This window comes from Rhynchophorus ferrugineus, unplaced genomic scaffold, assembly GCF_030347505.1.
Source record: "Rhynchophorus ferrugineus isolate W39M unplaced genomic scaffold, kcgeb_rfMv2 rfM4, whole genome shotgun sequence".
Taxonomy (NCBI): domain Eukaryota; kingdom Metazoa; phylum Arthropoda; class Insecta; order Coleoptera; family Curculionidae; genus Rhynchophorus; species Rhynchophorus ferrugineus.
In genome coordinates, this window is record NW_027472583.1 from 16,281,714 (window position 1) to 16,425,892 (window position 144,179).

The following is a 144,179-nucleotide window of genomic DNA, read 5'->3' on the forward strand; positions in this document are numbered from 1 at the left end:
ATACAACAAATTATGTGCAATGTTTGAATCTATATCGAAATTGTCTACTATTGTATTATGGTACTATCACTATTGTATTATGGTAATTATCTGATAAGTTAGTATAGTCTTAAATCGGATTTTTTAGTTTTTTCATTTGCTTTCTTAATTATTGCTTCTCTGAAGTGTTTCTTTTCCGTTTTGATGCTTTATTTTTACTTCATTTTGCGTTTGTAAAATAATTTTGTTTGAAGAGGCAGTTATGTTACTTATCTGTTTCTTTTCTGGCGTTTTAAAGCATTTTTGGTTCTGTAGAAATAAGTTATGGTACATAAATTACGTTTAAAATAATCAAATGTGGATTTAATTAATCATTTACATAAATTAAACTAATAAGCTTTTATATTAAACTAAAGTTTTATCAAATTTCGTTATGATGATGTTACAGGTTAAATGAGGCAGAGCTTATAACAAAATAATTTTAATACTCAGAGTTTATTCTTACTAATAATCATAACGGGTAAAAAAGGGAAAGAATTAGGAGCAATGATTCTCAGAAATGTGTTTAACTATATAAAAGATGATGAATATTAACGAAGAAGAAGAGTGTATAGTCCTTCCAATAAAACAGCCAATGGATGTTGTAAATGCCGTCAAATTTATTGCCAAATTTAGACTGTAAAATCGTTAAAAACAGATAGAAAGAAGTCTGATGCGTCCCTGAGTCCGAATGAATACTAACTGTTTTGCAAATATGCCTCAGGAACAGAGAAACATCAATCCCACTATTGGGGGATATATTGGATTGAGGTATTTGAGGGATAAATCGTTAGTCCAAAATAATGTCAAACTCTTTTGAATCTAAATATAACATATTTCAGAGAGACATTAACTATATAAAGAAAAATGTTGCAAAAAAATCAGGAGGAATATCAATAATTAATATAAATTGTTCACCATCATAAATTATTTTATATTGCGTTTTTTAGGTATTTCAAATTATAAATTCAATTAAACAGCTTATTATATAAACATGCACGATTTATTTTAAATAAATTCCATTATACGTAATAATTTTGATCGCCAAATAGCCGTTTTCCAGATTAACCGCACTGAAGTGAGAAATTGAACCAAAAAATACATTCCGTGTCAAATTGTGCTAATCAAGCGCATTTTCGTATAACACCAATTATTTTTATCCATGGAAACCGTTTAAATCCCGTTCGTTTATTTTAAAATTTAAAACGATATAGAAAAATATTCGTCAAAAAATAAATTTGCAGAATAAAATGTGTTATTTTAGTGATTATTTCTGTACTTTTCTATAGATTACTGCACCGAAAAAATAACGTTTAAATTAACATTTTATATTATATTACCATAAATACTTTTAAAATATATTTTATAGTAGCACATTAACTGTAATAACACTATCTACCAACTAAATTAAAATAAGAAAAGCTTAGAAGAAATTGTTCACATTCCATGCAAGGTGAATATATTTATAGATAAATATTAAATAAAAGAAACCAGAAAATGTTTGTATTCACGGAAATTATTTTAAAATGTATTTTATTTGATTACATTACTTTTCGTTTACTACGTATTATTGTATGTTTCATTTTATATTTCGGGTTACAGCTGCCACTTGGATTTGTTAACTAACATACTGACTCGAAGAAACCTCAACTTTGTTATTAAACCTGACTGAATAACATTTATGATAAGCCTTTGACTTCATTGGTCAGTTAATTTTGGTAATAATAAATTTTGATGAACTAATACTAAAATCATATTATCTAGAGATTGAGCTAGACGATCACGTGTGTAAAGAACATACTTTCTATGTGATTTATTTACGACAACCCTTAAGCCAAATAAAACATTATTAGAGGAAAGCAGTATGTTTTTCTACCAATTCAAAATAAAAGGAAAACTAGTGGAAGTCAACTGGATCTATCTATAAAAGCATGAGATTCAATTGTATACTTGTTAATGTTGAGGTTTGTGACAATTAACGCAAATTGAGGCCAGAGATCTACTACAGGGTTCTACAATTTTACTAAAACATCACTAGGAAACATTACCAATAAAAATAAATACAATTGCACCAAAAACTATGGGAGGTTGAAACGCAGCGACGAGACGTCCTATCCCACTCGTCTCAGCTATCAAATATCGCATCTTGTGGAGAATAGTTGTTTGAAGTCGAAACTTAGCTAAGGCTGTTGTTTATACCTATATAAACCTAAAAACACAAAAAATTGTTCAACACGGAATTAGCACGCTGTCTTAGAAATGGGAAAGTTAATTTAATGATATTCACAATATTCTAGACAATATTTATAATAATATTCTAAATAATGTATATTATTAATTCCTCAAAATGTATTTGTACACCTAATTTAATTTGATGAGCTCGTATATTTTACGCCTATTTAATAACTAAATACCGCTGTGCTTTTGATATTAATTTATTCTATTACTAAATTATTCTAATGTTCTTTTCACTTTTTCTGTAGGTATAACATTTCAGACCTTAGTCTATCCCGAATGTTCCTATAGTTTCTATGTCACAAATGTATGCTTCCCGCAATATTATTTATTGCAGTTCCACAACAATCATAATAAGAGAAAGACTGGTTTTCAAGAGATGTTCTGTGTATTGAGAACGTTATTTTAATAAATCGCACACAAAGTGTTTAACAGACCAACAAAATGGCTTTCTAAAACCGCATATGAAGTATGCCTTATACAGAAAAAACCAGTAAAAATTAAGCCAAAGATTTAAAGAAAGATTTATAGATACTGTTGAAATATAGCGTCAAAAAATACCATATTTAATTATCGGAAAACTCTATAAACAAGAAATTAATTAATTCCGTTTAAGAAACAATATTTTCAAAGAAAAATAATAAGATCCAGTCCAGCTTTTCTCAAAACAAAAATAGCGTTGTTTCGCACAGCTCTCTTTCATCTCAACCTTGAGAAAGGTACCTCTCGAGCTTCAGAACGGCAAAGGTTTCAATTGAAAACAAAAATTACAACAAAACTCTCAAAAACCGAAATCTCCGCCTTTCCGAAAACCGCCTAATTAATTACCATGAGAATGAAAGAAAAATGTTGTGAAAAAAATGATTATCTATTGCAGATTTAAAACAAATTATATATTATAAGACAGAGATTGTTTTTCAGGTGATGTTCTCAGTATTGAGAATGTAATTTTAGTAAACCATACACTATAAAGCTTAAGACAGCTAGTCCTTGGCTCTTTTAACCCGCATATGAAAAATAAATATCAGGGTTATATTTTTTACATTCATGCAAATATTCATTGATACTTAAGGATTATATTTTAAAATAATCTTTATATTTATTAGAATATGAACTCAAAATTTAATGTGTAACAGTCAGCATGTGACTAACATATTGGAGAATATTGAAAATCGGCAATACACTTAATTTAAGATCATTCACAATAATTATAAATAATTAACCTATCATTTAACAGTAGAACTAAATGTTAATTGACTTGAGCCAAAAGATTTAAAGAAAAATTACTATTAAAAACATATTATTAAAAAATACCGCAGTTCATTCGCGGAAAACCCAATAAATAAAAAATAAATACCGTTTAAGAAACAATATTTTCAAAGAAAAATAATAAGATCCCGTCCAGCTTTTCTCAAAACAAAAATAGCGTTGTTTCGCACAGCTCTCTTTCATCTCAACCTTGAGAAAGGTACCTCTCGAGCTTCAGAACGGCAAAGGTTTCAATTGAAAACAAAAATTACAACAAAACTCTCAAAGACCGAAATCTCCGCCTTTTCGAAAACCGCCTAATTAATTACCATGAGAATGAAAGAAAAATGTTGTGAAAAAAATGATTATCTATTGCAGATTTAAAACAAATTATATATTATAAGACAGAGATTGTTTTTCAGGTGATGTTCTCAGTATTGAGAATGTAATTTTAGTAAACCATACACTATAAAGCTTAAGACAGCTAGTCCTTGGCTCTTTTAACCCGCATATGAAAAATAAATATCAGGGTTATATTTTTTACATTCATGCAAATATTCATTGATACTTAAGGATTATATTTTAAAATAATCTTTATATTTATTAGAATATGAACTCAAAATTTAATGTGTAACAGTCAGCATGTGACTAACATATTGGAGAATATTGAAAATCGACAATACACTTAATTTAAGATCATTCACAATAATTATAAATAATTAACCTATCATTTAACAGTAGAACTAAATGTTAATTGACTTGAGCCAAAAGATTTAAAGAAAAATTACTATTAAAAACATATTATTAAAAAATACCGCAGTTCATTCGCGGAAAACCCAATAAATAAAAAATAAATACCGTTTAAGAAACAATATTTTCAAAGAAAAATAATAAGATCCCGTCCAGCTTTTCTCAAAACAAAAATAGCGTTGTTTCGCGCAGATCTCTTCCATCCCAACCTTGAGAAAGGTACCTTTCGAGCTTCAGAACGGCAAAGGTTTCATCTGAAAACAAAAATTACTACAAAACTCTCAAAGATCGAAATCTCCGCCTTTCCGAAAACCGCCTAATTAATTACCATGAGAATGAAAGAAAAATGTTGTGAAAAAAATTATTATCTATTGCAGATCTACAACAATTATATATTATATGAGAGAGACTGTTTTTCAGGTGATGTTCTGAGTATTGAGAATGTAATTTTAATAAACCATACACTATAACGCTTAAGACAGCTAGTCCTTGGCTCTTTTAACCCGCATATGAAAAATAAATATCAAGGTTATATTTTTTTACATTCATGCAAATATTCATTGATACTTAAGGATTATATTTTAAAATAATATTTATATTTATTAGAATATGAACTCAAAATTTAATGTGTAACAGTCAGCATGTGACTAACATATTAGAGAATATTGAAAATCGGCAATACACTTAATTTAAGATCATTCACAATAATTATAAATAATTAACCTATCAGTTAACAGTAGAACTAAAGGTTAATTGACTTGAGCCAATAGATTTAAAGAAAAATTACTATTAAAACATAGTATTAAAAAATACCGCAGTTCATTCGCGGAAAACCCAATAAATGAAAAATAAATACCGTTTAAGAAACAATAGTTTCAAAGAAAAATAATAAGATCCCGTCCAGCTTTTCTCAAAACAAAAATAGCGTTGTTTCGCACAGCTCTCTTCCATCTCAACCTTGAGAAAGGTACCTTTCGAGCTTCAGAACGGCAAAGGTTTCAATTGAAAACAAAAATTAAAACAAAACTCTCAAAAACCGAAATCTCCGCCTTTTCGAAAACCGCCTAATTAATTACCATGAGAATGAAAGAAAAATGTTGTGAAAAAAATTATTATCTATTGCAGATCCACAACAATTATATATTATATGAGAGAGACTGTTTTTCAGGTGATGTTCTGAGTATTGAGAATGTAATTTTAATAAACCATACACTATAATGTTTAAGACAGCTAGTCCTTGGCTCTTTTAACCAGCATATGAAAAATAAATATCAGAGTAATATTTTTTACATTCATGCAAATATTCATTGATGCTTAAGGATTATATTTTAAAATAATCTTTATATTTATTAGAATATGAACTCAAAATTTAATGTGTAACAGTCGACATGTGACTAACATATTAGGGAATATTGAAAATCGGCAATACACTTAATTTAAGATCATTCACAATAATTATAAATAATTAACCTATCAGTTAACAGTAGAACTAAAGGTTAATTGACTTGAGCCAAAAGATTTAAAGAAAAATTACTATTAAAACATAGTATTAAAAAATACCGCAGTTCATTCGCGGAAAACCCAATAAATAAAAAATAAATACCGTTTAAGAAACAATAGTTTCAAAGAAAAATAATAAGATCCCGTCCAGCTTTTCTCAAAACAAAAATAGCGTTGTTTCGCACAGCTTTCTTCCATCTCAACCTTGAGAAAGGTACCTTTCGAGCTTCAGAACGGCAAAGGTTTCAATTGAAAACAAAAATTACAACAAAACTCTCAAAAACCGAAATCTCCGCCTTTTCGAAAACCGCCTAATTAATTACCATGAGAATGAAAGAAAAATGTTGTGAAAAAAATTATTATCTATTGCAGATCTACAACAATTATATATTATATGAGAGAGACTGTTTTTCAGGTGATGTTCTGAGTATTGAGAATGTAATTTTAATAAACCATACACTATAACGCTTAAGACAGCTAGTCCTTGGCTCTTTTAACCCGCATATGAAAAATAAATATCAAGGTTATATTTTTTTACATTCATGCAAATATTCATTGATACTTAAGGATTATATTTTAAAATAATATTTATATTTATTAGAATATGAACTCAAAATTTAATGTGTAACAGTCAGCATGTGACTAACATATTAGAGAATATTGAAAATCGGCAATACACTTAATTTAAGATCATTCAGAATAATTATAAATAATTAACCTATCAGTTAACAGTAGAACTAAAGGTTAATTGACTTGAGCCAAAAGATTTAAAGAAAAATTACTATTAAAAACATAGTGTTAAAAAATACCGCAGTTCATTCGCGGAAAACCCAATAAATAAAAAATAAATACCGTTTAAGAAACCATATTTTCAAAGAAAAATAATAAGATCCCGTCCAGCTTTTCTCAAAACAAAAATAGCGTTGTTTCGCACAGCTCTCTTCCATCTCAACCTCGAGGAAGGTACCTTTCGAGCTTCAGAACGGCAAAGGTTTCAATTGAAAACAAAAATTACAACAAAACTCTCAAAAACCGAAATCTCCGCCTTTTCGAAAACCGCCTAATTAATTACCATGAGAATGAAAGAAAAATGTTGTGAAAAAAATTATTATCTATTGCAGATCTACAACAATTATATATTATATGAGAGAGACTGTTTTTCAGGTGATGTTCTGAGTATTGAGAATGTAATTTTAATAAACCATACACTACAACGCTTAAGACAGCTAGTCCTTGGCTCTTTTAACCCGCATATGAAAAATAAATATCAGGGTAATATTTTTTACATTCATGCAAATATTCATTGATGCTTAAGGATTATATTTTAAAATAATATTTATATTTATTAGAATATGAACTCAAAATTTAATGTGTAACAGTCAGCATGTGACTAACATATTAGAGAATATTGAAAATCGGCAATACACTTAATTTAAGATCATTCAGAATAATTATAAATAATTAACCTATCAGTTAACAGTAGAACTAAAGGTTAATTGACTTGAGCCAAAAGACTTAAAGAAAAATTACTATTAAAAACATAGTGTTAAAAAATACCGCAGTTCATTCGCGGAAAACCCAATAAATAAAAAATTAATTCCGTTTAAGAAACAATATTTTCAAAGAAAAATAATAAGATCCCGTCCAGCTTTTCTACCAACAAAAATAGCGTTGTTTCGCGCAGATCTCTTCCATCCCAACCTTGAGAACGGTACCTTTCGAGCTCCGGAACGGCAAAGCCTTAAATTGAAAACAAAAATTACAACAAAACTCTCAAAGACCGAAATCTCGACGTCTGGAAACAAGCCGCATTGTTCTCATTGTCTCAATTTTTACGGAAACATCCGCCTTTTCGAAAACCGCCCAATTAATTACCACGCGAAAGAAAGAGAAAGGTTGAACAGGGAAGAGATACCGGGTGGTAAACGTTGTGAATGCATTAATTAAAATTCTTATCGGGGTATATCCGCGTGTTCTGACAAACGTTTTTGTCTTTAGTCGGGTGGTTAAAATTAACGTGGAAAGCCTCGAGGCGGTGCCGACGTATGCTAAACCGAATTAGACCAGCCTTGAACTTGGAGGGAAAAGAACACATGGATATTTTCGGCGTGAATATAAATGGATTGTTATTAAACTGGCTTTAATTGTTTGTCAATTTCGAAAGAAAATATATATAACGGATGGTGATAAAGCGAATCTGGGGTTGTTTATTAATACTATATGTTTATTACATATTTATAAGATTTATTATTCGACATTAACATTAGTATAACATTCTCGCGTACATTACGAAGTTGAACATAAGTTAAAATTAATATATACAAAAATGTATTCGTTAGTCGGATGAAAATCACAGTCAGTAGATAATACATTGTTATTACACAAGCAAGTATTGAAACCTATATAGACCGAATTCAGTTATGGTTTTCAAACACAAGTTTTCCAGAAGAAGTCCTGAGAGGTATTGTAAGTGCACCCAAATACTACAAGACTGATTACTTACACTGAGACCTTCAGTTACCGACTGTCACTCAGCAAATCAAGAGAATTGCAAGGAGATGTAAGGAGAGACTTCATTCTGATGTCAATGATGAAGTATTACAACTCTTGGATAACACCAGAACGGAAGACAAACTCAAAAGAATCAAACCATTTGATCTTGTGTAGTATAGTGTAGTGAGGGGTTTTTAATAGAAAAAAATCAGCATTAATTCATAAACATTATTACAAAAGATACCAGGACCAAGATAGGGCCTATGGATCCTCCTAGAGATATACCTAGATTAAAGTAATTATACATGAGACAAAATTCAAATATACCAAAATGTGTTGGTTAATTGGAAGAAAATCACAATTATCGATACATAATACATAGTTATTATACAAGCAACTATTGAAACATATATGGGCATTCGAGATATAATTCTATTCAACGAAAAGTAATATAAATAAATTTTCCTGAGCTAAGTCCTGTAGGTGCACTCACATACTACAGGAGCGATTACATACACCGAAACCTTTAGATACCGACTATGACTCAAGAAATCAAGAGAAACGCAACGAGACATGAGCAAAGACAGCATTCTTATATCGAAGTAGAAGTATTACAACTATTGTATAACATCAGAATGGGACACACACTCAAAAGAACCAACCCATTTGATCTTGTATAGTTTAGTGTAATGAGATGCATTTAATATAAAATCAGCAGCGTTATGACATAAGCATAATTACACCAGATACTAGACCCAAGATGGGTCTTTCCAAAGAGATTAAAAATTATCTAGATTAAAGCTATTGTATTGAGTAATTTAGAGAATAATATTACAAAATATTAAGTCATATTAAATTCAAATAATATCGCAATTGAGTAATAAAAGTTGTTTTCTGGCTTACTTGAAACTATGAGGATAGACTAATTAGCATTACACACCTTCCCTGAAATACATGAAACTTGTTACCTTTATAAGCGTGCCAAGCTTGAGGGTATTTTAACCATCAATGTACTAGATTGGCAGTGTACATCAAATAAAATGTTGATTACAGTCTGTTATAAATTCATCGGTATCGTGATTTCGAGCATGCAGTTGTTTAATTAGCCTACATACCTAGACCATATATAGTTTTGATTTTAAAATATTTATAGTCCAGATTTGAAGACCAGATAAGGTTTATAGAGTGAGATAATTTGGAATAATCGCTAAGATAATGGTAAAAATAACAATTCCGTTTTGCCATACAAAGTGTCACTGTCATCAATAGTTTCAAAGTCCCAAAGGATTAATATTTTTGTTGATTGCCAAGTATGCACGGATGCGTTAGGATATTCACTTTGTGACTGAATCAACGTTTTCAGCTTCCTGCTACTTCAACTACCTGCTACTATTATCAAACCGCGATTAGAATACGTAATATATTAAAAATTGCAAATTATTTCCCACCAATTACCATTTAACACTTAACCGCGATTTATATTTCATATAAATGTAGGTATTTTATTATAAGTACATGGTACATGGGAAATCAAGCCTAAGTTAATGGCATATATGTCAAATATAATAAAATGTGTACTGATGGTACTAACGGAAATATCGAATCGTCTCCTAATTGCGGCCGAGTAAATATTTGTAAGAATGGAGTTGCAAGAGAAAATGGCTATTTATGGTAAAGCATAATTTGTAAGTTATTATTTAGTGCCAAATTTAGTGTGCGAGATTTTAACTGGTATGGATAATGAAGAATGCCGATGAGAAGATGACGAATTTGAAGTCGTTGAAGTCAATATAAAATATGCGACGAGCTACCTCACATGCTAACCACTATGATGACCAGTATGAGGGAGAAAATTATAATAGTAGAATTAACATGGCATAATTGTGTTCGTGAGTGAATGAACATGAAGTGGATAGACTTAGAATGCAACGAGCTCGTGGACATCAAACATAACAATAGGGAGCAGGACCAACTAAATGGAGAGATTACACGGGAATAACATTCCTCTGACCCAGGAACGAGCAGCATTCCACTACGATCAAGAAATTGATTATGCTGCGAAAAAATCAATTACCAATTGAGAATTGCAATCGCTCTTTAGTAGTGTGAAGTATTACAGTACAGCAGTGAATATACTGGGTTATATTGAGGAGATAGAAAAGTAAAATTGCCACAATTGATCCCACCATCATATCCATTATGCTCATTATTTTCTAAGGTGGGAAACCATTCAATAGTTACAATTATAATAGTAGTTACTAAATGACGAAATGTCGTTTGGCACAACGCATATTATACAGGACAATTTCATGCTCTCTGATGGTATTATACCATAAAGGTTTTTTTGGTAAGTCAAATTAGTATTAGAAATAAGTTAACAAGAAGCAATTACAGATGTATTACATAAGACCAGTAACAGGTCGAATGAAGAGGTGATCGCTGAAACTGAGACCTATTTTGAAGCAAAGGACAAATAGTACTGCAAAGAAGGCATCGAAAAGTTGGAGGGTCACTATAATCAGTGTATCGCCCTTGAAGGGAATTATGTTTAATAAAAAAACAATTTTGCCAAAAAATATTTTTAATATGGTATAACCTGTTAGTTTCACTTACTAAGAGCGCTCTTACCACTAACAGATGCGGATTATCGATTCTTACAAATTCATTTTCTGAGCAATACGGAAATACATAGCCGTTGTGCTCACAACTCAAGAGCAAAACGAGTTATTGTAGAAGAACTTCTTCATCAGCAACATTGTATTGTCCATTACTGTTTATTATCATAGACTTCCAACTTCTGAAAGCCCTACAGAAACTATGTTTTTATCCAGCCAATTATGCCAAGAAGTGCCTAATAATGACATTTCGACTAAAATTTCTTTAAAAAAAACAGTCCTAATGAAAACTCTCTTCATGTTTTGGACGTGCTGCTCCATCATGTAGGTGCCATGGTTCTTTGACATCAATGACTAATAAATAATTAAAAATAAATAATTTTTAGGTATCACCAAAACAACATGACCACCACGGTTCTTAATATGAACCACCCCTTCTTGAAAACCCCTCTATTACTCGTGTATCAACCCCTTACATCATGCATATTCCTAAATGCTAAAACCTTAATGCTTGAGTATCATGTCAACTTTACTTTAATGAAAGTGAACAAAACGCAACAATAAAAAATACACATAAAGATAATTATTTTTAATTTTCATAGCAGTAAAAGAGATTACAGCTTTTAATAATACATGAATCAAAGAAGACGGTTATTAGTTAGTTATTTAGACATAATTCGTTCAATTTTGTCAATATTTTTTCCATCACAGCGAACCCCATAAAAATCGTTAAATAAACCGTGAATCACATCGATTTAACGATTCTGCCACGTCTGTCTTACCATCCGAACCTTGCACCAAATAACTATCATATTTTGCACTGAATGGAAAATCAAGTGAGATTAATTAAATAAATGTGAATTTTTTGTTAAACTTTTCTTAAAAAATTATTGAGAAAAAATTTAATATTCAATTCTATACTATTTCTTAAATACATTTAATTATATAGGGTGGTTTGAAGTTTACGTGAGATTCTTTTCCAAAGAGGAGATTCAAATTCAACCTAGTATACGACTAGAAAATGTATCATGCATTGCATATTAAATGATTCCACAAGTTACATGACACGGTATTAATAAAATCTCATGCCAACCACATCTATATTATTCAAATTAGACAGAAAGAGCCACCAAGTTGTCATGTTCAAATATGAAGCACCATTAACAATTATGCTCCTTGTGGCTTGTCTGATTCTAAAATGCAACAATTTCTAGAATTAACGAAGCGGCCAAGATGAAAATGAGCTTCATCGCTTAAAGCTCTAAACTCCTATTATGTGTTGAAGATTATTCGTTAGCTTATATATAGAATTTATAATTTTTTTATTCAAGAAGTTTTGGATTTGTTAAGATCTCAAATATATTGAAATGGGGACTCCCACGGAAATGTCGTATTCCCAAAAACTTTACATCTCCGTACATTTTCCTGAATTTGATTAAATACTTTTCCATGTAGATTTTTTATTGTTATAAAAAATATATTCGGAACAAGTTAATATATTTTCATCGCTCAGCCAAAAACAACTTTGGAAAGTATCGAACTGCAAAGTTCGCGACTGAAAAGAAACAGGGTAAACTTGAAATTTTTTGGCAGTTCGGGCAAGAAACATTCGATTTCCTTTTTATTGCCACAATATGTTCCATTCAGTTGGACATAAATCTTTAAGAGGCGATGGCAAGAGAAACGATTCTTTTTTAGTTGCCCCTATAAACATAAAAAGTTCGCCATAGTTCAAAGTAAGTAAATTCTCTAAAGTGAATTTATCAAAATTAATGGCATTCCGAGTATTTTTGCGATCACTATCAAATCTACTCGAAACATAAATCAAGTCACCCTTGAAAAAAAAAACACTTTAATTACAAGATATTTTTATGCGTAATTTAACGATATATTATACTAGACGAGACTCATCAAGAAAAACGAACTGGACTGAAAATGTCCTGTCATTTGAAGATGTAGAAGAGAATCTTCTGACTAGATAAGATACGCAAAGACTATCATGAAAAAAACAGTTCAGACAGCACAACATTTAATCTCATATTGTTATCATATTCAGACTACGTAATCGTTATGACTGACGAATGAAACAAGAAATATATTTTACATGTTGTTTCATGCTTGAAAAATGTAGAACAGAAGTTAACTATTTCAATGTGATATCCAGAAGGACGTTTCTTAACAGCTCTAATATCTCACATGCTGACGAAGTAAATATGTTGAAGAAAAACTGCTAAAAATGACCAAGTCGGGCGACATTCAAGTAGCTTTCCTTAATATTATATTTTTCACATATTTTTTCATATTATTCCTTGTGAAATAACACGTAACACATAATAACTCCGGAACCTAACAGATAACAGATAACAATATTTCTTAGAAATATGGCATTTAATTTACAATTTTGTGTCCACCATCAAGTGTCAAGTGAATACTAAAAGTTTGCAGACATCAACAAAATGCTTGAAGAAAGATGTTGGCTTAATAAGAAATTATTGTTGTAACTTATTTTGGAAGCACAGGCAAATAGTTCTTCAAAAAAAATTACAGAAAAAGGGATGGCCTCAATTTATGTATCACTCTTGAAGCAGATTATATTGATGTATAAATTAAAATTTAGTTAAAAATAACTATTTTATTAATTATTTATAACAAATGTTAGGTCTCCCTGGAATTAGTCCATAAATGAACGCAACTAAAACAAAATGATTTTGGCAAACAATTCTATTTAAATAAAAATATGGTTTTCAAAATAAAGATATTTATTAAGCCATGACTATTATCAGCTATAATGCGAAAACCTGGAAAATCTAAAAAAAAACTTCTTCCCTTTTGGGTAAATAAATCATGTTCTTATATGTAACTGAGAAAAACTTAAAACGTTTTAATGTCAAATCTTATTAAAATAATTAATAAAGAGTGAGAGTCAAATCAACATGACGGTGACAACATTATGGTTAAGGAATTTAACCTTATATTGGAAACAATTGCAAACTGTGTTGACATTGTAATTGTATTTATAATTGGTAAACAATTGACATATTAGGGATCATTTTATGTACCTTAATATTCCAAGAAATATGCTCATATCCAATACTGACAACACGTTGCCTTTTTTCGACAATACAATAACCCAAAGAGTAAATCCGGGCCTAAAAATTAATTTCTACTACAGAGTTCGAATTCAAATCTAATTGAAAATATATGACGTTAATCAAAACACCCCATTAGACAAAATATTTGCGATATATCGATGACTTATTTGCTGCATTCTGACAATGCTTTAACAATTCTAATTTTGAAAAAGGAATCTAATAGACAATTAACTGAATCAATGCCTAAGAAAAACAGGAAGAATTTTCGTAACTAAATGCTAGGTTATGGTAAATATATTTCTATTTAAGTCTCCATAAATGAATGCATGGAAAATATTATTGCCAATTTTGGAACAGAATTAACATTAATATTAATATCTATCTTACGACAGATTTCACATTAATTTTAAAATATGTTTGTTGTTAGTATAAACGTTCAAAGAACAAATATACACAAAATAAAATTAAATATCATTTGTTTCCTCATAACAAGAACAAATAATAAATCACCATGATTTGTAGCCTGTCACAGCGCGGTTCCCAGATGAGTAATAAAATGCAGTTTAATATGAGATCGTTGAATCTAACTGAACAAAAATATCCAGGTGGGCTTTAAACAAGTTCAAGGACATTTCAGTCTCTAATATTCTTTCAATATTTTTATTTAGAATTCGAAGGGTTAAAAGTTTGATTATTATCCAATTTCTGTTTTTCATAGTATTTTTTATGAATTATAAAATTAAAACTACTATAGAAAACTATTATTATTTCGATATGAATAACGTTGCACATGACTTAACATTGATATTAATACTTGAAGGAAAACAAAATAACTAGAAAAGTATAAAGACATTAAAAAAAACAACAGAAATATTTAAATATAATAAATGATTAATTGATGATTACAAAGTGTTTCTTAGTACAAAAACAATTATGTGCCTATAGTTTTTATATAAAATATTAATAAAAAATAATATAGACTTCAGGAAGAGATATTAAGATATTTTATTAAGTTCAATTTATTTGAATAATGTAAATTCATGTGTAGGAAAAAATGAAGTGGGTAAAATGCCGGCAGGTTTAATGAAATCTTGTCAATCAGATTATTTTTCTCCTAAATATTATATTAGGTACGAGAAAACATAGCAGATATTGAAATAGCCTAAAATCTTTATACACTATTTTTATTAATGTGTAAACACAAAAATAACATTCAGTTATTATCAACAATATTTTAAATTATTTAATGAAAAATATCAAGAAAAAAGTTTCTTAATATATATTATTATATACTATATTTTCCTAATAAAATTATATATTTTTTCAATTCAATATTTAAAATATTGCTATTATAAAAGTATGAGTCTTGAATAACGCTTTAATTAAGATTGTGCAGCAACCTGAGAGACAAACTTATCTCTTATTATTCAGTTACTAAGAGTTCTAATAAGTTAAGAGAGTAAATAAACTAATATTTGTCGAGCTCATCCAAAAATATGTATTTCTTCAATTCACTTTATTAAACCATTAAATTCTTTAAACTGCTATATACAAGTTGTTACTATATACAATTTATGATATATGCTTCCAATTGTATAATATAAAATAGTTTATTAATAAAGTTATTAATGAAAATAGTAAAGGATTTCAAAACGACATAAACATTTTTAAAAAATTTGAGTTTTCGAAAGAATTTTTTTGACATAATATATACTGCTTCTGCAATCGATATAGTATACTAAAGGAATGTAAAATTGTAATGAAAATAACATGTTGGGATAAAGAGAAACTTGAAACATATATAGGGGACTATAGCAGCCACTCCCACATATAACCGTCCTCCTTTGATGTCGCAAAAATATAATGGAATGAAATTACATCACTAATATCAAAACCTCGCACACTTGGAGTAAAACATTACCTTTGTCTATGTACATATAATAATATAAATATAACTACATAATATCAAAATCTTCAGCTAACGACATACAGAATTTTTTATCAGTTCCACAAAAAAATGAATGATTGCTATGACCAAATTTTAACATATATGAAGCAATTAAACTAAAATACTGTATTTTAATATAAGTGTAAAATAAGTTGCAATTTTAATTGATTTACTCAATCTACTTCTTGCAGTTCTGTATATGTTTCCACTTGCTTTCCCTTTATAAACATTATGAATGGACCAGAGTCATATCAACATAACCTTTTAAGAAGAAGTATATTAATAATCACAAATAATGTTCATAAAAAATAAAGAAAAATCATCAGTTAATATTAAAATAAAAAAAATATATCCTGAAATAAAACGAATTTATAAAAATTTTATATTGTATTTTTTACTCTTAATTCTGGAATCAGACTCTAAAATATCATTTATACACTATCTGACAAAATTAATTGTATGTAAAAGCAAAACGGTTTTCATAAATATTAATAAAAATAAATAGAAACGTATAATTAAGGAAAATCTCACACGATAAAAACTACAAATATGATTAATTTAAAGTATGTTTATAAATTATTTCCTTCAATGTATTGTGTATATAATTTTTCAGTTCGACTTTTTGTGGTGAAAACGGGAAAGCGCGTTTAACGCAACATAACGACGTTAAACCATCGCCGCCTACTAGATAGCCTCAAACATTGTCGCAGAAACTATTATAACATTTTCGGTTTGGCTTCAAACAAAATAAACTAATTAAACTTACTTTACATTAGCTTATCGGGTTAAAGTTAAACAAATACAAACACAACACATATATAAACTTACAGATCTGCTAAACTCTGAGCCACTGGTCGAGAGATTACGATAGAACTACGTTTAAAGTTTTCTGGGTTAGGGTTTGGTTCCGAGTTAATGGTTTTGGACAAGAGCGAATGGGTCTTTTTCAAAAGCGCGTTTTAAGTTGACCACCCTGTATGGCAAGTCGGCCGCTTTCCACGCGGTAATAGACGGGACGCGTCCGCCAGAGAGTTTCCCGAAAACTAGCGAGAAGTTTTCTCTGCGCCTTTCTATCAAACCTTACCCCCACCGCCGCTCCCCACCACTTGATGTACCGTTGTCCCGGCGACGACGCCGACGTCCTTTGTTTCTTTTCCAGGCGTCGCGGGTGTCGGACTTTGTGGTACGCTCTCTCTGTCTCGCCCGCCAATGGAAACTATTTCAAAAAACGTGACTATTCTCGCTGTAACTTTATTCACGAACACAAAATGAATCACCATTAACATAAACATATGGTCCACTAACTTAAAATTTACTTGGTAAGTAGACAAACATAAATATAACGACTCCACTAATGTTTTAGCCCATAATTTTGCAATAAAATATCCTAATGGTTTGTTAAAATACAATAAAAAAAAATTGAAATTTTTTCCAACAATAGTTAAAAATCATATATCATGTTATCATCATGTGTGTCAAGTCATGTTAAAACTTTTTTTCTGAGTAATTTCAATATAAGATTAAAAATATATTTAAAACACAGCATTAATTAAAATAATAAATATCTTTATATTAAAACATTAAAATATACGTAAACTATATCAAGAACTAACACTAACTAATATTTTTAAATTGTCTTTAGTTGCATCTAATTTCCATTAAAATTCAGCAATCAACAAAATATTAATAAGTGTAAATTACTACAACACTGAAAAGTATAATAAAAAATCATAAATAAGATTATTTTAAAAACTGTAACAACCTCAGAGCATCAAAGATAAATATACATGAAATGAATACAAATAGGGAATAATAACTGAAATAATACAGGTTTCTATATTAAAACAGATAATATATGTAAAATACAATTTTGAAATAAGAAATTTAGTTACAATCATTAAATTAACTTTTGATTTTCCAAAACTTATGACTATAAAGTAAATAATCAAAATAATTGATAGTGTTTAAATAATGACAAAGTTTAAAGAATAAAATGTCATATAGTCATATATCTTATTGAATTTGTCATTAAATACCTTTATATTTACCAATGCTCAAAAATGTTTACAGAATGAATGTCTAGACAAATTATTTACTCAATTTAACATCTGCATATTTTCACTACTTCTTTTATATATTCTTTCAGTCCTTATCTTTTATCCATATTTCTCCCCTAAAATATATATTACAACAATAAATACACAAGATTAATTTCACTCTTCGATCTCGCCCTTGTCACTTCCCTATCTCATTTTTAGTTTGTTATCTATCGCTTTCATTTATCTATTATTTTCTACTTTATCTCATATCCTATATGAACTAACAACTCACCAACAAATGAGGAATTAAAATTCTATAAAACTGTTTTATAATGGTTAACATTCTTTGCAATATTCCTTTTAACTCTTTATGTACAAATTAATTTACTAATTAAACCTGAGATTTTTAACAACCATTAGAATTAACATTAGTACAGTGATATATTATGTCTCCAGAACAATCTCCATCAATTAATAACAGTTCTTAAGCAAGAACAATTCCTTTATTATTTTTCTTTAACAGACATCAAATTAAAATCAAAAGCTGATTTAGAAAGAATTTGGTAAACAAAGACATACGATTCTTGTTATTCTCGAATTTCATTAACCTGTGTTGGGATGAAATTTTTACATATATCGCGTTTTTCTTTCACAGCTGAATATACCTTCCAATAAGGTGGACACATTAATTTGTTTTCTCGGCAAAAAAATATAAATTATAACTTTACGTGACCATACTGTTCTTAATCGTTTTTTATCCAAACTTTCCATAAACAAAAAAATAAAATAAAAATTTTGCTACAAAAATTGTTACATTTTGCTACAGTGCCTGGATGTTACTCTATTAACTTGGTCAATTGTTGAGTGATAATTGCAAATGCAAACAGAAAAATGTCTAACAAGTTTTCTAGTATCTTGAGCATAATTATTTTTGCCCATTAAAATTAAAACTTCCTGAACATTCTCCATTCTGATGGGCATTAAACATGCATATCAACAGCTTGCTTGAATTAGAAATGAAATATAGTAAAATAAAAAATAATGTAATAAATCATATACCTAACACCTTAGCAGTATACAAACTAAACTTTCCAATCTAAAAATTATTTTAAAATGTTATTTTAAAAAATACCTAATTAATAACACTTAACACTTAATAACGAACTTGTTACTAATTATATATAGAATAAAATTATATAACGTAATACAATATAAAACAGTGAGTTGGGTGATATATTCTGCTTTAATGTAAATTATTATAAAAATGCTATGAATAATTTATTCTCTCATATTTTGGAACTTTAATAAATACTTAATATATTACAATATAAAGAACTATAAAGAAATTATTAGTCAGTAATTTGGTAAATTATTAATATTAAACAAATGCGACAGAAAATAACGAAAATAAGTTTAACTTTATAAATAATTCACTTGTTATTCTGTTATCTTGTATTTTTTACAATTTTGTACATTATGTCATAGTGTCATAAACTATTATATAAATTAATAAAAAATAGTCCAATAATATGAACACACACACAGATAATAATTAGGATTAGATTTTTCTCTATTACAATGAATTTCCATTTCAATATACTTTAGTGTTAAATTATTTAATGTATCCTAACAATTTATTATATTTTACTATAATTACAATGCAGAAACAATTTAAATTAAAAATAATATAAATGTAGAGTTTAATGTGTTTATTATTACAATAGAATTCTAATTAGTCAAATTCAATGAGCCGATTAAAATGTGTGAAATATCGATCCTAATCATTTTCGACTTACTAACGCTGAACATAATAACATAATAACATAATATTATATTCCTAACAATTCAATATCCAAATGAAAATATATTATTAAATTATTATATTTTATTTTTTTACAAGTTATCGCGTTTTCTGTACAAATTTTTAATTTGTTCTTCATTTATAACTTAATTTTTATATTCATGGATTCATTTTAAGATGTTCATTATGAAACATGGAAACATGCTGAAGTCGATGTTGAAGCCTAGCTGGTTTTACATGATCTTTTACGATTCGTTTTGTCTTACAAATCGAAAATACTTAAGCTTTTTCTTATTTATATTTACAAATTTGTTTAACCACATATAATAAAAAGGTAAAGAAAAAGGTAAATAAAATAACTAGAATATTGCAAGGCGCACTAGACCATAGCGAGATTAGGCTTTTAATCTCATCTATAAAGTTAGACCTAAACTGACCCTAAATATGAGAAACTTAATTGGTTATTACTCTTATTACTGGTTTAGAATAGCATTAACATTTCTGAAGACTATCAACACAAATTAAGAATTATTAATGAAAACTGAGAAAGAGGTTAGAACCCTTCCGTCTCTTGTGGGTTTCAAGAAAGCCCAAATAAGACAGATCCCATTAGCAGCATTAGTAGTAGCACAGAATAAATATCGAAATAAGACAAATATCATGAATAAATAAATCAAATTGTATATAATTAAAAGTTAGCCGGCTTGGTTGGCCCAGTGGTAAAGGCGACAGAGCGGTCCTCCGACTGTTGATATACTCGCGGGTCCGAATCCTACTGGGGCATGGTCGTAGATTCATGTTTGTGATTGTCATTAGGCAATAGTGTAAAATCCGAAAAGGAAAATAATCCCAGTCACGCCAGTAACCAGGTTGGGTAAGACCAGATGTCTTCTGGGATTGTCTCTAAGTTGGTCACTGACCAGTAGGCTTAATGCCAGGAATCGTGGTTCGGAGTCCATATTAAATAGCAGACCCAACCCCGATAAACCCTTGTTGGTAAAAATGGGGCTCTAATAGATTCAAAAATTTTAAAAAAAAATGTTATACACTAGGGAATATCAAATTTTTTAATAGAGACAGATTTCCTTAAGGATGTAAAATAAATGACGTTGGTTATGAAGCTTTTAATTTTTTTTATATATATTTGTGTTCAAATTTGATTATAGATATTAATAAACAAATAAATTCAGTACAATTACTCAGTGTTTATATTGTTGTACTATGGTCAGTTTAGCTGAATAAGTGATCATCCTTGCATTTATGCATATATAACATGTATTATTCTCACGTTTTTTTCTCTACAGAGAAATAGTTAGAAACTAGCCTAGCAATTACTGGTTACTTTTTCAGTATACTATTTGTGTATCAGAACTTATGCAGCTATATCTAATAAAAAGAAATATCCAAAGATACGGGATTTAAAAATCTATTTTCTATAAAATAAATAGGTTATAGTTAGGTTTGTAGCTTTTTCTTAGAACATTCAAATATTTCATCTTTTGTATAAAATGCCTAAAAAAATTCTGAATTATATAGGAATATGTTAATTTAAAACTATAGAAAAAAATGAAGGGTGTCGGCCCCCAAGAAAAATATCGATATATCGTTTTCGAGAATTAAAAAAATATATGACATATATAACCGTATATTGGAGAGAAAATTATCGATATTTTTTGCATTTTGCATATGATTTTGCATAGATGTATATATATATATATATATATATATATATATATATACATCTATGCATATCATCTATATATACATGTATATATATATATATATATATATATATATATATATACATCTATGCATATCATCTATATATAGATGTATATATATATATATATATATATATACATCTATATATATATACATGTATATATATATATATATATATATATATATATATATATATATATATATATATATATATATATATATATATATATATATATATATATATATATATATCTATATATATATATATATATATATATATATATATATATATATAAATTTATATTTTAGAAATATATTTCGTTTTTTTAATAAAATAAAATTATGTTTGAACACAAAAATTGTAAAAAACTGGAAGTTTATAAATATGTCATCTCTTATCATGCACTTAGTCTCAAAGGGACAAAATTATTAAACAAGGATCAGCTATAAAATTCAGAAAGGATTTATCTCCTAGGGAAACCCTGGATAATAATTCAAGTGAATATATTTTATATACCACCCTGTATAATTTCTATTTAACAAAAAAAAAGCTTTTTAAAAGCTTTTTTAGATTGTTCGAATTATATTGATGATGCAAAAAAACCTTGTGATTAAGGACCAGTGGTCTGTTTAAATTAAATAAAACGAACCAAATCAATAGGAACCGTCGTAATAGCAACAACAACTAACATTAATCATTAACACCGTCCTGATCCATAATAATTAACTATTCATGTAATCTCGTAATCGTTACATCGAACTTAATAACATTTTTCTGTACCTTGATTCGACTACCGTATCGATTCCTTTCCTTTTTCGTCGAATTTTGCCTCTATGTTGTAATCTCCCGAAATAAAACAACAACACAGTACACGCCATATAGTTATTAAATCAATTTGGTCTGATTTTGCAAATTAAAGACAGAAAGTAATGTTTTGCGTAACTTTCAAAAGTGTAATTTAGTTGGATAATAATAAATAATACAAACATAGTTAAAAAATATTTTAATACCTAAAAATAAGTCATCTGAATACCGACAAAAAATATTGACTTCCTCATTTCAGGTGCCACTAGATAAAAATTCTAATATGAAACAATAGCGATATATTGTTTTAATGCGCAAGTCGTTGGTTACGAGTGTATAACTCGTGTGAAGTGATTTCATTCAATTCACATGGGCATAAAAAAGAAAAGAGACAATATTTACGGCATATCAAATTAGAGCACTCTAATAATGTTACTGATACCACTCTTAACTATAAAAACAAATAATACAAATGTTACACAAATACATTAAAAGAAACTCAAATATAATTTCAGGAATACACAGACAAATATATTTTTTATATTCTAGGATTTCCTTTTTACCAAACTATGGTTTCTGGCCTGGGCCTATTGCTTCATTCTCGGCATTAAATCTAACGACTGTCTAGTAACCAACTTATAGATCATATCAGAATACATCTGGTCATACCTAGTTACCAGTGTGACTAAAATGATTGTTATCATCGGAATTCTTGCTCTTGGATTGTGAACAATCATAAATATAAATTTACAACCATGGCCCAGCAAGATTTCGTGAAAATAATGAAGAAATGATGAAGAAAATATATCATTTATTGAATAATCAGGGTTGTGTTAATTGCATCCTATAAACAGCTGTCTCCTGAATAAACGACCAATGAAATTTAATATATGAAAAAATGTAAACAATATTAGAAAAATATTAAATCTATATGAATATAAGAAGCAATAAAAAAATACAAGAACTATTTAAAGAAAATACATACAAACATTAAAAAATATGAACATGTAACACATGTTTATTGACAAGTAGGGAAATAGTTTGGTCAAGTTTCTGAAATAATGTTTACGAGTATATTTCCTAAACAGTTCCGGAGGTGAATGTCTTTTCCGCGTTTCATTCATCCTACGGCGCCACGTACATCCCGGTTGCGTGATCAGAAAAACAAATTATTTTCAAAACAACACCAATATCAAGAGCGTGAACTTTTCCCCAGGCTTGCTTTACTACATATCATTTGCCAGTTTGATGTATCGTTTTTGTTTTGATTTTTGACGTTCCGTGAAACGCGCATACCATCCAGTCGGGGATAATTTTATTGGACTGGATTGTTTCAGAAAATAAAATACTGTTGTGCAAAACGTAAAAAAATATACGACAGCGTACATTCGGATATTGTTTAATCGTATTTTTTTTACTGCAAATATACATTTATAGCATATCCAAAGTTACTGTGAACGTATGTCATCTCAATTTATAGCGTCAAAATAGTGCAATGTTGCCGCATCAACTCAGAGTTTTAGTTTACTTTGTCTTTGACTACAATAATTCTAAACTATGACACAATAATTTAGAGGTTAGAGTTGTTTTATTATGTTTATATTTAACTCTTTTCCACACCACCCATGAGGTAGAGTGCTAGGCGCGTTTTTTTCGCATTGGTATCCCTTGGAAGCCTAATCTACCCTAATTATCAATTCTGAGTAAAATATTTTACTTTAATTGTATAGCATATTAACCTTTTTATGTTCAGTTCATGTTTAGTTCCATGATGTATTTCCTCGTCAAGTTATTTTGATATCTATATTCTTCTGTTACTGTTTCTGTTCTGTTACTACTACCTGTGTACATTATTCTTGATAATATTAATCACTGAATTCTGCCTAATGCAATTACCATATCTACGAAACAATTAGTAATCAGTCTTTCCTCACATTATAACTTAATGCTTATGTATAATTCTGAGTAATTATACATATCTAGGCACATTAATCGTTCAGAGTCTACAAATTCCTATAGTTATCGTATATTAATTATATACTCACATTTAGTTGTTTCCACTCTCATCCCTCTGTCTTGGAAATTGTCAGCATTGTGTTATAATTCCACATTCAGAAAGATTAATTCAAGTCAATATTGATTTCAGTATATTTATGCTTATATGCTTTAAAAATTGTATTATTTTAAAAGCAATGTCTGAAAGTTCTATTAGACCTATTTCTACGTTATCTTTACACCTTTAAGATCGTATGTTACCTAACAGTGTACGAAATGTTTTTCTACATGCCTCAAAGACCATATATCATAGCTCTAAGCTATCTATGTATACTTCCCACACAATTTCCTCTGAAATACTTGTACTAAATTGTGTTAATATAAAATAAACTACTTACTGTTTTACACAATTCATATATTTGATCTGATAGAGTTAACAACAAACTGACGCGCTTATTTTAGTGACCGTGCAGATACTAATATTTAGTGCAGCTGCAACACGTTAAAAATGTTTTTAATAAATATCGCAGCAACTTAACAGTAAAAACATTTAACAAAAACATTTAACAGTAAAAATGCTTGCCTCTCTAACAAATTTTTTGGCAAAAAGGATCTCAATTATCCCATTCCTGTTCAAAGTAACCGACTTGAGATACAATCTGTTCTGTCTGGCATCGGTATTTTTAATCAGTCCAATAACAGCGATAACAGCAGCGATTTGAAATTTATCAAAACAAGCAAAGCGTTAAAACAAGGTTTGCCAGTGTATAACCACTTATCACCATAGTTTTGAAGAATTTTGCAAATGTTAGACAACCGGACGACTTTGACAGACTTATCAGACAGCACTGTATCTCTTTTTAACTAGAATAAAATGAAAAGGAAAATATTGTCTGATTCTAAAACGAATTTACAAATTGCGGCACACAATACATTAAACATATATGACGTATGTTCACAGCAACTTTTGAGAAACTATATGTAGGTTATGTTATCACATATCTCAAATAATATTAGAAAAATCTCTTCAATTTATCGCTCAAGTTACGATTAAGTAGGAGCGAGTCTATATGAATGTAAAAACCGTATTCACTACTTATTAATAACATGGATTATTTTAATACAAAATATAATTATTTTATATTAGATGACCTGGTGAAGTTGGTATCACCTATATTCAAATTTTGTCATCATCGATTGTCGGTCAATTAAACCTCCTCTTTATTTATAACTGTAAGATATCATCCGGTCCAGTACTATTTTAAGCTGTTCTCATGAAGATATATTTGCATTTATTAGACGATAGTTTAATTTACTATTGAATAAAGGATACAACGCCTCAAATTTCGCTTTCAGTTTACCAACAACATAAATTTGGAAGCATTGAAGATCAGCTTCTGGCTGTAGTAATGGCGCTCCCAGTAAGTCATAATTTCATTGTCGATTATTGTAAGTGTCTTCATCATTGTCTCATTCTTGTCGTTGTTAATAATAAAAGTAAAATTCGCGCACACTAAATTTGTGAATAAATAATAACAAATGTGAAATATATTTACAAATCATGATTTATAATAAATAGTAATTTCAACTCTATTCTTAGTAAATGTTTACTCGATCGCAATTAGAATACGATTCAAAATTAACCTTATCTCATAGTTATATCACATTTCACATACATATCATTTTTTTTAATGATGATTTTTAATGATGACAATGACACTGACTTTTTGTATGGGAAATAAAAATTGTTGTGTTTATTATTTAATATTTTGCCGACATGTTATTTTGTATTTTCTTATAATAGAAACATTTTAATTTAATTAATATAGCCTCGACCTCATAAAACCTTTTCAATGGGAAATTCATAAGATTTTACAAAGCTAGAATAAAGCGTTACAAAACAATATATATGTATTTTTTTATAAAAAAACTCGAATTCCCAAAAAAGGGCTTAAAATTTATAATATCCCATATAGCTAACACTTGCTAAAGAGTACACGTAAGTTACGATACGTGTCGGAATTAGAACAGCGCTTTACGAAAACTATTATATTTTAACAATACTGTTAATTAAATCCGAATCCTCTTTTAATTTAAAAGAAACAGTTACTATAAACTCTCCACCTTTCACTTATCACAGATAGACATAAACACGCAATTTTTTTCAAACTAGGACCTTCCGATGAAACAACCAAGTAATTTTACCTAATCTTTGTTCGATTTAGGCAGCTTACAATTGAGTTGTTCTTAGCCTAATATCATATATCATGAAACAATCTTATGATATCTCCCGAATAAATGCTCCCGCCTGTGTCTGGTGCACCATTAAAACTATTTTATTGTAATAGAGAGAAGTGGCGACGAAGGTACCCTTTAGTTCTCCAAACCCGACATCTCTCAGGTAGACATTATATGATGAGAGGTATATAAGATGTAGACATTAAATATCTCTAATGTAAAATTTAAGGACATATTAATTTGGCTATATTCAGCAAAAAAACATTAACCAAATTAACCAAACCAAACATTAACATAATTATTAACCGTTCTTTTAAGTTTACTATTTAGATTGAGAGTTAATAACAATCATCACAATCAAAATAAATTTTCAGCACGACAAAGTTCGCCAACACGTTTTAAAGCCAGTGAAAAAACATTTGGAAACACTCAAACGGTAAACACTACCAAGTATAAACACTCTAAACCACGTATTCACCAGATGTAGCACCGTCCGGGTTCCATCAATGTCAATTAGCCTGTCACGAGAGAAGTGTACAATTTAATTTTAAATAAGAAGCTTTTATCTCTTTATTAATATAAAAAGAACGCTAACAATTCACTCCAACACGTAACAGTAGGTATAAAATTTAGAATCAAAAATGTTAATCTAAATATTCATAGAAATTATTTTTAAAAATTAGTATATTCTAAACAAAATCAATAAACAAATGTAACATCCGTCAAAGAATGATCATACCAGAAATAGAAATACATGCCAATCTACTAAAAACAATCAAGTTAAAATATTAGGTCCATAAATTAAATTTAAAGGATCTAAAACCGATTGTGTTACTTCAATTTTAAGAAAAAGACGGCTAAAGTTTATCAAATGATATATGAAACCATGCTCCATTGATTTCAAAATGTGAATACAGGTTTCCTAGTTTTAAAAATGATGAGTTTAACATCGAAAGCAAATAGCGCCATTACTCGAAAATGATCCATGTAAAACGCAAGAAGAAGATGTAGGATTGTTGGGAGTAACACAAAGAACCATTTTCAATTACTTCAAGAGTATGGAAGTGATCCAAAAGCTTGGATATTTTGTTCCATATGAATTAAAGCCAAGAGACAATGAAAAAATCATGTAGACTACCTGATCATGCATCAAAATCAGTGGAATATCCATGGATCGAAGCTGATGCTCTGTATTTGATGACATCTGCTTGGTGTGCTGCTTATGAGCTACTAAAACTTCATGAAACCATCTATAGAGCTCGCTATCAACTAAAATTGATGCGTTTGAGCCAAACAGTGTGCGAAAATGGAGGATGGAGTAACGTATTCTCCGAGCTGTAGTCCTTCTGATTTCTACTTGTTCCGATGTATGAGTCTTCTTATGAAGATAACAAAGAACGAGTCGATTCGTAGATAACCTTGAAAGGTGGAATCCGCATGTTTCCTGAAAGATGAAAAAAATCGCAGCTATCGATGGACAACACTGTACAAAATACATTGTATCGGTTTCTTTAAATATAATTTAAAACGAATTTATAAGCCTATCAAATAATATAAATCCTACAAAGTATGATTGAAAACATATCATTTTAATATTTGAAGCACATAACAGGTCAACTGAAAAGTCCCCGGCCTGACACATAAATGGCGCTACTAGATTTAAATCTACATGTTTTTTGTTAGCCCTAACACTCAAAAGATGCATGTATAAATTTGACCGCTGTCGGATCATTAGTTTGTGAATTATAATATCTTGAGTGAAGCAACTTTTGTTATTAAGAAAAAAATTGGATAAAAAGGAAATTCGCGTGTTGATAAAATTTTGTTTTTGAAGAAAAAAATACAGTTGAAGCAAAAATTTCGCTTGATGCCGAGTTTCTGGATACTCGATACTAAGTTTAAACCTGGTGAAATGAGCACCGACGACGGTGAACGCAGTGGACGCCCAAAAGAGAAATTGCATGAAATAGCATACACTCTAAAGATATCAACTGAATATGTACATCAAATCATTCACGAATATTTGAGTATGAGAACGCTCTGTGCAAAGTGGGTACGCGCGAGCTCACTTTTGACCAAAAACAACGACGAGTTGATGATTCGTAGCAGTTTTTGAATATGAACAGGCGTAATAAACCAGAGTTTTTGTATCGATATGTGATAAAGCATGAAACATGGCTCCATCATTTCACTTCGAAGTCCAACCAACAGTGATCCGAGTGGACTGTACACGATGAATCCGCTCCAAAGCGTGGGAAAACGCAACAGTCGGCTGGCAAAGTTATGGCGTTTATATTTTGGGATGCGCTTGGAATAATTTTCATTGACTACCTTGAAATAAGAAGGACATTCATCAGAGACTATTATATAGCGTTATTGGACCATTTGAAAGATGAAATCGCCGAAAAACGACAGCCTTTGAAGAAAAAGAAAGTTCTACTTCACCAAGACAATGCACCGTGTCACAAGTCAGTGAAAATGATGGCAAAAATCCATGAATTGGGCTTCGAATTGCTCTCTCCCTATTGCTCGAACTGCTATCCACCGTATTCTCCAGATCTGGCCCCCAGCGACTACTTCGTGTTCTCAGATCTCAAAAGAATGCTCGCTGGGAAGAAATTTTCGCGAATGAGGAGGTGATCACCGAAACTGAGGCCTATTTTGAAGCAAAGGACAAATCGTACTCCAAAAATGGCATCGAAAATTTGGAGGGTCGCTATATTCAATGTTTCACCCTTGAAAGGAATTATGTTGAATAAAAAAAAATATTGCCAAAACAATATGTTTTACTATGATAGACCGGGGACTTTTTAATTGACCTGTTGCTAATATCATTAATAATAAAATATTTTAAACAACACTAAATTTTTGAAGTGACAAACTAAAACTCTATAACAAATAGACTGGCTTATCCTCACTGAAGAAAATGGATATTTTAACATAATATTTCTAACCTAACCTGTAAGCTACCCGCATTACCGAAACCGTTCCTCAAAATGAAAAACACGTCGACAAAATTCGTATTCCTGAGTCTCCATATAAAAATGATTTTTTTACACGTCTCCAGGGAGATTTCTTTAACGAACACGGAACGAAACCTTTGCAGCGTCCCCATGAAATTGCCTGCCTCGGAATAGAGAGGAAAACGACAGTACTAGGAAAACCGTCATAAACGTTGGAAAAAAGTCAACGGGCGTCTGGAAGACGATTTGTGTGCATGAAGGAACAGACGGACAGATTGATGCGGACAAATAATGGAGGTCTGTGTTAATGAACTATACATATTCATCAGGATGCTTAACAAAGATTACCTAGCGGGGTCAGAATATTTTATATTTTTCAACTATAGCACTAAAAATAATAATTTAAATACTTTGTACAACAAAATGACACTTGAACGCTTTATACAAGAATTATTTTGATATAAATGATGTTAAACTGTCGATAATCCAAAAAGCATTACTTACCACACTGATCAAAAATTATTAGTATTTTAAAATAGTAGCGTTGTTCATTATATTGTTTATTATATTGTTCAGAATATCCTTCACTGGATGAAGCTATCAATAGGATTCTTATTAATATTATTTAACTAATATACATTATATTCGTAAAAAAAAGTATGTCAAAAGACTAGAATTATGGGCCGAAAACTATTTTCCACGAAAGTGTACCATCTCAATCAGCACTATTTGAGGATATTTTCATTAAAAATTCAACTCCTTTAATGCCGTAACCTCGTTATTTGTCTGATTTAACTCCGAAATCCAAGTTATGCCTTGAAATGAAAAAGCCATTTTAAGATCGTTGTTTAAAGGAAATCTTGAATCCTGTTACCAAAAGTTAAGTTATTTAAATAGCAATATATGACCACAAAACATAAAAATACAGAATGGGAACTTAAATGATGTCTTAATGAACCCGTGGTGAAAATTTGTGACATCTTTGTAACAAGTTCCCTCTTTTTTTTTTATTTATCAGGTCAATTGATAATCCCTGGACTACCATAGTAAAACACATTTTTTTGGCAAAATTAGTTCTTTTTTACTCAACATAATTCCCTTCAAGGGTGATACACTGTTTATAGCGAACTTCCAACTTTTCGATACCATTTTTGTAGCCCTATTTGTCCTTTGCTTCAAAATTGTCCTCAGTTTCGGCGATTATCTCTTCATTCAACGAAAATTTCTCCCCAGCAAGCATTCTTTTGAGATCTGAGAACAAGAAATGGCGACCAAATCTGGAGAAGACAGTGGATGAGGAAGCAATTCAAAACCCAATTCATGCATTTTTCCATCGTTTACACTGAGTTGTGACACAGTGCATTATCTTGGTGAAGCAGCACTTAATTTTTCTTCAAATGCGGCTGTTCTTCGTCGATTTCGTGCTTCAAACGGTCCAATAAGGCTATGTGGTGTCCAATTAAGCATCTATATAAATATATAAACAAGAAAAAAAGGTTTCATATTAAAAATTGAAACGTGTATTTCTAACTATATTTTAAACAAATAATGTTTAATTTATAATTTTTTATATTCGTCAATAGTTGAATATAATCAATAGTCTTTAACAATGTACAATTGGAAAATAAGTTATTAGTTGTTAGATTAGATATGGTTTTTTACTGTATCATAAAAATGTTTTATACAAATGTTAACTAGTATTTAAATAAAATATTTCTTAATCCTATTTTTATAAATCTAATACAAATAGTGTCAACATGCAGCGGATTCTCCACATTTATTTCCTTCTGATTTTTGATAATTTTCACACCACAAGTTTAAATGACACACAAGTTTTAATGGAGAATAATATGGAATTTTATGGAGAAGTTAGCTATTAGGTGAAGATAGCAAAATCGATCTTAAACAAACTAAATAACAAATAAAATTTAAACTGTGCATCAACTTAATGACGCAGACGCATATTAAAAAAAGAAAATAACTAGATTTAAAATATAAAAGATGTATTCGTCAATTGGAAGAACACAAATTATTCACAACAAAAGCCTAAGATATATTGTAGGTACACCCAGATAGTATAGGAATTATTACTTACAAGAAGAACTTCAGATACCCACTCAGGAAATTGAGAGAATCTTATACAGACATAAGCTCAAAAGGAGCGAACTATCTGTATTTAATACAAAATGGGTTCTCCTAGAAATATTGTAAAAATAATTTGTAGGGTAGTCAGTAACGAGTAACAATGTAATTATTATAATGTAATAATGTATTAATTTAAATAATATAGAAAACCGCTACAAATAATTTCGACTCTCCATTATGAAAATATACGCAAGATAAAAAAATTAAAAACATCGTCTAATTCTAAAATGAATTGTAATGAAAAAAGTTTGCATGACAATATACAAAATATTTTCCATTTATTTTGTCGGCATATTTGTAAACAATTAAAGCATAATTATGTAAATTTGACCGTCAGCCAGCCGGCTACGAATCGGACGAATGCCTTTCAAAAAGCCTAATCTGAGGATTTCAGTAACGTGTTCAAGGATCAATCGTTATTTTACCCTGAACAAATATAACACGTGTCTCTAAAACCAGTATAACGAGTTGGATAACACCCTATTTGGCCTGTAATTGGTTCGACTATTTTTGAATCTAGTTGTTTTTTCTCCTTTTTATTTCGTTCGGTAACGACCCAAAACTTATTCAAGATTTTAATCCAAAATATATAGGGAGATGCGAGTAAAAATATTTTAAATATATAATTCTTGATAATAAAATAATAAGTGTGTCCGACACGCGCTGAAACACGTAATGCAAAAAAGCGTTTGGTAGTAAAATATGTTTATTCAGCTGCATTTGCTTCTTTTCTTTGTTATATTTTGGCCTCCTTTTTACCAACGAGGGTTTATCTGGACTGAACCTACTGTTTAACGTGGACTCCGAATCACCATCCTCAGCATTAAGCCTACCGACTAGCGAGTAACCAACTTAGAAAGCATCCCAGGAAACATCCGGTCTTCACATCCGGACACATTCGGACATCAGCCTGGTTAAAATAAAATCGTATAAAATAAAATAAATTAAAAGTCTTTATTTTTAAACTTTATATATTTCATAACTAATGTACATCGAAATATGAAGAAAATAGTCTCTATCTTTTTTCTACAATTATTCTCCTTCTAGTTAGAGTTACACCATATATATATATATATATATATATATATATATATATATATATATATATATATATATATATATCCGTATACAAAACTTCGCTGATAGAAACACATAAAAAAGAGACGGAAAAAGATGAAGTAACACCAGAACAGGACACAAAAGAAGAAAACTATTTGATCTTGTGTAGAGTAGTGAAATAAAGCATTTGATAGATAAACAGCATTGTTAATACACATTATTAGAGACAAAAATAGAGCGGATAGATCCTCTTAGATATATACTTAAATTTAGGATAAATTATAGGTCACTAGTCCTCAACGACTAGTGACAATGTAATAAATAAAATTTTAAAATTGAATGTTTGGGTACCGCAATTTAAACAAGTAGGTCTCCAGACTAAAAATATTAACAATAAATGTTAAATAAGATAATAATATAGAAAAGAGCTAAATATCAATAATATTTTAATGTAAATACTACGTATTTTTAAAATGTTTCGCTTTCATATTATCATTTCCTGTCCACCTATTTGGTCGTAGTTAGTGTCTTTAATTAAAATTTAATTGTAAAATACAAATAACCGATTTCTTTGTACGGTACATTGAAAAGTATCGAAACATATTTATAGGTGTACTGCCCACTTCCCGCTCTAAAAACCCTCACAATGACTCAATTATATTGAGGTCTGGTGATTGTACTGTATTAATTATCACATCTCATATCACATTAAGTATCAAAACGGTCAGAAAATATTGTAGAATTGGCGTCTTTGGATAACATCGAGCTTCCAGAAGTAAGGCTACCAGAGTGCCTAAATCTGAGACGATATAGAAGGATTGGCAAGAAAATAGTACGATCTTAGTCTTGATTGTGATACTTTCCACACCTCTCTTCCATGCATACCATCTCAGAGAAGTCCTATAGCTTGATGCATTCGTCTTATTACTTCAGCTATGGAGGCCACTTTCCTCCCCTGTATAACTGGATGTCGTTGGGCTGTACAACCACAGACGCTCTATCAATTGGCAATAGTCTGGTCTTTTCTTCATTAAGTCAAGCCATGTGGCCGCAGTACGAATTGTATCATAAATAACGCTAGAAGCCTTAATATCTATATCAACGAATGTCGAATGCCATGTCGGTTTTTAAGAACTTTCTGCATAATTGAATCCTCTATAACTATTGCAAGATACCTAAAGAAGTTCGTAGTAATGGCCATTAATAGACCTTAAAAATTGTTAAAGATTTAATAAATAATTTAATAATTCAATATCAAATCAATAAATATTATATTTTCAATAATTTCTATATTGTTACAATCTCATGAAAAATAATTTCCTAAGACACGAAATTAACGAAAATACATTTAGAATAATACAGATGGTAAACTTTTTCGGTTGATCGAGTAAATTTTTTTGTAATATATTTCATCTTATCGCTGAATGTCCATAAATATGTGTAACATATATTCAGGCTGTTATTGCGATCATATCATTTTTCTGTAATATTATCTCGAGAATAATAAAATAAAGGAACAAAACAACCCTGCGGCAAATCCGACAACTATAAAATACAATTTTTATCTTCTGATGGCAAAATGTAATACAAACGAGGATTGAATTCCTAAAGAACTCTGATCGATTTCAGGTCTCTTCTTTTTATAATGCGACTGATGTGACAAATTTATTTTACTATATATTGCGTTTATTATAAATAAATCTTTTCTTCTTAGTATAATATACGGAGACTGGAGAAAATAATATGAATCCTTCCAAATATACAATAATTATTAATTAATTGTTCGTAGAATAGAATATTGTTCCATTATTTTAATAAAACACCCGCCAATTGACTCAGTGATTTTGAAAATCTAGTCCCCACTTTTCGCGCTAAAAATCTTCAGAACGACTCAATTACATTGAGTTTTGGTGATTGTGCTGCTCCTGAAAGATATTTGATGATCTTCTAATGCTTCTCAAACTAATATTAAACTTTTTGGCTAGGTATATCGGTGCGTTATCTTCTTGAAATGTAGCCGGTTTTCCAGCAAAATGCTAGACTAATACAGTAAGAACTTCGTCATTCCAGCCAGTGATGTGAGTAAGAGAAACAGCTGGGTACTGATGAAACCTCGTCCTTTCGAAACAGCGTGAGTATGAGAAGCAATATGGCCGTTTATAGGACTTGGGGTACATTATGATTCATTGGATCACACCATATTCTTCCAATCATCAGATATCCAGGTTTTATGATCGCTGTATCACTTTATTCGCAGCTTATCGTTGCTTCCGTAACAAAGGGTTTCGCAATCACAAGGCTTCCATGAGCGTTAGCTTTGTAGAGCTCTCGCCGAACTCTTTTTATCGAAACTGTATTACTCAAGGGAATGTTGGGTTCTAAAGTCACTTTTGCTACTGTTTGACCACCAACAATATAAACCCTTTTTGATGTTCTTCAATCTCTGTCAGTTAACTTTAGGTTTCGCCGACTATTCCTCTTCTATTGTGTCTGTCATTATCCTCGATATTATCGCTCGTGAAAATTAAGTAATTATTCTGTTTTCACTCCTTCCAAATCTGAGAGACCACGATTTCATCGATACAGAATAACGTGTACTTAATGTGCATTGAAATATAACTTACAAGAAATAGCATGTAAACTGAGCAATACATCCGCATTCCATTACTTACACGGAAGTAATACCAGCAACATGCAACAAGACATATTATATAATGTTACATGGTGTTCATAGCATGTTGTTTATCCTCTGTGTTTATCAACACTACAAGTGAAAAATCATAAAATATTAAAATTTCCTTTTTGTTAAAAAATAGGTATCACATTCGTCAACAACGTATATTGGAATAGTGGCAAAAATATATTCAAGTGGGGTTTTAAAAGGATCCTGAAGGATTATATGTGATTCTTAACCTAAATAAATGACTGAAGAGTAGCTTGGAGCTTAAAATTCATCAATTGACCAAGAAAGCACTAACGCAGTTGATTTACTAGTACAACAATAAACTCAGATTATTATTATAGTCTTCATCTAATTAAAGCAAAATATTTTGAGAAAACCAATTTACCTAAAAAAATGTCCCATACTCAACAAATTAACGTTAAAATGGGCTAACTAAAGTACGGATTGCCTCACCATCCTACCCCTTTACCAGATTCATCTGACAACTGAGAAAAATATTTCCAGGAAAACCAATGAAAACGAAAACGAATAAACATATAGAGAAAACTCCAAATGGTCATGAGTTATTTATTGTACAGAAAAATAGTACATTGGCAAAATTTATATTATATTTTAAGATTTAAAAAATACAATTTTCGAGGTAACAAATTGCTTTCAAATGTTTATAGAACATTGCCTCTTAACACAATAATGTTTTATATAGAGTCTATTCAAAGTTATTTTGTACATACGTCATCTAATATTGTGACGTCAAAAGTCGCAATGTTGCTGCATCAACTCTGAATTTTAGTTCAGTTTGGCTTTGATATCCAACAAAATTGTAATCTAAATAAAATAATTGAACAAAAATTTTATCAAATATAATTTATTTTAACATTATAGTACATCCAAAGACTACAGTTAATTATACAGTCACAATAGTTTATAGGGTAGAGTTATAACCTTTTATCACTATTACTTTCAAGAATTTTGCATACGTCTTAAAACCGGACGACTTTGACAGGCTCATTCGTTTACGTGTTTGAACTAATCAGGCAGCATTGTCTCTTTTTAACGAGAATAAAATAGGAAGGAAAACATTGTCTGATTCTAAAACGAATTACGGCAGGCAATACATGAAACATCTTGATGACGTATGTACAAAAATATTTTGAATAGACTATACGCTTTTTTTGTAATTTCGGCGCAAAATGTAAGTATTTTAGGTTAAGTTATAACGTGCCATAGTAACCGTTGCCAAGATAATTAAAGTTGGTTCAATTCACGTCAGAATTCTGGTTGGATATCTCAAAGGTGAAGACTTCATAAAGCTACTTCCACGACATCAGTTCGTTCGACAGATATATTCGAGATAATCAATAAAGCATTGTCAGAAACTTCACTATTTTCACTATCTCTACAACAAAAAACTGTTGTCAGTAAAAGATATTCTAGACAATAATATTAATTATTTTCAGTAATATAAATAAAAGGACTGCATCAGGTGGCTCATCCTATATTTTGAGTTAATCTTTTCTAGGTATTTAAAATATAATTTATAAAAGCATAAGTCGATGGTGAGCCGAACTATTAAAAGAGAGTATGGAAGTTTAATACATGGAAGCGACTAAACACTAGCGGGCTTTGGGAGCGACGACTGCCTAAGAAATCCATCCAGTCGTAATGAGTACATGAACCTTCGAAGTGATAGTCTGTTCAACTTACTACTATAGTATTTTATATAGCATATATATAGTATTTTCGTAAAACATCGGCAGCTTATTTATAGCAGCCTATATTGTGTTACGATTACTATAACAATATTCTTAAGTACACGATAAATCCAAATATTAAACTGTAAATTGTTAATTGTAAATATATATTAGTCTCGCTAAAACTCAAGAGTAGCTGAACCTATTTGACTAATATTAGTTAGTCCAAGAAACGCTTATATGAAAATTATAAATAAATTAAAAATAACAATTATATTTAATTATATTTTATAACACAAATATGAATATAAGAATCTAAATTTTTAATGGCTGTCAAATATTTATGGGTGCATAAGGAAATTTATATAAACTATCGGCTGCTATTCTTAAGTCGTAATTGGAATATATAATGTATTGAAAATGGAAGATATTTTCTCGGCACTAACCATTTATTGCTTTACTGTGATTTATATTTCCTACAAATGTAAACTTTTTTGATAGGTACATCAATTCAATAACGTGAACTTCAACTGATAATGTGTAATTTTGAATAATATTCTAATTGCAATCGAGTAAACAATTATCAAGAATAGTTGACATTTCATTTCACAAAAATCCCATTAAAATATTTCGCGATCTTTCGTTCTGTATGGAGTCAGAAAACAGCTCATTCCAAAAATACAAGCTCAAGCAATCTCCTAGTTTCCTTCAGACGTTCACGAATCACTATTTTCGTGTTATTTCACACTTTCACTAGAAAAAGTTCCTTGCAAATTAAGTTTATTTAACCCTTATTTATTTTTCTCCAATTTGTCTCCAATTCAGACATTCTAAAGAAGTAGATGGTAATTTTCAAGCTACGGAAGATAACGTGAACGTCCCTAAAAGTTTTTATATAATAACAATTTGTTTTGAAATGATAGTTCGGACTGTCGTTCAAGCAACCGCAACATTTGATTAGCTTCTTATATAGTTCTGCTCGTTTTTTGTTAATATGCTCTTTAAACTTGAGTTTGAATCCACTATCATGCCAAAATATTTTGCAGTGTTTGCATACGGTATTATTCTAGAACCAATCATCACTGTAGAGTTCGTACTATTTAATTATATTTGCCATTTCTCAGTCCACTTAATAATGTTATTGATGGCTATTTGAAATGTATTTACAGTTGCCTCAGCGTTGTTACTTGTAGTAAGTAGCACAGTATCATCTGCAAAATGTGGCCATTCTTACTCCTTCACATTTAAGGAATTGTTTATTAAAACTTTTAAATTAAAAATTTTAATTGTTTATTAAAATTTGTATACAACTGATAATTAAATATAATATGATTTTAACCTACTAACAAATAACTACAAGTAAGAAATTTTCCGCTGAGCCACTTAACATTCAAACATTTGCAACGTCATAATTTTTTTCCGCTTGAACCGTCTAATGACAAGATTTAGAGGTCTGGTCCATGTTGACCATGTTCCAATTTTAGGTCGCGATGCAGGTCACAAATGCCTACACACCAAAGCGCATTCACAATACATTTTAGCTAGTTATTTTCAAACCTCTGGATACAACTCAACCATCACTTGGACATAAGAGTCCCTGAGGCTGCCCCACAGCTATGTTCCAGAGCTCTACACTGGTCTCAATATCTGCTGATATAAAATAAGCTTGTAACATTTTCTTGAACTTGATGTTTTTGATATGCTCCTTCCATCTGAGCTTGGAATCCAGGGCCATGCCAAGTTATTTTACTATGTTTGGCATATGGAACTTGTATACCGTTAATAAAGATACGTTGTGGCGTGATCCTCGTATTTGTAAATTCAATGTGTGTAGATTTTGCTTCATTTAATTTAATTCGCCCTTCTTACATCCAGATAGCAACTTTATCAAGACAAGTTTGGAGTTTCCAGATTGAGCTCTCTAAAGTCTCCGCTACTACTAATATTTCTATATCATCAGCAAAGATATTAATTGTTCTAAATAATGTTATGGTGAAATCGCTAATATAATGGAGATAAATCACTGACCACAACACACATCCTTGAAGCACGGCAGCCCTTATTAGCTTAAGATAAGAGTATGTTCCTTCATATTTAACACGGAAATATAAATTAACCAAATAATATTTTAATAGCAAGTAGAAATGCTTAGGGATAAGAGAATTTGTGACTTTACCTTATACAGAAGGCTTTCATGCCATACTCTGTCAAAAGCCTGTGCAATATTGAGAAAGACAGCAGAGCATACACCTTTATTTCCTAGAGATTTTTCAATTACGTCTGTAATTCGATATTCCTGCAACCAAAGTGGTGAGATGGTATCGGCTTTATTTGCCCGAATATAAGTTTGAAGCGTTTCATAATCAATTTCTCAAATATTATGTAAAATTAGACTTATTACATAAAACAAAGTGGTGTTTAATTTATTCCAAAACTTCCCTAGGAGTAACCATTGCAATCCTCTCAGAACAATTATTAGGATTGGGGCATGGTAGAAGATTATCTCACGGGTTTGTATGGAATCTTTCTACCAAATCTTCTGAGAGTATTTTTTGACTTTTTCAACATAATTTCAGGCCCACCCCCAATCGGACTTTCTAATAGGAGGGTTCAAATCGTCACCATATCTTATTCTAAAATGACAATCAGAAATATAGGATTTGGGAATTTGGCGAATTAAGCATTCACATTGAAATTACATTAATTACAAAATAAAATTTTGTTTTTTATTTAAATAGATCACATATATCAAGATTCTCAGTAAAAAAGATCAAGGATATTCAAAATAAAACGCATTAATTTGATATACATAATAATTGCGTTTAAGGTCGACTATGTTTAACGAAGCTCAATCATCGAACTATATAATAGTTATGCTGTCAACTGAAATCAAAATATAGATTGGAAAATATTGTTTCAAAAAACATTTTGCCTTAGAAATATACACAAACAGAAACTAACCCATGTTGAACCAATTGGCCCAGAGCCAGATCTAGGGAGAAATGTATCACGAGAAAAGCCTACATGAAACCGGAAATACTTGATATACGGGATACATTTATTTACGCAACATAAAGCTTTCGGTTTTACTGTGTTTTGTTTCTATTTTCGAATAAAACGAACAATTTATATTTAATAGTAATTAACTAGAATATGATATATTGAGAGTAATAAAGAATTTGAAATGAAATACATCAGGAATACATATTCATTCACACTAAAGTCAAACGATATTAGATATGTCGAGAAAGTTTATATTTAAAGGATTTTTCTTTACTCAAAGAGAAAGATTAATTAATTATCTAGTATTTATTTCTTAATATCATTCCACTAGATTTGAGATTTAAATTTCATTCACTTCATTTAAATTTTAAACACAGTTTTCATACATGACTTAACTACACTAATTCATAAAATGTTTGTCTCTTCAACCTTCAACTAAGTCAACTATTTTTCAGTACCTGTGGTATTTTGACGCCTTTATTAGGTATACAAATTAGTTTTAAATGATTTTTTTTTATTTTGAAGCTTTACTGTGAGAAATCGTTACAATGTACAATTCAAAGTATGTCCAAGTTCTGGGTAATATGGCGGGTGGGGTAGAATTTCCATTTTAATGTTTCCAAATACGTTCTCATCGGTTTTGGAAAATGTGGTCGATCGCTATCAAGCTGAAGAATAACATTATTGTGCCTTTAGTCGTATACAGGCCGTTTTTCTCGCAGTGTTCGGCTCAAACGTATCAATTGCCGTCAATAGGAATCCCCATTGATGGTTTCATTGAGTAATGCCTTTAAATCGTCCTCAATTTTTTTGCCTGTCCAGAACCCTCTTTGTCTTCGTTGAAATCAAAATAAAAGTTCCCGCAAATACCATTTGCTCAGTACAAATTCAGACATAATTTTAATGCACTGAAAATATGTTTGTTCACACTTAGACAAAATGAGACAACATGAAGTTAGATACAAATTTACCCGATGAGTTACACCAGCTAATGTAAATCCTTTAAAAGTAATTTATAGGCCTTAATATGTTCACACAATCTCACCTTCACAAGTCGCTTCATTTCTACGCTGATCATTGATAACCTTAGATCCCTGAAGATTTCTTGGTTTCTAATATATCATGGGACATTAACGATGCTGCGAAAAAAACCTTATTTTTAACCCTGTTTATATTGATCTTGGATTTATTATTGTAATCGCATAGTTGCTTTTTCAAAGTGTGTTAATAATAACAATTTGTTGTGGAATGATAATAAGCATCCTCGCAATTTTTGAGGTCCATACAAAGTCTTGCTGGTATTCTCCTCAACAAGCTCCTTCCACTTAAGATTGCCACCCGGATTCATGTGTGGACATATTTTATACTTCGTTATTCCTTATTTATAACCTATTTTCAGTTGTTTTAATGTTGATACTTCTAGCGAGTATTACCAATATCATCACCACATCTGTCCATTGTTAACCCTCCACATTTAGAAAAAGAATAAGAAAAAAATGTATCAATTATTAAATTATACAATCTGAAAACCTATTTCTTTAAAATAATATCGTCCCAATGGAAACTTCATTAACATTCATAACATTAACGGTAATTCATAAATGTTAAAAATTCCGAACCACGGTCGTCGGCATTAAGCCTACCGACTGGCGAGTGATCAACTTAGAATTCATCCCAGAAGACATCCGGTCTTACCTAGCCTGGTTACTGGCGTAACTGTTGCCTAAGACAATCACAAATATTAAACAATCTCAAACATAAATTTACGACCATGCCCCAGCAAGATTCGAACCCGCGACTATCGCAACAGTAGGTGGACCATCTTATCACCTTTACCATTACGCCAACCAATGACGCCATTAAAATGTCTTGTTGTTCATTGGAAATTCGATATAATGAAGACAAGACTATACTTTGTATGATTCAAGAGCAACAGAATTACTAATGCGCAAAAACGAATAATAAAACATAATTTTACCAATTAAATTATAAATTGTTTACGTACCTACTCCACCATACTATTTAAGAGTTAAAGCATAAAATCAAATACCAATTAGCCAATTAATGTTTAAATTAACTAATTCTGATTAAATTCTAAGCGGTTGAAAGGAATGATTACAAACTCCTATTGAATTAATTGAGAATATAAAAATCACTAAAATATTGCAGATATAAATTTGATTTAATTTTTTTTATTTGAAGTTTTATTGTGAAAAAACTGTACAATATATTTTGTTCAAAGTATTGTCCATCGATAACTGCTACTTTTTCCCATCTTTCAGGCAATGTACGAATTCCATCTCAGAAGAAAGCTGTATTTTTGAAGGTGTCCACCAATCGGCTCATTTTTCGGCTCGGCTTTTTGGTATATTTATAAGAAGTAACTCAGACAGGTCAAGGCCCATATGTCAAAACATGTAGTAATCAGAACGAGCAAGGACTGGCTTACGGCGGGTGAGGTGGAACTTTCCATTTTAAGGGTTGTCAATTTAAAGGTTGTTGTTGGAAAATAACATTTCTGTGCCTTTGCTTGTATTCCGCTCGTTTTTCATGCAGTTCTAATCTCAAATGCATGAAACGTAGTCGATAGAGATCCCCATTTATGATTTCGTTGAATAATGTCTTCAAATCCTCGCCTTATCTTGATGCACTATGCTCTTTATCTTTAATATAAAAATCACCACATTTAAAGCTTCAACACCAGTGCTCACATTTTGAAATGATGATGGAGTATGGTTGTTATAAGCTTCACATAGCATTAGATGACCTTCAACAACTTTTTCTTAAAATATATGTAAACAGATAAAACTTACTCAGTACAGAATCAGACGTTTTCAACGCACTGTAAAAATTTTTTGTTCATATGTCAACGAAGTGACACATACTGAAAAATAAAGTCAGCGAAGCTTCAATATGATGTTAGCTACAAATATACCCAATGCGATTTAATACAAAGTAAACCAAGTCTGTTGTAGATCCTTTGAAGTTAATTTATGGGCCTGATAATTAACAGATTACTAAAATAATCTCTCAACATATTTTGTATCTATCTTTGTACATATTTGTAATCGCAAATTATCAGTCTCTTATAGTATAGTTATAACAAAATTATATATCCACGGGAACAATGCCGTAAAACAAAAAACCATACCTTATACTGACATTAATACAATGACTAGCCACAATCCACGCCATAAACAAGATATTCCAATACGACAAAGCCCTACGTCGCGCCCATTTATCATAGTCGGCCAAGAGGTCAGTTTTCCGGGACAAAAGACTGTCGTGCGGCAAGCCACCGAACAAAATAAATTGTTTCCAGACGTTTTCCAGTTTGGATTTTGTTGGCGCTTTTCATTTTGATAAATAGTTTGATGCATCCAAGTTTTCTAAATGGTTCAGTATGTGATGGCCGTTCCCAGTAAAGTTTGAATGAAAGTGAGATCCGATTTTTTACGTCATTGAAACTAAAACGTACGTTATTTTATTTCCTTTTTATTGTTTTTCTTTTGTTGTACTTTCCAATATATTTAGTGTAGTGTAAAACAAAACAAACTATTAATGCAACATGATATATTCATTATATTCAATTCAAATTCAAGTTCAATTTTTTAAAAAGTTGCGTCACTGTAGATCATCTGAGATTTCTCTATGATAAACTGAATGAAGTGATTTTAAAGACACTCTTTTGAAGCCAGCTTTATTCCATTAAAGAAGTTTTGCTAAAAGGACGACTGAAATAAAATGTGGTCGCACGGTGCAAGGTATAGACTATACTGTGAATCAACACTTATCAGCCAATCTCTCTTAATATTTGTGATATTACATGCATGTATATGCTCTAGAGGAATAATTTCAAAATAGTAATTATTCGAATGAAACGTTCCCAACCAAAACCCAATTAACAACAGGTCATGAAAGAATTGTATGTTTGGGTATTTAACTTTTTTCTCTCAATTGTCTAACATAATCTCTATAATTGTCTACAGTTGAGAAGTAATTATCGGACCAACTCGATGATTTGCAACTTACACCGTCTTGTCCAAAGATATTAAAAATTACGCATTATAGATGTCAATTAGCCCCTTTTTGTAGCCAACATCAAATGGTTGAAAACAGTTTACCAATACATATTAACTACCTAAACCTTACTAGATATTTTAAGAATTTCGTCACTTTTATCAGTGATTACATAACCAAAGCTTCACTCATCTTTCACAACAAAATTACCTTCGAACATTTTGATTAACTATCTTTACAATATTTTGCTCAGTATTCCTCCTTATATAGAATTACTATTGCGGAATATAGCTCAGTGACTTGACACTATTTTCTAAGACAAGCAACTTATTGACCATTGCACTGATTTGGATGCTTATGCATTCAACATCACCCAAATTGCCAACATTTCATATAGATGTGCATCTGTTCCTTATCCCAAGAGGTAACTCGAGTTCAACCCTTAGGTTCCTAGAAGAGTGTGGCATAGCAACAGTCCCGCTGATATATCGGACGTTCCCTACGTCGATCGGCCATAGTTCGTCAGTAGCATGAAACGTGTTCGAACTTGTTCGGTTTAGTTTCCGTTCTGTACTGTGGAGTGGGAGGCCCTGGCACGGAATGAGTTGCTGGCCCGAGTTATCGTTAGTTTTATCCTTACATCCATGTATTCACGTATGGTGCGGAGTTAAATATTATGACGCGTGTTGTCTAATTTAGATCATTTTATTTAAATACATCCTGAGATGCCTTCATGGGTTTAAAAGCGTTTGATGCATTTTCTTTAAAAAATACCAAATGCCCATTCTCTATTCTCACATCTATCTATCTATTCACAATTCATATCATATTTCAGGGAAAATACCACACATTTTTAAGATTTCAAACTAAAAATTAATATTCATTTATATCAGAGTATTATAAAAGCTGCTTATACTTACGTTTCAATGTACCTTGGCATTTCAGACTAACCAGATAATTATGGGTCTAAATAATGCTTAATCAAGATACAAATCCTAATTATAATTTTAATAGTAAGTCTTTCATTAAAATCTACATCGATAATTTATAATATCTGCATATTCAAAGACCATTTCCCTTAATCTATGGAAAAGGAAAATGTGGCTACAAGTTAAAAAATCATAGATTCATAGAAATATATTTTCTATGAATATAGAAAACATTTTTTTTTCTCAAAGAAAGTAAACTCAGAGGTCTAAGGACTGAAAATTATAAAGCATATTCCTCCACAGACATGACACACGCTTTTGAAACAAACGATCTGTTTCTTCAACTTCATGCTGATAACAGCCATACAGTATAACAGCAAAAAATTAAGAGCTAACTGTAGACGTCCTAATACTGCAAGCAAGTTTATTATATATATTTGATGATTCTTCTATTATGTTATATCATCTACATATTATTTAACACTGCCAGAAAAAGGCTTGAATTCAATTGCATTGAAAGCTATCTCCAGACTTTTTAACTGATTACCGAAAAAATATACCTAACCTAATATAGAGAATACTGTCGTTCAGATACTGTCAGAAAATATATATTGCAACATAGAAAGTAAAAATGAAAAATTTTGCATAGCTACATATAATATGGATAGTGTCCAATTAAGTACCTATAAAAATATAAGCAGCAGAAAAGAAGGTTTGATAACCAAAATTGTAACATGTATTTGCTATATTCAGTAAATCGAAATATTTTATTTTTAAGTATATTTTGGACAAATAATGTTTCAATGTATAATTTTTTATTTTATAATATTTCAGGCATAGCAATGTGTAATTAGCATATAGGTTATTAGTTATCGGATTAAATATTATTTTTGATGTATTTTGAAAATGTTTCATACAAGTGTTTTTAAACTTCCTCTTGCAATATAAATAATACTTTTAATATTTTTTTAAATCTCACCCTATTGTAAATTAACCTGCTTTGTGCTCCCTCCGGTAGCTCGGTAGAAATCTTGGTTACAACAATTTATATGTGAGATTGTATTCTAATTCTTTGACAAAAATGTTAATCCTTTTTGCACCGAAACTATTGATGACGGAGGCAGTGACATTTTATATGAAGAAACAAAATTGTTGTTCTTAGTACTTTGCTCGCAATTATTCCGTATGTTCTCACTATATAAACCTTCCCTGAACTTCCCCATATATTTCGAAATTCAAATTAACTAAAATAAGCAATGTTTTTTTATATGTTTGTTTAGTGTAATTAAAAAACACAACATTTCTGCAATGCGTACTTTTTATGGTTCATCAGACCACTGCCAAATATTTAAGGGAAACAAAACCGTAATAAATAGTACATATGAAAGTTTCCTGCGGTAAACCAAAAGTCCGCTGAATTATACATCCTGTCTAGTGGTAGCAAATCTTCAAATTGAACCTTGTTTATAACCGCCATGAGGTTAAAACAGCAATAAAACTCCATGTTCCAATAATCCCACAGGAGAACCCACGAGACAACATGACATTTAGACATAATCCTGAGAGATGTATTTTATTTATTGTTCAATTTCCTTAAATTCGTTAGGCATTGATCGCAGTTTCTTGTCGCGTCCAAATTACGAAACTACAAATTCGAAGAAAAATTTCGATAGTATAACTACAAGAGATGCTAAAAGTAGTATAACGTTTCTTGATGTAATATCTTAAATTTACCAAATTACAAGTATAATATTTCTGAAGAGTTACCCTAAATATATTTTTGTATACTTTTATGGAATTAATAATTACTTAATTATATACCATTTAGAGTCGAAGTCACAGTGCATTTTAAAAATGTAAAACTCGATATACTTTGTAAAACCATTTAAGAGAAGCTCCTAGGGAAATGGTAAATATGTTAGGAAATCTACACTTTTGGAGACAAGGATTTATAAATAGGATAGAAGTAACAGGTTTATTAAAAATTCTCCTAAAATCTCTAGAAGGCCCTACTAGAATTATATCATATGTTTTCAGTTAGCCCTAACCCTCAAAGATGCGTAAACAAATTTGACAGCTGACTGATCATTAGTTTGTGAATTATAGCATTTTGAGTAAAGCAACTTTTATTATTGTGAAAAAAATGGATAAAAAGGAACTTCGCGTGTTGACAAAGTATTGCTTTTTGAAAGCAAAAAATACAGTTGAAGCAAAAACTTGGCTTGATGCCGAGTTTCCGGACACTGCCCGAGGAAAATCAACCATCAAAGATTGTTATGCTAAGTTTAGACGTGGTGAAATGAGCACCGAAGACGGTGAACGCAGTGGACGCCCAAAAGGGGTTGTTACCGAAGAAAATATTTAAAAAATCCACAAAATGACTTTGAAAGACCATAAACTGAAATTGTATGAAATACTAGACTCTACAGATATTAACTGAACGTGTACATCATATCTTTCATGAATATTTGGGTATAAGAAAGGTCTGTAGAAAGTGGGTGGCGCGCGAGCTCACTTTTGACCAAAAACAACGAAGAGTTGATGATTCGGAGCAGTGTTTGAAGACGATCAAGCGTAGTAAACCCGAGTTTTTGCTTCGATATGTGACAATGGATGAAACATGGCTCCATCATTTCACTCCGAAGTCCAATCGACAGTCATCCGAGTGGACTGCACACTATGAACCCGGTAAAAAGCGTGGGAAAGCGCAACAGTCGACTCGCAAGGTTATGGCGTATGTATTTTAGGATGTGTATGGAATTATTTTCATTGACTACCTTGAAGAAGGAAGGACCATCAACAGCAACTAATACATAGCGTTATTGGACCGTTTGAGGGACAAAATCGCCGGACAATCCATGAATTGGACTTCGAATTGCTTCGTCATCCACTGTATGTTCCAGATCTGGCCCCCAGAAACTATTTTCTGTTTTCGGATCTCAAAAGAATGCTCGCTGGGAAGAAACTTTCGTCGAATGAAGAGGTGATCGCCGTTACTTAGGCCTATTTTGAAGCAAAAGACAAATCCTACTACAAAAATGGTATCGAAAATGGGTAATAGGAAATGAGGATTCAAAATATAAACAATCGGGTTTTCTTACAAAAGTCTTAATATTAAAACATTATATCATTATTCTATCCATCATATAATTAATCATTAAATGAACTATGTATAGCGTTATCTGATGGTTGTTATCTAGTCGCCAGAGATTGAATGAACTTTTTGAAGTGTTAAGGCAGACCGAAATACTTCATCTTGCTAATAAACTAAGTACCAAAAGAACTTCGATAGTTCTGATCCACATAAATTGACAATGAAAAATTAATCGCTGCTAAAATTAAACGAAATCCAGCTATATATATTATTTTATTATTTTATACTATATATATTTTTAAGCGAATAATTACGGGCGATGAAAGGTAGACCATATACGATGAGAATTTATGAAATAGATCATTCTGGAGCCCTTCCCAAATGATTGTAAACATAGAATTGACGACAAGAAATATTATGCAAAGTGTTTGGTGAGATTGGAGAGGAATTTCTATGCTTGAACCTGACCAAACTCTAACTCTACTCTTTACTGTCATGTCAGGACTGAAACCGTAGTAATTGACAGTCGATTACCAGAAACCATCATAATCGGAAACTTTTAATTCCTTAAAATTCCTTAAATTAATACTCTTAATAGGGTAAAGTAATGGTATCGCTTTTAGACCAGAAATATCGATATAAAAAGAAACAATAGGCTATATTACTTCTAGTAAAAGAACCAATGTTTAAACTCCTTTTCATTTTAATAGTTAAAGCCTCCTGAGTAAAAGGAGACAAAATTCTATCTGATACATCGGAACATGTATCCGACCCAGTCTATAAACTTCTATTTGTATTGCTACTGGTGGACCCTGTTGTCAAATGTGCACAAAATACTTAAAATATTAGTGATAATAATTAAAGCTGATAAACCAATATTTCTAATCAATTAGTTCGAGCAGGGACGATATAATGGTAAGAGAGTAAAACTTGGGTAAAACTAGGGCTAGGAGTAAGCACTGATACTATTAAACATTAATTTACTGCAATTTTATTGGAGATATTTTAGCATGTTGTCGCCATATCTAATATTAATATAAGCACTGTAGGTAAAATTACTTAAAAATAATGAAAGTATAATTTTGGACTGAACGAAAAGTAATCGTCTACATTCAAAGCGGATGAAGAATCAAGACATCATTACAATTTCATAAATTTTAGTTTTTAAAATGTATAAATTATCTTTTAAAACATAAAAGAAATATCTCAATTGGTTATCACATCATTGGTTAATCAAGAAAAAGTTTAATAGCAGCCAGCGGGCGCAATACTTTATCTGATTAAAAAATAAAGTTTGAATCCGGGACTTCAACGGCGAAAATCATGTTGAAAAAACGAATAAATCAGATATAGGCCGTCGATAAAACAACCAATGCACGTCATCAAAATTTATGACGCCAGCACGTTGTGATGCTGCCGTATCAAATTCGACTTTTGGTTTATTTTGACTTCAATGAAAATACTAATGCCTTCAAGAATTTTTCAGAGATTTGACAACATAGCCCAGTAGCACCAACCCAAATTAATGAAGGAAATGAGATTTATAACAGTCGAAAAACAATATTCGCAGAATGAAAGATAATAGCAGCAGGTCACCCAAACAGCATTTATTAAATAACCTGATGTATAGTAAAGTTAATATCTGATAATTTTAATAATTTTTATATAATAATTTATTTAAAATAAAAAATTAATTTTCGAGAATTAATATTTTGTTTTTATTCGGTTTTTCTCTGATACGTCGAGCTTGCAATTCTCGTTACATAACTCGTACAGTTTGGCCCTCTACAAAGTAAATAATTCATTTGTAGCGTAAAATACAGCCCCTATATACAAGAGTAATAAATTTATCGTTCCTTTCGCACCTTTTCGACGTAATTTATCTTCGCTCTCGAAGATGCGAGAGGGCAGCTTGATTTAATCCGGCCAAAATATCAACTGTTTTGTGATTAAGTAGTTGGAAAAACGACGCTGAATAGAAGCGATGTATCAAAAGTAATTTTGTACAATTTTCTATTCTGCTTAGTTTCAGGCAAATTAATGTCTGACGAAAACATGGACGGGCGAGTAAGTTATTTTGTATTATACATGGTTTCTGCCAGGCGTTACATAAACGTAATCAACTACAGCTTAACAAAACGTTACAGTAGTAGGAACTATAAAAAATTATACAAATACAAGGTTAACAATTTACTTTTTAAACAATTATATTCATTCTAAACCATTAGTTTCTTATATGTATTTTGATCAGCGATATCTATTAGTAACATAAGCTACAACTTAACTAAACTATAAACTAAATAGGCTTGAGTATAGACACATACAACAACACCTTGTCATCTAATGATAACTAGGATTTGCGCCCGATGAGCCAATACATTTGATATTATTTCAGTCGAAGTTGTTTTCGTTTATAGAGTATGTGCTTTTTCCAGGATAAATGTCGATCTAAATGCATATCAGGGTATTTAACATCCTCTTCTTGTGGGAGTTGACTATGATTGATATTTACTGGTCGACATGTTCTTCTACGCAGGGTAAAAGTTATATGGGTGGATTTTGTTTCATTCATGGTTTGTTGGATTTCAATATGTTCTATAGTTCCATGCATATTGTGAAACCCAAGCTGATATTCTGGGATTATTTTTCTCTTTTCTATTATATAGTTTAGCTTTTTTGTATATAGTTTCTCAAACACTTTCAAAAAAAATTAATTGCAAGATTCATAAGACAAAAATCCAGCCCAAACTCAAAAAGACCTTTCAAATAGCTTAGCAGTGCGTGAATCGACTGTTTTCGTACATTTATACTATACGAATTCACTGAAGCTTACTAACACTTACTAAACTTACTGAACTTAGAACTTCTTCAATACCTCGATTTAATTACTCGTCTCGCAAAAAAAATTGCATTGTTACTAGTCGTTGCCAACTAACCTAAAATGTGTCTTTAGAATAACTTAAATCTAGATATATATTAGCGTTGGAAACTTTCGACTGAAATTTACTATCGATTATTTAGTAATTGCCTACTTTTTACTACCGACTGTTTCAGTCGCTATTTTTGGTTCGACTGATTTTGGTACTATTTACTATCGACCGTTTCAGTCGTAATTTTAGTTACTATTTTTGGTTCTACTAGTTTCATTCGATTGATCTTTATCGTTCTGGCTCTCTCGTCCTAGCCACGACCTTGAAAATAATGTACCCAATTTATGCTTACGTAGATTTATATGTTAAATATGTAGTTTTATGATTTTATTTATATTTTGGCAGTTCGCTCGTAAATAACAATATATTGTATATTAATATAGAACCACGATATTTTTCTATGATTAGTTTTTTTTATGATTAGTTATTTGTTTAATTATTATTTAGTATTTATGGTTATTGTACATCTTTGGTTTTTAGGTTTTGTTTAAGTTCTGCTGTATTGTCTATAGTTATTATAGTATCATATTTAAAAATAGCAATGAACATATTAAAATACGATAACACATTTGTGGAGTATTATTCCATTCCATAGAAGCATTCCGTTTCTTTTTACAGATCGACAGAACATTCAAATACAAAAGTAATTCTACTTCCTTTAGAATGAATTTATTAATTGCATGTTAGTATTATCCTGTAATTTTTTTTTTGTTTTTATTTTTTAAAGTTAGTACGTGAAGGAATATTTACATCACCGTCTCGCTTATACTACCGTTGGTAAAATATAAGCACATATAAAATTAAGTGCTCCAAACAATTATCTCCTTCCTTTCCTCTATCAAAATTTATACAGGAATGGTTTCGTACATCTTCGTCTGACATCATAAATGGGTATACCTACAATATTTCGTTTTTTAATCGTATGTCCATATAATTTTATAAACTTGTATGGCTTGGAGTCAATTATTTATATTGTCACTTGCCTGTTGTAATTTTCGTGTACCTTCTTTCCCATTATTTCCGATAGCAAGAACCGTAGTGTCATCAGCAAGCGCTGACAGTGATTTCAATTGTGATATATTGTACGTGTAGAGTAGGTAAATAATTGACTTCAATACACTTGTTTGCAGTAGACCTGCCTTAGCTCGTTCTAATGTAAAGTAGACTTCCCCTTGTTTGAGTCTGAATTCTCTGACTGTAATAAAAGATTGCAATAATTCAGTTTTCCTGTAACATTTCCTGGATCTTATGGAAAAGGCCATACATTATCGAGGGTTTCTGCTTTCTTTTTACCTTAATATGCTTTTTCAATTCCGTTTAGTATTCTATGCACCAGGTTTATTATTGAATTTTCGTTAATAAACCCAAACTGGTTTATCGGTATTAAGTTTTTTCTCTCCCTAGTTCCAGTAATAATAATAATTAATTGACCAATATAACTATATATTGCAAAACAATAGTTAAAATAACAATTAAATTATAGTTAAACTAAATATCCTTAAGTATAAACTCATACAGTACCTTCTTCCTCATATAATACCTTGTCATCTAACGATAACTTAGATTTGCGTCCGATGAGCCAATACATTTGATATAATTTAAGTCCAAGTTGTTTTCGTTTAGAGAGTATGTGCTTCTTCCAGGATAGATGTCGATCTAAATGCATATCAGTGTATTCACATCCTCTGCTTGTGGGAGTTGACAATGATTGATATTTACTAGTGGACATGTTGTTCTCTGCATGGTAAAAGTTATATGGGTGTATTTTGTTTCATTGATGGATTGTTGGATTTCATTTTGTTCTATAGTTTCATGCTTATTGCGAAACCCAAATTGATGTTCTGGAATAATTTTTCTCTTTTCTATTACTATAGTTTAGCTTTGTTATATATAGTTTCCCAAAAACTTTCCAAGAAAATGAATTGCAAGATAAAAATCCAGCCCAAACTCAAAAAGACCTTTCAAATAGCTTAGCACTGCGTGAATTGGCTGTTTTCTTATATTTAGTTTGTTAGTCTATTCACCAAATTTATTATTGAATGTTAATAAACCCAAACAGGTTTATCGGTATTACGTTTTTTCTCTCCATAGTTCCAGTAACAATAATAATTAATTGGCCAATATAACTCTATTTTACAAAACAATAGTTAAAATAACATCACTATACTATGATATGTTTTATTTGTATAATTTGATGATGATACAATTCATATATAAAACTAGATACTTAATAATAATATATATTGAAGCTATAACTTAAATATTAGTAGTGATAAAACCCTAAATTCCTCTCAATGGAATAAAAATGAAATCTAATAAATATGCGCGACACCATACTTAGTAAACGTATGTCACCATCTAAAAATACATGTACAAGTTGCGAATTCTCGCCCGTTGCAGAAATCTCCCCCGACAAACACAAAGAAAACAGAAATAATAAAGCGGCCCTTGGCTCCGGCGCAGGTTGAAAGTCCTATAAAAGAGGAGGACAGAGAAAGGAGCGATTCGAACACCAGACTTGTATTCAGAACAAATGTTAATGTACAAAGAATATATATGAAGCCCGCTTGGAGATTGCTAAACAGACAAATCAACGACCGATTTTAAGTGAGTATGTCGCGTCCATTCCTTTACTAAAATAATACCAGACAGCTTTATTGAAAAAAAAACAACATGTAAGTTCAATCAATTAAAATCATAAATATATCGTGCCAATTTTATTTTATCACTACATAGTACAAAACAAAGTCGCCTTTTCTGTCCCTATATCCCTATGTGCGCTTAAATCTTTAAAACTACGCAACGGATTTTGATGCGGTTTTTTTCAATAGATAGAGTGATTCAAGAGGAAGGTTTTGTATGTATAATACATGCATAATATACTAAGGCAACATTGCTAATTTTAGAGGTTTCTAACGTGATGTCGTAAATTAACCTATTTTTTTAGGCTTATTTAGCAATTAGCAAAAACGCTGCCTAACCCTACGAGTTAGATCAAATTAATGTACTACAGTATTGTACACCATAAAAAGGTCTACAAAAAAGTCCGCGATGGTATATGTTTATCTTTTAGGGATAACCCACATTAACCATTTTTATTGTTTACTTTTTACGTGAGAAAATGGCTTATTTACGAAGCTATTTTAAGCAATACGGCATTAATCCTTATCGAATTAAGTACCTTAAATACAGTGTGCAATTAATATAGATCAATATGGTTCCTTACAGCATGTAAATTAAACAAATATTTTCGGAGATATTACAAATTTAAAATTTGCGTTTAAAAATGTGTAATGTAATAAAAATTGTATGAATTTAGATATTCCAAAGATAGCAGGAAATCTTCATAGTAAGTATAGGGGAAGAGGAATTGTTTTACTCCAAATTTAATGCGTGCAGGCCAAGGGCAGTAATGAATGAACCTAAAATACTGGATCGATTTTAATCATGTTTTCATTGAGTGACATAGGCATATATATTTTATGCCCGTGTAAAGTCGGAGCGGGCTGCTATGTTTTTATATACAACGTTCATATTTTTTCTCTAGTGTATTTAATTTAGTATCAGCATTGCACCCGTGCGAAGCCGGGGCAGGTCGCTAGTATAAAATATTTCATTTATATTGGGTTTGTTATTTCGAAATTGAAAAATAAAGATGAAAAATTTAACATTGAGGGATGTTGAACAATCACTACAAGAAATAAATTTATCTTTTCAGTAATGGTGAACGTTAGTTCCAAAATCTAGGCGTCAATTTTGATCGCACAGTGATTTTAAGCGAGTAGGTCGCGTCCATTTTGTTATCTTCTATATATTAATCTGCTTCGCGAAAATTTTCGTCCGTTTTTGGACGAAAACGGGCTTGAAATTTGGCATGGTTAAAAGCTTATACGGAGGAAGAATTTTTAAACCCAACATTTTTGTGTAATATGCCCTATATATATTTTCATTTGCTAGAATGACCAGCTAGAACTAAATGGTCTTCGGCTGATGTCGCTTCAGGTTCGGGATATGATTATTTTGCGGGCGACAGAGAACCTAGGTTACAACCGAGACTGCGGTAGTTTGTTTACTACCGGGATTTATCAACGAGTAGGGATCTTATTAAGATGTTATCGTGTTCTAAGGTTTCTATGTAGAACCTCACACTCAGCATGTTTATGAATTTATTCACAAACAGGATGCCTGATTCGAGGTGTGTGTGTGTTCCTCATAAACCATGGGGCTCTGAGTAACGCAAGGACCTTTTTGGAATGGAACACTTGGTGTAGTTCAAGTTGTCTCTCCGAGACAATCTTCTACCACATCTGTGTTCCACTGAGGCAGATTGGACGAACTAGCATTTTATACAGAGTCACTTTCTGTGCTAATATTCGAGGTTAATCAACAACTGTCCTTTATTATGTATATGAGTCCCTAATAATCTTATTTTAAACAATATAGAAAAATATATTTAACAGAATATAACTGGTTTAGTCGTGCAAAAGTGCATGGAGTCAATATATGTTTCTAGAAGATTCGAATGACAAATAGATAAAATAAAATGGGCTTCTAACAAAACTCACTAATAATTTGCTGCTATTCACTACTGAACGACCATATATTTTCAAAATAACTTATAGAAACAAATATTAATTAAATTCAAGCTTTCACACACTTTACCGTTACCTTGACGTTTGTTGTCAATCAAATTACATCATCGTTAGGCTACTGAAAGCCGCTATCAAATCGGATTATTATATGAAACAATATATTCTTGTACATCAAATGGTATGATGTTAGACACATTACTCACATATATTTGATAAAATAATTTAATTTTATTTAAGTAAAAGAAACTAGATAGAGATCTTGATATGTTAATGCATGCCTAAACAAATATTTGGAGAGTACTTAATGAAGAATTGCAGATTATTATCGTTTTATTATTATTATTAGAATGAAATTACAATTTATGAACTTTATTTACACAAATATTACAAGGTAATTTGATATAATATAGATCTGCTAAAGGTTTGAGAAAATTAAACAGCCGTCAATATATATCTATATAATCTAAACCTTTCTTGTGTTGTACTTAACTATCAACTATGTAGAATTAACAATTTGGTATCTGTATCTTCAAATTATCATCGTACACTTTTTTTGCAATTACAATAATTTTGCAATCTTAGCACATAGAGGACACTTAATTAACTCACTTTAAAATTATTATTTAATTAATATTCTTCAATATTCTACCACATTTCATTGTTAGTATGCCTGCAATACCACTCAGTTCAATTCTATAAAAGTATTGTTATTCTTTTTAAAATTATTTCAGTTATAGTCGCAGAATACAGTCCTTGGGAACAAATTTAGGTTATTTGCCTTGATAACTCCCAATTCAATTTTTTCATTTTTCTTTTCTCTCCGTTTGTTGCACAAAACCAATTTTTAACTGTGAAACATAAAATAAATAATCCAAATAAAATCGAAGCGCCCTGAAAAGTTCAAATGTTGTAATTCGGAAAGGACGGCTAGGAAACGGTAAGTGACGTCAATGTTTCGTAGCACTTATAATTGGCTTTGAGTTAACATAGCCAAATTTGGTATTTTTTTATTTCTGCTAAAACCTTAGCAAGCAATTCCACTTTTAATTTTAAAATAAATGAATTTTTAATCTCTCTATAGTATATTATTATTACAAATCAATATATTTTTAATTTTTATTACAGTCATCTAGCCTATTTAGTCTGTCATACTATATAATTTTAAAAAATGCATTGTATATTTGTATCTACTGCACTAGTTAATTATATACACTACACTGTAAACGTCATTTTATACTCGGCAAATTTATTATAAACCACTTTACACCACTTTTTGCCATTATGTTCAATTTTTACTGTAAATATCAATCTTTTTGTATTTGGCATACATTATTATTGTAGTAAGTATACTTTTATATGAATAAATAATGTAATTACGACCCTAAAAAACTTGGAGGGCTGATGGGTAGGTAACTAATAAAAATCAATAATAAAATAATATGTAATATAATCATCCCAATTGAATGGAGCATATACATCTACGAATGCCCGTATTCGAAAAACGAAAAATGGATGTTATGCCCAATTGAACATTTTCGATTTATCTGTCAGCAGCCGGTGTTACGAACAGGAGAAAAATCACATTTTTTACGTAAATAAAGTCTGAAAAATGCCGGGGTATCTTTCAAATATTCTCATGCTTATTTCTATTTTCCTCAGATTCGAACAAAGTAGGGTCGAAAGGCTAAAGAATGTTGTAATAAAATAAACTACGAGAGGATATCACTTTATATAGCCATAAAATTCAATATATCAGACCCTTTTTCTTATCTCTATCTACACATTATTTCTGCTGAGATAGTTAGCAGCAAAGAATCAAAATTCGATTGGTGGATAGCCTCGAATTACCCTCGAGGTATATCAGGATTTGGGTTACAGCAATTATTTTTCAAGTCAAGCCGAGGAAAAATACTATTTTCAGCGGGAATAAATAACAAAAAATTATATAGAGTTAAAGAATTAGTTCAGTGAAAATTAATCTAATTTATATATATATATATATATATATATATATATATATATATATATATATATATATATAAATACATATATCTCCTTTGGGACTATGGTCCAACTATGGGTTTATCTGAACTGGGCCTCCGAACCACGGTCCTCAGCATTAAGCCTACCGACTGGAGAGTGACCAACTTTAGAAATCATCCCAAAAGACATCCGGTCTTACCCAGCCTGGTTACTGGCGTAACTGGGATCATTTTCCTTATCGGATTTTACACTCTTGCCTAGAACGTTCACAAATTTTCACAAACATAAATTTACGACCATGCCCCAGCAGGATACGAACCCGCGGCTATCGCAACAGTAGGAGGACCATCCCATCGCCTTTACCACTGCGCCACCAAGACGGCTTTAATCTAGTTTTGACCCTATATCTAACAAGTAAATAAAAATTATCAATTTTGATATTTTATTGATTTTTATTTATGTACCCACTCTTATTACGAGTAAACTTTTTAACAGCATATTGCAAGTGTTTTTGCTTCTAACTTTACCTGCTTTTAACTCTTCATAATAGATATTTATAACATATTGAATACGGTACGGTTTATTACACAATTCCACAATTTAAGGTAATATATAATGGTGCGCATCCCTGGGCTTGATAACAATAGTAATCGGCATTATTTGGGGGTAAGCAATGTTGAACGCTTGCAAGAATTTCGTTAGCATAACCGTTGTAGAACGTATTGTCTTCTGAAGTAACGACCAAGTCATGGTGCGTCATCATAGCAAGCTTTGAAACATTCATCTTGCACTATGTATGTATTGATTGTTGATCTTCATCTATAATTATTATTTTGTAACTTTCTGAACTCCAATATTTCTAGTCAAATTTATCCATGATATAGAAGCTATGGTATTGTTTTCTATAATTCCAACGATGCATAGATGACCAAGTGAAGTAATTAAAAACACTATACAAAATATGATTATATTATTTTGTTATTTACTTATATTTATATTATTATTAAATAATCTAATATACGCAAGTTTGGGCGTCTAAAAAAGAGGCTGGTAAAAGCGAAACTGAGCTAAATGTCACATAACCAAGATGATGCGCAATCAAAATCCACCCTATCTAAATAGCTTTTTATGTAATTGGAAGAAGTGTTACTGATTAATATGTTATTTTTTAATTGGTATTCGAACAACAATTTTATGTTAAATATATAGAAAATATATATAAAATAGTAGAAACCATTGTAAACAAAAACGAAATAAATATTATCAAATAAAATACATTCAGTCTCTTAATTAATATATCTAAAGTGTGTTAAAATACAAAATGAAAATTTTCAATTGAATCACAATACCTCCACGGCAGCAACTTACTTATGCAATGGAGCAGTCCCAAATGTCCTGTCATATGCATATGAGAAACCCAGAAACATTTCAATTATATTTATCATCCTATGTACTCATTCCAAAATATAAATCTTATTTATTTATAATTATAATAGATTTCCAAACAAAAAATCGGTCAATAGCAACAATATGTCCTATATAAGGTAACTTACTCTGCTAGGTCATCATATTTCATAAGCCTTAATAATTATGTTACATTTTAAAAAATTTAGTACCAGGGATTTCTATTAAAAAAGGTATTAACTTTATGTGTTATCATGACGATTATTTTTCATAGCAGTATTTCCAGTAAGCTACCACATATTCCAGAAAAGTTTTAAGGTGACTTAGTGGACTTAATTTTAAATAATAACAAAATATAAATAAATATAGCTTCAAAATGACAAAATTATGTTTTAATTCCTATAACATTATATTCCTAATAACATTATATTCCTAAAACATAAGCATTGTCGTAAATAATATTTTTAACTTTATTATTGATAAGGGAACGTCCATTAACATTAAATTACATAGGCTATCATAAATTTCCTTTATACATCGTAAGAATTTGCTTTGTAAGAATGTACACAATTGTATATATTAGAACAATATATTCATTTTATTGATGTAATAAAATAACCCATATAAACTTCTCGTGTTGAAGCATAAATATAAATATAAATAAAAACACCGATTTCATATTCAAGGATCCGAATTAAATTTTATATTTTTCAACCATATATGTTGATGTGGCGTTTTCAGAAAATCCCATATATATTTCAAATCTGATATTTAGAAATATAACAGTATTAATAAGTGTAAATTACAACCCCCCAACAACTAGAGCATCTTTACTTTAGTATTATGAATACAAGCGTGGAATAATAAATGAAGTAATACCCGCTTATATATTAAAACAAAGAATATACGAATAAAACAATTTTAAAATTGATATTTGGCTTTATGTTATCATGTTATTTTGTTTATATTGCAAATTAAAAGAAACGATTAATTAATTAATTAAATTAACGATTAACTTTTCAAACCTTAATTCTATTTACTTTGTAGATTATATATCTTATATATAAAAATGAATCGCAAAATATGTTCCTAAGCGCATAACTTAACAACGCCTGGACCAATTTGGCCAAATCTTTTTTTAAAATGTTCGTTGAAGTTCAGGGATGGTTTTTACGGCGAGAAAAATTAGAATTGTTGCTGGAAAAACCCTAAAAATAGCCCTTTTTGTTTGAATTTGTTTCGTGTATCAGTTGACAATTCATCTGTCATCTGTCAAAAGTCATCTGTAACAGACAACTTTTTTTTTTTAAATTTGATATGACTTGAACTCAAATCCTTTTAATCCGTACGAATTGTTTTATTTATTTAAAATTTTTTATTTGTTTAAAATTTAATTCAAATTTTAAATAAATAAAACAATTCGTACGGCTTAAAAGGATTTGAGTTCAAGTCATATCAAATTTAAAAAAAAAAGTTGTCTGTTACAGATGACTTTTGACAGATGACAGATGAATTGTCAAGTGATACACGAAACAAATTCGTATATCGTGTTTTGTGCAGAGTGTTTAGTTAGTTAGTGTTTGTTTAGTTCGTGATTAGTGAAAAAATAATTTATATTTGATTCGCGTGAAGCGCGAGCGCGACATTCAACTAATAATCGCGCAAGTTTGAATCCAGCTGCTTTCAGTTACGATGTGTCAATTGACTACAGTAACTACCAATGTGTTGTTATTGGTTCTATGAACTTGGTTTGCTCACACTGTAAGGCATTAAAATACAAAAACGATGCCAATGGATTGTGTTGCGCAAATGGTAAAGTGAAATTGATACAATTGGATCCACCACCAGAACCATTGTACTCATTGGTTTCAGGAATAGGAACAGATTCTATACACTTTTTGACACATATTCAACAATATAACAATTGCTTTCAAATGACTTCATTTGGGGCAACAAATGCAGTTCGGGAAAATTTTATGCCAACTTTCAAGGTATGTATTATAGCAGTTACTCATAATTATTTTAGCGAACAAAATTTTCTGTCACCAAAGTTAAGATGTGTTACTAATCTTCAATTTCTTAATCATTACGAAATATATCACTTAGTCATCATATTATATGGTGATTCAGTTTCAGTGACACTTTTATTATATTTTATATTTGATAGATATTAGTTAAAACTAAATATATACTTTTTAAGATCAAATATTATTTAAGTTTGATCATTGACAATCCATTAATTTATACCACACCATAATATTTTTTTTATTTACAGATACAAGGGCAAATATATCACAGAGCAGGTTCACTGTTACCAGTGTCAGATAGCGACAACAAATTCCTGCAAATTTATTTTATGGGCAATTCACCACAAGAAATTGATCTGCGTTGTGCACATAACAATTTAGTAAAAAGGTCTATTGTAGAACAATTACAAACTTTATTTCATCAACACAATCAATTGATTATATTGTTTAAAACTGCCCTGGATCTGATGCCATCCGATAATCACAAAATTGTAATCAGAGCTGATAAAACACCTGCAGGTCAACATACAAGACGTTTTAATGCACCAACTATTGATGAAGTTGCTATCGTTGTAGTTGGAGAAAACTTGGAATCCCGTGATATTGTTTTACATCGTCGGAATTTTCAATTACAACCTATAAAGGAAACACACCGCTCATATGATGCACTGCAATATCCCATTATATTTTGGCAAGGTGAAGATGGCTACGATTTATCAATAAAAATGATAAATCCCATTACAGGTAACTAAAATATTAGTTTAGCTATGGCGATAATATCTCAGTCACTATATTATGTATTTTAATTTTATATTTGAATGTTATTAAAGCAAAATCTGTTTACAGGTTCTGAAACCAACAAAAAAGTCAGTTCAATGAACTATTATTCATACCGCCTAATGATTCGGGAAAATGCAGATAATCACATATTGAAATGTCGGCGATTATATCACAAATATGTTGATGACATGTATGTTAAAATTGAAACGGAGAGATTAACATTCATCAGGTTGAATCAAACCAAACTCCGATCTGAAGAGTATATTCACCTTCGAGATGCGATTAATACTGATGGAAATGCACAGAATGTCGGTCGGATGACTATTCTTCCAGCAACATACATCGGAAGCCCTCGGCATATGCACGAATATGCTCAAGATGCCATGTCGTATGTTCGTCATTATGGTACAGCAGATTTGTTCATCACATTTACATGCAATCCGCAATGGATAGAAATTAAGCAGGAGTTATTACCTGGGAAATCATCCATTGATCGTCATGATATTACAGCCAGAGTCTTTAGACAAAAGTTGAAATCTTTAATGAATTTCATCGTAAAACATAATGTGTTTGGTGAGACACGCTGCTGGATGTATTCTGTGGAGTGGCAGAAACGAGGATTGCCACATGCACACATTTTGATTTGGTTGGTTGAAAAGATAAGGCCAAATGAAGTTGATACAGTGATATCAGCTGAAATCCCTAATGTACAAGTAGATCCTGGATTGCATGAGGTAGTTATCAAAAACATGATACATGGTCCCTGTGGAACTCTTAATCAAAATTCACCGTGTATGATGGATGGTAAATGTTCAAAACGATATCCACGGACATTAATATCGGAAACAATTACTGGTAATGACGGTTATCCATTGTATCGTCGCAGATCGACAGCAGACAATGGAAAATCAACAATTGTCAAATTAAATCAACAAGATATTGAAATAGATAATCGTTGGATTGTTCCATATTCACCCATTTTATCAAAGACATTCAAAGCACACATCAACGTTGAATCTTGCCATTCAGTGAAATCGATTAAATACATTTGCAAATATGTAAGCAAAGGGAGTGATATGGCTGTGATTGAAATTGGTGCAGAGAATTCTAATGATGAAGTTACCCAATACCAAATGGGCCGCTATGTCAGTAGTAATGAAGCAGTTTGGCGAATATTTTCTTTTCCTATTCATGAGAGACACCCTTCTGTTGTTCACTTAGCTGTGCATTTAGAAAATGGACAAAGAGTGTATTTTACAGCACAGAACGCAGTACAAAGAGCTGCTCAGCCACCATCTACTACATTAACCAGTTTTTTTGAGACATGCCAAAACGATGATTTCGCACAAACATTGCTATATTCTGAAATGCCAAAATATTATACCTGGAATCAATCCTCAAGGAGATTTATACGACGGAAACAAGGAAAACCAGTTCCAGGATATACAGATGTATATTCCACCGATGCGATTGGCCGGATTTATTCAGTACATCCAAGCAATGATGAATGTTTTTATTTACGACTGCTATTAGTCAATGTACGTGGCCCAACATCATTCCAACAGTTACGAACTGTTGATGGTGAATTGTGTGGATCCTACAGAGAAGCCTGTCAACGTTTGCAATTGCTTGAAAATGACGCTCATTGGGATCAAACTCTCAATGATGCTGTAATATCATCACACACTCATCAAATACGAACATTGTTTTCTATAATCATATCTACATGCTTCCCATCAAACCCAATTGATTTGTGGATGAAGTACAAAGATTATATGTGTGATGATATTTTGTATCAAATACGGAATAGAATGGGAAATCCAAATATACAAATCAGTGAAGAAATTTACAATGAAGCATTGATTTCAATTGAGGACATGTGCTTGATAATGTCAAACAAACTATTAATTCAATTAGGCCTGACCGCGCCCAATCGTCCAATGCATGACGCTTTTAACCAAGAGTTGCATCGAGAAAGACTGTATGATCTCAACGCTTTGAAAGAATAAATTCAAACTAATCTTCCACTGTTAAATGAACAACAGAAGTATGTATTTGAAACTCTTATGAAAGTAACAAATGATGAAACTGGAGGGATTTATTTCTTAGATGCACCTGGTGGTACAGGAAAAACTTTTTTTATTTCATTAATATTAGCAACAATTCGCTCACAAAATAAAATTGCACTTGCACTCGCTTCGTCGGGAATCGCAGCAACTTTGCTTGAAGGTGGTCGAACAGCCCATTCAGCACTAAAATTGCCATTAAATATGCAAAGCAATGAAACTCCAACCTGCAACGTTTCGAAGAACTCTGCAATGGCAAAGGTTTTGCAGCAATGTAAATTGATTGTTTGGGATGAATGCACGATGGCACATAAAAAATCTTTGGAGGCTTTAGACAGAACCTTAAAAGATCTACGTAGCAATAATAACCGATTTGGTGGTGCAATGATTTTATTAGCAGGAGATTTTCGTCAAACATTGCCAGTGATTCCACGATCAACGCCAGCTGATGAACTCAATGCATGTCTAAAGTCCTCCAATTTGTGGAAACATGTTAAAGTACTTCATTTAAGCAAGAATATGCGTGTCGAGTTGCAAAATGACCAATCTGGAAACATATTCTCTAAACAACTCATTGACATTGGTAATGGCAAATTTCCTATAGACATGTTGACGGCTTGCTTTTGCTATGACTATAAACAAGTCCCAGGGGCAATCATTAAGTGTTTGTGGTATTAATCTAGAAAACCCATGTTTCTCACATGGTCAATTGTATGTTGCCTGTTCCCGTGTTGGAAAACCATCAGATTTGTTTATCTATGCGCCAGGTAATCAAACAAAAAACATCGTATACCACAAAGCAATATAATGATAATAATAATAATAATTATGATTCACATGATTAACAATAAAGCGATTACTTACTTTTCAATCCTTATATATGTTTTATTTAATTATTTTTTATTCACAACGCCCTATCACCAGGGTGATGGTTCTGTTCAGGAGAATTTTTTAAAATACGTAGGCACAAAAACTGCCACATTACAAATCTTTTTGACAGGACGAAGTCTGTCGGGTCAGCTAGTTTTATATAGATATTAAAATAATTAATACAAAATATAAAATATCATATAGTCACATACCTTATTGAACTAATCGTTAAACACCTTAATATTTATCAACTCTAAAATGTTTACAAATGTACTGTTAATAATTCATAATTTCTTCTATTTGTCATATGTGTTCCACCTATGCAAATTAGGTAACATAGTTTTATTTTAACTTCTGCATATTTTCATTACTTCATTTAAGTATTCACATAATCTTTATATTTTATTCATGTAACAAACCTAAATATATATTGAAAAACATTAAATACACCGGACTGATTAATAGAAAAAATTGTTTACCTAAATTTTAAATAAAATTACATGATTATTTCTTTATTCAATCCAGTCTTCGATCTTTAAAAGAGTAGATGTAACTTTTTTCTTGTCAGTAGATGTATTTATTTCAAGCTATTATTCTATGTATAATATATAAATATAGAATATCGCCCTGGCTGATAACTTATCTTTAAATTGTCTTCTATGGTTTTCCTCGATTCGTTGCTTCCTACTTTGTCTTAAGTCCCAAGTGGGAACTAAGAACTCGCCAACAAATGAGGAATTAAAATTCTATGAAACTATTTTTTAATTGTTAACATATTTTTCACAATACATTTCAACTTTTGATACACAAACTAACGCATTTATTAATTGGAATATTCAGTTAATACTTTGTTAAAAAATACATTTACTCAAGAAACCTGAAGTGAATCAGAAGTTAATTTCACTAAAGTTTACCGAAAAATCTTAACAATATTTAGAATTATCTCTAGTACAATGTTTCACCATGGCTCCAGAACTATATAAATTACCATCAGTCCTTAAGCAAGAAGCAAGAACAATTTTTCTTAACTGTTCTTTGTACACCCTACATCCAACTAAATCAAGAGCTAAATCAAAATTCTAAATATCTTGTGAACCAATATGGGAATAACTGAAAATAACTCAAAAAATGGTACACCTCAAGATGACCGTTTGCCTCAAACAGGGAGGCATACATAAAATTTTCACCAAGCCTAAAATGTATATAATTAAAATTAAAATGATATTGAGGACAACACAAAGATAAATTTTGCATGGATCACCTTTGTAGTAAAAATACGAATACTTCAGAACAGATTCATAAAAGTAATATCTATCATTGCCTACTATTACTATACTATTACTATTTCGTAAAACGCTACGAAGTAATTCCAACACCTAATATACATAAATATATATTGAGTTAAAAGATACGTTTCCGGGCTAAAAATAAAATATAAAATTAAATCATAAACTTGTATGAGAATTCGTTTTTTTTTATGAATGCTCGAAATCGATTTAAAATTAAATTTTTATTCTTTTCCTGTCCCTATCGAAACAGACAATTTGCCATTTCCATTATTTTTGTATGTCGCTTTCGGAAGAAATTTGATGTAGGAACGCCGTACGGAATCGAGGAAAATGCTTATTGAGAAATGTTTATGAAAAATATATAGATGGTATACGGTAGGGTATGCGGTGGTTATTCAATTTTTATTTTTGTTCGACGAATTCAACGAATAACATATTTCATGTTATGTTAATAAAAAAAAAGAGATGAATAAATCTACAGGAAATAGTCTATTGAAAGTTCATATAAATATTTATATTTATATTGAAAAAAATAATAATACAGCAAATGCAATATAATTTTGAAAAATTTTGTTATATTTTAATGTCTCCCTTATATCAACTGGGGTATATCTGGACTGAACCTACTGTTTAACTTCCAAAAAAAAAATGATCCTTGGCTTAAGGCCCACCAACCAACGAGTGACCAACTTAAAGATCATCCTAGAAGACATTCGGTCTTAGTTAAGACTTTCCTTGTCGGATTTTATACCTTTGCCTTTTTGGCAAACACAAATATAAATTTACTACTATACCCTAGCAGGATTCGAGCCCACGACTGTCGCAACAGTTTTTATTAATTAGGATAAATGATCCTAATAAAATGATCCTTGTCGGATTCTGCACTAAATAAAAGTAAAACGGGGAATTATAAAACGATAAATTATGCAGACCTTTTATAGCAAATTGATTGGGAATGTGTAGTCGAACACATGAATACTTAATTAATAATAAATTTCAAATTACTTCTGGAATAAATGTCCGGGGATTTGGTCATTTACAGTTGCCGATTACCTCCCTTGGAACAAACAGTAATCGGAACAAAGGGATCAATATCTGGTAAATGCGGAGGCTACAAGAGATGCTGAAATTACTACTTAATTAACTTAAAATTACTTAACATATGGTATTGAGTAAATTTCTGTGGAACTCAACAGGATATAAAGTTAATACTGCAACAAATGAGTAATCTTTTTGAAACCATCAAAATTGAGGTGTAACGGAACATGATTTTCATTAACACACTATAAATATAATATCTTTATTTAGTGTTCTAATGTCTAATTTAATTTAGTTTAAATTTTTCTGTGATAAAAAAACGAATGTATTACTGAATATTAAAGCAATAAGAATGTCTGAATTTGCAATAGCCAGTATTAGTTAGAAGTTAAGATATTTAGGTAAAGAGGTATTAATGTGAATAACAAAGATATTTATCAAGAAACTATAAGCCTAAGATAATAATTTGTCTAAGAATAGTGCACAGTACAATTTATTATAAAATTTTATTTTTACTATTACTATTACTTATATGTTATAAACTATAATTTAGTATTTAAATTTTTACATAATACCCAGTTTTCTCACCTATATTAGTATTTTAGAAAATTAACATAATGCCAATATTTATTCAAATATAAATATTATAACAAAAATTTGCAAATAATGCTGAGGCGATACAAAAAGTGCCATTCTTCCAACATCAAAAAATACAAATACAGTTCCACAACTCGAAATTCAAGACACATCTACTGACCAAGAATGTACTGACATCTGGAGATACTTTAATAAAAAAATTACTAGAATGGAAGAAGTAATTACTCCAAGTACTGCAGTAACTTTACAGACTAAGCAGTATTTGGAAATGCCATTCAATGGACTTTTAGAAAACCAATTGGATTTTTGGCAAGCCCATAAAATGAGAATACTTGAATTATATTAGTTACACGTAAAATATTCCTCTATACCCGCAACATCTGTCCCGTCGGCACGAGTTTTTTCAAAATCTGAGCAAATAATTAACGATCGCAAAAATCGCCTCACGGGAGAAAAGTTGAACGTGGTAATATTCATGAACAGTGATCTAAAAATATTTCTGTTCAAAAATAAATAAAACTTTTATTTAAAAAGGGTCTGGTAGTTATTGTACGATCATTTTTAGGTTCGTCATGGATTATATTTTTCAATGATTACGTATACGTTTACATTTTATTTAATAGTTATGGTTATTGAACATCTCTAGATTTTAGGTTTTGTTTAAGTTGTATTGTACTATTTATATTTATTATATTATGTTATTTAAAAATAGCAATTAATATAGTAAAATACGATAAAACATTTGTGGTGTTATTATTCCATTTCCTTTTACAAATCCACAGAACATTCAGTATAAAAGTAATCCTACTTCCTTTAAAATTATATTATTTATTACATGTTAATAGAAATTAATATTTTTTCTTCCTTTTCTTTTTTAAAGTTAACACGTGATTGAATGTATAGACATCTCTGTCTCGCATAGACTACCATTGGAGAATATAAACACATTTAGAATTAACTGCCCCAAGCATTTATTTTCGTCCTTTCCTATGTCACAATTTATACAGACAAGAATTCCTACATCTTCGTCTGACATTACAAATGGAAAAAAACAGTCGAACAGTGCATTTGACTGAAAATAGTAATTACTATTTCGATAGTTTCGATAGTATATATAGTTATATAAATATATATTTGGTGAATCATTTTTGGGGATATAATATGTTTCTAATCACATATAGCAATTACAATATAATGAATGGTAATTTAGCAGAACTTCTTGCTCTAGTTCTATATGCCCGACAAATATCATTAAACTACATTACATCCTCCAATTCCAATTAAGTTTAGACCAATTTGCATAGTTTGTGTTTATACATGTTTTAGTGCATTAGTAAAGCAATTCAATTCAATTATCAAATGCATTGTTACTATGAAGTAGTTGTTACAATTCGGATTATTTTATTAATTTAGTTATCCCACTTTATTAAAATTTACTAGTAAGCATACTTGATTTATTAATAGACTTTATTAGTAAATAATAATAAAAATACCTCCTTCCGTAACGTTGTTCTTGAGTTACCATCCAATTTGCGATTATTTGATATATACTTAGAACTTTAAATTTCACAGACTTAAAATAGCGTCTGTAACTACACTACATCGCATCGCATATTTATCATACGACTCCGTCATTAGATTTTACCTTACAACTTAATACACTTTTTTGTTTTAATTCTTTAAGTATTGAGAAAACAAGTTTTCAATCTTCAAATATGTTTCAAACTGTTAGATCAAGAAGTATATTATTTAGATTATAAATGATTTACTTTCTTCCGGTTTTCTAGACGGTTGTTGAATCGGATTTTTCAAGCCTTCTCCAATACATCTCTTCAAGCCTTTTCCGGTTTTATCAGTTAAGGAACTAGCCAAGCGGGTTAAATCAGATATTAAAGACGATTATATAAAATGGTAAAGTCTATTCAAAGTATTTTTACTAATGCATCATGGATATTTGTGACGTAGAAATAGAGCAATGTTGCCGAATTAACATAACATACAAAAAACTGGCTTTAACATACAAAAAAGTCTAATCTAAATAAAATAATTAAACAAATATATTATGAAATATAATTTATTTTAACATTATAGTAATTCTAATACATATATTATCGAAGGACTTAAAACTACAATTAAGACACAGCTGTAATAGTTTGTAGGTTAGATTTGTTTTATTTACATTTAACTCTTTTTCACACCGTCCATGAGATAGAGTTTCTATCCGCGTTTTTTTATGTAGTGGTATCCCCCTGGAGGACTAATCTACTTAATTAACAATTGTATATATGAGAAACGTATTTTACTTTCATTCGAGAGCATATTTACTTTTTTCGTTTAATTCTTGTTGCCTTCCACCATTCACCATTCTTCATAAAATTAATCACTGAATTCTGCATTCACCTACAAAACGGTTAGTATTCATTCTCCCCTCATACGTTGTAACCTAATGCTCATGTTTAATTTTGAACAATTACAATCATATCTGTGCACACAAACCTTTCATGCCCTACAATACCATTTTCTACAGTTATATTCAATTAATTATGTGCATACCTCTGGTTGTTCCACTCTCATCACTCTCTCTCAGGAATTTCTAGCAATGCGAAGTATTATCACATTTCCTGAAAGTTTGCTTCAGACACTTTCACTTTCCCACTCATTGTCCAATTCAATCACTAAACTGTTAATTTCTAATCTGTCTGAAACCTGTTTCACACTTGCACCATTTATGAACTACTTCCTCTGTATGTCTAATCGAGTCCATCCAAACCCAATGTGTTAGGGTTGACAATGCTTCCTTCCATATATCTAAATAGTTTTTGATGGAATATCCATCTCGACCAGCAATATATCTGAAATTAATTATTAATAAATATATTAATCAACAAAACCTAATCAAATGCTATTGTAACACTTACCTTTTTCCATCAATTTTTGTTTTCTTTACACTTTTTTTTGTTACCGTCTTACCAAGAGTGCCACAATGAACCATTTTTAAATATCCAAGTTTCATCAAGATACACAAATTCAAATAGTGTATCTTCCTTGGTCTTATTTTATGCCTTTAAAAATTTAATTCTTTTTAATGTAATGTCGTTCATATCGATAAAATAGTTTGTGTACTTACTGTTCTTATACATTTCGTATATTTGGTCTCGAATAGAGCCAATATCAAGATGGTCAAGATTCGTCACTCACTTTGTATGTAGACGGGTTTTCTTGGGTGAATCTAACTTATTACTCTTCATTTTGTAAGCGATGTTATTCACAGTACTCACAGTAATATTTCGCCCGGCAGCAAACCGCTAAAAAAACATTTTCAATAAAATTGTAGGGACTTATATCATTTAATATCGTCAATAATTCCCTCTCTAACGAAATTTACCAGCAAAAGGAGGCCTCCATTAGTTCCTTTCTTTTTCAAAATAATCTATTAAAGCCGCAATCAATTTGTGACCTTGAATATCTATAGTTTTCAGCATTTTCAAACAGAGTAATATTATATATTACGGCTAAAATAATGTTTGCCGGTTTATAACCTGTAGTAATTATAACTAATATTTCGAATAATTTAGCGTACACTCAACCGGGAAGCGACCGGCTGTCAGATGTATGAAAAATTCTTGAAAGCAATAGTGATAAGAGATTTTAACTCTTACCTATAAATTATTGTGGCTGTATAATTAACTGTAGTTTTTAGATTCACTATAATATTAAAATAAATTATATTTCATAATATTTTTGTTCAATTATTTTATTTAGATTAAAATTTTTTTGTATGTTAAAGCCAAACTGAAGTAAAACTCATAATTAATTCGACAACATTGCAATATTTCGACGTCACAAATATCCATGACGCATTACTAAAAGAATTTTGGATAGACTATATATAAACCTATGGTACTTTCTTATCACAGTATTCTTTGAATTGATGTTTTTAATAGATTCACAACCAACTTTAAATAACATATCATTTAAAGCTACTTCCGATTAATGAGCAGTTCTAGATTCTTTAGAAGCATCAGAATGTGTTAAAAATGCAATCAAAATCGCCAACATACATGTGTTTTTATAAATGAATTCATGAAAAATTTCTGATAAGTTTACTATATCAACAACTTTTTCACACAATGGCTTTATCATATTATTTATGTTATACCATATGAAGCTGAATTTGTCTAAATATAAAAATTTTTTACATATACCCTCAATAACTGATTTTTTTATTATTTACATTTATTTCATGGTCTATATATGTAAGCCCAAATATGTTTTAAAATCTAAATGTAATTATTTTATGAAAACTTTTATGATAAAAACTTATCCGTACTTTGTTCTTCATTTTGGAAATAGAAATTAAACTGAACACCATATAAGAAACATTAAAACTAATACGTTTTATGTAACATGTAATTTAAGTAATAATATGTCAAACATTGTTCAGGCCCTAATAAGTAATTTGATCCGGAATATCTATTTCCCCCTTAATGATAATGTTTTTTCATCAATTAAAGCTGTTTATATAAGCCTTTAGTTATAAAAGATAGTTATTGGAAATATCTATAAAACTAATATGAATGATTCTATCAAATAATTATGTAGTTTTTTTATGATGTCTCGCATTAGAGATATCTTATATACGACTTGGTTGGCGTTGTCCATTTTTCTTGTCAGTATTCATTCCAGTATTCAGAATAAGAATAACGCAAGAAAATAAGAGAAAACAAACGCAACTCTCCAGGCAACAGTAAATTACCGAATTTCTATAAAATTCCGTATGATAAACCCACTTACGTATGTTTATTTTATCCCACACTTAATAAAGAACGATTATGAAATGAACTGTCAATTATTTATTCAAGAAATAATTCCAGAACGTTAAATGGTACACTACCTATTCTAAAATGTTTAATAACAAACAGTCTATGAGACATGTTAAAGAATACTAGACAATTATTAGAAATCGTAATAACAACTTCGATAATAATATCAGAAGTCGAAAGGTGTTTCTCAAAACCAAAATGCATCAAAACGTTTTTGTATTGAAAAACAGTTTATCTCCGAAATAGACAATTTTATTGACAAAGTTATTGCCAAATTGGCAAACAGAAAAGAACGTAGGATTGACTTGATTTATAAACAACATAAGTTTTTTTTACAAAAACTGCAGACCTTAAAAGTTTTATCAAGAGCCACCATTGCAGCTACTAGATAATAAATAGGGCCAGTTAAAATTCAATGAATTGAGAGAAAGAATTCTATGGAAAATACTCTGAGCTTTAGCGGCAATTATATTTATTTGTAATTCTTTTAAGATAATCAATATAATTCTAACGGTTGGAAAGTTCGTATAGTGAGGAACATCTGTATATGAACAAACTGATTAACATCTTTTACGTTTTCAGTGTTGTACCAATCCTAAGCATAACTCTTGGCCATAATACTGACATTCAGTATTCTTTACTCTTATTTAATAACCTTATTTCATATTTTAATTAAAAATATTAACTAATTTTGTAAATCTGCCTGATTTTGTACATTTCATTATCCGAAGAACTTTGTATTAGCAGTGTTGAATCTTCCGACTAACCGGTAATTTTTGTAAGTTGACTAATCTGCTCTGCTTCTTGTCTAACTTGATGTTTCTACTTTATACTAGCATCGGGATTGATGCCCAGGTATTCATTTGATTCTGTTTGAGGAATCGTGAATCCCCTAAGTGATGTAACTATATTTCTATCATTGCTCAATAACGCAAAATTACTAAACCATATTTTCCAGACTACAGTCTATTTGTCTTTGCATCTTGTTGATTACCCCTTTTAGGTTTTCTATAGCTATTGCAGTTTACACTACTAGGCAGTCTGGGAGTCACAGTAGTTAACGCGACAGGACTTCTCCCACTAGGCTAATTACGGGTTCGAATCCTGCGAAGGCCTGGTTGTAAATTTATATTTGTTATTAGCAATAATCATGAGTCTAAAATTTGATCTCATCAATAACTATTCTGAGTAGGATCGGATCTTCTGGAATGGTCTTTTAGTTGGTCACTGGCTAGTTCATCGGCTTAGCGAAAATTTTACCTTCCTTTAGCACGGTTCTAGCTTATATCGAGGAAGAATTTCTAGGCCTAAATTTTTTATGTAATATCTGTTATAAATAAATAAATCCCAATAAACTGAAAACACTCAAATCAAGCTGCCAGAAATAGTCGTCAGATCGGCAACACAAATTATATAAACAAAGATTTTAGGCTCTGGCCGATGCGTTTCCAGTTCTGTAGATTATTTGTTATTTTTGTTATGCGTAAATCAATCACTTATGAGTAATTTTTATAATCGGAATCAGGCAAGACTCTACCGCAAAATTGGCAGAAAATTTTGAATCAGTAGACAAATCCCTACATGTAACATTCGAAACGATATCAAAATAGAAAATGAGTGTGTTAAAATGTTAAGAGCTATGGCAAGTTTTGATAAAAATGATTAAGAATAGTATGATCAACCCAGGACAGCTAAAGCAATTGTTCTTGCTTTAGAACTGATAATAATTTATATGATTTTATAGACATAGTATATAATCATTCTTTTCATATTTCATTTGAAAATGCATTCCTTAACAAAGCAATAACCAAATATTGAAAGTAACAAATACGTTAATTTGTGCATCAATAGTTAAATTAAATGTTACAATGAATATTAAGAATTTTAAAACAACTTAATAGAATTTTAACTCCTCATTTTTTGGTAAGTTATTAGTTCTCACATGGGGTATAAGACAAAAACTAAAGGCTTAGAAGGCTAATTCAAGACGAGCTATTTGCAAGGACGAGATTCCAGATTTATATAACATACATAAAATAATAGCTTCAAATATTGAAATTCAATAATTGAAAATAGAAATAAAATTTAATACATCTACTGTCAGAAATCAATTACAATTACTCCAATATCGAGGAGCGGAAGAAATACGCAAAGAACAGCCCGATTTTATTTATAAATTTAGCTAAATAAACTATTACTTTAATCAGCTTGGTGTATTTATTGTTTTTGCAATATATATTTTAAGTGAGAAATATGGATGAAAGATAAAGACTATATGAATGCATAAATGAAGTAATGAAAATATGCAGCAGTTAAAATGGGACTAACTACATTTGAATTTGTAGTTAAACTACCTAATTTGCATAGATTGAAGTCATGGGACAAACAGAAAAAGAAAGAAAAAGAAAAAAAAAGAAATTATAAATTATCAACAGTAAATTTGTAAACATTTTAAAGCATTAATAAATATTAACGTGTTTAAAGATTAATGTTATAAGATATATGACAATTTATTCTTTGAACATTGTATCAATAATTTTAATTATTTAATTTATATCTAGAAAATACTGTGAAAACAAGTTTATTAAGATATTTTTTAATTATTCCCTTTTCTCTTTTATGGGAGAAACATGATTAACTTACTAAATTGTGGCCGAATTTCGATTACTATTAAAGTCCAGTCTAGATAAAACCTAGTTGGTGAAGAAGGAACTCTAAATTATGACAAGCAAATAGTATTACACCAACCGTATTACGTTGTTTACAAATGTTGGTCCTTATTCGTCAATAATTTGGATAATAGACAATTATTCTCCCAAAGCAATCGATACGAGCATTTAAAAAACAATTTCAATAAAGTAACGTTAGCAATTTCTGTTAAAGAGAACTTCGTTTGACATATTTTAATATAATGACATTCCCAATCATATTTCCACGCTTCCAAATCTTATTTGATCCGTGCACTTTATTACATTTATTATATCTGCATCATTCCTATCTAAAAAATTGATGCTATATGAAACAGACGGGAAATGTCGATTGAAAATGGAAATAAGAATGAACGACAGAAGAATCGAAGGTAGCGAATGTGCGATTGTTATTTTGCTTTCAGTTCTGATGAAATCTTTGAGAAAGAGCATCAATACATAACAGTACGTTTCTTTGTATCCATTATAATACATTTAATATTCTGCATCACTAGACGAAAATAATTAAATTGAATGAGCTGCTTCAAACCGTAACAATGTGTTATAACAATGTCTTATAAATTAGCAAATAAGGTCAGATATTAGAGATAATTATAAATAAGTATTTCTATATAAATACTTAAAATATTAAATTATATAACAATATAACAATTTTAATATCATATAATAATTCTACATAATATATTGCTATTGGTATTTTAAAGGATGTATGCATTTCATATAGAAAGTGTTATATCGAGAAGTTATACGTTATTAATCAAAATTAGTAACATTAGAACAGATGATTTCTTAGATACTTTGTCACTAAACAATCTATATCAACCATTTCCTCGCATCTACTTGTTTTCTGTATTTTTATATATACTATATAATTCAAAATATCGCTGAACTCACATCATCAAGATTTTTAGTTTATTGCCTGTCGCAGTTTGTAAATTCCCCTTAAGTTTAGACAATCTTTTCTTTCTCATTTTATTCTAGTTAAAAAAGATACAATCCTATCAGATAAATTCGAACATATAACCAAATCTGCTTAGACAAGTCGTTCTTTTGTCAGACGTATGCAAAATTCTTCAAAACCTTAGTTTAATAGCTACAGGTTATATATATATATATATATATATATATATATATATATATATATATATATATATACATTGTTTTCGGCGAATTGCTTGTTTTGATGACTTTCAAATCGCTGGTTATTACTCTGGTTAAAAATGCCCAAGCCATTAAATAATCAGAGTCAGAAACAGATTGAGTCTTTAATTAGTTACTTTGGACAAGAACGAGATAATGAAAGCCACCTCTTAATAGTGAAATGCGTTAGACGATATTGATACTGTTTAGTACTAAGTTATTGCGGTTTTTATTGCAAATATTTTTAGCGTGTTGCAACTGTACTGAATATTAGTATGGGCACCGTTACTAAAGTATCTCAAAAAATTAAAAACAATATAATCTAGTAATCACCTAAAAGAAACCGTGCTAATACGACGAATCATACGAAGGGTCACCTTAATGTTAGCTCTATCAGAGATTAAATATATGAAATATGTAAAACAGTGAGTAGGTTGTCCAATATAAACATAATTTGGAAACTGTTAAACTGAAAAGTGTACATAGAAAGCTTCTAAAACTAGAGTTATGAAGCTCTTTGAATTATGTAGAATATCCCTTCATACACTTTTGGGTAATATAGGATTTAAATAATACAAAATCAAGGACGACTTGTTATTTCAATTTTTATATTTGGATGAGACATGGATATTTCTGAATAGCCATCGTCAGTTATAGTAAGATGAAAATAAAAATAGTAAAAAAAGCAATAAAAGTTGATGGATAAAGGTAACTGTTGGATTAACAATTGGTTAGTCATACTATTTATTAATAATTCAATGCAGATACATTGTTCTTCATGCATAAAACAGGAATGGTTTTATATCTGGCGGAGAGTTGTAAGTCCAAGGTTGACTACCATGGAAAAATTAACCATAACGTGTTTCTGCTGTAGTTTGAAAATCAGCTCCTAAAGAAGGCCGCAATTAAGAAATGGCTTACAATACATAAATTAAGTTGTGAAGAGACCATGTTAAAGAATAAACTATTGCAAATTATTACTGGGAAAATGCAGGTCGAGAAGGATATACGAGCAAGATCTACCTAGATATCAAGAAGGAAGCGTTGTATCTACAATAACACCCTCGGTTTGGATGAACTCAATCAAGACCCACTGAAGAAGAAATTTACAAATAGTGGAATCCTGAACAAATATTCAGGATCAGATATACTGGAAATTAGCCGCTTAATTATTCACTTAAATAGCAATTGCAAAAGTGACAGTGATTGAATGAAATGATGTGAGATTATGATCTAATACCGACAATTGCGGGGAGATAGAAGTAGAAAAATACGAAGGTATCATTAATAAAACATAGCTGTCTTATTGCTGTATACATACATGTACAGAATACTGTTCAGAATAACATGTGCATTATACACAATTTTTATGCCTCTTTTAAGGTTATGAGCGTTTCTTTTGACATACTCAACAAAAAATTATTATCAATAAATATATGACAATATTCAACCTACAAAAATGTTTTAACAAATACATAATTTCACAAAATATACACCAATCAGACAATTTTTTGAAACACTAATAGCTCTATCTTCAGAACTATTTCGCAACATCTGCTCTCCATGAAATAAAGTGGAGTTAATTCGCCAAGATGCCACTCAAGGCACTACACTGTAAATACCAGACTGTTACTAACGCGGTCTAATGGCTATTAGATAGCATACCGTTTGGTCCATTAAGTCATAAGTGGAGGGTGATTTTCCAAGACATTGTTCAACAATATCGTACAGTAAAATATATTCTAACCGTATCTTTTAACGATAATTATTATTTTTGCATAACCTTAAAAACAAAAAATAATATTATAAACGGTGCAATTACATAATTTTTTATTAGCACAATAAATTATAAATTTCATTGTCTCAACCAAAAATTCTCAATCCAGAAAATAAAAACGCTTAATTTGGTGAAAAACACCCAATTTGGTGATCGATAAAAGTTTACAAGGAAGTTCAGAGAACTCAGGATTTCTACTTCCAAGTCTACTAGCGCTTAGATGAGTGTATATTTTTTTGGACAATAGCCAAATTCCGTGTTGGTCCATATTTTTTGTGCTGCGCATTACGGACTATTCGTAAATTCGCGAGATCATAGAGACATCTATGAATAAAAACAGTATCAAAATAATAGTAAGAATATCGTCCGTAACTTTTTTGTTGTTGTCCTCTGTAACATATGATGACTGGTACTGATGATTTGTTGCATAACTAAAATAGTGCTACTATGTATGTAGCCAAGCTAGGATTATTGAAAACAGAAAAACCTAGTTAATTATGCAACCCAAATGCTTGTATATTAAATAATCAATATTCATTATTTATGCCGGTTTACCTAAGAGGCCTAGAACTTTTTAGAGTCAAGATTAGTATAGAATGGTAACATAATTAACAATGACATTAGCATATATAATATGTTTGGTTTGATTCTTTTGTCATGCCTGTTGTTTATTGTCTGGATTTTCTAAACGACAATTGGTCCCTAAAGGTCATACCTATAATATGTGAGTGAATCTATGAAATCTCTTAGGATTTTGCTATTAAAATGTGAATTTAATTTATCTGATTTTACGCATACCCCTTTGACTAGAATGCATACAGAATCATTTGTACCAGAAATAAATTAACAAAATCTTAAATGCCTTCTTCCATAATGTCGTCATAAAGTATCCAACGTTTAAATAATGAGTAACTCCGGGTGAAGAAATTTAATAGAAGGTCTCCTGTCTTATAAATTGCGAGATCAATCTCTAAAAATACCATTATTTACCAGGCTGAAATATTAAAAGGATCTCTTCATGCATTAATAAAACCATTTTCACAACAACTTTTTTCCAGATTAACGCTAAAGAAAACACTAAATCGATATTCTCTGACAGGATAAGCCAATAATAAAACCATCGGCCACCGTTCGAGATTTCGTCCACACAGAGAACGTCCAGGTCATCCCCGAAGTTTATTTTTTCTGCTCTGCTCCGGCCGTAGCTCGGCCGCTAAAAACAAACGAATCATTTCCGATCGGTCGCGTCTCAAACGTTGCGTTCCAGACGGCTTCACGCCCAATCCGTCCCCCACGTCCCCATTCCGCACGCGTATCCAATCCTTTGACAAGACGACCGTTCCGGACCCGGACTCTTTGATGTCGGACCGATGCCAACATCCTTTTGACCGTCGAAGCGGGTTCGTGTACGATGCACACGGTGTCGGAGAGAAGGGGTGGGTAAACTGGCGCAAAATAAAAAATAAAATCTATAAAACACGAAACCGTGGGCCGATTTTGCCAAGTGCTCGCCTCCGGAGCAACGGCTTAATCCTATCGGCTTCCGCTCGAGGTGGAACGTCGAGCTGCGTGACACCATTTCACGCCCCAGGTCACACTTGGGAGGATGGGGAACGCGCCGGTTAAATTTAGATGCGACCGTCGTCGTCGAACACGCAGAAGGTGAAAATGCGAGGCGCTTTTGACGAAAAGGGTTGCCCGTTCCAGTTCATCGGCGATTCAGCTACGAGAGAACGATGCGTGGATCCAGGACGACCTGGGTGGAAAATATTATGGCTATGCTCGGGATACGCAGAGACGATTAATTAGGTGTGCAACTACAAAGGACGCTTCAGAAATAGATTAAATGGGTTTTGAGCTAGTGCATGTACTAACGGTTGATTAGCAGAGCCAAAGGCTTTCTTTACTGGAGACTAGTCGAGTAAACATGATATGCAGTCTAAAGCAACGATGTAAAGGGTGTCCTAAAATTTACGCTAAATGTGAATATTCCTGTACCAGGTGTACCGAAAAGTGATTACTGTTTTTTTTCGGAAAAAACTACGTAATTTTCAAGAAAATTTAAATATTTATTTACTCAAAATATTAGCCAATTGATTCTATACATATTGCCCATCTTTCAGGAATTTTATGTATGCCATCCCAAAAAAAATTTATATTCTTTGGGCAAAACCATTCGTCGAACCATTTTCTGCTCTACAAGTAGTTCTGGTGTCCAAGTTTCAACATTTCTGTCAATTGTTTTTGAGCTTGGATTAGGTCTTCACCCAATAACTCTAGCAGTTTAGCATCTGCAAACTTTTTCAGTCTATCGGAACTTCCTTTGTCTTACACATTGAAATAATTACTTTTGAATTTTCAAAATTATGTCTAACATATTTTTGAGGTTAGAGCATGCTCACTGTGGGTTTCTGCCAGCAAACGATGTCTTTCAGCGAATTTTTCCTTTCGGTAGAAAAGAAAAGTTTTGCGTGCCGCAAATGTACGATTTCAGGCACAAAAGTTAACATTTTCGAAGAGGTCTAAATCCATGACCGTGTTACTTTCGCAAAATATAACAACGCAAGCGATTGTAAATGGTTTCTTGTGTTACCACCAGCAATCCTTCAGATTTTTCTTGCGCTTTACATGGATCATTATCGAGTAATACCTTTAAATCCTCGGGTTCATTTTTTTTGCTGTCTATTAAACTATTTATCTTCTGTGTCAAAATTATCCTTTTTGGAAACATCGAAACCAGCATTCACCTGTTGATATAGGCGAAACATGATTGCCATAAACTTCATACAACATCTTATGATCGTCAGTCTTGTTTTTATTTAAATTAAATTTAGAAAAAATAAAATTTTCTGAAGCTTGAGGTCAGCAGAATAAAATGCCATATGTGTCAAATCATAACATTGCATACTTAAGCCTAGTGATTTTTCGGTACACGTAGTATTAATATGGTCAAGTTTTAAGAAACAAAAGCAGCTATTAACAGCTGACAATTTAGAGTTAGCACTATGTAAGCGATCGAGAAGTCAATGTAGATTTCACATACAAAAAATATATATTTCCAGCTAGCGATAATAGGTATCTTCATAAGAAATGAAACACACAAGGAACAAGGTCTGGAGAATACAGCGAGAATGTAACGCCTTATAATTTTTACAAATATGTTTTTACCGGTTTTGTAACATGGGGCTGAAAACTGTTATGTTGAAGAATAACAATGTCATGTCTTTGCTCATACTTCGACCGTTTTTTGCAGTGTTCGACTCAAACACATCAATGGTAATCGATAACGATTCACATTAATGGTTTTATTAAGTTTTCTTAGTAGCTTGGAACCATGGATATTCGGATTTGCCATTGATGTTAATGCATGACCCGGTGACGCCCATCTTTTTTCTCCTTTGTGTTATCGTAATGGCTCCACTTTCCATCACTAGTAACAACATAATGAAAAAAACATTTCGATTTTTCCATTAAAGCAGCTTTTCACACATGACCAAACGCCTTTCAATTAAAACGGTACAAAATATCCAAGCTTTTGGATCATTTCCACGCAAGCGATTGTAAATGGTTTCTTGTGTTACTACCAGCAATTCTTCAGATTCTTCTTGCGCTTTACATGGATCATTATCCAGTAATACCTTTAAATCCTCGGGTTCAATTTTTTTTTGCTGTCTATTAAACTATTTATCTTCTGTGTCAAAATTATCCTGTTTGGAAACATCGAAACCAGCATTCACCTGTTGATATAGATGAAACATGATTGCCATAAGATTCACACAACATCCGATGATCATCAGTCTTGTTTTTATTTAAACTAAATTTAGAAAAAGTAAAATTTTCTGCAAATGCTGTGTACCCGATATATAGTAACACGATCTGTTTTAAATCATTTAAACTTAATTTAAAATCCTATAGTATAATTACTCAAAAAATGTAGTGGTTTCTTGAACCAATCTAAATTATTACTCCAGAACAAATAGTTTTTATATAAAAATTCAATAACACTGTGATCAAAACTTGTCAGAACAAAGTTCTTCACGGCATTATTTACGCCACGTGATATATTAGAGTTTAGGACATCTACAGGTATCTAAGGTTGCCAAGGGTCAGCGAGGAATTTAAATGATTTACGAGAAAACACCAAAACAGATTGCGTAAACAAAAAGGAGGTTGAAGAAACAAAAACTTTTTGAATTACTATAGGTGAACTATGTATGATATCTATGCCGTGCTTCAAACCTATATAGAATATATCAGTGAGAGTATATATATCAAACGCTAATTAAGTTTGAGTCTGAAATATGTAAGTATGTGAAAAATTACTTAATATTAAATAACTAGTTATAACAAATGTGTCGCCTACTTTTTAATTTAAAGAATGGGATCTAACCAATAAATGAATGGATAATGGATAATTCAAATCATTCGTTATCATTTCAGATATTCTTAGTACAATCTTAATTCACAAATAAACTTGTTATTATTGTTCTATTGTTCTTGCATCAATTCACAAGTAAGACGAGTATAGCATACAAATTAATATGATTTGGTTCCCTTCAACCATCTGAATCCTACGCTTTGTCCAGCTTGTGATCCCACATTGCCGTGATTTAGTAAGCTTCTTTCATGTTTTAATAAGAGGTCTTGTATAACTTTGTAGATACTGTAATACAAGTAAGTCGTTACAATGAGGTTGTTATACAGAGATTAAGTTGTTCTACCATGTCTCGGTGCAGTTTGGCAATACTTTTAAACGATGTTTTCTGTTTTTCCCGCCATGGTACGTATCGCTTTTGAATGATGAGCTTTTGTCATAACGATAAACATTTGTAGAAAAGTCCTGTTTCTTTGACGTCCACGATATCGTCGGAGTCATAGCCCTCGATCTGCTTTGCAAGTTTATCTTCCCACTCCTGACATACTTCTTCATTTTCTTCTGCAGTTTCACATATTTTTCCAAATCTATATACCTTTTTCCAATTATGAAGACACCCATTGTTACCACGGAAGTCTACATGTCTCAATTATAGTGCGAACGGTTTAACTTTTTTCTGAATATAAGGGGTCTACAATTGCTATATTTTTGCCCTGGCACTTTTTTAACCATTTAAAATAATTACCTTCACGATCGTATATACAAATATCTTCAATATTTTACTGTTTACACACAACCCACTTTCTTCACATATTTTTTTCTTTAAACTTTAGAAATATGACCAGTGTAATTTAGGAAATTTATAAGTATTTAGCGATTTCTATTTTTTTCTTTGTAGGATTCTCATCCACATACTTAATGATTTGTGTTTCTCTACGACAGTTAAGGAATACCTTCTTATTTCTCACCTAATGCAATGTTACAATAACTACAAACAGTATTGGTTACATTACTTAACATCAAACAACAATAACTGTCACCTGCTTAGTTGGCGCAATGGAAAAGACGACAGGATGGCCCACCCGCTGATGTCATAGTCACGCGTCCGAGTTAAGGATGGCGAAAAATTACCGATATATCGAGTATTTAGAGAATATCGATACTTATTTGAGCTGATATATCAATATTTTAATTTTCCCTGAAAAATATCGATGTATCTTTTATAAAATATCGATATGGTTCTCGGTAGTCAAGACCAGCCAGACAGAGTAGTCGGACTTCTAATCCTGCTGCAGCATGGTCACAAATTTATGTTTGTTACTGTCTAACATTTGTGATTATCCTTAGATAAGACTGCAGAATCCGACAAGGAAAATGAGTCTAGTTACGTAAGTAACAAAGCTGGGTAAGACCGAATATCTTCTGGGATGATATCCAAGTTGGCCACTCGCCAGTCGGTAGACTTAAAGCCGAGGATGGTGGTTTGGAGCACACGTTAAACTATAGGTAAAAAGGAGACTAAAATATTTTTAAAAAAAAAACATAACTTTCTTATAAAAACTTTAACGTATTTGCACCTGTTGAGGTAATTGATATAATACAAGATGTAAAGATTGTTAGTTGAAATAATTCATTAAATAGTGGTGAATAATACTTCTATATTCTTTTATATTTATCTATATTATGCAATAATAAAAAAATCGTTATAAAGGGTTTTTTGATAAATTTATTCGTAATTTAATGATATATTTTGCATTAGTACCTACGGGTAATCCTAGAGAATTTAGAAAAATCGGGGAATTACCATGTATTATTACATTGTACTATGTATAAATATTTAAATTATTAAAACCACCATTATTAAAATTATTTAACAGGCCTAAACTATTTTAGAGCCAAGTCTAATTGGTATAACAGAATACAGACCCCTACCACCTAATTTTGGCATAAATCACCTCGCGTTACTTATTAATAAATTGCCCTTTGTTGTCCTAATTCCATCCGACATCAACTTTTCCTTTCAGCGTTTCAGCGACGACTCGGGTCCGCTGTCTAGTCCGCGAAAAACCATGCCCGAAAACTTTAATTGTGATAATAAACCTCATGTTGGGCCAGCAGTCGCGTTTAAAATTCAACCAAAGCCCGAACAGCGAAATTGGTTTTGAATTTCCGGTCGGCGCCAGTCCCACTCTCTCCCCTTCATCCCCACAACTCGCTCCCTTACCTCCCTACGAACATGAAACCCCAAAATCTGCCGAATAATAATTAGACTTCTAAAAGGGTTCTGTCCATTTCAGCAATTTCGTTGTCGAAAGTTTTCGTTTTTATTCAAATCGTAGAAAACTTTACCGAGCAATATTTTGTTTGAAAGAAAACGGATTTAATAAGCAATAAGCTATATTTATAGTAAACAATTAAATCGCAAAACCAAATATGTGAATGATTTCTTGTTTGCATCATTTCGCCGTGTTAACATCATTAAAGATGTCGAAGAGATAAATGAGTGAAATTGTTAATCATGTTTGTATATATGTAATCGTAATTTCCCAATATACCTCCTTAATATCTGCACTTTTATAGCTTTATGATGGTATTTTGGTCTCTCCAGCATATTGTTGGTCAGTAACAGGTCAATTGAAAAGTCCCAGACCTGACACATGGAGCTACTAGAATTAAATCCAGCTGTCGGATCATTAGTTTGTGAATTATAGCATCTTGAGTGAAGCAACTTTTGTTATTATGAAAAAAAATGGATAAAAAGGAATTTCGCCTGTTGATAAAATATTGCTTTTTGAAGGGAAAAACAAATTTGAAGCTAAAACTTGGCTTGATGCCGAGTTTCCGGACACTGCCCCAGGGAAATCAACCATCAAGGATTGGTATGTTAAGTTTAGACGTGGTGCAATGAGTACCGAAGACGGTGAACGCAGTGGACGCCCAAAAGAGGTTGTTACCGACGAAAACATTTAAGAAAAATGAGAAAGCTCTGTTATTTATTTAGTCTCTATCTCTATCTCTATCTCTATCTCTATCTCTATCTCTATCTCTATCTCTATCTCTATCTCTATCTCTATCTCTATCTCTATCTCTATCTCTATCTCTATCTCTATCTCTATCTCTATCTCTATCTCTATCTCTATCTCTATCTCTATCTCTATCTCTATCTCTATCTCTATCTCTATCTCTATCTCTATCTCTATCTCTATCTCTATCTCTATCTCTATCTCTATCTCTATCTCTATCTCTATCTCTATCTCTATCTCTATCTCTATCTCTATCTCTATCTCTATCTCTATCTCTATCTCTATCTCTATCTCTATCTCTATCTCTATCTCTATCTCTATCTCTATCTCTATCTCTATCTCTATCTCTATCTCTATCTCTATCTCTATCTCTATCTCTATCTCTATCTCTATCTCTATCTCTATCTCTATCTCTATCTCTATCTCTATCTCTATCTCTATCTCTATCTCTATCTCTATCTCTATCTCTATCTCTATCTCTATCTCTAATAAATTAATTTTTTCATAATATTTTTAACATGTTACAAATCGAGTGAATAAAAAATCTGTTAGTTATTTAGTCATATAGTTAATGTATATAGTTATCATTTCTTTCTAATTTAATTTAATAGTAAATCAAAATAAGCTTTACATGTACGTTTAATTTATTTCTTGTTAATTGATATATCAACATACGGCGTGTAATATATAATAGTTTCGTGACTACTATAACCTGTAGATTTCCTTTATCTGTTGTTTAATAATTAATTTAACCTACTTTACTATGGCCTCTTCTATATTTCCCTTTATTACAGTTATTGAAAAGATACCATTTTTATTAATTATTACCAGTCAAAAGCATCGTCATTAATGTATTGATTGTGTTTTTCGGTTTTCTTTCCTGTTATTAGCGACGCAAGTAAATACTTTCGACCGAGGTGTGAAAATTTTTTTTTGTAAACTTTCGAACTTTTTTGTAAACTTTTCAATAACAATATATATATATATATATATATATATATATATATATATATATATATATATATATATATATATATATATATCATATATATATATATATATATATATATATGATATATATATATATATATATATATATATATATATATCATATATATATATATATATATATATATATATATATATATATTGATACATCTATGAGGATTATTAAATATAATTTCCTGTTTTAGTCTTATTTAAGTTTAATAAAAGAATACTGTTTCGATCAAATACCAACTAAAAGTACAACCAATGAACGTTTCTCTTTGTTGTACAAACTGTAGCATATGTTCACGTCTCTTAAAACTCCGGAATAGAATGGCGGCGGAGCTTCTATTTTGGAAATATGGATTAGCCGTCCAGCTTTCGCGTTATTTGAGATCGCATATTTGTATTGTGCTTCCTGTTTTAACGCAAACTACAAATTGTTTCGATACTAAATGATTTCTATTGTTCCGCTTTGCGATCAATACTGCACGGCCGGATTACTTAATATTATTAATGGATTTACTTTTAATATATCATAAAAGACTAAACAAAAATAGCAAATACAATAATAAATTAAAAGATTAGTTTAAATAAGGATATAAAATATATGTTAGTTATAGTATGTAATTGAAAAATATATTTTACTGAAAATAGTTAATAGTTATTAACCATTAATTTTATTTTATATAATCCATTACTTATATGCTAATAAATATTCTTCAGAAATAATATTAATTTCCCCTCCTTTTTCCAAATTGACTTTCTGGCGTTTTCAAAACAACACCATATGTTCAAATGTGGTTTTAGAAAAATTTGCCTTAGCGTGTCATTTAATGTGTAATGACCTTTTCGAATCATATGATCAATTGTTATAATCTGAAATTTCTTGACTGACTCATAATGATATTTGTATAGAATTTTACACTTTGTTTAATTTATATTATTTACTTATTATTAAAGGCTGCCGTCTTTGCCGATGTAGCACAGGCTTTTGACAAAGAATATCATGAAAGTCTTCTATATAAAATAAAGTAACTTATCCCTAATCTCTTCTATTGATAAATCACTATATTCTGGACTAAAAAATGGTGAATCAAATTAAATTAAGCAAAATCTATACACAATAAATTCACAAGAGGAGCGTGCCTTTATTAACGGCAAGTATAATATGCCAACAATGCAAAATGTCTTGTCATGACACAGGATTCTCCAAGCTCCCTAGCATATAAAAAAGAAGGGTTATGAACTCAATATCAAGTTCAGGAAAATATATTGGTGGCTTGGCCGAAATTCCGAGCTATCAACTTATACCTAACTTATTACATATCAGCAAATACTGAGACCAGTGTGAAACTATGGAATTCGGCTGTGCGGTTGCACCAGTGACCCCAATATCCAAGTGATTCAAAGGTTCCAAAATAAAGTGCTGAAGTATATTATGAACGGGCATTAGTATGTACGCGGTTGTGTCCTCCCTCGCGACCTAGAAGTTATTATGCTTACGGATACAATAAAAGGATTTGCCAGTTGCAAAATCTTGGGAGGTTTTGATATTAATTTACACTATTATTAGTGTAATTATACATTAAAAATTCGAATGTCACATTCCCAAATTCCAAAAAAAACAGATCCAATCAATTGTAAGACTCTTTTCAAAAATAAAAATAAAAACAAATAATTTTTAGGCTTTTAACAGTTTTTATACCATAGCAAAAATCAAAAAGAAAATATAGCTTCCACACAAACTGACTGAAAATAATATTTCGAACCGTGTCGTGCTTTCATTTCTTGTCAGGCAAAAACGTTAATGAAAAATGGATCGCTAGTGCAAACTCAGGCGCACAATGGGTTAGTGCAGAAGAACTATCAGCATCTAATCCAAATCTGAATATGCATGGCCATAAAATAATACTGTGCATATGGTGGGATTAGCAAGGCATAGTATATACGAGTTGCTACAAAAACTCCAAAAACAAGTGTCTGCCGATGGGAATCAGGCGGGAACTTCTGCCGCACCTAACTTACTCAACATAGTTCGACAGGCATATGGTTTCAGATTTCTGAAAGGTGTTTATTTTTTCGGTATAGCACTCCCACGTTTCCAGAAGGAGGAGAAAAGGTTATTGAAATTGTTTTGATGATTGAAATGAATATATTGTGTATTGTACGAAATATTCTTAATAAATGCTTTTATAAATGATAAAATTATATGGAGACGCCTAATATTTTAGAAAATTATTTCTTTAACATACCTTTTTATAACAAACCAAAGCAATATATCATTTACAACGATTGCCAATAGAAATATACAAAAGTCGTAAGTAAAATAGAGTATGTATTACTTTTGATAGATATTCTATACTTAACGTAAGTAATTATGCAATTCTATGATTACTAAAACAGCTAAAATAGCTAAAACTTACAAAAACAGTTATTTTCTTTAAGAAATATTTTAAAACAGTATTAATAGCTTATTTTTATTTTAGAAACTATTTTTATTTAATTTTAATAAAAGAAATATAATAATATTGAAAAATTATAACTATTTATTGATTATGTAGGTGTACAAAAAATGGTAATTTTGATAAACTTGATTCCGTTGTCAATATAAAAAAGTTATAACATGGAAATAGATTTGTTCAAACCTAATAAAATCAACCAGGCCAACGAATGGGTAGAAGCAAAAAACAAATAGTTTTTTAGCAATACAACGAAATACCAATAAGTATTATATATTGTAACAATGACCTGTGCAAAATTCCGTTAATTACTAAAGGTCTTAAATAGGATATCATATCCAATATGTTTCTTCATTAAACATTAATCCTTCCTAACTCTCACTTGCTCCAATTCATGCTATATAATCTTCCTGATGTTTCTTTTGTAAGAAGATGCTTGAAAATAAATGAACTGGAAATGACAAATGACAAGTCGTTTGACAAAAATATAAAAAAACAATAGCTAACAATGGACCATCACTTCTAACAATATGTTTTTTTAAGTTTTTTTTAAATATATATGTATATATATATATATATATATATATATATATATATATATATATATACACGAAAAATAACTACAAACTAGTATCGATTGGTTCTATTTGGCCTATTTTTCCAGACACTGAAATAGTTAAAACGTTTTGGCACCAAAATAATTCGTAGCCTGTGCAAAGCGGGAATTACAAATATTTTGCTCCAAATAGTATACAACCCTATAACCCATATTTCTAGGATCATCGATCCATAGCCACCGTATAGCCACATATAGCAACGCAAGAGTTATCTAACATATGTCAGCTATAACAGATATACATTTCACTTGAAAGATAGTTATTACAAACAAAGATAACAATAATGACTCTAATACGGGGTTTGCTTCCAATTTTCATCATTAAACTAATAAGACTAATAAACATTACTACAACTATTTTTTGTAATAGTTTTGTAATTGAATTACTATTAAGCGCGATTATATATTAGGCTTTAAAAATATGTTAAAATATATATTAAATAAGAGAATTTGAAATAAAAAGCTAGATATAATTATAGAATATATAGAGATTTAGCTTTGTAGGCCACCTAGGAGAATTCTTTCTTCTTCTCACAGCGGTCACTTTTCGGGCCGTTTTAATGATATACCCGCCAAGATATTTGAATGACTCATTTTACTTTCTGTCACGTAGTTACTTTAAATTTGCCATCGCACATTTTTTTGGTGCATTTTTAGCATTCTTATGCTTTGGGGCTAAATATCAATTTTATTCTGTGTTCACCTGAATATATATAATTCAAATACATAACATGTCCTATGTCGCGTCTACATCTTAGACTTTGTTTATCAATTAAGTACATTAATAACAAAATAGTTGCTATATTTAAAATAGGACTGCAAACTAAACAATCATATTCATGGAATCAAAGAACCTTCTAGTAAATGAACGACGCGAAGCACTTCATCTATTCATACTTCATTTTCAGAGTCATCTATTGCGTTTTTTTAATTATTACCTTGTTAGTTATTAATATATATAATCTAATTATAAATATAATTAACAAAATAATGGCTATGTAAGTATATTTGTAAGTATTTTTAGTATTTAATGCTGAATTATTGAGTTTTGAAATGCATTGTTCATGACAGGTGAAAATTTTATTAGTAATGAATCAAAACCACAATCGAATACAACTTACAAATTATAAAACCTTCACAAAAATCAGTCAATTAAACCATGATATATTTCAATATCCACCCTCTTTACTAACTCCTGGCTGTTCTTGCATCATCGAACGAAAAAGTAATAATAGCTCTAGAAACAAATTTTAACAAAATTACAAAACCACTAGTACATAAACAGTATTAAAGCTATTAATATTAACGTTTTCTAATGAATTGTTATGTTCAACAAAATGTAACACTTAAAAATCTGTCTTTTTTAGCTTTACTAATGAACTTGATTAATGCTTGCCTTCTTATCAATTTCAAGTCATTTTAGAGCCATCCGATTCATCCAATTTAGCTCCATCAGTCTATTCTCTAAATATAATGCATACTACAAATAGAGCTCTAACTTAAGCATTTGACCCAGAAATCGTACAATAAAAAAATCAAATTTACAACTCCTTCATATAAGCTCAATCAAATATAATATATATATATATATATATATATATATATATATATATATATATATATATATATACATATATATATATATATATATATATTTATATATATATATATATATATATATATATACATATATATATATATATATATATTTATATATATATATATATATATATATATATATATATATATATATATATTTATATATATATATATATATATATATATATATATATATATATATAATATATTATATATATTATTCTATTGGTTCTTCCACCTTATTGAAAAATGTATTAGTATTTAGTAATATATTAGTGCTTTCGGGATAATGACACTGTGATAGTGAAAATATTCGTATACGGCTCTCCCAACTCATTCAAATGAAATGCTTCTCAGAAACAAATTTCCTCAAATTTGAAAACAGGCGAAAGTCAAATGCTAAGTCAGAGAAACAGCAAACAAGAAGCAATGCAAACCAGGTGAAAATTGTGTACCCAGCAAGATACATACACTTTTACACACTGGAGCTCCATCTCTGTATCAGAACGAGAACTTTTCACCTTACGCACTTACTTTTACGTACGTGCAAAACATTTAAAAATGTTTTCTTTCTCATCATTATAATTTTAAAAAATAACAAATATTGTTAATTAATTATTGAAACTATATCCCAACAAACAAATTTGGTTCTTTTATTTATTGAAGTTATTCTAAAGAAACAAAAATTAGTTTATTAACTAAATATATCTAGCTCCTTTTACCAGCCATGAAAGTTTGAAAACAATTACGAAAAACTGACATATATGGCGTTAAATACAAACGTATTTCTCACAAGCCATACTTCTAAAATGATTGATCCACATTCACAATGTTAGAAATCCAACATATGCCACAGATAAATTGCAAACCATCCGTTCCGGTGTCAGCAGAAGCAGAGATATATTGCAGTGACCTTTTTTTGTTCACACAATAAAGAAGTTATACAGGACATAGAAGCACGCTTTCATTTTCACGTTAATAGGTGGTTTAAACAATTGTTTTACCAACAAAATGTGCTCCAACAAATGCTGTTAAAATATTAATTTAACTTACATGATTTCGTGAATTACTTAAATATTTATATATTTTATTTAAATAAGACCTGAGCGTTTTTGTAATTGTGAATCAGCACCCAGTGAAAATGATTGATTTCTATTGAAACTATCGTATTAGTTACGATTTTGCATCATCTTTCAGAAGATGATTCATACAGATTCAATGTTACTTCTTCACAAAAGTAAAGTGCCGTTTGGAAAGATTATCAGTTATTAAGTAAAAATAGTGACATTGGGTAATTTAAGGACTAAACTTACTACAGGAGGAATAAACTGTACTCTACAAAATATTCTGTATATTCTATAAACACCTCTCCAAAGTCTGTCGAGTTTTTCGACATTTCCCAGGTGGTTTGATTTTAACGATATTTCAATTTTAATACTCGATACAGTTCAGTTAAATTATTACGTGATTATTACGTTCCGCAGTAAACAAAATTACCTTCTTGTCTTGAATATTCAGTTTGACCATTGAAGTTTATTCATACTTCGGATAGTCCCATGATTTCTGCGTTTTAACTCCAGTAGCGAGTATATATATATATATATATATATATATATATATATATATATATATATATATATATATATATATATATATATATATATATAAACTATAAAACTATAAAAAAGTTAATTAAAGCTAAATGTAAAATAATTAGAATAAATGTGAATGCTAGTCTATCTATATGTCAGACTTGACTAAGGATGCAGAAAATATATCGATATATCGATATTTTCTGAAAAACTTATCGATATTTTGTTAGTATAAATTAAATATAATTTTTAACAAACCTAGTCTATCTATATGTCAGACTGGACTAGGGATGCAGAAAAAATATTGTTAATATTTATTATATATTTTTGGCCGAAATCTTTTGATATTTTTTCAGTATGAATTAAACACAATTTTTAACAAACCTTTAGAATTGGTACTTAAGTTTTCATGTATTCTTTAATGAATTTAGAAAAAATTTATTTTGTATTAAAAATGTTGATATATTTTTTTGTAACATATCGATATTTTTTTCCTCCGATATATCGATATTGTTTTAAAAATATCGGAAACAATATATTTATATTTTTTTAAATATCTATATATCGAAATATAGATATTTTCTTCGGTGGCCAACACCTCTAGACTCTGGATTATTGAGTAATGTGTTATATAGCGACAAAAAAATATTAAAATTAAATGTAAAATGTCTAGAATAAAACTGGATGTAATTTAATTTAAATATTCATACATTTGTAATCGTACTTTTAATTATAAAATAATGACAGCAAAAAAATCGAATACCTCTAAACCGATATTGATTTTAATAAGCAGAAACGACGAAAAAATCCCTCCAGTATTGGAACAATTCGTAGCTTGCGTTAAAGTAGGAATGACAAATATCTAGGCCCAAATAGCATGGGCTCCTAACCCCTATTCCAGATTGATCGATTCAACGTTGGCCGTTAATAAATAATGGTAAGCTATTTTTTATTGTCAGAAAATATACAATTATATTCACGCGCATATTTGGTTTCTCAACATATAATTCTTGTTCGGAAAAATTATTATATAGGAGAAGAAAAATTATATTTATACATTTATAAATATTATTGAATATTTCGGTATAGATTTACGAGTTTAATTTGTTTCTAAGCAACATATAATTATTTTTTTATAGTATATACTTTTATATTATTATTACCTAAGCAAGAATAAAAAACCAACCCAAATTGCTTTAAATGAATTATTATTATAGAAGGATTATAGAAATTATTATGTGCATTACGTTGACTGTCTTTAATTAAATGTATGATTATAAACTATGACATATAGGTTAAGTTCATGGCATAAAAATATGGAAAAAAAAGTCAATAGAGTTTTTACGAAAGATTTACTAATAACAGCTGATAGACAAGACCATCTACAGATAATCAGAATAGATGGAATATGACAGTAAAAGAATATGGATTGATAATGAATAAAGACAAGACAAAAGTGGAAAAAATAAATATCTAAATTAAAGGTGTAAAAATAAAATAAGTAAATGCTTTCAAAATTCCTAAAAATCTAAGATAATGGAAACCAGAAGGAGGAAATAAAAGCCAGAATTGAAAAAAAATCTATACTTCATTCCTTTACTAAATAGTAAAATCATTAACAAAAAAAAGGAAATACAAATGACAAAAACCTAATTAATATCTCTTGACGAATGCCCGATTCTTCAAGCAGAATCAGCTAATTACCCCGTAATATATCTCGATGGTAGGTCAAACTGCAAACATCATGTTAGATAAAAAGCAGAGCAGATTAGACTCAAAGTCAAGCAATTGTACTGGTTAGTCGGAAGATACCCTCAACTTAGACCTAAAATCAAAGAGATTGGTTTATCAGTCAATCATAAAGCCAATTTGGACTTAAGGGGTAAAAATATGGGGTTGCACATAAGGTAAGACATCAAACCAACTAATAATCCAACGTACACGAAACAAAGTTCTACGATTAATTATCAATACTTATCGCTACGTAACCAACGAAAAGCTGCACGATGACCTCGAAATCAAATGGATACACGAAGTGTATTAAGATCTCGCTTTAAAACATGAAATAAGGTTGCTAAATCACAACAACGTGGAAGCAATACAACTGCTGGACAATAGGCAAGAAATCAGCAGATTGAAGCGAACCAAACCACATGAACTTGTTTAATGTATAAGTACATTCTTAACTTTAGCTTAGGTAGGTTAATTTTATTTTAATTTGGGAAATACATACTGATGTATTAATCTATTATAGCATAATAATAACATTTGTAAATTAAGATTGTACTAAGCATATCTAATATAGATGAAATTAATTTAAAAAAAATTAAACATCACAAAACTTTATAGATAATTCAATTTCAATTTGTTACAGACATTAGTTATTTCACTAAATACCATACCCTATAAAAGTATATAAACCAACTACAATAATTAGTTCTCTTTCGCATTATTAAATTAACCAAAAAAAAATGAAAAATAAATATTACCCGCTAATTCCCTATATAACCTGCAAATACGTACGTGATATAACTAACATCAAGTCCCATCGATCCGTCGTTCTACTTCTACATACGGCGCTAAAATTGGGACCAAAATATGTCGCAATAATTGAATATTGAATTACTGTTACACGTTTATAATAATTATAGCTGTTAGGCTTGACATTGATACGAAATACCATAGAACATGTAAGATATTCGACATTATTGTAGGAAACTTTTTATATAATGTAAGAGAACCGTTCAATAAATTCTTAGAAAATTAAGATGATGACACGTTCTGATGCTGACAGTGATTTATGAAAAGTTATCAAAACCTCAAGATTTGCTTTATCAACCAATCAGAAGCCTATATTAGCGAGATTGTAAATGGAATAAACAGTAAGTTGAAGAGAGATTGCCAACACAATGCCGAAAGGCCGCCGACATCGACCCATCCTTATTGAAAAACCCATGCATTTTAAAATCTCTATCTTAGTAAGTATAGTTTATCTGATCTAGGGCTATCCCATAAGGTGAGTTCTGGATAAAGGTCAATTATGAACTGGCGAGAATACAACTTAAAGACTTTCACAATAGGATGGTATAAACGACAAATATTATAAGCTACTAATGAAATTAATAGTCTTATTCACGCTTATTCAAAAATGTAGTGAAATTTTAGAACTAAGGTGGGTATTTATTAGATTTTAAATCCAAATTTTAATTTAAAATCAAATATTATTTTATTTAATCAATTTGGTATACAAAAATACATATACTAGATATTCTCATATGATTCATTTTTCTTAGAAAATAAACTATAAACTTGCGGTAGTGATTAATATAGAATGACAAATATCCAACGCTAAATAATGCATTAGGCTCTACCCAACTCACATTTCCATACTGATTGACCCACCACTATTCAGTTTAATCATGTAGCAGGGTAAGGGAATGTCGTAGTTTAATTGAAATATACGTCTATCCCTGTGACAGTTGCAACCTAGATTGATAGCGCCGACCGAGTGACTCCATTTCAAACTTATGATGAGGAACCCTGTTTATCTTTTACAGAAGAGGGAAGAATAAACTAGCACATGGCAGTTAAGGGTAGCGTACCCTTACGGGTTTTGTAACGACATAAGACTTTACATAATTTAGTAGAAGTGTATGAAAATGCACTATGACATGTTTTATTATTTAAAACAGCGTCGACAAAAGTTCATCAGAGTTCATCTTTAATTGATCAATGGTTAGCTAACGTCATTTATTTAATATTAATTTTTCCCTAGATTAAAGCAAGCTGTGATCAAAAAGATAGAAAGTTTTATAATATAAATTTGACAATATAAATAAACAATTTGATTTTCACAGTTTAGTTAATCCAGGTAAAGGATTTTCTGAATTAAGAAAAAATTTTAATAATAGTACAGTATAAAAGTAAAAATAATATATAATACAGTTGTAACTTGCATCCGTATTTTAAAGGAACTCCTTTCTCCAGCCCTCTAGATACCAATATTGTTATAGTTGTAAATAATGACTAAAATGTCACGCTGAGTGTAGCAATATTTGTAAATGTTTTTCATTTGGCATCAAACTATTTTAATACTTTGCGATTTATTAGATAAAAAATAATTGATTCTAACAAAGATGTACAAGAAATTCAGTTTCAAGAATTTCAAAAGCTGATCTGAATCTGACAGATTCATCTCTCATATAAGCATTTTTTCAGTGTACATTTTCACTGAAATCACTAACTCTCATTGTTCTTATATTTCACCATTCCAGAGCGAACCAGTGAACATAAAAAATATAAGAAATAAATTAATTAACCGATACTAATTCCACCTTTTTAAAATCATTGGATAATTAAGTAACACCTTATAAAAAATATTATTTAATAAATATCTGATGTACCATCACAGAGTCCAGATAAAAATATAGTTGAAAATTAAATGAAATCAATTACCGGAAGACTCTATTACACAAACATTACATGGAACTAATTAAAGCCTTTTAGTGCCAATTCATAATTACGCTTGATCTCAGCCATTACACAGTTTATCGATTATTCAGCAGTATTTACGTAGTTATTCTGAAAGAGATGAAGCACTATCAAACTGTTCAAGTTCTGTGAAGAAACAACATTAGACTCCCCCAAGGTGTTCATTTGGACAGTCAATTCAATTCAATGAATTTTTTTTGAAGATAATCAATAATGCACTCAAACATTAGATTCAAAATGCCATATAAAAAATTTATTTTAAAAATCGGAAATTCGTCTCTTTGGAACGCTTTTGTTTTCTGACCTGCTGTATAGCTGGGAAACCTCGACTCTCTTACAGCCTAATCCCTTTCACCTGTAAGCTGGAGTTCTTTCAAATACGATGCTTAAAGTAAAATCTACATGTTCCTCTCCAATGCGCTAGATATTATTTTATTTAAAATATGACGACAATCATTCGAACGAAGCACAATCGAAGCAGAAAGCCAAAGACTCAGATTACAATAATTTATATGTATTTGTAGAATGAAAAATGAACGAATTCCTCGAAGACCTCTATGGCGAAATCGACCTTTTGGATGAAAGATGCAGCAACCAGCTCAGAAAAGACATGGAATGCGATTTGAAATAGGAGATTATAATTATTTGAGGCCAGAATTTGAACCAGAATTTGAGCCCTGCTGATCGCAAACTGTGGCGAGATATAGTGAAGAATATTCGAAATCCTACGTCATCAACATTTCAACGTATTAGTTGAGAAATAGACACTCTTCCCGAGAGCCGGTATGGATTGATGATAATGATGATGATATCGGAGGAAGATTTCTCGAACTCGCTTGATACCCCTCCCGAATTACACCCGAGAAGAATAATTAATCACCAACGAGACATAAAATAGGCGCCAAGGGATCCAAATTTAACCCCTGCAGATTTTCAGTTCTTTAATGCAAAATTTGAAAGTTAAAACAAATATTCCCGCAACGCAAAACTGTGAATATAAAGAAACCAATTTCGGTTCTATGAAAATTCTTATTTCATATAAAGAAAAAATTAATTATCACTTTTTAGTTTGATATTAAATGTATTATAATTAAACACATTTTAGATTTTCATTTTTGCATTTTATAAAAGATTTTCTTTCTATTATGCCCTTTAAACCTCTAAGATATTCATTTATTTTAAGAATATTTTTATATTATTTTATAGATAAGTTTTGAAAAGTCAATAGTATATACATTTCTAAGTTGTAAAAATAAATGACATAATTGTGTTCGTTATTGTTTTAATACACATGCTAAATTCAAATATCAATTTTAGAAATATTTTATTCATATATTCCCTGTTGTAATATACAAATCTGTCTTAGTTCTTTTATCATTCCTTATTTGTATTTATAATATAAAAGTAAAGAAAGGTTATATATACTTAAATTGCTTAATTTACATTTGATGCTCTAAAGTTGTTACAATTCTGAAAATAATGTTATTTATAAGACTTTGGTTATAATGTTCAGTGGTGTAGTAATATAGACACATCAATATTTTATTGATTATTCAAGCTTAATGGAGATTATATGTTACTTATTTACTTAGTTGCTGTTGATGTATATACAGATACATAGGCACATAATTATGTTATAAATATTCTGAAAGCAAGTTTTAGTGGTACCGCATATCATTTTTGATCCACTTTACTAGCACAAAAGGTAGCACAAAAAATTATGTTCAAAAAACACATTCCAGTTTGGTTTTCGAAATCACCACTCAACAATCGATCATTTGCACAGGGTAATAGCGGCTATTGAAAAGGCGTTTGAGCAAAAGAAATTCTGCCATACAATATTCCTGGATGTCTCACAAGCTTTTGACCGGGTTTTGACATTTTTTACCGCGTAACTATTGTCAACTGCTATAATCGTATCTTTTCGGAGGCAAATTTAAGGCCTCGCACGAAATGGCATTCTCGACGAAAATGATTTAGGCTGGAATTACACAAGGTAGCGTCTTAGGACCTCTCCTATATCTGCTCTACACTGCTGACATCCCAACAACAAAAGAAACACTACTTAATAAAAGAAACGATAAAAGAAAGGAAAGAAACTTTTTCTGACGACACAATTATTATGGCAAACGACATATCTCTGCCTAGAGCATTAGAAAAAGTACAAGTGGCAGTCAATAAAATCTACAAAGAGTCTAAAGATTGGAAAATTCAACTTAATAAACTCTAAATCTGTTCATGTTATTTTTGCATTACGGTGAAATAATAAAAACCTAATTATATCACTCAATGGATGCACGATTCCTCAAGTATAATCAGCTAAATACCTCGGCATCCATCTTGACGGTAGATTAAATTGGAAATATCATGTTAGACAAAAAGCAAAACACAATTAAAACCAAAATAAAACAACTATATTAGTGAGTCCGAAGATACTCTCAACTTGATCTAAAAATAAAGAGATTAATTTATCAGAAAATCATAACGGAAATTTGAATCTATGACGTGCAAATATGGGGTTGCACTAAAAATTCAGATTAATTAGTCATCCAAAGGTGCACAAACAAAATTCTTCGATTAATTACCAATGCCTATCGGTACGTAACCAAAGAAAAACTGTACGATGACCTGGAAATCAAATGGATTTGCGAAGTTATCCAATATTTTGCCTTAAAATACAAAAGTGGAAGCAATACAACTGCAACCAAACCATACGAACTTATGTAAAGTGTATACATTTAGTGTAAACTGTAACTTCAGTTATTATAATTTTATAATTGAGGAATACATATTTATGTATTTATCTCACACTCATTTTGTTTGTGAATTAATCCAAGTATAAATTAAATGTAGTAATAAATTAATTTATAATTAAGACTGTACTAAGCATATCTAATACAGAAGTTATTTAAAAAAATCTTAATCTATTACGTGAGAATCGTGAATAACTTAATAAATCGTAGTAGAATTTTGACCCCTGAGCGATCACTAGTATACACTAAAATGTCATTCACGTATAAAAAGAAACAAACTACTGACCTATAACAAAACACATAGGTATATCCGCCGTCAAATAAACATCGATTTTCCTGCTCGTGCTGGTTTTACTGCACCAGGAACATAACTTTTGTAGCGACAGGAAAACAATGCAATTTAATTGGAATGGCCGTTCATCGCGGGTGACAGATTTAGCAAAGATTGATAGCAACTGCCCTGGTAAGGTTCGTCCATCGATCGATGGACGAACCTAACCTCTTTTCTCCCCGCGCTGTTCGAGGGTTTGATGTTTATCTTTCGCAAAGATGGGGGGAATAGATTTCAGTGTAGCAAGTAAAAGGTCTCCCTTTGGTTCGGAGGGTGGATTTAATAAAGTTTATCGGGAGTAACAATTGTTTAACTGTATATTAAGACGAAAGCTTTCTACCTTGTTCAATTAACAGTCGGGAAGTTGTTCGGTTTCCCCTAACATTTGCTGTACTATTTTCAACTTTTTATGCTTAGTAGTATATTAAGATCAATTTACAAAAACATTACTTCAAAACAATATTATGAAAAAGAAACCAAGATTCTTCCATTATTTCATATCTTTCCAATCGAGTAAATTACTTTTACTAATTATTTTTATTAACACATTGTTACTTGTAACTATAATCCATTGAAAATAACAATGAACTCACGTCATCAAGATATTTAATGTATTGCCTGCCACAATTTGTAATTTCATTTTAAGACCAGATAATATTTTCTTTCTCATAACTACAGATCATAAACCGGAAAACGTTGTTTTAACGCTTTGCTTGCTTTGTTTTGGAACATTTTAGGTCTCTAATCACTTACTTCGAATAGGAACGAAATAATCGAGGCCCCCTCTTCCCAGTAAAATTCGTCTGAGAGGTAAGCATTTTTAATGTTAAATATAAATTTGATGCGGTTGTTATTGAAAATATTTTTAGCATGTTGTAGCTGAACTGAATATTAGTATGGACACGGTGACTGAAATATTTCAAAAAAAATATAATCTTGGATTCACCGAAAAGAAACCAGAAGCGAAACCGAAACCACAAAAAAAAGAAACCGAAAAAAAATATCAGAGATCAAATATATGAAATGTATAAAAACAGTGAGTAGTTTTTTCGTAAAATAATTTTACTATGAAAAACACGCAAGACATATACTGCAAACATTCGTATAAACAATATCTTCGTCGGATAGAGAAACACTGAACATTATTGTTATTCTAATACTAATATACCGAACGTTAATATATAGGGAACAATACTAATTTAAAAATAATATTTTCTTTATAATGAAAAACATTATTCTATCGAGAGAAAAAAAAATAAATGCATTTTTCGTATCGATATATCTTTTTCCATCATTCCGCGAATTATCTGATGACAAGCCATTTGTGGTAATAAAAATTATAATCTGGAATTGGTTAAGTCACTATACACCTAATACGGACTATTAAATTGCTTGTTTAACATGAAAAATACTCATTTTCTTCAATTAGAGCTAAATAAATTCAAGCTTTTTCTTGTTTCCGAACTGAAATTAAAATAACTTTACACAGATAAGGTTATACAAAATGCATTAAATATATAATTAAAAATTGCCGTGACTATAAATATAAATTAATCATTGTAACGAAAATGTCACTAATCTGAATAAAATTATGTTATTTATACACTGTTTATATGTATGTACATAATGGGAAATAAAATTGGTTTATTCTGCTATGATTAATAGGGTATTATTTTAATTAAAATGAAACAAAATATCCATTTGTAATTATTAATGATTAATTCTCACTTATTTTAGTACATATATCATAAATAATATGTTAAATAATTAGTAGCTTTTTCTTTAAACCCAGTTTTCATTAATTTATGTAATCAACACAGGAATAATTGTTTAGGTCAAGGTTGGTGAGTAGCATTATACATGATACATTAAAGTTAACTGATGATATCCAGTTTTCATATATACACTTAATTATTAAGAGAATTGTAAAACGAAAGGGTTAAAAATATTTAAGAAATTGAGTAAAATTAATATTTTAATCAATTCAATCAATTAATATTATGTCAAATTTAACATACCAAAATTTTCAGAAGGTTTGAATTGGCAACTCAAACCCAATAAAACATTTTCCTTGTTGAACAGTATTACTGAAAACAGTTAAACTTATGCAGACACAATTCCCAAATTTCGTACAAAATATGGTAAGAATATTGATCAACTCTTCAGTTATATTCAAAGACATGCAGCTAGCCAAGAACAGTAAATCGGTGTCAATGTTACCACACTTGAGATTGGAAAACAATGCATTAATAATGTGTCATTAACAGGTCAATTGAAAAGTATTCGGCCGGACATACGGATGACACTACAAGAATTAAATCCATATGTTTTTTAGTTAGCCCTCAAGAGATACGTTTGTCAGCCGTCGGATCACTAGTTTGTGAATAATAGCATTTCGAGTGAAACAACTTTTGTTATTATGAAAAAATGGATAAAAAGGAATTTCGCCTATTGATAAAATATTGATTTTTGAAGGGAAAAAATACAGTTGAAGCCAAAACTTGGGTTGATGCCGAGTTTCCAGACACTGCCCCAGGAAAATCAGCCATCAAGGATTGGTATGCTAAGTTTAGACGTGGTGAAATGAGCACCAAAGACGGTGAACGCAGTGAACGCCCAAATGAGGTTGTTATCGACGAAAACATTTTGAAAAATCCACAAAATGATTTTGAATGACTGTAAATTTAAATTTAATAAAATAGTACTCCAAAGATATCAACTGAACATGTACATCATATCATTTCAAGTTTTGTATTAACCCAGGAGAGCTCTACTTATTCACATCGATGGAGCAAGGTTTAACTAAGACACCGTTTTAACCGAGACACCGCTGAAGAAGTGAGAAAATGAATCAATGATTGCTGCCAAACCGACATCATTCTTTCAACATGGTATCGCTGTATTTCTAAAAATATGGGGAAAACTTCTACAAATTTTGGAAAAACTGTTTTAATCAAGTGAATAAATGAGCAATATTCATACAAGACTTTAAATAAAATCTTATATTATGGAAGCACTGCTGAAGAAGTAAGAAAATGAATCAATGATTGGATAGCTGCCAAACCGACATCATTCTTTCAACATGGTATCGCTGTATTTCTAAAAATATGGGGAAAACTTCTACAAATTTTGGAAAAACTGTTTTAATCAAGTGAATAAATGACCAATATTCATACAAGACTTTAAATAAAATCTTATATTATGGAAGCACCTGGAAATGGTCAATCTAAGGAAAGGCTAATTTGTCCGCCCTTTAACAGGAGTCCATAGATAAGGAATCCATTCCGCATAACCAGATAGATAATCTGTATAACATATATAATAACATATATTTAGTGGAACATTATTCTGTGGTAAAGAGAATATTTTAGGTGAGAAAAGAACAAAATATGTGTAAATCTTTAGCGCGTCTAAATTATCTTGTTCATGAAGGAGTCTTGCTCTAACGAATACAGTATTTTTGATGCTGTAGGACTTGGAACTTCCTTCACATGTCTTATCACTACTTGCCATCGGTCTCAGTTATTTTAACCCCAAGTAAACAGATGATTCAAAATAAGTAGGTTAATCTATGGTGTTTTAGCGAGGCTACTGTAAGCTGAAGGTAATTTTAGTTTAGCACATGCGCATTTTCATTTATTTGAGTTATTAGTCTGAATGAAGAAGCGCTACCCTGGCAAACTCTACGCAAGCGCATATACCTTATTTTGTAACTGGTGTTAATTATATTGTAATATATTTTTCTTTGTGTATCGTTCCATAACGGAGAAATTAAGCCCTATGAAATTAAAAAATAATCAAACATGTTACAATAGTAAAGGAAATGCTGGGAACTCATTTAATGACCAGTAAATATAGTAACATGTAAATTATCATTCATTTTTATGAAATATTTTAAATTAAACGCTAATCAAAATATACATTTTAATAATAGAGTGTTGTAATTTTTTTTACCGAGTAAATAAAAATTGGAAACCATTTGAAAACAAAAACGCATGCTCTATTAAAACATTTTATTACAAATCTTCAGTCAATCTTCACCAGTCAATACATCATTATTTTTACAAACCAAACATTTATTTACCTATGCTCTTTTATAAAAGTTTTTTTTATTGTTTGTTTCATTCTTCCACCTTCAGAGTAGTAGTCATTAGATCGTTAGGGTTTCATTGATGATTAATGTTATATGTTTTGTTTATTCGATTCAGGTCAACTCCTACTGGTAAATTTGATCTTTTCAATGTGTCGTTCTCCACTACTCTTGCATCTGCAAAATCGCATCTAATATTTTCGATTTTTCTACTTTAACTTTCATCATCTTTGCCTCGACAACTATTAGCAACTTCACCTATAAAAGAAAAATTAAATTGTTACAAAAATATATCATGATTGAAGTATAGATATGTTATCAGTTACCGCAATTTTTGCTACTATTTTTGATGTACAAACGCCAATAATGAATCGACTACAGAACTGATTATCTTTTAATTGACGTATTGTACATTTTCTAACCTAAAACGAATGGATGGTTAATTACAACAAAAGTGTATAAAAGTTATAATTACCTTTAATATTGCTTCTAGTACAATTGTATATAATTTTGAAATCGGTAGCTATATCGGGGTGAAATGTTGGCATATGTTGACTCCTTCTTGACATCCAAAATGTTTTGTTACAAGTTTGGCCCTTAATATTCTCACTATAAACAAAATTGAAGCTGTTTGGATATTTTAACATTATAAAACTTAACCTTACGTTCCGTACTTACCTTTGTTCGTCCATATTTTAAAACCACTGTATGTTACAATACTAAGAATAACACAACAATTTAATTATTATTGTTATAAAATTGTAAACCAATAATTTTTTTTAATCTACATATTCTACGTTATTTGTTGACACTCGACCAACAGTTAATTTTATAATGGCCGATTATACACTGTAGGTGGGAAAAGGATGAGCGCAAATATTTGATGCATGCCCACAATATTCCATCATTACCCGCAGTTTAGCGTCTTCTGTTTTGACGTTGTATATTCCAACCAAAAGGTTATTTTTTCTGAAAAATCTGTGAATAACTTTATTAGCAAGCAACTTGTGCAAACACTGTTTAAGTTTGTATTTCAATTTCTTGTCGCATCCTAATTGATTGATTTTAATTCTAATGCGATCTTGGAGACAAACAATGGGCAAAATCGTCTTAAAAATCGAAATGCAGAATCATTGGCCAAAGAAATGTTCGACTGAGCCTGATTTTAGTGTTAATATTCCCTTATCCGCACGTACTATCATAGAGAAGTGAATACTCCTTCAGCTTGGTCGTTCGGTTTATTACTTCAACTATTTTCCTCTCGTATACTGTTACTTCTAGTACTTGGTCTAATAATTTTTTACAGAACACCTAAATTATTGCATTCATGATTATACACTGTAGGTGGGGAAAAGGTGAGCGCAAATATTTGATGCATGCCCACAATATTCCATCATTACCCACAGTTTAGCGTCTTCTGTTTTGACGTTGTATATTCCAACCAAAAGGTTATTTTTTCTCAAAAATCTGTGAATAACTTTATTAGCAAACAACTAGTGCAAACACTGTTTAAATTTGTATTTCAATTTCTTGTCGCATCCTAATTGATTGATTTTAATTCTAATGGGATCTTGGAGACAAACAATGGGCAAAATCGTCTTAAAAATCGAAACGCAGAATCATTGGCCAAAGAAATGTTCGACTGAGCCTGATTTTAGTGTTAATATTCCCTTATCCGCACGTACTATCATAGAGAAGTGAATACTCCTTCAGCTTGGTCGTTCGGTTTATTACTTCAACTATTTTCCTCTCGTATACTGTTACTTCTAGTACTAGGTCTAATAATTTTTTACAGAACATCTAAATTATTTCATTCATGACAACGAATTAACAATTATTTATTTTCATAAAAAAAAGATCTCATTATATACTAACACAATATCTAACCTATCTATCAACTTTAAATCTAATTGATCCACAATAATACATTACAAACCGATTGAGAACCCCTTTCGCTATGGTTTATGGGAGTTCCTTAATTCGATGTAATAAGGTCCTTAAAACCACCTCCTCAACCTTTCGTTGGACATCGATTTTAGAGATAATTACGGGAGCCCTTTATGGGAATTTAAAATCGACGTCGCAGAACCAAGACCCCACCACGTACTTATTAGAATAATATTGCTTTTGAGGGAGGATTTGTCACACACCCTAGTCTGCCGTTCCAACGATTTGCGTGAGAGGGCGATAAAATGAAAAAGGGTAAATGTATAAGATGTTTTTTTTTCGAACATTATATAAAATCAATAAAGTTTTAAAATAATATCGACTATAATATCGTTTCTGAATTAATCTGTATTAAATAAGATTTCGCTTTCAATATAATAGTTTAATATTATATTTTTATTTTTAGTAACTATTTTAATTCTACGTTACTTGTTTTTCATGTAATTGTGATACTGATATCTTCAAAGAGCTAAATAATATCATAACGTAATAATTATCTTATTAAAAAGCAATATTTTTAAGTGCCTTTTATTCAATGTTTTAAGAAATGATATATTTTGAAGCCGATTATTTTGTTTTTACATTTTTCTTATATTTTAAAGTTCCCTTTTACCAACTAGGAGTTTGTCTGTACTGGACCTACTGCTTAACGTTTGCTCCGAACCACAATCCTCGGCATTAAGCCTGCCGACTGGCAAGTGACCAACTTAGAAATCATCTCTGAAGTCATCCGGTCTTACCCAGCCTGGTTACTGGCGTGACTGGGATCATTTTCCTTGTCGGATTTTACACTATTGCCTAGGAAATACTAAACAATCACAAACATAAATTTACGACCATGCCCCAGCAGAATTCGATCCCGCGGGAATCAGAACAGAAGGAGGACCGCCCTGTCGCCTTTACCACTACGCCACCAAGGCGGCTAAGTTTTTACATTGTAGTGGAACAACAGAGGATAGATAAAGTAATCATAGTACATATTGCTGAATGTTGGCAATACTGCTTCCTTGTAAATAATTCGTGAAGAATTTTAGAGCAGATTGATACAAGAATTCGATTGGAAACTATTCAGAAATGTTATGTATGAATTTTGGAGCCGAAAATACATGAGTACCAAATCCTTTATAACCCAGCATAGATGTTTCAAGCATTAACATTTTTCAATATATCTAAAACGCGATACTATGAATATGATGAAAAAAGATAGGCCAATATATTTGCGAAATTAATTTTGGGGCGTAATACAAAATTTATTCATAGATGAAATCAAAACTGATACAAGAATAAAGTCAGGTTATAAATGTAAACTTTTACAGCAGCTAAATATAAACAACTTGAAGAAAAATTTACAAAAGAAAAACATATTTTTAATAACAATCCATAATAAGATAATGGGGAAGCTGTGGAACTCTAACAGGTCAATTGGAAAGTCATCGGCCTGACACATAGATGGCGTTACTACAATTAAATCCATATGTTTTTTAGTTAGCCCTAACACTCAAAAGATGCGTGTACAAATTTGACAGTTATCGCATCGTTAGTTTGTGAATTATTTGTTTGTACATTTTGAGTGAAGCAACTTTTGTTATTGTGAAAAAATAGATAAAAAGGAATTTCGCGTCTTGATAAAATATTGCTTTTTGAAGGGAAAAATACAGTTGAAGCAAAAACTTGGCTTCATGCCGAGTTTCTGGACACTGCCCCAGAAAAATCAACCATCAAGGACTGGTATGCTAAGTTTAGGCGTGGTGAAAAGGGCACCGAAGACGGCGAACGCAGTGGACGCCCAAAAGAGGTTGTTACCGACGAAATCATTAAAATTGCTTCCTCATCTACCGTATTCCCCAGACCTGGCCGCCAGCGATTATTTCCTGTTCTCAGATCTCAAAAGAATGCTCGTTGGGAAGAAGTTTTCGTCGAATGAAGAGGTAATCGCCGAAACTGAGACCTATTTTGAAGCAAAGGACAAATCGTACTACAAAAAAAGTTGGAGGGTGGCTATAATCAGTGTATCACCCTTAAAGGCAATTATGTTGAATAAAAAAAACTAATTTTGCCAAAAAATTTTAACAATCGTCTTGGTTCACTCATAAGAAGGTACTGACTGTATTCAGTTTCAGGGAAATTATATTAAATGCTACTTTATATTGATAATGTACTTAAATATGATGTGTCTAAATCGATAATATCGCGTTTCACTTGTAAGACAGAATTTATTGAACAACTTAGTATTTCTAAATTACCAGTAACTAAAATTTATTAAAAAGTACCCTACATAAATAATAAAAACGGGTCATAAAAATAAATTGCAGTTATGGGTTATAAAAATAATTTTTTCTAATAATAATTTCTAATTAATAACACAATATTTTTCAACATCGTGCTGTGATAAACTTTTCTTTACAAATCTATTTTATAGGTATCGAAGTAGCAACTTAAAAATTAAAATCAACGTTAATACGTACCCAGCTTCGCACTTATTAGAGAAATATCGCTTCTGGGGGAGAATTTGTCACCAACCCCATCTTGACGTTTTGATAATTTGCGTAGGAGGGTGACAAAACGAAAATGGGTGAGTATAAGGTGTTTCTAGAATATTGATGTAATAAATGTTTCAAATAAATTACGCTTAAAGCTATAATTTCGTTCATTTATTATATTCCTTATTCTTTCTAAAATTAAATCCTAATTATTAGACCAGTGATATCTATTGCTGAAAATTCGATTCTATCAAAGCAAACTATTTGACAAACTAACTTAACTATTAAGCATGATGGTTTTGACATTTCTCTACAAAAAATAATGGTTTTCCGCTAAGTCTTATTAAGTTAAAGTCTATTCTGTATACTAATCATGCAATTTGTTATTTTATTTTAATCAATTTGCTGCTAATGGACCCATTGATAGGATAAGCACTTATAGAAACTTGATGATGATACTGTTCTATTATATCCTAATTATCAGTTATAATTTGCATAATTTAATAGTAGTTATTTTGATATCATGTACAAAAAACAACTTAGAAAACCAAAAAAATTCGAAGTTTATGTCAAATTTGCAGAAAATAAATATGAGTAAATTCTCGATTTGTTCAAATTTCTGGAACATTATAAAATTCAATCAAGTTAATTAGAAAATTAATTTTGGTGCGTAATACAAGATGTATTTATAGATGAAATCAAAGCTGATAAAGAATAAAGTCAGGTTATAAATATAAACTTTTACAGCAGCTAAATGTAAATAATTTGAATAGAAATTTACAAAAGAAAAAAATATTTTTAATAACAATCCATAATAAGGTAATGGGGAAGCTATGGAACTGTAACAGGTCAATTGTAAAGTCACCGGCCTGACACATAGATGGCGTTACTACAATTAAATCCATATGTTTTTTAGTTAGCCCTAACACTCAAGAGATGCGTATATAAATTTGACAGTTCGGATCATTAGTTTGTGAATTATAGTATTTTGAGTGAAGCAACTTTTGTTATTGTGAAAAAATGGATAAAAAGGAATTTCGCGTCTTGATAAAATATTGCTTTTTGAAGGGAAAAAATATAGTTTTAGAGTTTATGTCCAATTTGCAAAAAATAAATATGAATAAATTCTCGAGTTATTCAAATTTCTGGAATATTATAAAACTCAATCTAATTTTTAACCAAAACTAACTTCAAATAAAATTTGTATTTAAAACTATTCTTTTACTACTAAAAATCTTGTAGATAGTATGTTGTACTTTATTGTGATTTTGTTAGTTATTAAATAATCCCAATCTGTATTTTAACATTAATATGTCAATACAACAAATAGTTTTCCATATAACATATCTCGTACAAGTACAAACATCATGTGAACACTGACACTATTTCACTTTAGCAACTAGCTAATTCTTTGCACAACTTCATTTATAGACTCTAACGTTATATTACTCTGTATAATTTCATTTAAGACAGAATCGGGCAACGATAATAATATCTTGTTATAGAATCTTTTTGAAAATAACCATCCTAGTACTGCTGTCACAGTGACCATAGGCCAATATTATAATTTTCTTAAACAACAAACTTAATATCGATTGTAATTTAAACTGACGGTTAAAGTCAAATTATAACTCGACTTCTTATAGAACACTAGACCTTCGCAAATTGTTCATCACAAATTGAACTTATATCATTGTGCAACTGCCCAATTGGCCTGATTTAGCTCCATAAGACATGGATATTTCCAATACTTAAAAAACTGCTTTACTGGCATTATTTTCATTCGATTAAGAAAATTTAAGCCAAATGAAAGAAAACTTCAAAAGTAATTTTTGAACTGAAGCTGAAAACATATTTAGCATAACATTATAAACAAGAGAAGTCACAAAATAAACAGTATCCCTTCAGGTAGATGGAAAATGACACCTAAAACAGTATAAAATGATTCAGTTAACTGTTTCGATTTAGTTTAACAACTTCATGTTAACTTTTCAGTTACTAAAGTCTGGATTTAAACAATTACATGTAATCTCACAGTTTTTATATCATTACACAGACAGAATAATGTTGCTTTGATTGCCTTTGTAACGCTATTAAACCCTTATTTTGTTAGTCCGAATTTACCTTTTGGATTATTGTTATCTACATCATGAAAATCTACAAAGATAAATCCAACAAATGCCGCAATTTCGAAACATGAACATTCGCTTAGCCCTTATTTTCTAACCGGACGTCCTTTTTGTAGCCTTTACACACCCATTCAACAAAAAATGTTTTAGCTTAATCTCTAAAAAATATGGTACTTACTGTTGTAACTGTTATTACATATTAATATTAATATTACAAATAGGTTAGATGACCGTAATAAAAAAAAGAAATATTTATTTTAAAATTAAAAGTAGTATTATTAAGATTTTACCAGAAATAAAAACACAAATTCGTAATGTCAAGTCAAACAGAAACACTACGAAATATTAACGTCACTTACCGTTTCCTAATAATCACATCCGTATTCAAATATTCTTTAGTGAGCTTCGGCTTTATTTCGATTAGTTATCTTATAACAGGTCACTTGAAAAGTCCCCGGCGTGACACATAGATGACGCCACTAGAATTAAATTGATATGTTTTTTAGTTAGCACTCAAAAGATGCGTGTATAAAACTGACAGCTGTCGGATCATTAGTTTGTGAATTATAGCATTTTGAGTGAAGCAACCTTTGTTATTGTAAAAAAATTGATAAGAAGGAATTTCACGTGTTACTCCGATAAAATATTGCTTTTGAAGGGAAAATATACAGTTGAAGCAAAAACTTGGACTTGATGCCGAGTTTCCGGACACTGTCCAAGGATTGGTATGCTAAGTTTAGACGTGGTGAAAGGAACACCGAAGGCGTATTTTGAAGAAAAAGAAAGAGCTGCTTCACTAAGACAGTGCACCGTGTCAAAAATCCATGAATTGGGCTTTGAATTGCTTCTTCGTCCACCGTGTTCTCCAGATCTACCCCCCAGTGACTATTTCCTATTCTCTGATGTCAAAATAATGCGCGCTGGGAAGGAATTTTCGTCGAATGAAGAGGTAATCGCCAAAACTGAGGCCTATTTTGAAGGACAAATCGTACTACAAAAGTGGTATCGAAAAGTTGGAGAGTCGCTATAATCAGTGTATTATTGTGCAATATGTATGACCCTTAAAGGGAATTATGTTGAATAAAAAAAAACAAATTTTGCCAAAAAAACGTGTTTTACTATGGTAGGCCGGGGACTTTTCAATGGACGTGTTATTTCGCTGTAAAAAATTGGTTTTGCGCAACAAACAGAAAGAAAAGATAAATGAAAATATTGAACTGGTATTTATGAAGGCAAATAACCTAAATTTAAATCAATCGATTCATCGATAATTACTGTACTGTGTGGCTGTAATTGAAATAATAATCTTTAAAAAAATACATAACTCTTACATAATTAAGTGAGTATTCCAGATACAATAACCATGAAATGTAGTGGAGTATGGAAAAACATTAAGTAAAAATACTATTGTAGCGACCTTGAGGAATGTCGAATTATACATCGTGGGATAACGGTCTACCAAATACCCAGAAATATAATCCCAGATGTTGAACATGGGCGGGATACCAGTAACGCCAACTAATATACGATAACGAATATCTGACAACTCCGAGACGTTTATCTGGAAGATTATTGAAGGGTACTTTGATTCATTCAGTCACTGACGATAGTTCAATTGAGACGTGCCACCATCGTCTGACCAAACCTCATCTCCAGGTAACACCGCTGTCATTCGTTTTATCTATTTGTATTTTCAAAATTTTAATAAAAATTAAACTTCAATAAAATAACGCTAACACCATGTCACACCATGTAAACAACCACTGTTTCATTTCGTTTTACCTCCATTCATCGAGCCATATACATCCCTAAACTATAAATATAACACTTAATAGATGTAGATAATAATTTTAAGAGTACCCAATAATAGCACAATTGCTACTTGGGAACTGTGAGAATAGTATTATTGAAATCAATTGATAAATCAATAAATCAAAATTATTGTATTAATGCAGATGGTAATGGATATATTGGACAGGACTACCAAAATGTTATGTTATAATTTTTTTTATATATATGTTAAATTATAAACATTTAATAATGGATGTTTGATTTTCTTAAACTTTTTCTATACCTGATAATGTATCAAATTATCTTGTAACATTTGGGTAAACAAAATGCACAAATTGTAATATTGAAATTTATTTTAATAATAACCTTACTATTTTATAAGCATGTGCAACTACAATACTTCATCAAGTACTTAGTGAGTAAAAATCTGTGTTTAGACATTCTTTAACATATTAGGTTCTCCTATGGATTCTTAAACTAGATTTCTGCCTAGTTTCTTTTACTTTACTTTGCTTCAGTAACAACATTTTGGTTCATACATTGTACGTGATTGTTCGGAATGTTTAAAACTTCTGTTTACCATAATATAACCAGACTGTAAAAACTTGAAAAAATCGCACTGTTTAGTCAAACATGTGTCACTTACCCAAAATATTTGATATTGGCTTTTCGTAATCTAACCATGATGAGATTTCATCAAGTATAAATTAAGTTAAAGGCTTGGATTTAATTCATATTTTTCTTTCTATTTTGAGAATATGGTTCTTCAATGTTCAGTAAGTTTAATTTAGACCATTTCGTTTTGTGCAATTGGCATTCAAATCTTGTAGAAACATATACTGACTTCATGGACACTTATACGAATAAACCTGTCACATTATATTAAATATAATTTTGTATATTACTTGGTAACTAAATAAATAACAAAATGAGGGACTCATGTAAAGAAAATAAATGATTTTGTTTCTGTGAATAAATGACCGATTTTCAAACTATACTGAGTCTTTTCGATAATGATAAATATCGATATTCTTGGGCATCACTACTATTTAACTTTGTTGTGCAAAAAATGATAATGCTAGTCGCCCAAAATCGATAGTTGTTCAAGAAAACATATATAATTCTGAAAGATACTTTATAAAATGTATAAAGTGCAACAATACTAGTGCAATAGACAACAAAGTATCAAGGATTCAAAGTGCTATATTCAAACAGCTATAGGAATATTGTTTTAAATATATCACACTCGAGAGAGTATGAGTGAATAAAATAGATGTTTTAAAAATAAAGTTATTTTTCTTCGTTAGAGCCAAGAATTATTGAACGATGTGTTAAACGCCTACTACTATTATCTACTAGCCGTTGTGTGATACTCTCAATTCCCAAAATAGACATAACAAAATATTCATGAATTGAGTTTAAATAAAAGATATGCTGCGTCTCTATTAGCCATTGAGACGTCTCGTTCAGCAATAATTTTCAAATTTTATAGAACGACAATCGCCTTTATCCGTCCGAAATAAAAGGAAGAAGTGGGAAAACCGACTGGTGGGGTGAATTTTTTCTAAAGTTAGCCTTGTTTTACGCCCTTTTTACCATGAATAATTCGCGTGACAACAAATTAAAAAGGGGAAAATCGTCTGGAGAATATCAACGAATTGTTATCCGACTACATTGGATTAATATATTATGTCCTTTTCGTCGTATCTAATCAACAGAACAACATTTTGTTTGTTTTTTTATGGAAATAGTTATGATAAAGCTAAATAAGGAAATAGGCCTTTTTAAATATTAACTCGCTTTAGTCTTATTTAATTAATGTCTGTTAGTAATTATTTTTTGTACTACATCTTACTACATCTTACTATGCTACTGTTCTATTGTACTTGCATCAATACACAAGCAAGATGAGTACGTAATAAATATATCAGTATGTATTTTCCAAATTAAAATTAAATTAGTCTACTTAATCTGAATCTGAATAGTAAACACTTATACACCATTGGTATACACACAGGTTGATGTTGTTTGGTTCGATTCAATCTTCTAAATTCTTGCCTGTTGTCCAATGGTCCTATGTATCTACGTTGCTGGGTTGTGACCTTCTTTCACGTTTTCAGGTCATCTTTCAGATCATCTTGAAGTTCTTCGTTGATTAGTTGGCTAATGATAAGCATTGATAATTAATCGAAAAAATTTATTGCCTTATTTTTGTTTACACAGGAATAATACTCTAGTAATATAATGTATTATATATTATATATTATATGTAACACATCTGGGAGGACCCTTCGGCTATATCTTAGCCTCTGGTGAAATAATATTTATGTATTAACACTATTGTTTTTCTATTAAATATTTTTTTTATTATTTAATTAATACATTGTTACTAGTCGTTTCCGTCTAATCTACAATTTGTCTTTATGATAACTTAAAAATCGATATATAACTAGGAGGACCCATCGGCACTATCTCAATGTCTGGTGAAATAATGTTTATATATGTCACTGCTGAATTTTTTTGATATATGCACCTCACTATACAACACTAGACAAGATCAGATGGTTTGATTCTTTTGAGTCTGTGTCATGTTCTGGTGGTATCCAAAAGGTGCAATCTTTCAATATTCTCATGAGAATGGAATCTTTCGTCATGCCCACTCGCAATTATCTTTATTTCTTATCAGACTGTGGGTATTTGAAGGTCAAATATTAAAATTATTTAATTGTTTTGAGTCTGTATCATGTTCTTTTATTATCCAAGATTTGTACTACTTCGATATTAATATGAAAATGGAGTCCGTCCTCATGTCTTCTCTTGATTTCATGGGTGACAGTCGGTATCTAAAGATGCAAGATGTAGAAGAAATGTAAGTAATCAGTCCTGTGGTATCTCGGTGTAACTACAATACTTCACAGGACTTTGTTCTGTAAAATGTGTATTGTACTTATATTAATTTTTGCGGAACATCCCCATAATTGTATTCCATATGTCTGCATAGGTTTCAATACTTGCTTATATAATAACAATTTATCATGTACTGATACTTGTTATTTTTTTCCAATTAAACAATACATTTTTCTATATTTTAACCCCAGTTATATCATTTTTTATATGTTCCTTCCAGCGACGGTTTACATCAATAATTATTCCGAGATATTTAGAGTCCGTTGCTACATGGAATGATGTTATTATTGATTGTTATTGGTGCTTGTGTCGTCTGATTATACGTGAACTGCATATGCACAAATTTACTTTCGTTAATTTTTATTTTTCAAGACTGGGTCCAATTATTTATGTTTTCACTTTCCTGTTGTAATTTTCGTGTGGTTTCATCGCTACAGTTTCCGACAGCAAGAATGATAGTATCATCAGCAAATACCATCGTGATATTTTCCATTTATGTCATATCACATGTACAGAGTAAGTAACGAATTGGCATCAATACATTTCCTTGTAGTACATATCATTTAGCTTCATTTATTGTCGAGTAGGCTTTCTCGTGTTGGACTCTAAACATTCTTGTTGTAATGTGAGATTTTAGTAGCTCAGTATAGCTTCAGTAACATTTTCTGTAGCTTATGGATAAGACAACTTGTACCCCATCTAAGAATATAGCTGCACATACCTGTCTAGCTTCATAAGCTTTTTCAATTAGATCTACTATTCTATGCACCTGGTCAACCGTCGAATGTTTGTTAACAAACTCAAACTGTTCCTTTTTATCATTTTCAACCAAATTGTCTAATTTGTGAATACCTTGTGAATGCCGGAAGACAGTGGCAATCAACTTTCCGGCCGATAAAACAGTATACGCCTTCTTCCGTGCACGTTCGCCGGGTGAAGTCCACTGTTTCAACTGTTACTTGATCTCTAATGTCTACCAAAGGATCAATATTTCATCGGCGGTCACGAAACGACACCTCGGGAATACGCTTAGACAGCGTCAAGCACTGCTCAAAATTGGTCTCCAGGTTGCGCTTGTTGTCCGGAATAAGCAAACGTGGCAAAAAACCAAAACTCCGAGTCTGATTCAGCTAAAATTTGTACATTAGCCATAACAGACTAACTATGTAGGCTACAACAGAACAATAGTAATAAATTAATATTTAATTTATAATCTAAAAGATAATCTAATAAGATATAATATAAATAAATTGAGATCATCCTTATACCCTAATAAAAGTTTCCCTAAAACATTTTAATTCAGATACTAAAAAATGCGCAGAATAATATATACGCCGGATATAATTTATCCATATTTCATTGTTTTAATTTGTATATATTTAAGAATAATAAGTTACTATGTTGATTATTCGTTAAGATCAAATTCAAATATTTGCATTCATTTAACATTAAAATGAATCAAGGTTTTCTTAACTTAAAAGCTCTTTTGTAAATTTAACGAGGCCGCAAATTAAAATTCGAAATACTACAAGGAAGCAATTAAAACTGTTGTTTTTGAAGGGGAAAAGGACATCGTTGTTTTAATAAATTTTTCCCTAAAAAATAGCATTTCAAAAACTATATCAATGGTGGTATTTATTTTTCTGTTTCGTTATGATAGTTAGGCTTTATTTATGTTGTGTTTGGATTTTTAATTGAGGCTAATGCAGCAATATTTATTTAAACAGAAGGTAATATCAAAAAAGTTTAAAAATTTTTTAATTATGAAACGTGTAACATTTAAAACAAAAACTTTACTTGGCAATTATTAACAAAAATAAGTGGTAACTTAAGGGGAGGGGGGAAGGAACTGGGGATCTTAAACAAGATAACAGTAATAAATAATTATATTACCTTAACAAACTTTTTACTTCCTAATACCAAATTTTGTAAACAACAACGCCTGACTGTAAAATCTGTCAAACTAGTTTAGTATAAATGCGCCTCCCCATGTCTTTTACTGTCTGTCTTCTTAAATGAGCTCATGTGAGTTTTACTTTTTTATTTTGGGCCTTTGCAATTGCCTCGCTAGCATCATTGTAAGTTGACAAATCAAATGACCAAAGTAATAAATATTGAAAATTGTTCTTTTATGTAGATAAAGAATGATAGGTTAGATTATTATTTATATTACAGTTTCTATTTTCACCAATAGATGTCGCTGATGCAAGCCTTTAATATATGGAGTTACGAATTATCTCTATTTTTAGATGTACTTAAGAGCACCGGACGTTGTGTGACTATACTGAGAAATGTTCAAGATGACAAAAAGTACTACTTCAGGACTAATAATTTCAGAACGACGAAATTGTCTAAACTCGAATAAATCAAGGATGTTACAGGAAGAATCAATCTCACCTCTCGCACGCAATCATTAATACAAGCAAACTGCATTTAATGTTGTCGTGATTCCGCACTTACTTGAAATATTTTTATTGCAAAGAAAGCACTAGGTCACTATTTAAGACATACATTAAAATACTTTAAATAACAACAAAAAATGTGTGCACAAAAACAATGAAATGGAGCGATACAATAAACATGTGAATATAAAGAGAACTATTCTTGCTATCACGTTAAAGGTGGGATCAGTTCAAGGTAGTACCCAATGTGCCCTTAACACCACGAAAAATGAACATACACTAATTTCATCGAGTTAGGTGGTGTTTTTAGACTAACATTATGTTTACATTATTCTTTGACTAGTTTATATAATGATTTGTTACTGAATAAAGAAAAATAGCAACAGACAATACGAATAATCTATAGTCTACTCAAAGTTTATTTATATATACGTCATCAAGATGTTTAATGTATTGCCTGCCGCAATTTGTAAATTCGTTTTAGTCATACAATATTTTCCTTCTCATTTTATGCTAGTTAAAAAGAAACAATATGCTGTCTGATTTGAGTGTTAACACGTAAACGAATGGCCTGTCAATTTCATCCAGTTGTCAGACGTATGCAAAATTCTTGAAAGCAATAGTGATAAGAGGTTATAAATCTAACCTATAAATTATTGTGGCTGTATAATTAACTGTAGTATTTAGATGTACTATAATGTTACAATAAATTATATCATGAATTCAATCGTGGTCGTTGTTCGCTGCCCGACGACTTTCGTGAAGGCCGTCCAAAATCGGCTGTTGTACCAGAAAACATCGATGCTGTGTACGAAATTATTAAGCAAGATCGTCATGTCACCTTTTGTGTCAACAATAAAAATATATTCGCAGCTTAACTATTTGTTTTTTTTCCTATTCCCGAAATATAAATAGTGACCCTCGCACATAATTTTATATTTTCGGAATACCAAGTAGTATTTGTTAGTGATAGTGAAACAAAAAGTCCAATCAAAACATATATATGATTCTATATGAACACTTAGCTGTGCAAAAGTTATGTTAGCGTTGGATTCCACACAATTTGACAATCGGTCAAAAAAAAGGCTTGTGTCGACTGGTGCAGAGAAATGCTTAAGAAATTCAATCGCGGTGCTTCGAAAGAAGTTGAACCAAATCCAACAGAAGTTGTTCGCGCACGAAGCACTTCAAAGAAAATGGTGGCCTGTTTCTTCTAGAAAACTGGTCATATTGCAACAGTGCATCTAGAGGATCGCAGAACAGGAAATTCTGATTAGTACATAACCATTTGTTTGCCAGAAGTCTTCGGTGAAATAAGAAAGACAAACAAGAGATGCCGGATTGTTCTTCATAATGACAATGCGAGCTCTCACACATCGGCTCAAACAAGAGTCTATTTGAGCAGTGAAAACATCGAATTGACGCGTCATCAATACCGTACAGCCCTGATTTGGTACCCAATGACTTCTTTTTGTTCCCATCCGTGAAGAATAAACTGCGTGATCAACGATTTTCATTGCCCGAAGAAGCTATTGAAGCGTTCAAAAATCATGTTTTGAAGATACCTCATTCGGAATGGAATAAATGCTTTGAAAATTGGTTTAAGCGTATGCAAAAGTGTATCGATCATCGTGGAGAGTACTTTGAAAAACAATACAAATATATTCGCAGCTTAACTATTTGTTTATTTTTTCCTATTCCCGAAATATAAATAGTGACCCTCGTACATATTTTTAGTAGTAGAGTTTAAGTAGTATTTGTTAGTGATAGCGAAAGAAAAAATCCAATCACAGATAATTTATAAGTTAAATTACGTCTAACACTCACCCCAAACGCTACTTCGAATGCATACCAATCAAAAGAAAGATATCGGAAACCAATTGCGGAAAAATAAATTCAAACACTTATAATATAGTTCGAACAATTTACCGGGCCTTATTAGAATTACACTGTGCTCATTATATTTTACGATTTCTTTATGTTGGAAAAACTTTTCGATGGAAAAATCAAACAAATTTGACGCGACCGATACGCTGGTTGGTCGACCGAAGACAAAAAAGGCGATTTCGCATCGTTTTAAACTACTTTGCCCGTTTTGGCGTATACCGATATTTTTCATGGTCGTTTTTTTCTTCTTAACCATCGACGTACGGTGATCCGATTTTAATTGCCCTGGCATGGCTGTTAAACGGGCCAGTCTCACTTTGAAAACTGTCGGGAAAACGAACAAAAAACCTCCTCGCCGAAAGCCGACCTCGGACTTTTGGCGCTAATATCGGGTTAATCGTTATATTGGCTCCGTATTACTATTTAGTGATGCTGAAATAGTCAAGGATATACAGCAGGAGCTCGTTAAAGTGAAATCATTCAGATCAACTGTGGTTCGCTTTATTTAAATGTTCACATTAACGAAGTGATTTAGGTAATATAAATAATAAATGATTGATACATATACATATGAACAAACTTAAAAGATATTTCAACAGCAATCCCACAAGTCTACAAACTCGGGTCAACTTTTGGACCCGAGCAGATGAGAACGATCAGATATTTCAATCCGTGTGTCAAGATTGGTTCTAGTTTCTGAGTTCCACATTAATTAACAACAACCTCAATCCTAAAAAGTCTCGTGGAATATATGATATTTCAAGTGGGTTATTGAAAGAGCTACCACGAAAAGCAATAATCATGTTGACATATATATTCTATTTCTGTTTGGGACTGAAGTATGTTCCGGTATGTCTTAAGGTTTTTCGAATAAGTATGCTTAAAAAACCTGACAAACCGGAAGAATACGTTGGATATTACCGGCCTCTTTCGCTGCTAGATGCGATATCAAAATTATTTGAGAATCTACTGTTAAAACGTATTAAACCATTTATAGAAACACCAGATTTATAGTGCTGCATTAACAGCAGTTGCTGAAAGGCAAAGGCAAATTTGATGTAAAGAAACACTACCCCGCAATATTCCTGCACGTTCCACAAGCTTTTGACCGCGTGTGGCATTTGAGATTAATCTACAAAATGAGCCAATTGCTACTGAGGAATTACTGTCTACTGCTGGAGTCATATATTTTCAAAAGAAAAATTAGAGTTTAGCATGTAGCGGCATTCTCAAAACTTAAACCTATTTCGGCAGTTCCACAGGGTAGTGTCTTGGGACCACTCCTGTATCTGCTCTATGCTGATGATATCCCAACAATCGAAAGAAACAATACTTGAAACATTTGCCGACGACATAATTATCATGGCAAAGGATTTATCTCTGTCTAAGGTTGTAGAAAGAGTACAAGTAGCGGTATACAAGATCTATACATCGACTAGAAATTGGAAAATACAGTTTAATAGCTCAAAATTGGTCCATGTTAATTTTGCGTTGCGGCGAAATAACAAAAACCTAATTACTTAACGGATGCCCTATTCCTCAAGCAGAATCAGTTAAATACCTCGGAGTACTTCTAGATTGTAGGTTAAATTGGAAATATCATGATAGACAAACTGCAGAGCAGATTAGATTCAAAGTCAAGCAATTGTACTGGTTAGTCGGAAGATACTCTCAACTTGACCTAAAATCAAAGAGATTGGTTTATCAGAAAATCATAATGTCAATGTGGACCTATGGTGTGCAAATATGGGATTGCACTAAAACATCAAACCAACTGGAAATCTAAAGCACCCAAAACAAAGTTCTACGATTAAATACCAAAGCTTATCGCTACGTAACCAACGAAGAGTTGCACGGTTACCTCGAAATCAAATGGATACACGAAGTACGGCACGTAAGTTTAGCTTATTAAGTTTATTTTTATTTTAATATGGGAAATACATACTGATGCAAATGCAAATTGTACTAGAACAGTAATAATAAATTAATTTGTAAGTTAAGATAATTGCGTTATGGGGAGAAGATATAATGTCGTCGGTATAAATGCAAAAAAACACAGTATAAATATCCAGACGTATCATCAATGTTGAATCCAGTTTTGTGGTTTAACTCGCGATTTGAGTTCATCGAAACACTAAACAGTGTTGCTTGCATCACGGTTATAGAAACGGAAAGAGCTTGATCCTAAAACACAAGTCACTATATACCGAAAAGGAAATCATGCGATTTTACCGTTCTTAAAAAGGAAAATAACATATCTTTTAGCAATGATATCAAAGGTTTATTTGATATGATGAATAGACCATATGATCGAATGTCTCTCAAAATAAATTGTCTGCAATCACATCTTGATTTTTTCAAACAAAACTTGGGGACAAGAGCGATGAGCAAGGAGAGCGGTTACACCAATATGGTTACACCGATGGTGAGAATCGAAAGGCGATACTAAGCGATTACTCTCGGACTCGTACAATGCGTGAAACAGATCTCAAGCAGAATAAAACCCAGTTAAACCTCTACTCATACTTTTTAATTCAATAAGTGGTCGTTAATGGCCAAAAATAGTAAAATAATAAATTTATTGAATACTTCGAAAACTAGAACCAATTTTGAAAACATCGCTTAATTAGCCTTTAATATTGTCATCCAATGCATGGCCTATAAGGAACTAAAATGTTTGTGTACGATACTTGTTTCTGTTCCACGATACGATACTTGTTCACCTGTTCTTGTACTGTCCATATCTTCCTTCATATTTTGTCTGGTTATCTTCCTTCCATAAATTAATGACAAGCAATGTTGGAATTTACTATTTTTAATAAGTTAAGAACATTTTACGACGCACTAACCACAATATCCAACTAATTATAGTTTGATTGGAGATGATGTTCTAACATTTTTTAATAGTTTTTGACTAAAAACATTCCAGGCCACATGCAAATTAAAAACAGCTTCTCGTAATAACCAAACCAAACCAAACCTCGAATATGTTTTCAGAATTCTTTAATAAGACAGATGAAAGTATAAACTTTCCTTTTTTTGTCCTATTATAAAAATTGTTTGCCTGCAAATTAAATAAATATATACCTAAAAATTATAATTACAATATTTGCGATACAAAATCATTGTCATACCTGTCAAACACAAAACAAAGTTGGAAGGAAAGGAGCAACGAAAGCTAAAGATAAACTAAAAAAATATTTTTAGAAAAATAATAGAACCGACTTCACAAAATAAATAAGGAACTCGCTGAAAAGTAAAAAATATTCAAAATGTTACGTTTTAACATTTCAACCCGGTACCGTGCCCAAACAGTTATATTAAATTAGATTTGTTTTGTTCCTAATTTAATTTTGGTTTTATAACATAAAAATATATCATTATTTTTGTATTGTTTGATAGCTTTTGAGAGATATTATAGTGATCCAATGGGACCACCTCGGAACTGTACTCTCTCGAATAAAAAAAGAATTTTGAAAATCGGTCCATAATTAACGGAGAAAATTGCGAATGTACATTAAAAAAATATTTTAAAATTTTTATACATTTCAAAATTATACAATAAATTATGTTTTTTTATCAATTGTTATCTTAGTTTTTTATTTAGCATAGTTATTTAAGAGCTAACATTCATTTAATGTTTATAATAAAGTTCTTTTGCCGGCTTGGTGGCGCAGTGGTAAAGGAGATGGGACGGTACTCCTACTGTTGCGATAGCCGCGGGCTCGAGTCCTGCTGGGGCATGGTCGTAAATTTATGTTTATGATTGTTTAAAATTTGTGAATGTTCTAGGAAAGAGTGTAAAATCCGACAAGGAAAATGATCCGAGTCACGCCAGTAACCAGGCTGGGTAAGACCGGATGTCTTCTGGGGTAATTTCTAAAGTTGGTCACTCGCCAGTTGGTAGGCTTAATGCTGAGGACCGTGGTTCGGAGCTCATGTTAAACTTTAGGCCCAGTCCAGATAAACCCATGATTGGTAAAAGGAGATTTGAAAATATATTTTAAAAAAAAGTTATTTTATTTACCTTTCTAGATTGTGACTATTGTTTCAATTAATATTTAATATAGAAATAGATATGAGAAAATAAATATAAAAAATTCAATATATTTAACAGTAACAACTCTTTTATTGGAAAGTTTAACGCTATGTTGCACCATTTTTACGTGCAAATTAAATAAATATAAATTTTAAAATTATAATTTCAACAGTTGCGACAAAATATCGTTGTCATGAATATACTGCTTGTCAACCAAGAGGTTTTTAAACAATAATAATTAACAGGGACATCAAAGTACTTAAATGTGCGTAGATTTCTTGTTTTACCTATTACCACTTTATTATGTGAGAACCATTATCATTGGTACAAGCTAGAAACGTTATTCGTTATTTTTAGGATTTCTATCCGGAGCAGATTTTCCAAATAATGCAGCAAATTTCTTTTTTTAGTAACATTTTTCAAAAGCTAATAAACTTTCATCAAAATCACTTTTACCAGCGTTGTTAATTTGTTCTACTCTAAACTCTACTTCGTCAATTATTTTCATCAATTTTTCTTTGAATGTATGTATTAATTCTGACTCTACTGATAATTTCTCACCAGATATAGATAGCAGTCGAATATCATATATTGTTTCAAATTTTATCTCATTCTAGCCGGCCGTCACTAACTACAACATTTTCATTCAATCTTTTAACTATTTATATATTTCGCCGCAAATTGAAACATGTTTTTCCCGTAATTTTAAAAACCACCTTCAAAGGGAATTTTTCATATTAGGCGCCTTTGCATTTGTTTAAGTTTTGGGTTTTCGGGTCTCCAAAGGCTTTGTGGGTTGTTTGTAAAATATGGGTTTTCGAAGGCTTAATTTTACAAATTGTTGGCTCACTCCCGTAACTAGTGCTACTTCTATTATGCTTTTCGCTTTGTCAGAAATAAATAGGCCGCTTTTGAATTCACCATACAATTCATGTAGCGATTTTGATAAAATAAATGCACCATGAGTTTGTTGGATCATTTTCAGTGACTCGGTACACAAAATTCCATTTACAATACAATATTTGTTCCATATTTGCATCAATTATAAATACCGAAAAACGTTTAAGATCGACTGACAAACTTGACCTCTGTAAGTAATCTAAATGTCGAATAACACTTAAACCTCAAGAAACCAAAACAAAAGCCAAAAAATATTGTCAATCCTTTTAGGTAGGCACTCCAAATGATCAATTTTAAGTACTTTTTTGGCAGATTGTACATTTAGTTATCTCCTAAACCCAGCTAACGACCACAAGAATCGTTAAATACACTGATGATGACAGTTTGAACACAAATTTTTTCATATCAGCAAATAACAACGTTTTATTTCGAAATTTCAAACGAAGCGAAGGCGAATTATAGAAGTAAAAATGTGATAAATGTTAACGATGAACAATATTTTAAATAAATGTATTGTATCAGTCCATCTGAAGAACGCTTTAAAGTTATAGAAAAACTCTGAAAACTTATTTATACACTGTAAATATCACTTATTAAATTATGAATTTATATTTATTAAATTAATTACATAATTTACTTTGTATGTTTTAAATTTTATTACGATAGCAAAATTTTATATCAAATATTAATATTTTATGTATTTCCAATATATAATACAAATATATGGTAAAATACATGAAAGTAATTTTGAAATATACGTACATTATAAGAAACTTCAAAGCGTATTCAGAAACAACCCTTATGTCCTCTTGATCTATTAGGTACACCATATGATACCTATAATACCTATGATGTTAATTATATTATAAGTAAATATTTCAATATTCTTTTAATAGCAAAGAAATTCCCCAATACAAAAGCTTTAAACACCCTTTATCCAATTGGCCTTTAAGCCCCAAACCGACGATGGATTTGCATCGGTTCGCTTCACAAACCCCCTTTTACAGGACACTAAACAAAAGGATCGCTTGCCTAAGATCCCTTTAATATATAGACTGGGATTGCATACACCTATCCCATCTCTAGTCTCATTATTATTTAACCCTTTACAGTTCACTTCAACGAATCGGTTAATATAGTGTATCGTTTATGTTCACTTACTGAATTGTGTCTGATCCTTCTAAATCCGTCTATGAACCACGTATTAAAACATTCTATACAACACTAAGACTTACAGAGAAAATAAATGTAATTTGATTCAAATACATGACCTTAGGTTAATACTGAAAACATTTTGCGCACACTATACAATAAGAGTACCAAAGAAATAATTATAAAAAATATTAATTTTTTTGATGGAGACCCAGTGGATCGGTCCTCAGCATTAAACCTACCGACTGGCGAGTGACCAACTTTACAAATCATCCCAGAAGACATCCGGTCTTACCCAACCTGGTTACTGGCGTGACCGGGATCATTTTCCTTGTCGGATTTTACACTCTTGCCTAGAAAATTTACAAATTTTAAACAATCACAAAGATAAATTTACGACCATGCCCCGGCAGGATACGAACCCGCGGGTATCGCAACAGTAGGAGGACCGTCCTTGGAATATCCTAAAAAGACAAAAATATTTTTGAACGTAGAATCCCTATGTTAATCTAAAGAAAGAAACAAACCACCGAATACAAAGTACATCATAATTAACTGAAACATAATTAACCCACTGAAAACTAGTTTCAAGTCTTCAATCTGAAAAAAAAACAAGAAGATTGAAAAATCCGATACATTCAAGAATTAGTTACAATCAGAATATAGAGTTACATTTTATATTTTTTTGTGGAGAAAACAAATTATATAAATCCTCTTTACCGGAAGGTATATTCAGCGAAAGAAAAACATGACATGCCAAAATTTCATCCTAATATACAGAGGAATAAGATTAACAATAAGAATAATCGTTTGTCCTGGGTTCACAAGTATTTAGATTTTCGCAAGCAGATTTTTCAGATCCATAATATAAAAAATAATCAATTCAATTTCAATTTTAAGAATATGGATGAATTTGATATATGGAAAACACAGGACAGATGAAAAAATGTACGTATACTATTCGATATGGTTCTGGAGACATATATCACTGTACGTTTGTAAAAGTTATTAAGATTTTTCTGTAAATTTTAGTAGTATTACGACCTTATTAATTTCAGGTTTCATTAGTATATACATTTCGTAACAAAACATTAACCAATTATTGCAGGAAATACATAAATTGATATGTACATTAAGAGTTAAAATGAATCTTGCAAAGAGTATTAACGATTATATAAAAACTTTACAGTTTTTTAATTCTCCTTTTATAGATGGGTTTGTTCATATGTGGGATACAAGCACAAAATAAACTTAGAAGTAAGTTTGGAAGAGCTAAAAATAAATTAGAATTGAAGTGGCTAGGGGATTTGAGAAACTAGTGAAATAATAGAATATAGACAATTAGTAATTATGAGTTATTGTCTTAAAGGTGAAAGACTGCAGTTTTATTTGATTATAGTTAAATTGTTATTTTATCAAATGAGCTATGGCATAATTATTTTGAATGTAAACCTTGGAGGGAAATATTATAAAGTAATATATGAAGATTTATAGTAAGTTACTTGAATGTGTTAATGAAAAAACTGAGCACATAATTTACATTTATAGCCTATACTCATCAACGCTGTTGTTACAATTAGAAGTAATTATGCATTTTCACAGTAATTTAGTGTTGTGTGTGTGTGTTTAAGCATTTGTAAACGTTATACATTTCAAGATTATAAACTAATTATACATAAATTATGGTATCAATTATTATCTTAACTATCTACTCGATAAATACCGTTGTTTAAAAAATAAAAGCTAATAATTATATGTTTGTAATAAAATTATTTTAATATAAATTTCTTAACTGTGACTACTGCTACAATTATTATTCAGTATATATAATTTAAAAAAGTAAAAAGTATTTATCATATATACTTATCATATTTGTTCCTCAAGTCAGTTTCAAAAATAATCTTATATATCTTTATAATACTACTGCCATAAATTTTAATGCTATATTATTTTGAACTTATTGATACTTTGTTAATTATGGATATTTATATAGGAGTAACTTTATATTTTCATTAATTGAAGTGATTTTATAAAAATATGTCGCACAAAAATAATATTAAAATGTTTATAGGCAATACTCATTAAATTAAGACAATAGTAGAGTGAATCAATGTTTGAAATCGAAATCATGTCATATTCATATTATTATTTAATTCGACTTTTTATAACAATAATTAATATAATTAACTATAATAATTACATAACTGACTTAATTATGTGTGGTGGCTTTTCGACCACTGGGCAACCTTAAACCTTTGAATTTGGTTCTTGCAGAAACAGTCACCAAATTTAATACTTACCATGATTGTTCTAATTTTCTAAATAAAACACATGTATAAACCTAAATCATATATTTATATATAAATATACAATAATATTAGTACAGATATTTACTTTGTCTTAAGTGCACAGTATATAATGTATATATGTATGTATAAAATCAAAATAACAAATTCTAAAGATAAAAAAACCTATCGTTCGTTACCGGGGAGGTGTTTTACAAATAATAAAATTTCCGTAGGAAATTAAAGAAAGTATACTGCTTCAAAATAACCACTGGTATCTGTACAACCACATTATATATGTTAATATGTATATATATGTAAAAAAAATCCTTTATATAGTACATTGCTCTCTATTACATAGTTCTAACAAAACGGTTATATATTTCAATTCTAAAATAATCGTAGATATTTCTAAAACACCCCGATTAATAAATTAGCAATTAAAATCGTTTGTCACACTGACAACAAATAATTATTTTTTTTGTCTTCTAAACATTTACTAGCAATAACAATCTAATTATTTTTATATACAAAATCTTTTATATAACCGCCTGCGTACCAGGCATATTTACTTCACGATTTTCCATTTACCACACGCTGAATTGAAACCCTCTACTATCACGCCCAGCCATCCGTCAGGTAAACGTCGAATGTTTTGTTTCTAAAAGTAACGGCGTCACTAACACAATAGGCCTGCTAACTGACGGACAAACCGGTGAAAATGCATCTCAGATCAATGATGGGTAATTGGAAAAAAACGACCGATTTAACACCGGATATACGTATATTAAACAAACAGCTGCCAAATGAGAACTTCAACCGAAAGTCGTTAATTTAAATTTTTATTCTATGAGGCAGTGTTTAAATTCATATCTTAAAGAAAACACGTGATATTTCCAATGAAATCTGACCAGGACAATTGAACTACTATGTACAAATGTATATGATTCATGTGAAGAATGGTTCTGCGGTTCGAATTCGATATTTTCGAAAATAACTTCTTTTGGAGAACACCGCACAGAACGGTAATCAATCATCCATAATCTTACATACCTATCACTATCACACTTTTATTTAACAGGTACTGTACAGCTTATAGACCGTTCAATAACACCGTGAGACGTCGAAATGTACTTTTTTATATAAAAAAAAATTGCTTTGTCCTTGGACATTATCATATCATTACCAAAAAAATATATATAAAATATATAAGAACGACAGATAAAAAAAAACGTTTTAAAATAACAATAAATAATATAAAGCAGAAAAACAAAAATAAACTTCCAAAATTGATTCCCCATGACTATTATGTACAATGTTTCCAGAACTTAATTATTTCAAGACAAATCATCAAATATAACTCGTCGTTAATATATATATATACATTTTATCATTCAAGTTGCATAACTTTAAACTGTACAAAAAATATTTTGAAAACCCCTATTTACAATGTTTGACACAATCTCACTGCATAATTGAATAAACGATTTAAATACAAATGCAGAAACACCTAATAGTGCCCATTACATTTGCTTTACGTAATAGGAGTTCATTTTAATAACTTCTAGATCACTGAGAATGTATTTTATGCACATATTGCTAATACATCTTCCTGCTAATCAACCTTGAGCAATAATAAAATGAAATTAAGTTTTCTGTCCCCGGCGATGATATAAATGTTACAAGACAAAATATAAATACGATTGTTATTAATATTTCTAATTTATATATATATAATAACTCAAATAATAAAAGAGAAAACTTCGATTAATAAAGATTCTTAATAATTTGGCAAATAAACAGGTAAAAATAAATTATAGAAGACCAAATTAAAAATTAGATCAACAAACCATTTTGTTGCACTATGGACCTTCTTGAACACTCACTCATCTTTAGGCGATGTCGCCGCTGATTTATGCTCTTCTGAATCACTACCATCAGTCTTTTTGTCATTCAAACTTTTGCGTAACTCTGTAACAGCACTGCCCGTGTAAAGACGTTTAATACCACGTGGTAACGCTCTACACGATTGCAGATTGATAGACGATAGATTGGGGCATTTGGTTAATACTGCCTTAACTGGTTCAAGTGACACTGATGATCCACATAAATTGAGTATTCTGTAAGAAAAGACGACGTTAAATAATGTTTAGATAAATGTATTGATTTCGACGAATTCAGCAAGAATTATTATTTATATTTACTATTATTTATAGAATAATTAGAGCTTTCAATGCAGATCGTAATTCAACCAAAGGAGATTTCCATAAAAATCACGCAAAACTAGTTGTTTCCCAGCTTCCCTTAAACTTTAATGGAACCAACCTATATTCTATGTAGAACGCTGAATATAAAGCGCTGAAAATCCTCAAACTTCCTGTTTTTTTTTTCACCATAATTTAGACCGAATGAATTTTTACTGCCTAATATTAAAAATAAGAAGCCAAGAAACAGTTGCAAAATATATTATCATGAGCAAGTACAGGATATTAAATAAGCCTCATATTACCAAAACAAATAAGACATTTTATTTTTATTATATTTTGGAGCCTCCTTTCACCAATTAATGTTTATCCGGGCTGGACGTACTGCTTAACGTGGGAGCAGAAATATGGTCCTCGGTATTTAGCCCATCAACTGAGGAGTGAGCAACTTGAAGATAATCCTAAAAGCCGGTCTTACCCAGCCTAGTTATGAGTTTCCCTGTCGGATTTTATACTCTTGCCTTTTTTGGCAATCACAAATATAAATTTACGACTATGCCCCAGCAGGACTCGAACCCGCGACTATCGCAACAGTAGAAGGCATTTTTATTAATTAGGAAATATATATCCACATAACGCAATAATATTAAAATGAAGTAAATAATGATCTTAGTATTCCCGCTAAACAGATATAAAAAACACATTTTGAACAACACAGTAAACTTGTGTTTCTTTTAAACTTCGGTGCCCTATATTTTTGTCTTGTAAATTATTTAAGGTTGAGTTTCCGACTGGGAGTTGCAATCAGATATCGATTTCCGCCTAACGGTTTTGGTATCCACCGTAAACACGTCCTTGTAACACTTTTGTTAAACCATTTAAACAATATTAAGGAACTGTTGTCAATTTCTTTTTCATATAAATAAATGATAATAAATGCATATAAATATTTTTGATTTACCTTAGTTTAGATTCAGGGCCTTTTTCTGCTAGAGCCATAACAGCCGCGTCCAAGGATGCAGTAGCAGTGGACCATGCCAAATCTACCTCTAAAAGACTGTGACTCCATTTCTGAACTATTAATTCCAAACCAGAATTCTGCAATCTCGTGATGTAACAGGCTATATGAAATAAAAAAACATTATTATTTTTTAAATATTGCAGTATTTTTAAAAACATATGCAAGGATATTAAAGGAAAATTCGTAAATAATAATACAACTGACAATTCTGTATACATTATTACAGTATTCTGTATTACCGACTTATCACAGTTTAAATGAACACGAGGGTCAAAGTATAATTATTAAGAATAACAATTTTCACAATTTTTATTTAAACTATGTTCAATATGCTTCATGAATGGTACTTCAAACATAATGATAGATCAACCTCTTTGATTTTAGTTCAAGTTGAGAGTATCTTCCGACTAACTAGTATACTTTTATTTTGGTTCTAATGTGTTTTGCTTTTTGTCTAAATTGTTAATCTACCGTCAAGATGGATTCCAAGGTATTTAGCTGATTCTGCTTGAGGAATAGCCACTTGCACTGTTTCTATTGTCCTAGGCAGAGATATATCTTTTGCCATAATAATTGTGTCGTCAGCAAAGGTTCCAAATAGTGTTTCTATTGTTGTTGGAATGTCAGCAGTGTAGAGCAGATACAGGAGAGGTCCTAAGACGCTACCTTGTGGAACTCCAACCGAAATAGTTTTAAATGTCGAGAACGCCATTTCGTGCGATACGCTATATTTTCTTCCGAATAAATATGACTCCAGCAATTTACAATAGTTAACAATTTGCTCATCTTACAGATTAATCCCAAATGCCAAACCGGATCAAAAGCTTGTGAGACATCCAGGAATATTGCAGTATTTCTTTTCCTCAAACGCTCTTTCAATAGCCGCAGTTACTCTGTGCACTTGATCGATAATTAAATGGTGATTTCGAAAACCAAACTGGAAATCTGGTATTGTTACCAAATGTTTAACATTTTTAAATATTAGTTTCTTGAATAGCTTTGATATTGCAGGTAGATTGCAGGAAGATTCGATGTAAGATTCGGCTTGTTCTGCAGGTTTGTCAGGTTTTTTGAGCATAATTATTTGAGCCACCTTAAAGCATTCCGGGACATGCTTCAGCCTTAAACAAGCATTAAATATATATGTCAACATGATGATTGCTTTTCGTGGCAATTCTTTCAATAATCCAGGTGAAATGCTATCTATATCAGGTGTCTTTTTAGGATTGAGATTATCAATTTATGTGGCAACTTCCGGTGGAGAAATTAGATTTAGATTTACATCGGGTTGATAAACAGGAGATCCATGGTAAGTATTGTGCGAACAGTTCAGCTTTTTCACTGTCGCGTCGAACTCATTCATTTCGATCATTTTTAATTGGTGGTACTCGAATAATTGGTCTTTTAAATCTTCGAATTGCTTTCCATAGCGAATAATTTTTGTCTGCTTGTGGGCTTAATTCACTTACATACTTTTGAAAGCAATTCTGTTTATACTCTTTGATCTTTGGATCTGATTACTAATTCTATTAAAAGTAGTTTTGTCTGCAGCATTTCTGGTTCTGTGCCATACTCTTCTAGCTTTTCGCCTTTCTTTTATCATTTCTCTAATTTCGAGGAGGTAAATTATTTCATATTCTGATCTCTCTTGCTATTGGGGTAGCATCTTTTGCATGTGACCAAATTTGTTCAGTTATGTTTTTGGTTTATTGCTCAAGATCACCTATATTTTTAAGTTTTACTTTTAAACTGATTTGTTCCTGCAGTATTAATCTGAATTTGTCCCAATCGGTATATTTGTTGCTAGGATTAGGCCTTTTTGCTTTTCTTAGAATTGTCGCGCCCAGTGTTAACAATACTGGAGTGTGATCAGATGTTAGATCACACAAGCTTTCTGTGCTAATTTGATTTAATGAGATGCCTTTTGTAACGTAGAAATCCTGCAGGTCTGGGATTTTATTACTGTCTGTGGGCCAGTAAGTGGATTCGCGCCCTATTTTCAGCTAATGACTGTAGAATTACTGATTCTTTGTGAAATGTATTATGATGTAGCATTGTTAAATAAATTATTTATTGGCAATCTATAAAACATAGTAAAGTATTTTTGACCCAGTTACCCATACCCAATAACCCATTTTAAATATATTGATATAATTTAAGAGGGCATCTATAATAGGTAATTCAGTAACGCCAGTTAAAAGAGGATTTCTATGTGCAAATGAGTTGTAAACTCACTCAAATTTTTTATTTCACCTATAACCAATTAATATGTGAAATCCGCAAATACTTGATTTAATACTGCATTAAGAAATACTTATCCAACAAATGCTTATTCAATGAAATCAAATACTATTAACCCAAATTTCATAAACTGGTATAAAAGATACAGCACTACATAATAAACAAGCATTTTTTGCATAATGGTTAACTAGATTTTCCAATTAATAATTGTGACTTGACCTATTTATAAGAGATATTGATTATAAGATTCAAAATAGAGTTTACACTAATTCATTAGGAAGTAGAATTAAATGTTGCTAACACTCAGCATTAATAGTTAGTTTTCATACAGTATTCTAATATAATAGTGTATTTGTAATACTCACCACTTAAGAAAAGATGTTCCAAATCCCATGCTGGTACTTTAACAAGTCCAGAATCAGTTAATTTACTGCAGCCTCTAACATCCAATAATCGAAGTTTTTTGCTCGATTTTAACAAACGTTCAATACCGTCATCATCCATAGATCGTGACGTGGTAGTTTGGTCTTCCTCCAAGCCTGCTAAGGAGAGCTCCTCAAGCATTGGAAATCCCGGCGATGCTACCTGTTAATCAACGGTATTAGTGAAAAATAGCACCTAAGAAAAAATCTCATACCTGTTCAGTGAGGGTAACAGGAGCTAACCAAATTTGACTATTGGTAATACGCAAAACTCTTAATTTAGGACACCCAGTCTGAAGTTTCTCCACATGAAGTAGGGCTGTATTGTGAGCAAAAGTTTTAATGTTAGAAATATCCAAAAGTTGCAGATTAGGGCAGTGACTCTGAAAAAGCATTCAATTTAATACACAATCGAAGACGAGATTTAAAACTTACCGCAATGGATGAGATAATCTGCATAAAACCGGCAATTTTGTTATGTGCCAATACGAGATGAGTAAGCCGAGTGTTCATAGATTGACTCAATGCTACTAATGGTTGGGCATTTATTGCTGAAGTTGACTAAAAAAACAAATGACAAATTTAATATTTAAAATGTCAGTCAATTAGCAAAATTAAAATATAAAATAGTAAGAAACTCAAAAAAAATATACTCACATTAATTGAAGAGAGATCAAGCCTTTCTAGATTTTTACATTCATTTGTCAAATACTTCAAGTTATCTGCATTCAAACCTTTCCATCCACTTAAGTTAAGTCCTTTTAATTTTGGACAATGCTCACAAATAGCTTCAAGAACTGACTGAATATCTCTTACTTTCCATTCACCTGCAAACAATACATTGTTATTTTTATTAAATTATGTATAAATTATTATATATAAAAAAAACTATTAACTTATTAACTACTAACCCATGCTTAAATCTTCACATTCAGTTAATCTGTTTAGGATTAACCAATGTAGCCGAAGATCAGTCCTATTCTTTTCTTTGACATAATTTAAATCTGCCTTTTTCCACAATGATGATTTTAACGATATGTCCCTCCACAGTCTACATACTTTACATAATCTAAAAATACATGAAATATCAGAATGTTAGTAACAGTAATGGGCAATTTAATTGTTTTATTTTATTTATTATGTGTATCACTCACCTAACCAAAGTTGGTAATGATCCATCTTGTAAACATGCTTCCCGAAAAATTCTCTCCAAAAGCTCTTCAGGCAGTTTAGATGAATCACCCCACGGACCTTGCTCTAGTGGTTCCACATCTTGGGTACTAGAAACATTATTATCAGTCACTACAGCTGCGGAAGCCGCTGTGGCCGCAGTTCGACTTCTTTTCGGTCTTTTTTCATAATCAGATGTATCTGTATCTGACTGCACTTTATGCTTTTTTCGCCTTCCTGATTTTCTTTTGTTAGGTGTGAGCTATATAATAATAACAATTCGTAGAAAATATTATATAAGAAAACAAAAAATAATAATGATTTAGAAACATTATAAAACACTTACTTGTACTTGTGTGCTCATATTGCTCTTTTTAATGCGTATTTTTATAGCATTTTTATCTCCACTAATTTGACTCTGATACATAGGCACTATTGTCTTTCTTGGTCTTCCCCGACCTGGACCACTAGAGATTCTCTTTTTTTTATTAGATCGTCTAAAACTACCATTACTATGGCTTTCGTAAAAGTAGGTGTCACTGCTTTGGGATAGTTTATCAGAATCATCCTCATCTGACTCTATGGTTACTTCTATTGGCTCAGAAGTTTGAGGTTCTTGATTAGATTCAGTAGCACTGCTGTTTTCATTTAGACTATTTGTATCTTCTATAAGAAATATAAATATAAATATAAAAAAATAAAAAACCTACTGATAATTAAAAAGTACACTGAAATGTTAATAAAAAGATATTTAAATGTTAACTCACCTGACTGACTTAGAGAACTAACATCATCTTTAACATAATCACTGGGCTGAATTATTTGAGTCCTATTTCCACTCAAGCACTCACTTTCACAATATTCCTTTTTTTGTATAGACACCACAGTGCTATTGGCAACATTATCATTATCACAAATATTGTTATTCGGTAAATATTCCATATAACTTCTAACTTCACCATTTAAAAGACAATCTTTTAATTCTATTTCTTGAGATTTTAATTCTGTCTTTACTATATTGTTTGAGCAAGTAGGACTGTTTGTACCTCCTGTATCTGGTATAGGAGGTATTGTATTATAACAGTCCATGGTATGAACAGTTTTATAGAAATAAATAAACTATATTTCTCATTTACATTTTACAGCTTTCTATGAGGCCCAGTTATGTAGGAAAAGACATGTCTGAATTTTGAGATATCTTGAACACTAGAAAAATAGAAAAAGTTTGATTTTTATATTACCACCATAAGTATAAAACGAAAACAAGTATTTAAATCAAAATATATTTTATGTAATATATAATAATAACAAAATTAAAAAGTGCTTGACATTTAAATTTGGCGCTAGTTATGTTACCCACAAGTCGTAAACAATCAAAATTGACAGCTGAAATAAAAGAAACTTTTTCCAGGTTTTTCACTAATTTTTAAACTGTTGGGTGGCACATTTTCATTTAACCATAACTTCACTGACAATTTCGAAAAATATTATCGTATGGGCAACGATTTGTCTATCCTTTTAGCAAGAAAATCGTTATCAAACAAAAAGATTTCCAACGCTGTCCAAACGAATAACACATTTCACATGCTCACCCTTTAATTTTCCAAACTACTAGCCATAATGCAAATACAATCACATCACTCACTATGTTTTTCACAGGTTTTTAATACTAAATTTTCGCTTTTTAGGCGAATAAAGTTGTTGACCTTGTTATACAGCAGGGAAATGCTTATTTTTTATTTTTGTCAATTGTCCTAGGCGCCATCTATAATTTCTCAAATCTTTGTTGCGCCATCTAGTCAGCTACACGTATAATCATCAAGAAATTACAGGACTCTGTAGATATCAATAATGAATTTTCCTGATCAATATTTTTCATTTCTCCACAAAGGAAAGGAAGGTAAAAAGTAATATGTTATTCAAGTTGTTATATTTGAAGAATTGAGGATTACATAAAATTAACCTTATATTAGAAAATAAATTTAAAATTAGGGAAATTTTAATTCGATAGAAATAGATTAATGTATCGATTATAAGATACGATTTATTTAAAGATGTGCAAATTATTTCATGCAATTAATTATTCATTATATGTACCTTATCTTACGTATGCTTTTCGAGAAATATATATTTTTTAGAATAAATTTAATTGTTAGTTTAATTTTGTTATTTCTTAGATTGGGCAAATAGTATGCTGGCAGAAAATAAAACCATAGTATTATCTATAAATTTGTATTTAGAAAAACAATTTGATCCACATTTTTAGCTGGAATTCTGTTCCTTCTTAAATTGGAGATGATTCCAGTTTTGGAGAAAATCCGCTCGGATGGTACAGACGTAGCCGGAGTGCAAAGGTATTTTTGGTGGAGTCTGTATAGTTCAGGGAGTACAGTTTTATTTTCATCCCAAAAAACGAATGGATTCGAAGAACGTGGTATATTGGGCATTGACAAATACTGTTTCACCATTAAAATAGCCTTTGTTGTTGGTGAAGATTTTACGTTTATGGAATCGGCGACTTTTTTATCAAAATACTCCCACAACATGTCGTCCTCAGCGGGATTCTCCGACTCGCTTTCCACTTGGGAAATGTTAGCTTCTGGAGTCGGAGTCGAAATTTCGTCTTCATCAAAAATACATTCGAGTTCTTCTAGTACCCAGTTCTCAGCGAAGTTTGCGTTCTCTTGTAAACCGAATGCCTGTTTCTTATAACGAGGGTCTAAGAAGGTGGCTTTTGCCGACACTTTATCTTGTTCGTAACGACCAAGCCGATTTGAAATCATCAATAATAAATCGTTTTTAAGAGATTTTCCGATTTTAGTTGCGCAATTTACTTTGCCCGTTGAAAACTGGAGGCCTCTTACGAGCGGTATTGTTGATGATAATGTGATATATTTTTCTCCAGAGAGGACCGTCATCATCAGATCGAACGGTTTCAGGATGGAAACGCAATCTTCTATTGTCTGCCATTCCTCTTCCGTTAGCATTTCAGGCGTTTCTGTCAAACTGGGCATAACAGCAACAATTGACGGCTTGATATCCAATAATCTTTGTAGCATTGTGTACGCAGAGTTCCAAGATTTCCCCACATCTTGCTTAACATTTAACTGACGAGTGTTCATTTCCAGCTGTATTCTCGTAAGGGTTTCTACAGCTAAATCATTCTGCTTGAAGTACTCTACGATATGTCTGCACTTTTCTATTATCAAATTTAAATCGCCGTTTTGATTCAGTCCCTCGTTGACTGAAACGTTTAAGGCCTGAGCGAGACACGGGATATAATCCCTCTGTAAATAGTCGATTATGGACGATTTTATGTTCTCGCTGTTATCCGAAACCACAGTGACGATCTTGTCGTTGATATTCCAGTTGTTAAAGATATCCTGTAGCTCCTCAGCTATCTCCGAACTACTCTGATTCCCTCTTACTTCGTTGGTCTGAAGAACGTTGGAGCGCAACTCAGAGTTTTCCAAGAAATGGACGCTGACTGTAACGTAATGATTGGTGGTGTCCGATATCCATAAGTCTGTAGTAACGCTGACGTACTCCACAGGCGACAACTTTTGCTGGAGTTTCTCCACCTCACTTTGATAGTATTCAGGAATTAATTGTGTTGTTAAACGTTTCCGGGTCGGCATCGAATACAACGGATTCAGTTTTTTGACAAATTCCTGAAAGCCCTTGTCTTCAACAATCCGAAGAGGTTGATAATCTGACACTACCATTTTAACGAGCGCCATGTTCAAATCTCTTATTTGAAATTCGGTAAGTTCATTGTCGGAACTTGACGATCCAAGCAGGCGCATCTTTTTCAGATTTATAGATTCTTTCAGGGGCGTTATAGTTGTCTGACCTATTCCTATGGGTGTACTTGTCGATGTACAAGTAGTAGTCGCCAATATCTTGAAAGCTTTTGCCGTTTTGCCGCTTTGTTGTGAATTTGAAGTTGAAGCGATCTCAAATTCTTCATCAGATTCTTCTCGTTTTATAGGAGAAATCAACAAACTGTCAGGATGTAATCTTTCCAAATGGCACTTGAGGTTTGTAGTATTCTTGAAATATTTGTACTCCTTCTTACATATTTTACACCTCACAAAGTGTTTCTCGCGTGTGAAGTGAAAGAAATGCCACACCATAGAACGTTTTCTGTCTTTACTCATTTTATTACCTTTTTAAAAAAGATTTACGAGATTGATGTATTGAAATTTGATTATAAAACTATTCCTCGCACTTAAATTGTAATTAAACCGATGCACTCTTAATTTAACGCACTACAAAAATATTATTCATCAAAAAAATCAACACATGTACAGTCTGAAGGCACCGAACTGTAACTTTAAACGTGCAATTCACTCGAATAATCTCTCGGTAGGTATAATCGATCCCAAAACGAGACATACTTCGTTTCTCATAATTGATTAACATTTCGAAATTTCCTGTGTTGCCATGTGTAACTTTGATCTAGTCAATCTAAATTTCTAACTTGTATAAAAGAATAAACCCTTTGACCTAACATTTAGTATTAGATAATTAGAGTTTAATTTTTAGAACGAGTCAATAAAAATGTCTTTAAATATAATTAAAATAATCCATGTTACAAAATTAATTTTTCCAACAAACTCCGGCAACACTGACGCCTGCACTGCCACGATGCCATGACGTGACCTATTGTCGACCAGTGCTGCCATGTCTACAGTTTGTTTAGCGTTCATGTTATGACCCTAGCACAGACATACGGTACACTACAGCAAATAACTAATTCGATGGGAGAATATCCTCACATGAGAATATTATCTAATGATTATATTTAGCCTACTAAATATATACATTTTCAGGGTCTAAAGGGATTGTTTTGGGTATATTTTAAATTTATATAATTTCGGAAGTATGAATAAGATAATATTTTAAAAATGAAATGTTATATTTTATATTAAACTATAAAGAACAGACCGTAAATGTTGAAAGTTTTTATGGGAATGATGAATTCAGAATTCAAGAATAATATTCAACGAAAAAAATAGTTTAGTAAAACATTAATGTGGCGTTGTTTTATTTTTATGCGTATATTATTTCGACATTAACTTACTGCCTTTAATAACGGTACTTGGGAGATAAAGCTTTGCTCAGATCAGTAGAAAATTTTATTTTTTTTACGTGTAATAAAAATTAAATTTACTTTTTTAGTTTAATCAATCTGCCCTTTCTGTAGTTAGATGTAAGTTTTTAACTTACAATAGTATTTTAATAAAGAAATAAACAATCAATATTTACATTTTTAATGACACAAACTATCTATAAAACGTCAGATTGTTCTTCTTTATTTGACTCGAACAGAAAAAGAGTCAAGTAAAAATCAATTTAATCGAAGATAAAACGCTGTCAGTGTCAATTTGGTTCCTATTTTTTAAATCCTATTTTTTCTTGAAACACTTGATTTTTACGAACTCTATTTGTAATTGTACAATATTATACGATAATTCATAAATTTGCCAAAAGATACCAAAATGTGATGACATCTGACAGATCTATTTCTAAACCTAACAAGCAACTAACCCTAAATTTTCGTTGAAACCGTCAATAATATGTTAATATGGGCAAAATAATTTATGGTTTAATTGTATATAACATATCACATAGTTTTGATAGATAGGTTAATATCCAATATCTACATTATGAAATTACTTATGATAGTTTTATATTGAATGTTTGATTATTTGTTCTAATCATTTATTTCAACGAAATCTGTAAATCAAATACACTACAGAAATATACTAGCTAATTTATTGTAATTGCTATTGGGCAATTTGGCCACCCTTTTTCTTGGGCCACCTTTATTTTTGTAAAATGCTGAACCGCAACCTAATCGATTTTTTACGCCTGAAATTCGATAACTGTCATCCGTAGTGATGGCAACATTGAATAAAAGTTATTAATATATTCGAATGTTATAAACTATTCGAACAATTTGACAGGCAGAAAAGAGACATAATAGTAATAAATTAACAAATTATTAGATATTTTATATATTTATATATTAGATATATCAATTTAGTGAAAAATATCGATATATCAATACAATTTCAAGAATACTTTTATTTATTAATAAAAGCAGTCGAAGCTGACACAGACCGATGAAAATAATAAATTTAGTTATGTTGAAAACCGTTTATTGTTCAGTTATTTATAGCCATACATACAGAGAAAATAGAAATTTAGTTTTATAGGCAATGTTGGAGAAATATTTTACGAAGTCGAACATCCAGATGTTACTACATCGAACTTAACACTAGTATGAATCGCTATGCCAAAAGCCGCGAAGGCATTTGATTGATTTATTACCAGTCCATTGAAACAGCTTTTGTAAATTATTTAATTCTTTAAATAACTGAGTTCTTTAACATTTAAAAAAAGTTTTAAATCTTTTTCTCAAATCAACTTTTTCTAGTAGTGATAGTGAACAAAACGACAAATGAAATTTATTAAAAGGATAATAATAAAAGAGAAATATTTTTAGTCAGAAAAAGTACTAACATAAATTTTAATTCGTTGCAGAAACTATCAATTTTTGTTCCTTTTCAATACTGATATTATTCTAACAAGCCTAGTTGATTTTTTTGATATAAGATTTCGAATAGGGTTCTTACTCTTAGATTTTACTATCAAATGAAACATTCGAAGTTTCCGGTCGTTACTACTTTTAAACTAACTAGGCTTTTTAACGTCCTCGCTTTGTTGCATTCTCTGTGTATGACCTTGTAAATAAATTTGAGGGTTTTTGGTTAAATTGGCTTACATATTAATATTCGGTAGTAATATTAATATTATGTTTTTTTATAATACAATAAATAGTAATAACAACAGTGATATAAACAACGTTGCCTTATGAAAATTCTCCAATCTGCGGGGAATTTCATGTTGATTGATGATTTATTGAGGATTTGATATTTCAATGTAAATATTATATTGGAGGGCTTCTACAAGAATTCTAAATATCTATACAATTATTTCAATTTCAAGTTTATTTCAATCATTAGTTTGTGAATAATAGCATTTTGAGTGAAGCAACTTTTGTTATTATGAAAAAAAAAATGGATAAAAAGGAATTTCGCATGTTGATAAAATATTGCTTTTTAAAGAGAAAAAATTACAGTTGAACCAAAAACTTGGCTTGATGCCGAGTTTCCGGACACTGCCCCAGGAAAATCAACCATCAAGGATTGGTATGCTAAGTTTAAACGTGGTGAAATGAGCACCGAAGACGGTGAACGCAGTGGACGCCAAAAAAGGTTGTTACCCACGAAAACATTAAAAAATCTACAAAATGATTTTGAATGACCATAAATAGAAATTGAATAAAATAGTAGACACTATAAACATATCAACTGAACGTGTACCTCATATCATTCACGAATATTTGGGTATGAGAAAGCTCTGTGCAAAGTGGGTGCCGGGCGAACTCGAATTGCTTCCTCATCCACCGTATTCTCCAGATCTAACCCCCAGCGACTATTTCCTATTGTCAGATCTCAAAAAATGCTCGCTGGAAAGAAATTTTCCTCGAATGAAAAGCTGAATCATTCCTTTAAATTATCTAGAAATGTCTTTTTTGTTTTGTTGGAGTTCACTTCAGTAGAAGTTCACATAGACAACTGAAATTTAAATAGTTTCAAGAATTCTTTCAAGTGGTGATTCACAAAATATTTGCAGTAGCTCAAAGTCAATGGTTCTCGCTAAAAATCTGCATAGAGCATATATTCTTACTTGACAGAAACAATTTTTTCTGACCCGTCGAAGACTACTGAAGAAATGCTGATCACAATGGGCAATCAATTCACTGTGGTATACTTAGAATGAATACCAGGTAAAAGCAATGCTGAGTCACACACACACATCCTTGATATAGATAATTTGGGTTGTTTCTTCTTAGGAAAACGATACCGGGTTTTTTATTTCCGCACATATACTGGATACACAATACTTTTGAGAATGAAGATACATTATAATCAAATAATAGTTATTATAATAAAAAATGTTGATCGTATCAATACCAGACAGACAAAAATGGCGTCCTTAACAAACCAAAGAAACTAATAATCGGGTTATTGAAATTGGCCAATCAAATTCTTTTGTAAGGAAATTCAAATGAACGAATAAAAAAGCAGTCCCAGAGCCAGCAATGGTTGGACCTCTATATATACTCTTTGAGTGTCTTTAATGAGAATACAGGGAGGGATTAAAAAATTAGACGCCTGTGTCAAATTTAACCCTTTAAGCAAAAAGCTTGTAGGAAAAATGTGGAAAAAAGCGTAACGTTATAATTCATAATATTAGACTGTATTCCACATTATGGAAAGATAAAAAATAAATATTATTTTAACTGTTGTGACATTAAGCCTACCTACTGGCGAGTGACCAACTTTAGAAATCATCCCAGGAGACATCCGGTCTTACCCAGCCCTGTTACTGGCGCGACTGGGATCATTTTTCTTGTCGCATTTTACACTCTTGCCTAATTTTAAACACTCACAAACATAAATTTACGACCGTGCCCCAGCAGGATTCGAACCCGTGGCTATCGCAACAGTAGGATGACCGTCCTATCGCCTTTACCACTGCGCTACAAAGCCGCGTGTGCTACTTGGTTGTGTATTAATGCAAGTACAACCGAACAGTAGTAATCAATTGATTTGTAAATTAAGATTGTACTAAGCATATCTAATGTAAGATGTAATTAATATTAAAAAGATTATACAAAATGAAAAACACACTAGCT

At 30.8% G+C, this 144,179-nt stretch overlaps 3 protein-coding genes and 2 long non-coding RNA genes across 9 annotated transcripts; 2 read left to right on the forward strand and 3 right to left on the reverse strand.

Annotated features, from left to right (window-relative positions):
• The first annotated feature begins 17,068 nt into the window (after positions 1–17,068).
• On the forward strand, positions 17,069–119,750 carry LOC143196671 (uncharacterized). 3 transcript variants are annotated; one of them, XR_013005783.1, is made up of 7 exons: positions 17,069–17,218; positions 101,077–101,149; positions 101,209–101,375; positions 108,796–108,948; positions 112,399–112,641; positions 117,933–118,297; positions 119,303–119,750. It is a non-coding gene; the product is annotated as an uncharacterized LOC143196671 (long non-coding RNA). The 3 variants fall into 3 exon arrangements; XR_013005782.1 differs by lacking the exon at positions 119,303–119,750 and having other exon boundaries at positions 117,933–118,378; XR_013005784.1 differs by lacking the exons at positions 117,933–118,297; positions 119,303–119,750 and having other exon boundaries at positions 112,399–112,745.
• On the forward strand, positions 60,087–64,885 carry LOC143195346 (uncharacterized). 2 transcript variants are annotated; one of them, XM_076402402.1, is made up of 4 exons: positions 60,087–60,986; positions 61,271–61,541; positions 61,599–61,766; positions 61,869–64,885. In XM_076402402.1, exons 1-4 carry the CDS (start codon positions 60,735–60,737, stop codon positions 63,809–63,811), a joined length of 2,634 nt encoding a protein of 877 aa, XP_076258517.1. In that variant the 5' UTR covers positions 60,087–60,734; the 3' UTR covers positions 63,812–64,885. The 2 variants fall into 2 exon arrangements, with proteins under 2 accessions (XP_076258517.1, XP_076258516.1); XM_076402401.1 differs by having other exon boundaries at positions 61,271–61,766.
• Positions 94,334–95,434, reverse strand: LOC143196437 (uncharacterized). Its single transcript, XR_013005744.1, has 2 exons — positions 95,288–95,434; positions 94,334–94,589 (listed from the first exon to the last, which is right to left on the reverse strand). It is a non-coding gene; the product is annotated as an uncharacterized LOC143196437 (long non-coding RNA).
• Positions 119,751–128,399: 8,649 nt separating the features above from the next.
• Positions 128,400–137,201, reverse strand: Fbl6 (F-box and leucine-rich repeat protein 6). Of its 2 annotated transcripts, none has more exons than XM_076402715.1 (11): positions 136,999–137,201; positions 136,174–136,612; positions 135,753–136,072; positions 135,391–135,668; positions 135,148–135,305; positions 134,894–135,063; positions 134,672–134,797; positions 134,452–134,619; positions 134,180–134,399; positions 131,514–131,673; positions 128,400–130,468 (listed from the first exon to the last, which is right to left on the reverse strand). In XM_076402715.1, exons 2-11 carry the CDS (start codon positions 136,493–136,495, stop codon positions 130,231–130,233), a joined length of 2,160 nt encoding a protein of 719 aa, XP_076258830.1. In that variant the 5' UTR covers positions 136,496–136,612; positions 136,999–137,201; the 3' UTR covers positions 128,400–130,230. The 2 variants fall into 2 exon arrangements, with proteins under 2 accessions (XP_076258830.1, XP_076258831.1); XM_076402716.1 differs by having other exon boundaries at positions 137,052–137,105.
• Positions 137,202–137,624: 423 nt separating this feature from the next.
• LOC143196443 (E3 SUMO-protein ligase ZBED1) lies at positions 137,625–139,778 on the reverse strand. The gene has a single exon (XM_076404117.1). The coding sequence runs from the start codon at positions 139,564–139,566 to the stop codon at positions 137,629–137,631; it is 1,938 nt and encodes a 645-aa protein (XP_076260232.1). The 5' UTR covers positions 139,567–139,778; the 3' UTR covers positions 137,625–137,628.
• Between the last annotated feature and the right edge of the window lie 4,401 nt (positions 139,779–144,179).

Excerpts from the sequence above, each read along its gene's own strand:
- LOC143195346 (XM_076402401.1), top strand. The coding sequence starts at position 60,735 with ATGAACTTGGTTTGCTCACACTGTAAGGCATTAAAATACAAAAACGAT. Across the intron at positions 60,987-61,270 it reads ATTTTATGCCAACTTTCAAG|ATACAAGGGCAAATATATCA; the intron begins GTATGTATTATA and ends TTTTATTTACAG. Across the intron at positions 61,767-61,868 it reads AATGATAAATCCCATTACAG|GTTCTGAAACCAACAAAAAA; the intron begins GTAACTAAAATA and ends ATCTGTTTACAG.
- Fbl6 (XM_076402715.1), bottom strand. The coding sequence starts at position 136,495 with ATGGACTGTTATAATACAATACCTCCTATACCAGATACAGGAGGTACA. Across the intron at positions 135,306-135,390 it reads TCATTACCAACTTTGGTTAG|ATTATGTAAAGTATGTAGAC; the intron begins GTGAGTGATACA and ends ATGTATTTTTAG. Across the intron at positions 131,674-134,179 it reads GGAACATCTTTTCTTAAGTG|CCTGTTACATCACGAGATTG; the intron begins GTGAGTATTACA and ends TATTTCATATAG.
- LOC143196443 (XM_076404117.1), bottom strand. The coding sequence starts at position 139,566 with ATGAGTAAAGACAGAAAACGTTCTATGGTGTGGCATTTCTTTCACTTC.